General features: G+C 39.9%; 1 protein-coding gene and 1 long non-coding RNA gene across 7 annotated transcripts in view; one reads left to right on the top strand and one right to left on the bottom strand.

The window, feature by feature from the left end:
* Window positions 1-54,093: 54,093 nt before the first annotated feature.
* Window positions 54,094-137,530, bottom strand: CDC42SE2 (CDC42 small effector 2). 6 transcript variants are annotated; one of them, XM_062609864.1, is made up of 7 exons: window positions 137,396-137,530; window positions 136,509-136,566; window positions 118,147-118,219; window positions 87,058-87,371; window positions 61,013-61,114; window positions 56,468-56,585; window positions 54,094-56,039 (listed from the first exon to the last, which is right to left on the bottom strand). In XM_062609864.1, exons 4-6 carry the CDS (start codon window positions 87,109-87,111, stop codon window positions 56,487-56,489), a joined length of 255 nt encoding a protein of 84 aa, XP_062465848.1. In that variant the 5' UTR covers window positions 87,112-87,371; window positions 118,147-118,219; window positions 136,509-136,566; window positions 137,396-137,530; the 3' UTR covers window positions 54,094-56,039; window positions 56,468-56,486. The 6 variants fall into 6 exon arrangements, with proteins under 6 accessions (XP_062465848.1, XP_062465850.1, XP_062465849.1 ...); XM_062609866.1 differs by lacking the exon at window positions 137,396-137,530 and adding an exon at window positions 136,984-137,078; XM_062609865.1 differs by lacking the exon at window positions 137,396-137,530 and adding an exon at window positions 136,695-136,795.
* Window positions 137,531-139,948: 2,418 nt separating this feature from the next.
* The window catches only part of LOC134159156 (uncharacterized), an 11,364-nt gene continuing 7,133 nt past the window's right edge, over window positions 139,949-144,179 (top strand). The window contains exons 1-2 of the long non-coding RNA XR_009963054.1: window positions 139,949-140,085; window positions 142,606-142,782. This is a non-coding gene — a long non-coding RNA (uncharacterized LOC134159156). The remainder of the gene's footprint in view (window positions 140,086-142,605; window positions 142,783-144,179) is intronic.

Here is a 144,179-nt window from a genome sequence, read left to right as displayed (position 1 = left end):
TTGACTTCTAGACAGGTATCAAATAGAGGAGAATGTGAGATGAGAGCCTACTTTCTCTGACAAGTATGAATAACAGATTGATGCAAATGCAAATAGTCGATTCTTTAGGGAAGTGGGTGAAATCTGGAGAAAAGTCTCATAAATGCTTCATTCTTGAAAAGGAAACTTTTTGGTACATTTCTGTTCAAAGAAGCTGATTAACTTTATCAGCTCTGATGGCTCATGTCAAAACCAGGAAGTAATCCAATCTCTTTCTGTCCTGGTAGGTTTGCTGTGTTTTTCACTTATAACACATTTAATTTTTGTCTAAAGGAAAAAAAAAAAAACAAACAAAATCTTGAGAATATTTAGATGTACCTCTAAGCAAATCTTGGTTCCTTTGTATCTGGGAGGTAAAAAGTCTTGGTCTGATTCTTTGAGTCATGTCTGTATTTATATGGAAAGAAAAGGAAACCATTAGGTAGATTCTGCAGCATTTCTACTTAAGTAGTTCCTAGGATTTCTGTGTTCAGTTTTGTGATGCTGTAAAGTTACCTGTGTTTTCTTCAGCTCCAAGCACAGCTGGTGAAATGAGAATCATATATTGTTAAATTGCCCAACAATCTTACCGTGAAATGAGTGGCTTGTGCAACAGAAGTTTTTACGGTCATTTCATATTGCAAGGCTTTTTGTGTATGGATCTCATCAGGAAGTAAGTGAGACAATAAGAATTTGAATTTGTGGTACCAGCATTCCCAGACACATTTCATTATTCCATATGGAGAAAAAAATGTGTAAAAAAACATTTGCAAAATTACAGTACATTCTCCAAGTAATTTTTCCATTAAAAATTTTAACCAAAATTGGACATGTGTGGCTAGCTACAGAAACAAGGCCTTTTTTCCCCCTTTAACCACACTTGTATTGCCTCATAGAGAAACTTGTGCAAAGCTTCTGTACCACATTGTTGGTCCTAAGACTACAGAAGTCTTAACTATTGCAGGGTTTGAAAGAATATTGTTGTGGGTTAGATCTTGAGACCCCACCACCAAAGAAATTCTTGATGAGTGGTGTCGTTTCTGTAACTCCACTAAAGTAGCACTGACAGCTAACAGTGGGTGTCTGCTGTCAGTGATTCAAGGGGATTACTCCTGTTCCCATTAGCTTAGAGGAGCTGTAATGTTCTAGTATCCAAAGCTGTGAATTTATGCTTACTTAAAGTTGTGCACACCCAGAAATTAATTCTGCTGCCCTCAGAAAGGCACAAGATATCAAATAAAAAAATTCCAATTATTTTACTTGCTTTCTTATATAGATCTCTAACCTGCCAAAACCAGGCTCTGAAAATGGGTATTTAGGTGCTCAATTACATAAACCAAGTTCTGTGTTAAAGAGGAAATACTTTCAAGTCCCAGACAAGAATTCTCAGTGGAGCGTATTTATGGACTGCCTAATGATTTTTGTGTTAAACTGGCAAATTTAGCTAAGAATAATCATCCTAATTTTCTTTGTTTGAAAGTGTAAACTAAAAACTGAATTAAGATTCACAAAATTTTGATATTTTCTCTTGATCTTTCAGTCTTCCATTTACAAAAACATAGAAGCAACATATTTTACATATGCCTAGACCTTTGTGGAAATAAGTGAAGTAAAAATAAGTCTGCTGCTCAGCAGATGTTCATGTAATTTCGCAGCTGCTAACCTTTTTACAAATGCGAAGTGATGGGCACAAGGGGACATCTGCTGCCAGCAAGAGGCAATACACTGAAGCCACTTCACGCTGCAGTTCATGTAATAGTGTTGTAGGAGAGTAAAAATAACAGAGACTGCTATACTTACCTTATGCATTTATGCCAGACTCCAGGAAAGATCTGAGGATTTCTCTGTGTGTGTGTGTGCTTGTTTGTGTATATGTGTGTGCATGTTAGGTAACAGCAAGGCCAGATGGGATAGCTGGAAAATATTTTTTTAATTCTTGATTTGTTCACCTCAGAGCTGTAGGAAAGGCTTGCCCCCCCACCCCCCAGATGCTTAAGCAGCTGTTTGAAGGGACAGTTATGTTGCAGTCCCTAAAAGTCCTGACAGCCCTTTCATCCAGCAAAGCATGGTGCTAGGCCAACCCTAAAAATCTCCTACATGAAACAGTTGTGTGCTGCGAATAAACAGTAGGACCACAAGTTATCAGTTTGGGTCTGATGTGTTGTCAGAACCCAGGACATGTGGAGTGGTCTCATTGCAATTAAATTATTTTTAAAGTATGTGCAACTTGCATAGGATTGGTTAATAGCCTTGAGCCAGTCCCTAGTGAATATATCAATGGGTAGAAGGCTATAGTAATACTGACAAACTTTTCTTAAGACTATTCAGTGATATTTCATTGGAAAAACAATGCATTATTCATTCTTAGCACCTCTTCTTTTTGTAGTTATATTAGTTGTATAGTTTTCAGATGACACAGTTTTCCATTTCCAAAATCTGTACTGTGGTGTTGATCATTAGTCAGTCGATGAAACTTCTTTCAGACATATATTTATCTTTTTTTTATGGTGTTTGCTGTTTGGGAGGGCTAAGAGGTTAAATAAAATAATCACATGCATCAGAAAAAATGTGAAAATGGTACCAGTGCTCTGCACAATAGGGGCTGGCTCTGTTTGGTTTTGGCTTTTTGTTGTTTGTTAAAAAAAAAACAACCAACCAAACAAAAAAAACCACATCAAAACCAACAGAACACAAAACAGTGTAGGAGAAGCTGCAGGACATCACACAGGCCCTCATCTCTAGATGTTTATCTTGCTAGATGACAGCTCTAATTACGTATATTTCCTCTGTAAGTAAGTTCAGTTGAACAAAGTTGCAGATACCACAAAATAAGGCTACTGCAAACACTGCGTAGATCTTAACCTTATTACTTCTCAAAAACTGAACATGACACTGTTTGGTGCGGTGTCACCAAGTACTTGTAAAACTGAGGTGATTGCGTCTCTGGATTTCCACATGAAACTCAGGGCATTGGGGTTTGATCTCTGATGCTTCTGTGGGTGGGGATAAGACAATCTCACACGCACAGGGTAATACTGCAGTTATGCTCAGGAGGCTTTTGAGGTGTGTTCTGCCGCCCACAAAGGGAACATTGCTGACTCAGCAATGTTTGTCAGGCTGAGTCTGAATGAATTTCCCTTTTTGTGGGCCAAAGCTTAGATAAGTTAATTTTCCACACCTGCTACAAAACAAAACAAAATGAAACAAAATAAATAATAAAAATGCCTAACCCTCAAACCCAACCCAACCCAACCCAACAAAAAAAGCAAATCCTCTTGAAAACAGAACTCTTTATGGCACGTTTCCTCCCTGGGGGAAGGATGAGAGTACAAACAACATATGGCAGATGTTAGCCATGCTGTTTTAAGTGATAGCAGGACCGTAGACACTGTGGGGATAGGTGCTGAGTGAGAGCACACAAACAATAGAAAAGTGGTCCTCTCCAGGTGATTTCTGAGAGGGGTTGCAAGGTGCTGAAATGGAAAGAGACATTGATGTTGCAGGCAGCCTTTATGCTGAGGTTGTAGGGAAATAGACTGTTGAAGGGAGAGCTTAATATGTGAAGAATAATTCATTCATTACCTGTTTTAATTTTAATGTATTGAAGTCATAGAAGTTGGCCCACAAACACTTCTTAGCTTTTCAACACATTTAAATTTCATATAAAGATTTTTCTTGGGTTTTATTGATGGTTTTCTGGAGAGAGGCAGGAGCAGTAGAGCTGTGACATTTTTCCTTTTAGCGCTATTGATCCACATTCAAGTTAAGAAATTAGTTAAAAAATTATTTGGGTGAGGAATAGTGGGGGGAAAAATTGCAGTTGCCAGACTTAAGTTTTGGTAATGAGTGGGGATCAGAATGAAAATCAAGCTATCATCTAAATCGAGGCTCAGTTTTCATGTCAAAACAGTTTTGCATTCTTATGAAAGATACTTTGTATTTTCTTATTAAGACGGTAAACATTTAAAAAATAAAAAGAACTGAGGAAAGACAAGCCAGAAAGAATTAAATGCTGACAGCATTTCACTGGAAAAATATCATTCGTGTATCTGACATGCTGCCCTACATTCTTCCTGTGTCTAGTAATTCATTCCTGACTGTCCTGCTGTGAGCCATGTTATCTTAACCACAAGACCTTCCCTCCCTCCTGCAGTCTTCATTTTTTCGGCTTTTTGATGATCACCCATCACCCTCCCAGGTTTAATACAAATGTCTTATGACAGTTTGCTCCCAAGATAAAAGCTCAGTTTGCATATATATATATATATCTTCCAGCACACTAATTACTTTTCTCTTTGACCTTCTGCAAATCATTAGCAAAGGATGCTTTGAGCAATTTCTGCAGTTAGTCATGCGCTGAGCAACACTGCTTTGCCTCTATTTTTATAAGTCTTTTAGAAATGGTGCAAGTAAGTCTGACGTAATGCTTCCTAAAAGCATGAGGTTATATCAGTAATGATGTCATAATTGTTGGAAACTACAGCTGTGAAGGAGTGACTTAACAGTGTGTTGACTTTGGACTGGTTTAGCTAGGGACAGTCTTTTATGCTTATATAAGTCTTTTATGGTTATACGAGTGCTTTTGAACAATATCGTGCAAAAGGAACAATGTAAAGTAGTAATAGCCCACTATCAGCATGTGTGAGCAGATGCAACAGCCCTTGCTTAAAAAAAAATGGTGTTGTGACATTTGGAATTGAGCTATATAGTCGCCTTATGAGAGCAAAGTATGAGATTTCCTTTACACTTACCACATCTATACGTACAGATCAGCCAGGGAACAGCAGGTGCACCTGTTTCCTTATCACCTTAACCTATCTGAGTAGTCCAGTTGGAAAATCCAGGTAAGTTATCTGGACTGTTTGTTTTGTAGCACTGACTTATAGGAAATAATCTTTTTTTTTTTTTCTTCCTAAAAAACTTGTGTTTTCAAATTTGACATCAGTCTTCATGTAAATATGTCTGGATTTAAGTTAAGTGGAAATGGTATCCCTTGACATTGTAGCATAATCTTGAGCCAAGCTAAGTTTGAATTTATACTGCATATATTTTTTTTTTCATGCTGTAGAGTAATACTCTGAGTAGAAATACTAATAGAAGCTTCTAAAGTGCTCATCTGAGCTATGCCTGGGACAGAGCAACAAGGTGTCCTGTTCTTACAGAACTGGAGGCTTGCTTCACCAGGCACTCCCATAACTACTTTTTTTTTTCTGCAAAGAAAACAAAATATTTGTCTCCTTCGCACAGAACTTTAAGTTTGTACAGCAACCTGGTTATAACAGGAATCTGCAAGTACTGCGAAATGCAGGAAGCTTTATACAAACACAGAACAACCTTATTGCCCTCTCTAAATACTGCGGGAGATCATCCTCTGCACTGTGCCAGCGTAGAACATTTTTGTGAGTTAGGCAGCTGCTACACTGTGAAGGCTTCCCTTATGCAGAGTAGTCTGCCTGGCTCCCACACTCTTTTAATTATATTCAGCCCCTTAGATTGCTAGCAGTTTGGGGCAAGGGTCAGCTGGATTTTAGATAGGGCTGTTGCCTAGTTACAGTATAAGAAGAGCCAGCTCACAACGAGGAATCATTGTGCACTACTGCAGTTCAAAAACATTGCATGGGGGAAGTGCTAAAGGATTAGCTATTTATAGATGCTCTTGACTGACAAGTGCAAGGCAAGTGCACAGGTTCTGCAGCTGTGTGCATTTGCACATCCAAATGAGCTTCTGTCTTGAAAATCCAGAGTTGGGACTTCAAAAAAACCTCCACTGCAGTGGAGAGGGCCTCTTCATTAGAGACTGTAATGATAGGACAAAGGGTAACAGGTTAAAACTTAAACAGGGGAAGTTTAGATTGGATAAGGAAGAAGTTCTTTACTGTTAGGGTGGTGAGGCACTAGAATGGGTTGCCCAAGGAAGTTGTGAATGCTCCATCCCTGGCAGTGCTCAAGGCCAGGCTGGACAGAGACTTGGGTGACATGGTTTAATGTGAGGTGTCCCTGCCCCTGGCAGGGGAGTTGGAACTAGATGATCTTAAGGTCCTTTCCAACCCTGACTATTCTATGATTCTAGGATCTTCCCAGGTTTGAAGGCTGGCAGTTAAGAAAGTCAGCATACTCTTGAAGTAGGATCTGTTTTTCATGAAGTGTAACCTCATTTTGTGTGTTAATCCTCTCTCTTTCCACTCTTCTTAATCTTTCTTTTACTGAATTCCACCAAATACCATACAAATGCATTGGCAGAAGGAGAGCTCAAAATATTTCTCTAGTCACTTAAATCCTCTTAAGTCTTCGTAAAACTCAGATCTTATCCTGGCAAGATATTTGTAAGTATCAGGTATGTTGGAGGCTATAGCAGAACTGGTCATCACACCCCTTGCTGTGCGCTTGCTTGAGAATGCACACATAGGTGCTGCTGAACATCTGCATGTTAAATAGCCAGTTTCAGGTAACTTTTACTTCCTGGACTGGAAACTGGCAGTTCATGCCTCAACCCGTGTATGTGTTTCAGCCAAGTACTGACACAGGGGACTAATGGCCAATTTAGCTATTCTGTGGTTTAATCTACTAATGTTCATAAGCGAACACCTGCTTATGTGTGAGTTACTAAAATGAAGAATGAAGTAGCTGAAAGGCTAGAATGAATTGTGCTATTCAGCCTAATCTAAACACAGTCATGATTTCAGGAGCTAAAAATGTGGTTTACAAGCCTCCAAAGTGAAATGAATAGACTGTAAATTCAACTGTGCAATATTTCTTCCCAGTCTTTCTTGAAGTCTCTTCTGAAAAGTTATGCAAGGAAAGATGTAACAGGGAAATGATTAGAATGATCTAATGACATTTCTATCTCCTATTTCTGTGGCTAGCTTCCTAGCTCAAAGGGAAAGAAATATTAGTGACAAGTAATAACATGCATGTGCATAAAGAGTTGACATCCCCGTCTTGCAAGCTTTCAAGCTTGCTGATTCGAACCTGATAAAACCCTGCACATTGCACACCAGCAGTAAAAGTTTGGTTTTTTTTTTTGGTAGATCTCATCTTATGATTACCCAGCCTACCTCAAAAATATTTGAAGTCTATATTACAAAACATTGATCTGGTACTGCCAGAGAAATTATCAGTAGAATTATGACTAGAATTATCAGCTCTTAACAGAGTTACATACTTGTAGCTTCAGTCACTCAAAGTTTTATTTAATTAATTAAGAGTGTTTTGTTTTTTTTTCTTATTACCTACACTTGCAAAAGAACAACGAATTTACCTCGTAACATCAGAATTTTTCTGTAAAATTGGTGTGGTAAGTTTTTGCCGCTAGAGAGCAGATTTGCACTATAAAGTGTAGTGTATCCTCACCAGACATGTCAAAGGGCTGGAAATAGCATCCTGTGAATAAAACTTTCCAATACAATCACCTAGTAATATGCCTGTATGACTGTCTCATATGGACTTCAGGCTCTTCCCTGATTATTATAAGTTGTTTCTTTCAGAAAATTACCTTTTTGAGGACCTCAGCAGAACTCTGCAACTTTCTTCATGTTAACCTGACATTCAGGAAAGAACAGAACATTCATTCATACTGTTTTAAATACACTACCCTGGTAGATGTCATATGAACTGATGGAAAATTACCAGCTCAAATTACTTTATGTCTCATTTCTAAATGTTTCACTCCCTTAAATCAACCTTCCTTTACTTGGACATTCCATCAAGCTGTATTTAGAAGCAACCTGGAAACACCTCTTGGCTATTGAGGAATTGCAAAGTATGTATGGGGGGAGGCAGAGGTTTCATATTACAGTTTCGAGATTTCTGACTATCTAAAAGGAACAAAGCTTTGCAAAGCCAGAAAAGGGAAGCTCAGAAACTCCGTTTCTTGTCCAAATACACCACAAAATTGTGGTATAAGCCAAAGTACATTAAAATCAATAGTTGTTCAAATTAGACCAGTTGATTAGATTAGACCAGATTTTACTGTGAGGCAAATATTTTTACACCTATTGCATCCCTTAATGCAATAAGACAGTTAATAGATATCAAAAACAGCATTAGAAACTTCAAGGTATTTTTCTTGCTTTGCTAGCACACCATGAGGAAAAAGTAAAAAGGTGTTGCTGAACAAGGACACAAACAGACATGGTCAATGTAGCAACCAAGTTTTCATAGGTCAATATTGATGTATCCCTTTATTATTCTATACAGATAATACATATTTTTCATGTGCAGTTTGTTAACTGGGTTAGGAGCAGTCCTTGAATATCCTGTGATCACACACAACAGACTGCTTGAGGGATTTCAGCAGTGAAGTGTTCTTCTATTCAAGTTTCTTCTTTATGTTCTGTCAACACAAACACACATACTTTTGATAAAAGCAGTATTATAACTTTGAAGATTTGAAAAATATCTGTATCACCGGCCGAGAATGTTTTAAATCCCCCATGATCTCAGTTATCATTGCCTTATGGATTCTAAGTACACAGAGGGCATAGCCCGTATTTCTGTTGTGCAGCTGTTTGTGAGGTGTGGCTTGAATAGCAAGAGCCACAAACATTTCAAGTTAAATTTTAGTCATCCATGAGCTATGTGGCAGATAAATTCTGTGAGGGGATTGAGAGAAACATTTGTTTCACTTAATCTTATTAAACTAAAGAAAATGGATGAACATATTCTTCCACATTCTCGCCTGTATGTTTTGGCTGAAGCTACTATAGGAAATGAAATTAAACTGAGATGTGTGAAACATGACTAGGAAAAAGAATTCAAATATATGTCCTTGAAAAAAATTCAACCATAAAAGGTTATGTAACTCATATATTCTAACATATATTCTATATATTCATCCATATATGGATATGCTGTACCACATCCATATTCTAAACCATACCCTCTCTATTCTTGCCTTTGGGATATCCACTTGCTACTGGAGAACAAGATGCCTGAGAACAAAAGGTGTATCTCTCTACTGCCCAGTAAAATAGAGATTGTTGGCTACTGTACAAGAAATAGCAACTATATCAACACTATTTAAATATCATGGCTTACATGATACCCTAATAGCATTTTAAGTAGAGTTGGAGGTTACCATGTATAACAGTGCAGACTGGTGAGATCCAATTCACTTTTATCAGTTCAGAAAGGAGGCAAGAATGAATCACTGGATATGGTTCAGTCTTGTTATGTGAAGTGCAATGAGATGATGTTGCCTTTTTTTTTTTTTTTTTTAAGGCTGCTAGAAGTCAAAATACATCATCTGCCATTTGGTAGAGCAATGTCAGCCTAGACTAACGGACTATTTAGATATTCATGTTTGCAACTTATTCCAAGGTAGGTTGTTACGCAAAGTGATGCTATGTACTGAGATGCAGTGGTTCAGGGCAAGTGAACCAAAACAGTAAATTTTGAAGTAAGCTGGAGTTCTTTCTGCTCTTCCTTCTACTCCATCTGCCACTTCTGTCTGTCCTTCTTAGTTCATTTTTCATCCTGAGATGAGCTTAGAATGGAAGTCTGAGCACAGAAAACCACAGATTTTGGAAAAATCAGTCTGTAGTCATAAGCTTCTACTCATTACAGGAAAGTCTGATTTCTTCCTGTAGTGCCACCACTTGCTATTCCAGAATTATCTTTGAGATTTAGGGAAAAAATAGTAGAGGCTATTTTAAACTTTTAAGTGTTAATCAAGAGCTATCATCCAGTGACCTAGTTCCAGCTGAGAACAATCTTGAAAAATTTCTGATTCTTTCTAATATCCCTGCTTTTTCTATGTGCAGAACATTTCTAGGAATATGTCAACATTGACTTTGTCCTTCTGTCTTAGGATATATGATTAGAACACACACTTAGGACATGGTGTGAAACAGTATAGTGTGAGCCTCTTAATAACAGCAAAATTTAAAAATTATAACCCTGGGTTTCTTCATGGAACAGTAGTCTTCAGGAGTATCTTCAAACAGTAACTAACACTAAGAAAATCAAACCAAGACATCTTGAAACATTCCTACTGTTAAAATGTCAAATTACAGAGACACACTGGCAGTGCAATATATTAACTAGGAAAAATGAGTTGGAGATGATCAAATTTAATCAGAATTTATAGACTTTAGTTGATATGATTTATGCAGATTCTTTGGGTTGGTCAAAGATTGTCACCTCCTAAACTGGGGAGGATGCCAGTAGGAATTTAAGTAAGGATGCTAGCCTTTTTTGCTGTCCCTTCTTTGAAGGCCTTAAGTCCACAAGCATAGAGAATGTTGGTATGCATATAAATATAGTGCAATATTTTGGTACAGTATTGACGATGGTGGGTTTTTTAACCTTACGTTGCTCTTAGATAGAAATTATGTTGTGTATGTTATAGTGCTTTTAATTGCTGTGGAGCTATTAACGCATTAGCCTTGAACTCAGGAGACTGAGGCTTGATTATCAGCAGAACTACATACTTCTGAGTGTCTCAGTCTCATTTACCTCTCAGAGAAATGCAGGTAATTTTACTTCTCTGGGGAGATGCATCATATGACTTGGAGGAATTCACATGCTAAAGAAGCAGCACAGATATTCAACATTGACTACACAATATTTGAATTCTGCTATTTAAAGAGCTAGCAGAAGAAAGATCATTATTCTCTCTTTACATCATAGATGTTTAGGTACGTTGAAATAAACCTCTTTTTTTTTAAAGGGTGAGAAGAAAAATCCCCACAGATGACAGATTTTCTGCAAACTTTCTTGTATTCATAGCATACAAAAAGAAAATTGTAGTTTTCTTTATCTGACATACCAGTATATTTTTACAGTGTTTTTTTCAAGATTAACAGCAGGCTTGCTAGGCAATATTTCTAAAATATTTCCATCTGGGATAGTTTCAAATAGACTTAAATAACTAGTGTTATCTGTCATTACTAGCAGTCATATTCTTAGCACACTTCACCATTTACTTGTTTATGTGAGCTTAAAATGATACACATTCTTTGCTGAAAATAGAATCTAGTCCGTTGTTTTTTCATGCATCTTAAACAATTGCATAGTGTTGAAGTTATTTGGTACTCCATGTAGAGCTAATGAACTTATCACGTCTTTTTCCTTTGAACCTAATAGAAGATTTATTTTTAATCCAGTGAGATACTTAAAAAGTGCTGTGAACTTCCCTTCAAACAATTCCAGTCTAATTTGTCTATAGAATGTCTCTGTTCTTTTTATCACTTGTTAAATACACATGATTTACAGTATTTAGTATTGTGTAATGGTGCTTTTGAAGAAATGCATGGCATTTTTAAAAGTAGTAAAAGACTTCATGAAATAAAACCCCTTCTGCCTACTGCTGTTCACTCATAACTTCAGAAGTTGAAAGGTTTTTTCTTCTTCTAGACACATCCCTTACCTCTACATGTCTCAGGGCCAGTTCTGCTTTGCCTTTCCTGGGTGTCCTGATCCAGAAGAGACATCAGAGGAAGGGAAATCCCCTACACAGTTCAGTGACAGAAAAGTCATGATAAACTTGTGCTTAGGCCCTAAAGCTTAAAAAGAAAAAATCAAAAAAGTGTTAATGTCCTTTACTAATAAAATGATTTATATTTACGCAGTGTAAATAATTCATGATTACGTTTCATTCATACAAACCTGGGAAGAGAAATCCTTATTCCGTTAGAATTGAGCTCACTTGAACCAGAGAGTTGAAGTTTTAGGGCTATTTTGAGAATCCATGGCTATATTCGTTAGCTCTTTATTACATTTAAAATAAGACTTAAGTACAATTAACACTAAAATCCAGAGCCTGCTCCATCTGAATGCTGTGTAAGTGAAAAGGCACCCTCACTTGGATGCTTTCACAGTCGAGTGGTTTAAAATTAGAACATACATTCAAGAAATGCACCAGTCCCAATGGCTCAGGTGGTGTGTTGAAGTGAACCTGGTGTGTTACACCTGCTTTGAGATTATTTAATAGTTTATGGCAAACGAGGGTCAGCCCTGCTGAATGCAGGCATGTCTTCTACCATGGTGATGGTGAGGTCCACACCCCTCAGAACTTCATAACTGTAAAAAACCTACATCTTCCTAGTCTTATTTACCTCCTATGGTAAGAACAGGCAGCAAATGCATGAAGCCAAGCACAGCAACAAACCCTGAAGTATACACCAAACCAGGACATACATTGTGGCCATCAGTGGGGAAGCGGATTGAAAGGCTGAGGAAGTTGGGGTTGTTCAGTTTGGAGAAGACTCTGGGAAGACTTTATTGTGGCCTTTCACCACTTACAAGGGTTCTATAAGAAAGATGGAGAGAAACTTTACAGCAGGGCCTGTTGCGATAGGACAAGGGTAATAATTTTAAACTAAAAGAGGGGAGATTCAGGCTGGATGTGAGGAGAAGATTCTTTAAAATGAGGACGGTAAAATACTGAAACAGGTTGCCAGAGAGGTGGTGGATGCCCCATCCCTGAAGACATTCAAGGCCAGGCTGGATGTGCTTCTGGGCAACTTGATCTAGTTGAAGATGTCTCTGCTCATTGCAGGGGGGTTGAACTAGGTGACTTTTGACGGTCCCTTCCAACCCAAACTATTCTGTGATTCTATGATTTTGTGAGTCTGCCAACTCAATAGCAGTGAAACTGCTATAGGTTGCTGGTGCTGCTTGCCCTCACTAGAATGGGGTGTTAGTGAAAGCTGTCATGAAGAAATAAGAGATTCAGGACCAGATCCATCTCTATAGTTCCTGGAAGGTCAAAATAACCAGGACAAGCAAATACAGAGGCTTCTTTCACCTTGTCTGGTACTGCCATTAAGCAAGAAGAAAAATTGTTTTCTTACCAAAAGAAAGCACAAGAAGGATTATGACTCTTATCTAAAAATGATTGTGAGAAGCCCTGGATTATGGCTCCTGTTTCCAGGCTCTGGTTTTGGTTTGCTGGTGATTTTTTGATTTTTAGAAATGTATGGTCCAAAATCAGGTTTTAATGTTAAATTGGTCTGTGAAGGACAGAGTGAACTTGAAGACATGCTAGAGCCTTCATGTCTACCAGAGGAACTAAGAACTGATTAGAGCGGGACTGGTTGTCTTGGTTTTTAGTAGCTTGTCAGCTATTACAGAAAAAATGATACCATCGTTCTTGCATCCTCTAGCCTATTCCTTTGAGAAAGTATGGTTTTACTGCATTGTTAACCTGGAGGACCTGCTCCTTTCTTGGGTGCCAAATGCATGCATTTTTTTTGTCAGCCTTCCATCCTATATTGGTTTTGAAAGGATACTTGGCTGAAATTGAATCTTGTCTCACAGCAGCATTTAATTAGCCTTTGTACCTCTGAGATTAAAATTAAAATTTGTCGGTGAGTCTGTTATCTCTGTTTTTGCAAGCAATTACTGCATGGACCTCACAAAATATGCCATCAGAATACTGTGAATTTTGTTAAAAAATCTGTGAGAAACTCATTATTTCTAGCAAGTCTACATAGGCAGTAACTATTAAAACCATCTCAGTCTTGAACATCTTGTACTGATGAGTCAAGCTCTTTTCCTAAACAGAATGAAGTCAGGATGATTAGCTAAACCACACATGTCCTTTCCCACGAGCAGTGCGTAGTATTGTAAGTACTGTTTTATGTACAATCCAGAGCCTAAAATACTGTAAAGGCTGTCTTCTATCCCTTATTTATCCTACCCAAACCACATGAAATTGTGGGTTAAATGCTACATCAAGTTATTCCCAAAGTGTGTCACTATTATGTTATAGCCCTGTTTCAGCAAAGATGACTCAGCATTTTTAATGGTGAAATAGTTCCCCAAATTGTAAGTTAGCAATAGAAAGTGACATGGATTGTCCAGAAATTATATTGGGAGGCAGGAGGAAAGAGGAGCGATGCAACTACTTGTCTCCCCCAGATTTTTCCTTGCTTTTTTTTTTGTTTGGTTTTGCCAATCTCCCAAGATGTTAAGCAAAACACTAGGTATTTTAATTGCCCTGACTCTTGTGACTTCAGGTTTGATCATCTCAAAAACTCTGAGGCTAACTGCCAGCTGCTGACCTTGGTAAGTCTGCAAACCCAAAAGGATTATGTCAGCCACTAGGGAGACATTCCAGATAAACCATGTTTTAATAGATGGAAATCTGGCCTACTTACTGTTTTGTTTTTTTTTTACTGCAGTGTTTGTGGGAAGTGGAAACAGAAAGTGGGAGAATTCTTGATAGAGCAGAATGGTTTCCTTAGTTGCCTGCTACAAATATATAAAAGAGGTAAGTAGCAGGACCGGTTTTTTGCCTCAGTTACAACACCTGAAGGATGCTGATTGATGAAAAAGGACAGAATTCATCACAGAATATATTAATGACTTTCTCCTAAAAATAAGTTTTACTTAAGCACTTCATTGGCTCAGGTGAAAATTTTTCTATTACTTCCCTTCCCTGTGAAAAAAAACCTCAACACACACTGCTCACATGGACTTTCTAGGCAATTGACTGTCTCAAGAAGTTGTAGCAATGTTAACAATAAGATTGTGTGTCTTTTTTTTTTTTTCTAGTAAATTCAATGCAGGACCTAATGAATGGAAGTTCTATGGACTGTGTTTATGCAAGCTGTCAGATTACATATCTACAAAGGCCTTTTCTGAACCTGAACCAGTCTTCATTAGAAAGCTAGCTGATTCTCTGTTTAAGGGCAGTGGAGAACTCCTTAAAATGTATGGAGCTGGCACCATGTTAGCAGCAAAACTTATGCAGGCAATGGTTTAAGAGGACTACTCCTCCAGGTCCATTGACATAATTTGCATACAGCTGGAGGTATTGCTGCAGAATGGTATAAGAGACTGCAGGTGTTCAACTTCAGTCCTAATTATTATGTACATTCTGTGCATACATGAGGTTTATATGTAGGGTCACAGTATAGTTTTGCATACAAATGATGACTATGATGTTTTCAATGTGACTACAGTATTGAGGTATAAAGAGTGCAATTATTTATATGGGAGTTTTGTAAACCAGACCAACCCAACCCAACCCAACCCAACCAACCAACCAACCATAAAACCCCCCTCACAAAACAACCAACCAACCTCCACACCCCCACCCCCCCTCCGTAATTACTTTGCAATACTACACTGCAATTAAAAACCTCCACTAGAAGTTGGAGGACATTATCCTGTCTTTTCTTCTATCCATACATCTTGTTAGGTTTTGATTATTTTTTTACTTCACCTGTCTGTTATACATGTAACTTGTATTTATCATGAATTTTGTTTTTTTTTCAGATTGGTTTGCTGCACTTTAAATCTTATTTGCAGGTTTCATTTATTTGTTATATAGTTATTAAAACTAAGCTAATTAAAAGCTCTGTTTAAACGAATTTTAGCACTTCCATTGACTGTCACATGAAAATACATACAGTCTTAAAAGCTGCAGTCTTGAACCTAAGCACAAGTAAACTTTTTTCTATGTACAATTTACTGTACCTGATTTGGAATTGTACATTATGCCTGCTTACCCTTTCTATAAAGAGATTCTCCCCCCATAAATGATTAATTAATGCTAAATAAATAAATAAGCCTAATTTTTTTAAAAAATGTAAGTGCTAAAAACACAATATTAAAGTGAGAAGAGAAAAAAATAAAAAAACCCAAAGCTAATGTCCCAAAACATCCTGGTACAGGCAGAGATTATAAGGATGCAATCTTACAGCAATTTATGGTAACTGTTTAGCTACTTAAATGCTTATCTTAATTCAGTTCTACTAGGCTTGTTAATCTTGCTTGTAAGAGCAAATAGTTACAGGACAAGAGGAATGGCTTTAAACTGAAAGACGGTAGATTTAGATTAGATATTAGGGAGAAGTTGTTTACAGTGAGGGTGGTAAGGCACTGGCACAGGTTGCCCAGAGAAGCTGTGCCTGCCCCATCCCTGCAGTGTTCAAGGCCAGGTTGAAAAGGGCTTGGAGCAACCTGGTCTGGTGGAAAGTATCTCTGCCAATGGCAGGGGGATTGGAACTGGATGAGCTTTAAGGTCACTTCTACCCCAGACCATTCTATGATTCTATAACCTCCAACCAATACTAGATTCTATCTCTGCAATGCATTTCTTAGAAGTTCAGATTGGACCTTAGGAAAAGGTTCTTCTCCAAGAGGGTGGTCAATCACTGGAACAGGCTCCACAGGGAAGTGGTCATGGCCCCAAGCCTGGCAGTTTTCAAGGAGCATCTGGATAATGCTTTTAGTCATATGGTTTGGTTTTAGGCAGTCCCATGAGGAGCAGGGAGTTTCTTGGGTTCCTACCAACCCGAAGTTATCTATGATTCTGTAATTCTCTAAGTAACATTGGTCCAAGGTGAAGATGTTGTGTTTATCAAGTAACTTGAATAAAAAATAGTCTTAAACCTACTTGTAAATGATGATATCCTTTTGATGGGATATGAACTCACTGTTCATCTATGATCTGTTTTCTTTTTTTCTGCAATTTAGTGCAGCAAATACACAACTACACACCTAATTCTAAGTTCAAGTCCATTTCTCTATCTCTCAATACCTTCCTGTGGGGGGTGGAATGTATTAAAGCTGTCAGACCATGGGAAGGAGAAACTACAGCTGGCAATTAAGAGTGACCTGTCCCTGACTGGTACTTGGAAGATGTTGGAACTGGCAAGGAACAAGGACGGCGGAACTGGAAAGAGGATGTAGATAGGAAAATCAGATAGACCTTTCACCTGATGTAACCACAAGGTAAACACAGATGTGCTTGGCTGATTGCTTGGAAGCATATAAATATTGTGTAATCTGTTCAATAGATGATCCAGCTTGCACTCTACCTCTGGGTCTGTGCCTCCATCCTTACACCTTCCAAAATCAATGCCTGGTGAAATGAATTTTCTGCCACTTCATGGCATTATTTGTCAATCTCCTAAGAAATAGTTGCTTCTGACCTAATGTTGTCTAGAAGTAAGCTTTATAGGGCAAAACAAAATCCTTTCTTCAACTGACTACTTCTAGCTGAGAGAACATGCAAGCTCTTAACTAGCATATTTAGTTTTTGCATATTAAATACTTTTCCTTAAGTATGTAAATTGCGGTTGACAGTGGTCAAATTTCAAATGTTTTATAAAGGCGGCTTAACATCCTTTGTTTAAAATTACAAGGATTACCAGGGAGACTTTTAAAAGCAAATATTACTTGAATTAGAAAAGCTTTCCAACTTCTATGATTACTAATCTGTGCTATGATTATGTACTTATCTTTCTACTGAAAGAAAACACTAGTCTTTTAAACAGTATTTGGTTAAGGGAGTATTTTGTACCCTCAGTGTTCTGTAGAAACTTTAAATGTAGCTTGGCTATAGATCTCCTATTACTTTAGAGGACTTGAGAATTTATTTTGCTTTGTATATATGCCAGTGAGATTGAAGTTTTACTGCAGTTTCACTGCTAACTGTTTAAGATATGGTCACCCATATGTGGATACCTTTTTTTCAAGAGCTACTACTGAGTGCTCTGCTTCCTATTGATGTTTATTCGGGTGTCTGGAATGACAGGACTCAACACCACCACTCCCCCCCTCCAGGTCTCTGTTAAAATCTGCAAATACACTTTCTCAATAAAAACTAAGGGAATAGCAGCTGTTGAGGTACAATTGTGCATTCCTTACCTTCAAGTACTTATTAATGCAAACTACACATTTTTATGCAGTCTTGTACATGTCTCCTTCACCTTTTCTTTACTTGACATTAAGTCTCAGCAAACTGGAATTGTCCAGTTTGGAAACTACTTCAATACTTTAGATTCAAAAGGTAGATGATTCCCTTAGTGGTTTCACACTGAGCTTAGTACAGAAGTGAAGTTAAGGACTAGAAAGGGGAAAAAGTAAATATGAAGCCCTTGAACCAAAACCACTTTAAAGTTAGTAAATAGTGAAACTAGTAGGAAAGAAATACTTCTTTCATGAACCCATTTGTGGCAAGAGAATCCCTGGCTGAATGTGGGTCTCCGTCTCTGCCGCATGCCATTCTCATTGGTGCTCAGTAAACAACTTTGCTGCTCTTTAGACACAGCAGCCTAAAAGCTTCAAATTGTGTCTGTGAAACACATTTTCTCCATAGTGCTGCATGTGACAGAGTACCAGCCTTACACTGAACTTGATGTATGCCCTACAGGCAGGAAAATCATATACTTCAGATGCAAACAGCCTCTGCCCCCCCCCCCCCCCCCCCGCCTCTCTCAAGAAATTCAGTTTCCATCAAATACCAGGCAATCCTGATGTGTTAGCATCTGTATTTACACACTGTTCTGTATGTGAAGCACTTTCGCTGGCAAGTGTGATCTAGTGCTTCACACTTTTTAATAAATACAAGGTTCTTGTCTGATGCTAGTGAATTGCACTGATTTCTATTTTTCAGATAATGGATCAGAAAAATGTTAAAACATAATGCTGATTTTTTATAGTCCTGGCCAAATGTTCTTATTTTAGATGCAGTTCTCAGGATCACACAGGGTGGTGTTCTACTACAGCAGAAAATCATTTAGTATTGTGTGACAAAACAAATCTCTTTGCACCTTCCTCAATCTGATCAGGAGAAAAAAGATTCTTTACAAGGCATGATTTGTTACTGCTAACTCTTATAAGCAATAATCGAGAAACTAGGCAGGTTCACATGAATGATGGAACAGTAGAGGTGGTTGCTTTGATGTACACTTTGAAAGGGAAAAATGGTTTTTCCCTAAATAAGAAACTATACGCTTTGTGCCTATATTGACATTTAAGCAACATGGGTGGTAATCAGACCAGGGATTTTGTTCTCACACTATATATGGTATACAATGACAAAAATGTAGAACATTTCCATTATTGGCAAAGCACATCCACTTAGTGTGATGGAGTACAGAGCTTCAGATTCCCCTTGAATGAGCTTAGGCCTTAGAACCAGAAATTAATTGCCTGCTGCTGGAATATGGATTACTTTCAACAAGCACTTCAACACAATTTGAAAGAAATTGTTGAACTATAGTAAGCCTTTGTCTGCAGAGAGTAAGTTTTTGGGAAACAAGGAATATGTTTTTCAGTCTGTCTGAGCGCAGTATTCTGAATTGGGAAACAAATCCCCAGCCATCAAAAGTCTGGACTCTTTAATCTGATATACAAGTACTCTGTTCAAGTGGCTGCTGTAACAAACAAATTGGTAGAAATCAGGCTAAGCAAGTGGTCTGTGAACTGTCTGTCCCAAAATATGTTATAAAGAAAAGGGAAGAAACAGTAGCAAACAAGTACAAAAGAGAAGACCCATAGAATCCTGTCTGAACTGGTGAGAAGAATACTACTGACTTGAAAATATTCCTGAACAACTTGCTTTAAATTTGAGACTGCTTTCTAGGGAAGATCATAGCACCGAAGAAAAGAGACTTCCAGCATGTATAAATGCATTTTCTTACGGTTCATCCATTCCTATTTAAGTGAAGCACATGTTAATTTAACTCAAGCAAATGTACACATCCTCAATTAGTCTGCTTGAACATCAGCTGCAGCTATAGAATGGCTAAACCTCCAACTTAAGTATCTTTAACATCTCTCCATTATTCCAGAATAGGGTGTTAGTCCAACTTGTGAATCATTAAAGGTACAGATGAGCAAATGGAATTTCATTTTAAAATAGGTGTTGGATATTTTTAAACACCAAAACCATTGCAAAACACCTAAAGAGTGCTGGAGCTGCGTTAAAGGAACCCAAAGTTACCTTCTTTGTAAAACAAAACACAAAGGGTTGAAAAATTTAGCTTTTCTGAGGGGTAAGGGGAAAGTAAAGGAGGAGAATCTTTCATGGGCATACGTCCTTCACATAGGTCCAATACTATAAGCTAACTATAAGCTTGCTGTTCCCACATAGTCTCCTTGTGGAGAGAAAAACAGCATGTGACCAGCCTATGTCTATTGATGGCAGACAAACCAAGGCTGGAACACCAGGATCTCTCCTCGCATATTGACAGCTCTCAAGGTTACTCCTTGAGGCTGAGATATTCCTTGCTGCAACAGACCCTCAGTAAGTGACTAAGAGCCTGTTAAACTTTGGAATCTTAGCCAAGTGATATAAAGGATCTATTGTGCACATATGATCCTTTGAACACAAGTTTATGTTTAAACCAAGTCTGGCACCTAAATCTGGATCCAGCCACACCTGAACTCTAGTCTGAGAAGATGTTTAGAAGGTAAGGGGACCCCTTCTGAACCTCATGACTCAATGGGACTGTTTCCCTTGCTGTTTTGTCTGAGCCTGTCCTCTATGCAGTAAATAAGCAAGTGTATCTTGCTATCAAAATCTTGCTAAACCACTGTCAAATTGCCACCGAGTTTTGTTAACTCACTGTTTTATATTAGTTAACATATTGCTACTTCTGTCTTACGAGTGAAGTGCATCATTCAATCCACGAGACCTCTTAACAAAAGATTGGATGTGCTTTCCTTATCTGGTTGATTTGGTCTCAAGGGTAAAGCACCTTTGCTTACTTCAGCTCCAGGTTACGTTACACAGTAAACTATGGACTGTGCTAAATTAATTGTATCATAAAGTAAATATTTGCCATTAAGAAAGAAAAGTAGCTTTTTAACATGCACTTGCATCCTGAGGATTCCAGTTATTTAGAAACATGTTGTCTAACATGACTGCCAGAAAAGTTGGAAACCAGTTCTAGAACTATGTTTTGTCCCAGTCATTAGCTAAGCAATAAAAAAAGCCAAATGTACATCACCATAGTTATTTAAGTAAATTAATTTCTGAAACAAGTGGCATAAGACTAATAACTTGACCCATCTGAGAAGTGTAACAAGCTGTGAGAAATTAGCTGCTTGGAGTGTTTTGCTGCTCCTTTCAGACAAAATGAGGTTTTTAACTTTTATTGACAGCAATAGATGCGAAGCTTACTTGGACCTTGTTTTGCATTACCGATACTTTCATTTGAAGCCTGTAAGGCAGGAGAAGGCTTAATTAAACTATTTCTGCTTCCTTTCCTCATACAGAACTTTTGGATTGAAGTCTCTGGGTTGTTTTTTTATATGTGTTAGAGGTATAGTTGAGCTTGTTTTCAAGTCTTTCCCATCCTGAATGGCCATACCAGTTTTCTTTTCCCAGGTACATCTTATCCTGTAGTAACATGCAACATCCTCAATTTTTCCAGCAGTTAACTATTCTTCTTGTCTTTGCTCATCTGCAGTGACAATTTTACTGCTAATTACTATTTATTATCTGTTGCTGCCTGAAGTCCTGTGGTGCACTCCTTCTATGCATTTGTTATCTCCTAATGGAAGTGGTGTAAAAGTCACCAGTAGCTAGACTAAAGCAGTAAGAACAGGCAATCAGGATGGAAACTGGCAGGTGACTATACATATGGAAAGCAACTCAAGAATGCATAATGGGCATAAAGTTCCTGTTTGAAAGGGCTTGTTCATTTGGAGTATTTTTTCTTAAATTCTATCATGAATAGTTAATGTTGGGAAAAATCAATTTGTTTCCTCAACATCATTCACTGTTAATGGTTACATTTTCTCCAGTCTGTTTGCTTTCAGTTGAGCCCCGTCTTATCCTTTCTGCCTGATTTCCAGCAACAGAGGTCCTGCATGAGGTGCAATATAAGTACAAGCAGCACAATGAGGCTGTACTTGAATATTTCCTGATACGTGTTTCCTGAATATTTGATTAAGCTTTTATGGCACTTAAAGAGCAGTGGTTGTCTCCTAAGTCACCTCTCCAGACATCTCATGAGAGAGCTAACTTCTTTCCCTGTAGGTTGCCTGTGCTAAACTTTGCATGTGAATAGCACTTAACTGGGTAGTCAGTTGACTACATGACTTGCACAGCTATTTGGATTTGTATCCAGATTTCTGAAACCATTTAAAAACTACCTATCAAATGCACTTGAATTTAAATTTTTCTTGGATAGTAATATGAATGTGCATCAGCATGACTTATGCTCTCATTGTCTTTAGAGAAAGTGGCGGATGTCAGCCAAATGGAAGAAGTCAGCTAGTCAAACTTTAAGAGATAGCTTTATTATACTAAAATGCCAGCCTATCCCTAACTTAAAAACAAACAAAAAAAAACCAAATACAAACAAGACCCCACAAAAAAATGAAGCAAATGCCTCCCCCCATCAAGAAAACCCCACAAAAAACAAAAATCAGAAACAAACAAAAAAAAAACCCACCAAAAAAACCCCTCACAAACAGAAAAAAAAACCAACAAAACCAAACCAAAACAAAAAAAAACCTCAAAGGTTTTCTATTTAAGAGCTACTTTTTCCAAGCACGTGGTTTGCGTTAGGTTATGGAGTTCACCCTGGCTGCCAAGTTTAATAAAACTCAGTGTAATATTTTTTTTAACAAATACAGTTGAAAACCCCCAATTATAATGTCAAATGGAAATCCTTATTGGAAAAAGGGCTTAGTTAAGTCTGAAACAGTATCCATGAATTTATATTTGAGTTGTTGTAAAGTGGGTTTTGCTTGTTTTGGTTTTTGTTTTTGAATTTGGGTTGTTGGTTTTTTTTTTCAAATTACTCCTGAAAATGCCTAAACTTCAAAAGCTTCCTTCAGCTGGCTCAGATATTGAGCCTCAGCCAATTGTACTTCTTAAGTCTTGGTTTACTAGTAGTGAACTTGCATTGCAGCTAGTAGTTGGCTGTTTACCAGTGGACAGTTTACCATTACTTAATAATGAAAGTTGGCTTTCATTTCTCTACAGAGTTCAGACTTCCTTTCTCAGCTGAGTCTTTTCTAAGCTCTGTATGGGGAAAATGTCACTCTCTTATTGATAATGTCCATCATTTCCTTTTTTCAATCCAAATCTCTAGTAGTTTTAATAAAGCTTACTTTCTAAAGGAAAAAAAGTAGAAACTTTTCTGCATTGCTTAATAGAGCTTTTTTAATTCAAAATTATTTTGACACTGAAAAGTGCCTCTTCCTAACATATTGTTCAATTCATTCAGTTTGAGAAACTCAGCATTTACACAGAGAAACATATTTTTCTAAGTAAAATACCCAGAAAATTTTTGTTAGGTACCATTATTAGAATGTTAGTAATTCATTTAACTCCATCATAATAGAAGAGATGATAAAGTTAGTACAGATTTGCCTTGATTCCCCCCACCCCCTTGTTTTCAGCCTTCCCAACATTTTGTGGTATGTTGTAATCTCAGTAAAAACGGCTCATTTTTTAATGCTCAGTTACTGGCCTTATGCCTGCTTGTTCTTGCAAATTGAAGACTTGAGTCTGAATACTGAACCATGTTAGAGAAGCCAAAGAACTGGCACAGTTTTAGTAGCTTGGTTTGGTGAGAAAGATGGAGTTCAGCCAATTCAAAATTAATCTGTATTTTCATCCTTAGATGATGCTAAGCATCTCCCTAATGGAAAGCAAAGCTTCTTTTGTGCTGTCTAAGGAGAGAGTAGAGTAGGACTACTGCTTCCCTTACAAATTAAAAAAATGTAGCTTTAGGTCTAAAAATCACACCATGTACTATTATTTTAAATAGACATCTGCCAAAACCAGTAAAATGGGATTGTTACAAAGTGTCATGCTAAACAGGAAGTCTAATATATAAATTCTAGTCTATAACATTTCTTTACATATAATTGCTTTTCTGTATTGGTTTAATTAAAAGTACTTTGAAGTAGTTTCAGAAGGATAAATGATACATGAAAAACATCTTTTTAAAAATAATATTGAAAAGTATAGGATTACATTAGTTTGCCAGATTGCTTGGCTTGGTTGTTTTTTTGGTTTGTTTTTTTGTTTTTTTTTTTTCTTTGGAACTTATCCTGTATATTTTGAATTGTGCATACAACTTACCTATTTATATGCTGATTTTATTGTTATTGTTAGTCTTATTAGATATTGGATAAAATCTAAAAGAATATGTATAAAATTGGGTGGATACAAAAGTCTAAGTTGTAGCTACTGCCATGGAGATGAGTTTGTCCTGAGATATTTTTGTTTGGAGGAAACTACTCTTTTTTCAGAGGTATGAAAAGATTTGGTGTGCTAGTTCAAGCCCATGTATTTTTAGGAATGAAACAGTACAATGTTTTAGCTAAGTGCACTAAAATGAGTCCTTTCTGAATGATTTATAAGACTAAGAAAATCCAAGCCATTTATCTTCCCACATAATTGTAGCTGAAGAGAATTTTGAGTGTGATCTGTTCTTTGAAGTGTATTTGGAGGAGGCCAGAGAGGAAAAGGAATGGTACTGAGGGGTGTCTGTAGATACCGATAGTGAGATATCTCCCAGTAGCTTTGCAATCAGAATGCAGGAATCCTTGTGGAAGCAAAACCAGAGGAGTAACCCTTGTAGAGATTTTCTTCCACTGCTGACAGCACTGTACCATTCAACTCAGTATTTCTTGTGGCAGCCAGAAGGCCTCCCTTTCTCCCTCCCTGCCTCTTACACACAGTGCAGACACACATGCACACAGGTGGACTATGCAGCACACCCAGAATGCTTTGGATTCAAATTGCTGTGGCTGCGGCTGTGCCTGATTTGTCCCTGACAGTGGGTACTCTCTACATCACTGCAAAGGGTTTATATGAGTGTTATAGGTGCAACATTGTTCACTGCTCTTCAGCTAACAAAGTCATATTGTTTTGCATTCCTGGATAGATAAAACCCTTATAGTAAGATCATTTAATAGCATGAAATTGGTATTATAAAATCATATTATTTGTAAGTGTCTCCCAAATTTTTTTCTGTAGACTTGATGATTTGTACCTTCAGTATCACCCGGCAATGTAGAAAATGTGAACGTGGCTGAGACAAGACTTAATTATCTCAGATATGATCAGGTTTATTCTGTTTTACAGTTTCAAGTGTAGAAAGAATTATTTTCCCTTTCTAAATGTCAGAGTGCTTTCTAAAACATGAGGCAACAATAAGATAATGTCCTATTCAGTAATTTTAAATAGGAATCCCCAAACACTGGGGTGCAAGTGCAAAGACCAGGCGTATAAATTGCCATACTTCAGGGCAGAAAAAATCTACCTGGATTTTTATGCGTGACTTCAAAATGTTAATGTTACTTAATGTTAGTTAATGTTAATGCTAGTTAAATGTAGCTACAGAAAATTGAACTAAAGATACGTGAATATAATTCAGCTTTTAATTGTAGAATGAAAACAATCTCTGACTGCATGCCATAGCATTTGGTCATGCATTTGATTCACTGTTTTCTTTAGTCCATTCCTTTAGCAGTATGATTACCATGCTATCTTTTTTTCATGCTGCTATTGTGTATGCTGTGATTTTTGACAATGGACTATAAAATCTACCTGTAAATATTTAGCAATAAGATTTCAACTTAAGGAGCAGCCCTAGATAAGATGACAAGGTTATAGCCAGAGCAAAATACATAGTGCTAGTATGTATTAGTGCCATAGTGCCATAGTGAGGACTTTGTGGGTGTATCTGGCTCCTTTATCAGAAACGGTTGTGAACTGAGCTTAGGTGGGTAGGTGTTGACGTTGGATATCATGCTGCAACCAGTGTGAGTTGAATAGTTTGAGCTCAGTTCTCAGTTCTCCTGAGCAAGGTGTCTGAGTGGTATAACCCACAATCAGGTGGCTTTACCTCTAGAGTAATCTGACCAGAATGACGGAAAATTGAACAAGCCATGAAAGTTAATGTAACCTTAACACTAAGAATAAACTTGATTTTGACCAGTTGTGGTGGGTTGACTTTGGCTGAACACAGGTGCCCACAAAGCTGCTCTATCCTGAGTAGAATAGCAGAGGAGAAAATGAGATGAAAAAACCTTCCTGGGTTCAGTTTATTAAAGAAAAATCAAAGTCTTCTTATGGAAGCAAAGGAAAACAAAGGATTTATTTTCTACTTTCCATTAGCAGGTGATGTCCAGTGAAGCAGGGCCTGGAGAACACGTAACGGTTGCTCCAGAAAACAAATGCCTAAATCACAAATGCCCCCCAACCCTTTCTCTTGGCTTCTATTGCTGATCAGACATCATATGGTATGGAATATCCCTTTAGTCAGTTTGGATCAGCTGCCCTGGTTATGTTTCCTCTTAAGGCCTTGCACACCCACCAGCCTACTGGCTTTTGTGGAGGGGTAGAACGGGCTGGAGGACAGCCTTGATGCTGTAGAGCACTGTAGCCAGAAGGCTGGTGTGTTATCAACACCATTCTAACTACCAATACAAACCACAGCACTATCAGGGCTGCTATGAGCAAAGTTAACTCCATCCCTGCCAGACACAATTCACCAGCTGTGCATGATACAGTAAGGAGTCAGTGGTGGGGGTTTTGTTTGAGTTAGTTTTGGTTTAGTAGTTTTCACCCTCCTAGCATTGTGAAAGATGAATTCTCCCAGGCAGCTGAGAGAAATTGAAATTCCTGGACAATCCAAAAATTAATCTAAGCCTATAAGATTCATATACATTTAAAAGAGGAGTAGGGGAGATGGGAAGGTAGCTAATGGAAAGTATCAGCTAAAATCTTTTTCTGTGTGCATTACTTGTAGTGGTATAGTTCTGCTAAAAGCCGCAGTAGAGGGAAGAATGAGTAGATTCATATCCTGAACTCAAACTCACTGCAACTAAGCAAGCCCTGTTATTTGTCTGAGTAACTAAGTGCGTACAAAAATTATAGCAACAACTAACTAAAACAATGTTACTTACATTCCATGATGCCTGAACCAGATTGGCATCTTGTTGTATGAACGTTTTACTGTCCATATGCATGAATACTGGAATAATCTCCAAAGACTGCAAGTGCAGTCTGCATTTTAATGTAGCAGCTTTCCTACTTGTGTCTAGAACACAGCTATTTTGGGCTGTCATGGAGGTACAAAGTGTTTTTACAGTTTTTCTCAATGGGAGCTGTCAAACCAGCTTTAACAAACTGTTAGCTACTCCTTCCCCACATAGAGTTATACCCTTTAACATGTGACCCTTTACAATCATGCTGAGTTAAAAAAGTTTGTAAAACTCACTGGGCTGAATTCACTAACTACCCTGTTCCACAACAGAGCAAGCAAAAACATACTGGGAAAATTAACACTACACGTTTTTTACCCTGCTCTCTTCAACTCCAGTGAGCACAACAGGACCTAGCCTGTTAATACATTTTTTCAGATCAGCCAGTTTTTTGATGTGTGGTATTACCTGGTAGTACCAGTATTGAACTGCTATAATGGGAATGAAAGCCAGACCTGCTGTTGCCAGTTCTGCTGAGATGAATGTGAATGAATAAGGAACCTTCAGATTAAGTGCTTACCCGTGGAGATCAGGAAACAGGGAAGACTGCATGGTCTTCACAGCAAGGATTTGCAAGCTAATGCTACACCTGTATGAAAACATAAAGCTTAACTTCCAAAAGAGATAGCAGCATTGAGCTGTATCTCTCAGCACCTCCTCTGCTATGTCTGCTCTCAATCTCTAAACAGCCAGGTACATCCTGGAAGACTAAAGAAACCAATGCCATCTATGCTGTCACCAGAAAAAAGACTGTAATATCCAATCAGCCTGATTATTGCAGTTCTCTGCATAGGGAAATCTGTACATCTTCCTACATTCTAAACTTTAAAAAACAGTGTTCCCTACAACTTTGTGACTTCAGTCACAAACAGACTGAAGTGTTTTATTTCTGGTGAGCAATGCTGCCATTATCCCAGCAGAGGGAAATCTGGAGACATTGTCAAAGAAGATTTAGTTTTACAGAGGTAAAACTAAAGCAACAGCTTGTTGTGCTATATATACTAGAATTAGTGAAGACCTTTCCTTTTAATTTTATGACTGCAGATCATGATTAACTGACGATACTGCTTAGTATGCATCAGGAGATACTTGGTTTTAGCTGTACTCCGAAGAATAAGATTTGGGGCATTAAATACACTGGTGGTGTCACTCATTTTTTTATAAAAAGTGTTAGTTTTAAGTTATTTAAATTTTTAAGTTAGGAATAGAAACAAGATATATTATTTGGGATTTTCTTTTTTCTTCTTATCTAGATATTTTATGAGTGCCAAAAGTAGGTAGCATCTTCACAAAAACCCCTCTAAGACAGTGTGCTTTAATATATTAAAAGCATGAGGCTTTACTGAAACAGGTACATGTTACTTAATTGACACTCTTCCGGTGCTTAACAAGAAAGTTCTGTCCTTTACAATAACAAGTGGAACAGTGCCAGGAAAATGATGATAGCACAGACGTAGCTATAATGACAAAACTCTATATGGTAACATAAAGCTTTTTATTTTTCCATTGCTCACCTCTTCAGAAACAAGCAAGCCCAGTGTAATGGTACCTCCACAAGGGGATTCTTCTGACTTACCTATGTTGGCCAGTGACAGCAACTTCAAATGCCTGCTTAATGTTTAAGTGTCAGAAGACGTAAAACTAAGTGCAGCAGGAGGGCCAGGAGACCTCTTTGGATGGATAAGGAGTTGCTGATGAAACTCCAAGGGAAAAAAAGGCTTTTAAAATGTGGAAGCAAGGACAGGTGGCCTGGGAAGAGTACAGGAATGTTATCTAGGAAGCTAGGGACCAGGTTAGGAAAGCTAAGGCCCAGTTAGAATTAAACTTGCCTGGGGATGTGAAAGATAAAAGAAAGGGATTCTATAGGTACATTAGAAATAAAAGATAGACTAGGGACAGCATGGGCCCTCTCCAAAAGCTCTCAGGAGAACTGGCTACACGGGATTTGGAGAAGGCTGAGGTTCTGAATGACTTCTTTGCCTCGGTCTTCACTGGCAAAGGCTCTGACCAAACCACACAAGTCTTGGAAGGCAGATGCAAGGACTGTGAGAATGAACACCTTGGGCCCACTATAGGAGAGGATCTGGTCTGAAGACTGTCTCAAGAACCTGAGATTGCACAAGTCCATTGGACCTGATGAAATCCATCTGCAGGTCCTGAAAGAGCTGGCAAATGAAGTTGCTAAGCCACTGTTCATCATATTTGAAAAATCATGGCAGTTAGGTGAAGTTCCCAACGACTGGAAAAAGGGAAATATAACCCCCATTTTCAAGAAGGAGAAAATGGATGACCCGAGGTACTACAGACAAGTCAGTCTCACCTCTGTGCCTGGCAAAATCTTGGAACAGATTCTCCTGGAAGGCATGCTAAGGCACATGAAAATCAACAAGGTGCTTGGTGACAGCCAGCATGGCTTCACTAAGGGGAAATCCTGCCTGGCCAATTTGGTGGCCTTCTATGATGGGGCTACAGAACTGATGGACAGGGGTAGAGCAGTTGATGTCATCTACCTGGACTTGTGTAAAGCGTTTGACACTGTCCCACACGACATCCTTGTCTCTAAATTGGAGAGACATCAATTTGATGGATGGACCACTCTGTGGATAAAGAACTGGCTGGATGGGCGCACACAAAGAGTTGTGGTCAATGGCTCAATGTCCGGCTGGAGACCAGTAACAACTGGAGTCCCACAGGGATCAGTGTTGGGACAGGTCTTGTTGAACATCTTCATCGGTGTCATGGACAGTGGGATTGAGTGCACCCTCAGCAAGTTTGCCGATGACACCAAGCTGTGTGGTTCGGTTGATACGCTGGAGGGAAGGAATGGCATCCAGAGGGACCTTGACACGCTTGTGACGTTGGCTGATGCCAACCTCATGAAGTTTAACCATGCCAAGTGCAAGGTCCTACACCTGGGTTGGGGCAATCCCAGGCACAGCTACAGGTTGGGCAGAGAAGAGATTCAGAGCAGCCCTGCAGACAAGGACTTGGGGGTGCTGGTTGATGAGAAAATGAACATGGGCCGGCAGTGTGTGCTTGCAGCCCAGAAAGCCAACCGTATCCTGGGCTGCATCAAAAGGAGCGTGACCAGCAGGTCGAAGGAGGTGATCCTGCCCCTCTACTCTGCTCTTGTGAGACCTCACTTGGAGCATTGTGTTACAGTTCTGGTGTCCTCAACATAAAAAGGACATGGAACTGTTGGAACAAGTTGGGATAAGGGCCACGATGCTGACCAGGGGACTGGAGCATCTCCCGTGTGAAGATAGGCTGAGAAAGTTGGAGCTGTTCAGCCTAGAGAAGAGAAGGCTCCGTGGAGACCTCAGAGCAGCCTTCCAAGTATTTGAAGGGGCCCTATAAGGATGCTGGAGAGGGACTCTTCATTAGGGACTCTAGTGATAGGACAAGGGGTAATGGGTTCAAACTTAAACAGGGGAAGTTTAGATTGGATATAAGGAGGAAGTTCATTACTGTTAGGGTGGTGAGGCACTGGAACGGGTTACCCAAAGAAGTGGTAAATGCTCCATCCTTAGTGGTGTTCAAGGCCAGGTTGGACAGAGCCTTGGATGCCATGGTTTAGTGTGACATGTCCCTGCCCATGGCAGGGGAATTGGAACTTGATGATCTTAAGGTCCTTTCCAACCCTAACCATTCTATGATTCTACTAATCTATGAACTAATAGTGTGAAAACCAGAGATTCCTGATAAATCACAGGTGTGAGGAAGAATAATTACTTTATTACAATTGTTGCTGTTGCTAAATATGTAGGAACAGGAGTAAAACCCACCTCAACTGAGTGGCTTAAGATTAATTTGGTCTTATGTTCTAGAGGGATGAAAAAGTCTGGTAAAAACCACCCAGAACTAAGCTGGAATTATTCTAAAGTGATAGGAAGCAAAATATTTGGTAACCAAACAACCACAGACTCCTACCCAATTTACTGAGCAAGTCTCCTTGGCTTTCTGCACAAGCCCTTGCCACAGAATTGCACTCCAGAATTTGAAACTTCACTTGAATACTGCTATTTCTGAAAAAGAAAAATAAATATGTGAGAAATTGAACCAGATGCACACTGCTACTTGAATCTCAAGAGTGCTGACTCCCCAACACAAGGAATTTCATCTCCAGTGGTTGATTTCTCTTCTTCTCTCCAGCCTTTGCCAGAAGCTATTGTCTGCAGCACTGCAGAAGCAGCCAACAAGAACATGTATGTGCTCCTTATTCTCTTCAGTTCATAATATAAGCTTGCGTCATCGACAATTTATTCATGTCAGGCTGGCAGCAATGGTAGGACTGTCAAGAATGTGCCATTCTCACTGGAAGCCATGGGTCCATGGATATCTGAGCTCTGAGCAAAGCTGCTGCTTTTTATTTGCTTATTTAATAGTTATTTTAACCATGGTCAGTTCCTTGGTTTGGTTAACTTGTGGCTGTAGAAGCAGTCCTACAAACTTCACAACTACTAAAACTGGGGGAGAGCACAGCACAGGTAAGAGGCCAGGGGACAAGGGGGCAGGAACTGCTTGCATTGTTTTTACAAGGAAATGTCTGTATCGCCATAGCCAGTAGCAGGGCAGGGGACACTGTTGATTGTGGGCCACAGGAGCTGCTTCTGTGACTGCAGCTGAACCTGCTGCAAGTGTAGTTAATGTCTGTCTAGTAGTGTGTGGGAACTCCATCATATGTCCTAAGGATGAATCAACTCAGCAGTTGATAGCACTTTGTGCCTGGAATCAGCTGTAATGCAGGATAGCCTGTTAATGTTCCTTGGCCCATTCACAAGTGCCTTCTTAGGTGTCAAATTACTTCCATTCATATTGAACTAAGAAGCCATGGGGTTTTGAGCACCATCTTTAGGATTTCTATGTTAAAGTCGCTGTCATCACTACATAAATCCTCACTTACCTAAAGTACAGATGAAAGAAGACCCCTGAAACAACTCATGTAATTGTATAATTCATTTCAAAAATGCGCAGCTCCATTTTTGAAAGTGTCTAAATTTCTATCCCGTAATGCTGGGGTGACTGTCCTGGGTTCAGCAGTAGCAGTCAGTTTTCTCCTTCTTAGTAGCTGGTGCAGTGCTGTGGTTTTCACTTTCGTCCTGGGAACAGCGCTGATAACACCAATGTTTTTAGCTGCTGCTCAGGGATGTTTACTCTGACCAAGGACTTTCTGAGTCTCATGCTCTGCCAGGGAGGACGGGAAGCTGGGAGGAAGCAGAGACAGGACACCTGACCCAAACTAACCAAAGAGGTATTCCATACCACAGCAGGTCATGCCCACTATATAAACTGGGGGCAGTTAGCCGGAAGGGTGAGATCACTGCTCGGTCGGGCAGGGTATCGGTCAGAGGGTGGTGAGCGCTTGTATTCTCTTCCCTTGTTATTTCCCTTATCATTATTATCATTGGTGGTAGCAGCAGTGATTTGTGTTATACCTTAGTTACTGGAGTGTTCTTATCTCAACCCGTGGGAGTTGCATTCTTTCGATTCTCCTCCCCATCCCTCTGGAAGCGGAGGGAGGAAGATCAGGGGGGCGGGGGAGTGAGCAAATGGCTGCATGATTTCTGGGTTTAAACCATGACAGTTCTTTTTGGCATCCAAAGTGGGGCACAAAGGGTTGAGATAACAGCAGATCTGACTGGAGTGTGTCTAATAGTATTTGTGATAAGCATTCATTGTTTCGGATTAAGAGTCACTCATCACAATCCTGATTTATTGGCTCTCAAAGTTGTTGCTCTTGATCTTGGAGTTTCAGCATGTCATACCTTACTTACAGCCTGTATTTGCTGTGTTAGTGTTTATCAGCTGGGGGCCTTGGGCTAAGGTTCTTTTTTCATTGCACTTTATGTTAATAGCTTGTAATGCAGTAGAATCATTGATCGTGAAACAGATCTGGCTTGCATTCCCAGTGTGGTCATCACCTCTATTCTTTGGGAGGTATATAATAGAAGTGTATAGCAATTGCACATCTTTTTTCTCCTTCTTGGATGCTCAGCCTATGAGGGAGACATTCCCACACGCCCTAGTGACAAGTACAGCAGCTACTCGAAGTCTGACTACAACAGATAACGCAGCTACTCCAACTCCAAGCACAGCAGCTACACCGACTCCAGCGACAAGTACAGCAGCTACTCAAACTCCAGCCACAGCAGACAGTGCAGCTACTCCAGGTCCAAGCACAGCAGCTACACCAGCCCCAGTGACAGGTACAGAAGCATCATTTGAGAGTTCTGAAGGTTTTGAATGGCCTTTGGGTATCCTTGGGACCTGCCTGCTGATTGTGATGGGGATCAGCATGTTGGCACACATACAGACTGTGTTTTGTCCATGACCATTTCATCTGATCTCAAAAGTTAAGCCAAGTCAGGTTTGGGTTTTGTCTGGGGTTAGACAACGATATAGGGGGACCAGGAGATTTTCCCCAAAGCTGGACAGTCATGAGTGGCAGGGTGTGTGGGACAGTACGGGCAAGTATCTAGTCCACTGGGCCCCTCCAGTGCTTTGGAAGCATCGGATTTGGAAGGCAGCTGTATGGAGTCCCCAGCAACAAGCTGCAGAAACTGCTGAAGGGGACAGTGAATTATTTTGAGCCATGACACTTCAGGCCATCAGAGCAGAGATACAACACGGAGATGGACTCATGATTGAGGGGTGGACTTAGCAATGGACACTATTGCCCAGATTATTCATGAGTGTGAACACTGCACACAGTCTCTCCTGCTCTGGAAGACTGTTACAAGTGACGCAGCCTGACATCATGGACCAGATGGACTCAGCAGCTTTATAGGGATTGGTCCATGCACTAAGGAATGATCTCTCCCTCTCTCTTTCTCTGTGGATATACATATAAGTATATATATGAGATGAGTGATGGTATATTGAAAATGTGGGATCTGAGCATGACGTGAATGGTATGGAATAAGGGGTGGATACTGTCCTGGGTGCAGCAGTAGCAGTCATTTTTCTCCTTCTTAGTAGCTGGTGCAGTGCTGTGGTTTTTACTTTCGTCCTGAGAACAGCACTGATAACACCGATGTTTTTAGTTGCAGCTCAGGGATGTTTACTCTGATCAAGGACTTTCTGAGTCTCATGCTCTGCCAGGGAGGAGGGGAAGCCGGGAGGAAGCAGAGACGGGGCGCCTGACCCAAACTAACCAAAGAGGTATTCCATACCACAGCATGTGATGCCCACTGTAGAAACTGGGGGCAGTTACCCAGAAGGGTGAGATCACTGCTCGGTCGGGCTGGGTGTCGGTCAGAGGGTGGTGAGCGGTTGTATTCTCTTCCCTTGTTATTTCCCTTATCATTATTATTATTGGTGGTAGCAGCAGTGGTTTGTGTAATACCTTAGTTACTGGACTGTTCTTGTATCAACCTGTGGGAGTTACGTTCTTTCGATTCTCCTCCCCATCCCTCCAGAAGCGGGGGGGGGGGGAGGAGTGAGCGAACGGCTGCATGATTTCTGGGTTTAAACCATGACAGGCGACTTTTAATTTTCTTGCCCGATCTGACTTAACTCCTGAGACACTGAGCACTGGTGAATACAATAAAACTTTGTTACAGAGTCCTCTGCCAGCCCAGATTCCTATAACCTGTGCATCTGGGGAGTTTGTCATGTAAATACTGATGTGCTCTTATATAGAGGTATCTTTTTTCTGGAGCCTGTTATCAGGCCTTCATAGCAGGGCATGCTACATTGTGTGTATATATAATCACGGATAAATACAAACAGCTCCTTGCTTTGCATATATCTGTCAGGTAGAAGTAGTCAGGTAAGATTTGGTGTTGAAAATGCCAAGTTGTATGCAACTACTCTAGAGAAAATATTCTGTTTCTGCATAACCAGGAAAGATCTATTGAGCTGTCAAAAAATGGGCTACAGTTTAGTCAGAAGATGAGGGAGATTTTATACCTGCCAAGAAAACCACTGCCAGGCTAAGTCAGAATGGTGTCAATCCCTTTTGCTGGTGTCTGCGTCTTTGGGGTAGAATAGTACTTAGTCCACACTTGTTGGCAGGAAACAAGCTATCTTCTTGTGTGGCAGTACCACAAAAATTATCTAGAATGTTCACTTTAAGATTGAGAAGATAGATAACAAGCCTTCCTAACTCACAGTGCTGCCCAGAGCTTTGATTTAGCTATACAAGGTGCGAGTGCAGTGTTTGCACTAACACTTCTATGTGGTTCCACAAGGTAACTCTTTGCTGTCCCAGGCAAAGCCTTTATCTGATCAGCAATTCAATCCTATCTGTAAGTGATAGGTCAGCAGGTTAATTGGAAATTTGTGCCTGGTTTGATGATCCTGGAAAACTAAAGTGATGTCTCACAGGTTTGTATTTGTAAGGCAGAAGTATGTTGAGGTCAGTAAGTCAAAGAGCTCAGAGAAGCATCCCCAAATTGTTTCAATTCCTGTGTCAGCAGAGCACTGTTACTATTTAGTATTTTGAGATTTACTGCCAACAGGAAACTTCTAAAGCAAAGACCCCCAGGGCTTGTGATTGTATAATTCTAAACAGCATAACAATACTTTTTTGTAGCTTTTAGCACTCTTCTGCCTGGAGCCAGCAAACTGTAGTTTAGGGAGGTTTGCTTCCTCAGAATGATTTAGGACAGGGCATTTGAGCTACAAAGATGCTCAGAAGCCAGTAAGAGAGTAATCTATACAAAAAGAGAGAACCAAAAGGAATGGGGCTTGCAGACAACTCATTCAGTTGCTTCCCTCCTGCTGTTATCATATGCAGCCCAATAGCTTCATTCTGCATGGTGATCTGCTGCTCCCATAGCTGTTGCAGCACGTAATTATTTCTGGCACATCTCCAGTTTTTGCTTGGCAAAAGCCTTCCTCTGGTGCTGCTGGTGGTTCTGTCTTTGGTGGAATGATTGAAACCTGGAAAGGCATATGTAGTGATGGCCCAGGCAGTCCCTTGGTGGTAGCTTTAGGCAAAAAAGGATAGTATGTGACTAATACCCAGTCCACATTTTGTGCTCTGGCTATAGCACAGAGCACAGTAATGCTTCCAAATTTTTGTCTCTCTGCCATTAAATAAAAATATTTTAATTGCTCTTACAAGGTTCTAGGATGTTATTTTTCAAACCTTTAAAATATACTTTAAGAATTTTTCTTTAAATTTATCTTTGTCACTCTGTATGGGTTATTGACTTTGGTTGTCTAATACACTACGAGAAAGATACCATAAATTGTTTCGGAACTAAACACTTTCATGTTGAGATGCAAAGTATTCCTCTTTGCTACCAAGCTTCCTTCCTCATGCTAGGTCAAATTCTTCAGTCAAGAAGCACGAAGAAGGAAAAAACTCCTGTGGTGCATGCAAAGACAAACTGATACTTTGAAGTCAGATGCTTTTTAAATCTGCATTTATACTTTTTTTAAAGCCTTACCCAGTTTTCTGTCTGTAGCACCTCTGTGCTTCAGAGCAGTAACCACAAGGGAAAATGTCTCCAGTGCATGTACCATGCTATGACATACCTTATTTTTCAATAACTAAACATTGAAAAAGATGTAATTCTTGCTACCTGCTGATCTTGCTCTGTAGCTTTTGTCTGGTTTGGAGTAAACCTGTTTCCCATCCTTTCCTTAATGTTTCATTAATTCAGCAGTTTCTGCTAATTCTTTGGTGTTTTGTCATATTTGGTCAGCACAAGCGAAAACATTTATTTCTGTTGAATTAGACTCTAAGTTGCATGTACAGAAAAAAAGGGATCTGCTGACTTCACTGTCAGAAACCTCTATTCAGGGCTATTAGAAAAATCTACTGTCAAAAATTGTCTCAGTCCTTGGAAGACAGTATATGCTGAGTGAAAAGAGTGAATTGCTGCTGGGATAAAGCACATTTAATATCCCCATTTTTATCTTTCATGCTAAAAATAAATGCGCAAATTTTAACAGCGCTGGTGGGAATTCATAATAAGAAAAGACACTTTGATGGGAAAACATCTCTGTTCCTTCTCCTGTAGTTCATGATCTTAACCCAGAATGTTGATATTTTCATCCACCAAAATAAATAACTCCATTATTGCTTGGGTGCTCTGACCCGTTACCTTTTTATTATTCTGTTTCCGCATAGGAACCAGACACCCAGACAGCTGATTCCTCAGGAATTCTGTCTTCACCGAATGCCACAGGATCATTATGAGAGGCAGGAAATCTAGCAACTTAATGAAGTTAAGCAACTTAATGAATCTCAAGACTTAGAGCACCTTTCCCAGTGTTGGTAAGATGCAAATTTTTCAATTGTTTCTGAATTATATCTAAGAAAATTAGAGAAAAAGGATTTTTTAAAGCTATTTTTCTTTCTTTCCTCTATAGTCTTACAGATTTGAAAGAAAACTGTCATATTGAATATGCTACTCTCTGTCAATGACCTAATGGAACGCTTTGGAATAAACTGTGATGGTCCTCACAAGCTCTTCTCCACCACTAGTTGCTAAAATTTCCCCAGACAAATAGAAATGTGTGCATTTCTACCGCATTTGTGCACAGTCAGACATACTTGAATGTATGGAGAAGCCTGCGTTTCAGCAATCTACTCCAAGTGCTTCCATCAAGCATTTTTTACATGCATGGAAACTTTGTCTTCTCATGCATGGGAGTAATTCAGTCTATCATAGTGGAATGCAGTAGCATTGTTTTGAGAGGTTCAGCATTAGAACGTGCCAGTCAACAGGATAGCTGACATAAAGTGCAAAATAGATAAAACCATTGGTAAATGAATGTTTTGATGCCTTTCCTTACATAGTCTCCATTATTTGAGTAAAATCTACTTATGACTGTTCGGTGAGCCTTTCTTCAGCCTTAGGACTTGATTCATGAAATGTCACAGTTACCCTCATTGAGTCTCCTGATAGCAAAAGCTGCTTAGTGGTACTATTTCTGCATGGATGGTCCTATCTGAGGTAGGCAAAAATCCCTTTTAATTTAGCAAAGGGGCATTAGAAGAACAGAATTACTTTTGGTGCCTCTGACCAAGAGGAAGGTTATACACTGGAAATCTTGATGTAGTAAGGTAACAGGGAGCAGGAAAATAAAATTGATTTCATTTGTTTGTCATGAAGATATCCTAACACCATTGTGTAGCAACATAAGGAAGTAAAACATAGGGAAATTCTGTGTGGAATGAATGCACGAAGCATCTCCAGGTCTATTGAATAGGAGCAGGTACACTGCTGAAGAGAAACCTTAATATGAGAAACCTTGGAATGGTGATTCTCTTATCTAATTCCTACCTTTTTAGGAGCTTTCTTCTAAGGAATGCTTTTCCTTGTGAAAGTTTCCCAAGAGCTATTTACAGGTGGAATATCAGAGAAACCATTGCTGTTTTCATTTAACAAGCTTTTTTTACTACATCAGATGCCACCTGCGTTTCAAGTCCTCTGGCTTGTATTTGTTTCAGTGAGTTCATTTATGGAAAAAAAAGAACTAGATTAATGCCAATTTAACTGCTTGGACTGGCACACCTCTCATCTAGAGAAAAACCTATGGGGATGTAAAACCTACTTATCCATCAGCTCTTGTTCACTGTGGGTGTCAGTTGCATTCTGTGATAGACTAGAAAGGGAAGATAAAGCCTGTATGTGTGACATGTTTTAAGGACTGATGAAAGGACCTTACAAAGCATTTCTGCAGAAATCTCAGTTCAGCCTGTTGACTACTTCCTGCTTCACAGAAGATTCTGACACACGCTGAAGGCACACAAGTTTGTTTTTTTTTTTTTGGGGGGGGGGGGTAGGTTGGGATTTTTTGCGTGTGTGTTTGGTCTGACACCTGAAAGTAGTATTTTATCTTTTGCTTTGTTGATTCAGATTTCCCTGAAGAACTTAAAGTGAATACTTTTGATTATGCAGAGCCTATTGACCAAATGGGGTTCTCAGTCTCAAGTTGGCACCTCTAGACATAATTATAATACAAAAAATAGTCCAGGGTACTACATGAATGATTTTGTAGATGTCCTGAAGCTGTTGTTCACCCTTGAGAGTAATGTTTACATATATCAATTATTTAACAAGCATGACATTGCAGATGTAGTCTGAAGATTGCTGCTAATACAATTATCTGTCCTTGAGGGAATGCATGCACTCTGCACTCTTGTAAGTCAGGATTGCAGCTTACTCTTCCGGCAGTTTGCAAGTTCAGTTGGCTTGGGCAGTTAAGGAAGATTTATACATGAGCAGAGACTTCAGAGGCATACCAACAACATTATTAGCTTGTGACACTAAGCTCTTGCATTTTGTCTCTCTTTTAAATGGAAAGTAAGAGTGGAAAAACACAGAAAAGGTTAGAATGACCTGACCTAGCTTGGAGTTGAGCTCAGATACACATAGAGATACAATCTCTGTTCCTTTCTGTCTTTGGTCTTCTTCCTCCACTCTCCCCAGAACTGTCAACAAGAAACAGCCTCCAAGTTTCACTTCAAAATAAGTGTCTCTCAATCTGCTCTCATTTTAGAGCCAGCATTATAGCATTCATGCTTGCACTTGGCAGTGATTTTCTTAATTTGGCAAGATTGATAATGAGCTTTATTGATATTTGTTATTACCTTTTGTCTGAGTCCACTTACACATTTGTACTGTGAACATTAGAAGTTTTTGGTGTTAGCAGCTGCAGGCTGCATTCAGTCCCTGTTTTCTCTTAGCTATCATCAGGTTCCACACAACCCTCACACAGCAGCCCTGTGAGCTCACTTCATTATGCCTTATTTATTTGCTTTTATGAGATCTGCTGCTAGAGTGCTGTTATCTCATACCCAGTAAAATTCTTATCTAAAGACTCAAACCACAAAAAGAAAAGAAAGGAAAAGAACTGGCTGCGTGCTTAGCAATTTATTTTGCAGCAGGCACATTCCTGTCACTACCGCTTGCGAAACAGGTCTGCAGTGTCTGAGGAGAGCGCTGTATTCTGCACAACTGATTGAAATTCAAGTGCAAAAGTAGTATCTACAATGCTATTGTCTTGTCTGTCTCTGTGCCTTGTTGATGGCTCAGGAGCTGTTAAGACTAAAACGACATGCTTTGTGTCTTACTTATTTGTTCTTATGAGATCAGCAGTTAGAGTGCTGTTTCCTTACCCCTAGTAAAACCGCAATCAGGGGCAGTTTATACAGATGTGGTACTGAGGGACATGGTTTAGTGGTGGATGAGTCACTCATGGGGTAACGGTTGGACTCAATGATCTTAAAGGTCTTTTCCAATCTAAACAATTCTATGATTCTGTGATCTTCCTTGCACCTTTCCTCAACTGTCTGACCACTTCTCAAGCACTGAAGAAAACATCATAGATTTAGTATGGGTGATCCAGGCACCCATAAATTTCCACCCCTATATACAGCACTTCCTCAGACATCCCAGCCCCAAGAAGCTCCCCTACAGTAGATGGGAACCCAAGAGAATCTTATCCAAATGAGGTAATGAGCTGTAGAAATAAATCTAACATCAGAGGTCAAGATATGTTTCGCCATAGATCAAAGTGCACTAGTAGCTAAAATATTTCTCTTTATACCTCTGCAGAGCAGCTTTTGCCAAATACTTCATTGCTATCATGAAAAACCTTCATTATAATAGCAAGAGTCATGGGACATCTCTTCTAGAGAATCTAATTATCAAACCCTAGAGGATATAGTAGCTATGTTGTGAACCTGTGTATATATGGTAATCATGCTTATGGGACAGTTTACCAGTAATTGTAATTCCAGATGTGTTGTCCATATGCTCATTCATCATTTCTCCACCCACTTTCCCCCTGCCCTGCATCAAAGGTTCAGAAAATATAGTGTGTGCTTTGTAGTACCCTTTTGTAGTCATGCACAGAGGAACAGGAAAGAGGGACACACACCACAGGGTGCTGCAACAACACAGAGTTTAAATAGTGCCAAAGAGAGGGGAAGGAAAATCACCATGAGCAGCATATGGAGAAAAAACCTGCAAGGGCACTATCAGAGCAGGGAGGCAAGACACAAAGAGGGTAAGGTGGCAGCAGTAGCAGCCTAGACAGAGCTTTGGCCACAGGGTTGGGCATGTGGGACAGCAGCATCACACAGGGGAAAAAGGGGGAATTGAGAGAGAGGCTGCTTCTGATGCCACTGATCCAAGCTCAGAGCTGCTATTCAGACCCCAGCAGAGCTTTAAAAATGCCCCTGTTCCAGTGCCTTAATTCAAGTATCTTCTGTCCTACAGTGGAGCTTGAGAGGAAAACTGGACTGGTTGTACCAGTGTAGGAGGAGTTTGGGAGCAAGTAGGAGACTGGGGGAGAAAGCAGTTGCTGTGCAGATACCTTGAAGCTTACCTTGCCTGAGACTGGAACAAGAAAACAGTCTGATAGGTAGATTAAATGCATGCGCGACATTTTTCATGCCCTACATCTGCAGTGTACACTGCTCTGCTTTTCATTTTACAGTGTGCTATCTTTATTTTCTCTTTACTGCAGGCAGCAGAGTCCTCATCTGTGTGATAAATGTGCCTGGCACCTTCTAACGGTCTAAGGTGTGCAGATGTGTATTTAACAGGGAGTGGAAAATTGGGTTGCGCCTAGATTGATAGAGCAATTGCACCCAGTAGTGGCACTGCCACTGTTTTCAGTGTGCAGGAAACAGCCGAGGCAGCAGAGCTGCAAGAAGCACAGGGCACTTACTCCCTTTGTAGCTGACCAGGGTATTCTAAATGTAAATGGCTTCATCAAGAATCACAACAGTGATTGCCCTATAAATTGGGCAGGCAGCTTTTACAGCTGGTCTCAGAACAATTAATGTATGTTGTTTTACAGCATACATTGCCAGGGCTGTGGGATGGGTAGGTTTCTTTTCCTGTGGTGGTAAAGAACTGTTACTGCATGTGGTTCTAGAAACCACCTTGTCCTCCTGGAGAAGCACTATGATGCAAAGCAAGTGCAGGGGCCCAAGATTGGAGAAGCTTGTTCACCCCTCCATCCCCAAGCGGAAGGGGACTGCTTTCCCACTGGAAATGGCAGTGCTGGAGCATGGGGCCCTTGGGGATAGTATGAATGTGACTTGCTCCATGTGGTGCCCACTCCTATAGCTTTGGGCTGTTCATGGCATTCTGGTACCACATGTCCTCCACTGCTAGGGTCAGCTTTGGGGCAAGAAAGTTGGAGAGGCATGTGAGAACAAAGCACCACAGGAAGACCTGAGCTGAGGATGGAAGCTAGTCATGCTGCCTGACTACTTAATACCATCTCATGTAACCTCTCCCACAAGCATCTTAGGGCCAATGAGCGTTTTGAAAACCTGTACCAGACTGGAGCATGACCTGAGAACCAGGCATGCTTATGCATGTGCTGTTTTGTCCTGTGTACATGCTTCTTGAAAGCATATTTCAAAAAGAAGTATAATTTCCTGTCTAGCAAAAGCGTGTGTATGCAACAGATCTTTGAATTTATCTATAGGGAAGTAACAGAGATGGAAGGTGTCCAAAAGCAACAATAGTTTTCAGTAATGCTTGCCAGGTCATCTGCTTGCCAGGTCTAAGAAGAGGTATGAGAAGGAGATCCAGAATTTAGCCAGACTTGATGAAAGAGGCATCATAGTGTAAATTACACATATTCCTCTCTCTCCTCCGTATTTTTGTCTTAACCAGTGCCTGATGCTTGTTTCTGAGTACCAAATGCAGCAGAAAACATGCAGCTCTTTTCCTGGTTGTGTGTTTGTTAGAACTTGTTTCTGTTTTGCTGTAGGGGAAGGAGTCAAAAGGAACTGTTACTCTTTCAGTTTGGTTTTCAGAGATCTGGGACAGTCCTAAGGGACATGAGAAAAGCTTTTGCATTCCTGAGGCGGTGGTTAACTTGGGACAGTAAAATCGGTAAAATGCTGCTTCTCGGTGTGTCTGGTGGGAAGCGGGTGGGTCACAGGCTCTGGCTGGAGCTGGTGCTAATACGCCCCCCAGCAATGCTCACAGCTAGAAGTGAGGAAACCGTGCAACAGGAGGTGGGGTTGCCAGCAGAAAGCCATGGGTGCTGCCAGCTAGGATTTACAGTTTCAGCTGAAGCCTAGCACAGAGGGCAGCAAATATGGCACATACGGCACCATGTCAAACAGTTAAAACACAGTTTCAACCTTTAGAGGGGAGGCTGTTTCCTGCTGCCTTTTTTCACTCTCCTGGGGGTTGAGGTCTCCAAGAGAATCATCACAGAGCAAGTTTTAGCAGGCTGCTAGATCTGACTGCTCTGCTGAAAGGCACAGCCCAGAAGAAGGGCTCAAAGCGCAGATGGGAGCACAGGAGGAGTCTCGGGTTCACTCAGCTCAATCAAGCCAAACATTGTAAGCTGATTTGTGACAGAGAGAAGTTTAATGAGTGTTCAGGATCTAGTGGATAAGCAATTTGACACTGAGTTGTTTTCTTCACATTCATGATTTTTCAGGGCTTTAGACCTTTTAAAGACTGACAACCAAATGCACAGTGAGGAATGGGATTGCCCTAAGCTTGATATCTGAGATAACCCTCACTGAAGCTGCAGAGTGTTGGCAAGAAAGTGAAGTTGGGGTGTGTGGGGTTTTATTGTTTTTGTCTATATTCATGTGTTTCTATTTTTCTTTCACTTGGAATGAGATGCCTATACATCAGGTCAGTGTGCTTCTCACTTGTCCTTGTTGCCTTCATGCAGCGACACATGTAGAGTACCAGGGGCAGCAGCACACTAGAGAGACGTACACAGGTGCTTGCACCACTGTATGGTGGTGGTGTAAATACCATACATACAGTGGTCGCATACAACTCATGCTACAGAATGCCAGGAGACCTCTGAAGCCTTGTACGCTGCTTTGCTAGGTGAAGTCACCAGTGTACCCTCAAAAGGGAGACCAAATATTAGCCAGTATGAATGGGGATAGCAGATCTCTTACAGCACCTGTTCTGGGCAGTGTATTGAAGGTTTAGCACTCACAGTCCCCTTGTGTGGATGAGCATAATGTCTATACAACACATTTTCCAAAAACCTCACGAGCATAAGGGAGAAATCAATACCAAGGATGTGCTGGTCTATTCTGAGCCTATCAGCCACAGTGGCAGTGTCTCTGTGAAAACGTTATGAGGAAGAGTAAAAAAAACCAGATCCAAACCCAAACCACTGTGGAACAACAGCTGGGAGAGAGGAGTGAGAGTATGTGAGAGAAGCAGCCCTGCAGACACCAAGGTCAGGAGAGGAGGTGGTGCTCCAGGCACCAGAGCAGAGTTGCCTCTGCAGCCTGTGGTGCAGACCATGCTGAGGCAGGCTGCACTCCTGCAGCCATCTTTCAGTTCATCAGTGGGCATCACTGTGCCATTCAGTTTGGCCACTTCTGCACCAAAACCCAGGTTGTTTGAACTCTGCAGCAGCCTCTTTCAGAAGGAAAACCAGTTATCAGTTTTCCGTAAGCTGCAATAAGCTTGTATCACTTAGCCTGCCATCTTCCTTGGGTCCTGGTGCTGACAGTCATCTGCCAGCTGATGCTTTGCATGCTGCCATGTTTTCATCAGCAGGACAAGGCTAATGCCCCAAAATATTCCTTCCTTCAGGGACCAGCTGTGGGACCACTCCAGAGGCTTTCCCTCTTTTCGTCTCTCTAGGTAGGTTTACCTGACTAAAGAAAGCTGGTGGAGCCTGGAAGTGCAGAAGCTTCTGAATTTTCCTTTTCTCACTCCCAAGAACTGCTGTCAAAGCCTGCTTGCGTTTGTGTGCTTCTATGCTGAGCTCTGTGCTTAGCCTCTGAACAGCTGGGCAGCCACACTGCGGGTCTGGCTTTTAAGAGCACCACTGATCCTGCAGCACACACCTTTTTGTGCATTTCAACTTACAGCCAGGCTGGGATTCTTCTGTTGCTACCCATAACCCAGAAATACAAACATCAAAGCCACTTTCTGAGTAAAGAACCACAAACACTCAAAATCAATATTGACTTTGCATTTAACCACAGGAGCAAAAAGGCAAGACCTAAAGCATTTAGCTCTGATAAGGACATGGTGCTATGTTCACAGTAGCATCCTGCCATTAATCATCCTGTCTGTAAGGAAAATAGATGGTATGTCTTAGACACATCTATTACCAGCGATAAGGGCTCAAGAAGGTATTACATCAGAATGACAATGTTGTGTCATTGGGTCTGACATTGGGGCATCTTAGTGTTGCAAACAACCTCTTTGATAATCACTTACAGGCACACTCACAGAGATACTTGTTGGAACCATGGAAGGCTGCACAGAGACCTCTGCCTCTTGCCAAGAGCTGGTAATACCAGGTCAGTGCACATGAGCAAAATGCCAGACGAGCAGTCCCATGGGCAGAGCTGTCAGTTACAGCTGTCATGACTGCAGCAGTTCACCTTCCCCTGCTCCCCACTTCCCTTGGAGGTGTTGCTTATAGGAACCAGAGGAAAAAGAATTATCCCATCTATCTGTTCAAATTCATTGGTCTTTCCTCTTGTTTGTTGTTTGCTCTGTCATGCCAAGATGTTGGTAACAGGACTGTCTCTCTGCAGCACCTTGGCAGAGGACAGATCTGATCCTATTCCTATGTCCCATCAAATCAACATTTGTGTTAGAAATGACTAAAAGCTGTATGTGAGACTGTATTAGAAATGAAAGGCTCTTTTTCTTTTCACCCAGGTCACCGTAAATGCTCTTACTGGCAGAAATTAGCAAAGCATAAGTTGCAGTGACCTCTGATGAGACAAATTGTTCTATCTTGGCTCAGTTCCTGCAGCCCTTTTTCAAATAAATAATTTCATAAAAATAAATGAACCCTTTTGACAAGAGTCCTGTGACTGTTTTCACTTTTCTCAGGAGATCTGTTGTTTCGTATCTTGTGGTAATTGCTTGAAGCAGTAGAGAACTCTCTTGTTACCCTGGTGCTTCTGAAGCAGTCTCATCTTTCTGGGTACAGAACGCAGGCAAGGGACAGGGCAATTACTTCATACATATATATATATATTATAAGTATATATATATATATATATAAGCTTATTTATATAATTATGAATAACAAATAAACTAATTTTTCTTTTTTAAAGTGTCTATTATAAGCTGTGTGTTTGTGCACCTCACTAGGAAGCTCTGAAGTGACTTTTCAGTAAGTATTACCAACTGACATGAGGATGAGGCCTGGGATGCCAGTCACTTGATACAATGCTATAAAATCAAAATGTGGCACTGCTAACATATCCTTTAGGGTATGTTAGCCCCAACCAAATCAAAATACAGTGGCACACTAACATATCCTTTAGGGTATGTTAGCCCCAACCAAATCAAAATACGGCTAATGCTTCTTCAAGAGCATTCTAGGAGGTGTTTAGGGGCAATTTTTTCATGTTTGTTATTTCAAGCCTCACCTACTTAAATTCACTAGCTCCTGCTGCATATTCCTCATAATCCGTCTCAATGTGACTATGATGCCATTTGTGATGGGAGGATTAAGACTGACCTCGGGTAGGACACAAGCGACATCAGTAGCATGTAAAGTCTTGAGAAATAGTTCTTAGAAGCTGAAAACCTTAAATAGTGCAGTGATGGAATAAAACACAGATGATGTGGTGTACCAGAAACTAGGGCAAAAGGCTGCGCAGATGCAAACCCAAAGCAATGAAATCCTGAAGAACACAAATGTACTCCTAATTTTGTAAAATCCTTTAAACTCTTTGTAACTATCTGATTCTGGATTCTCTTTGCCTGATTAGAAAAGACCAGTCTTATTTCAGGTTTGTTTGTGGTCAGAGGATTGGATTTAAGGTTCTCATTTGGGAAACAGTCCAGCTTGCTGTGAAACTGGCTTTACCTAGGGACAGTGCCCATCCAGGAAGGTCAGTGCCCACTTTCTAATTATCCAAATATTTATTGCAACTTGTTAAACATCTTGTAATGTGCAAATCAAGATCACTAATTCTGGGGGGTGGTGGTAGTACGAGGAGGTGGGGTGTGTTATGGGCCCTGTGGCATTGCTTGTTGGACAGGACTGTGGAAATTACTTAGTTGGAGAGAAGCTTAAATTTAGAAGGTATGTCCGTCCCATAGACAGTTTTTCTTCATGAGTTTGGGAGTTTCTTTCCCTAAGTGGGAAAGTGATCCAAATGTGCAGCTGCCCATAGTTAATCAGTTTTCCAAGCACTGACAGCACCGATTATTGTATTGAGAATAACCAGCTCCAGTTGCCCTTCCATCAGCTGACTGGGCTGGCATAATCCCGCTAAAGGAGGGCAGGGAGCTGGCTGACCTGACTTCTCTCTGTGAAGCTGGCCAAGTGCCCTGACTTGGAAAAGCTTATTGGAGACAGGTTTTCTTAACCCACTGCAATGCTATGTGTATTTGCACTCGGGAAGGTAGCAGGGCTGCCCGGGATTGTGGTGCAAACAACTCGCTCAGTCTGGGGTGAGACGGGCTGTAGCGGTTGCATGTGTTGGAGCGAGTCTCACTGTGGCAGGACCTGGCTGGACCACACCGGCCACTGCACTTCCACTGGGATCTGCCTGCTGGTGGCTGCCATGCCTGTAAGCACTGACAAGGATCACTGGAATTCCCTCATGCTAAATGGCTCTGGTGCTTTGGGTTGGGACATGTGTATCCTGTTGGTGCTGTGCTGGCCTCTGCACTGCTGCTGGGTGGGTATTTGAAGTGCTGCTGCACAGGAGGCAGGTGGACACATCACACGGTGGCTGAAAAGTGCCCTGGGCCCCAGGAACCATCAGGCTCTCATTCTTAAAGAAATCATTAGGTCTCATTACAGCATGTATGTTGGGGACAGTAGGGGCCAATGCATCTATACAGGTCAAAACCAGTTTAACTTTGCTGTAAGTGTTTGGGTACAAAAGCAAGTTTTGAAAATCCTATTTAAAATTGTTTTAGTAAGCAGTCATCTTGATGTAACTTTGCAGTTAGAGGTTTTACAAAGCTGTTGCATTAGCCACAGTGTTTCCTTCTGTTGCATACTTCCAGGGCTGTGGTGGTGATTCAGAGAATGAGTGATGAAACTCGTAACCAAAGCATGGCACGGTAATTTTATTCCCATCCAAAGGCTGGGCTGGGTACATTTTTGCTGTCTTTGAGGAAAACAGCATCTGTGAAACTGTGGATAGTTGTAAACAAATAGAAGGGGGTGGGTTTAGTCAGTATAAAGAAATACTGGGACTTGGACCTGCAGCAGGAATATGATCTTGATGTTGTCAAGCTCCAGAAAATGGGTGTGAAAACAGGCTTCTGAATGTTTTCTTCAGAGATATGGAGCTGCATGGGCATCCACTGCACCGCCCTGTATGTGTTCACATTAACAAAAATAATTTTCATTTAATACAGACTTTGAAAATAGTGACGAAGTTTCTCATTTCCCACCTCTGTTCACCATGCAGCCCTGTTCCCCTGGGCTGCTCCTACTGTGCCTGTTGCAACGGATCCTACTTATGCAGGCTGGAAACTGTATGTCTGCTGCAACTTACAGAAAGAGTAATTGGCTTGGAATCTACTACCCAAAACAGTGAAATATGAACAAGCCTTGCTGCACTGGGCTCTGGTTTTGTGGCTGTCACTGACAGCTCCCTTCTTGAACAGAGCACCATGGGGAACTGGCTTGGGTACAGTGCTTGGACACCTATCAAAGTTCACCCTCCTCCCCCACTTACCCTCCTTTCTTTTCACTCAACCAGTATTAGTATCTGCCCTCCCCAGAGTCCTCAATCCTTCCAAACACAGAGCGCTGCTGGCTGAAATGTGATTGCTGACTCTTTACTTTCACCTTCCAAAATGATTTTCCTCCTTTATGCACTCAAATTGAAACACTGCACAATGTCCCCACATCCGTGCATTATCTCTGCTACTTAATGTATACACCGTACACGAGACAATTGAAATTGTGACAAGTGGAAAAAGCTGTGGAGTGCTAACATGTACATTAGCATTAACCACATGCATCCATAGCAGGTGGCTCACCGTTTCATGCTGAAACATCTCCTACCCTCAAAGTCACTGTTGGACTGATTGAGCTTATCATGACCTTTGCATATACCAACACCTTCCTGAGCTGCTGGAAAATCAGAGTAAGCCAATTTCAATGTTACCTATTGGATATGCAGTCCCCCTCTGTGCATTGTTTCATGGCATACCAGGAATGTCTTCTACTACAAGCCAAGTCCAAAAGTGAAGCATAAACAAAACACCATACTTTTATTTTCTGCTAATCAACCCCTTTTTCAAAAAAAACAAAAAACAAAAAACCACAAACCTGCAAAAAAAAAAAAAAAACAACCCAAAACAACTAACCAAATTTGGTTGTAGACCATCCATGTCATTAAAAGCCCCTACAAATGCTTAAACAGCTGTAACAAATGAACATGCCTTTTGCATGACAGCTCAATCCTTCATAAATGCAGTTATACCACTCCGCATCGTATTTAATTAAGCTTGGTATTCAGCAAATTATTGACAGCTCTACCAGTACTCTGTGTTTTCTTGGTTTAATAAAAAACCTGTTTGAATCCTGAAAATGTAAATTCTAATAGCTTGTGTGAAAGAAGAAAGTCAAGTCTTGTGTAGTGGTGACAGATGCAATTAGCACTGATGGCAGAAATTAATGATATTGCCTGAGGCTGGCTGACTCTTGGTGATGATGTAACTGACCATTTGGCAATGTGTCGATGTGCTTTGCGCCCCCAAACCAAACAGAATAACCTAGGCAAAACTGGAAATGGCACTCCCAAAAAGTGGAAGTAGTTTGATGCTCTTCCACTGCCAGGTTATCAGTGTTCCCCGTAACACAGAATCATAGAATCATAGAATCCTTAGGGTTGGAAAGGACCTTAAGATCATCTAGTTCCAACCCCCCCTGCCGTGGGCAGGGACACCTAACGCTAAATCATATCACCCAAGGCCTCGTCCAACCTGGTCTTGAACACTGCCAGGCATGGAGCATTCACAACCTCCCTGGGCAACCCATTCCAGTGCCTCAACACCCTCACAGGAAAGACTTTCCTCCTTATATCCAAACTAAACTTCCCCTGTTTAAGTTTTAACCCGTTACCCCTTGTCCTGTCACTACAGTCTCTAATGAAGAGTCCCTCTCCAGCATCCTTATAGGCCCCCTTCAGATACTGGAAGGCTGCTATGAGGTCTCCACGCAGCCTCCTCTTCTCCAGGCTGAAGAGTCTCAACTTTCTCAGCCTGTCTTCATACGGGAGGTGCTCAAATCCCCTGATCATCCTCGTGGCCCTCCTCTGGACTTGTTCCAACAGTTCCATGTCCTTTTTTATGTGGAGGACACCAGAACTGCACACAATACTCCAGGTGAGGTCTCACAAGAGCAGAGTAGAGGGGCAGGATCACCTCCTTCGACCTGCTGGTCACGCTCCTTTTGATGCAGCCCAGGATACAGTTGGCTTTCTGGGCTGCAAGTGCACACTGCCAGCCCATGTTCAGTTTCTCATCAACCAACACCCCCAAGTCCTTCTCTGCAGGGCTGCTCTGAATCTCTTCTCTGCCCAACCTGTAGCTGTGCCTGGGATTGCTCCGACCCAGGTGTAGGACCTTGCCCTTGGCATGGTTAAACTTCATGAGGTTGGCATCAGCCCACCTCACAAGCGTGTCAAGGTCCCTCTGGATGGCATTCCTTCCCTCCAGCGTATCAACCGAACCACACAGCTTGGTGTCATCGGCAAACTTGCTGAGGGTGCACTCAATCCCACTGTCCATGTCACCGATGAAGATGTTCAACAAGACCTGTCCCAACACTGATCCCTGTGGGACTCCACTCGTTACTGGTCTCCAGCCGGACATTGAGCCATTGACCACAACTCTTTGTGTGCGGCCATCCAGCCAGTTCTTTATCCACAGAGTGGTCCATCCATCAAATTGATGTCTCTCCAATTTAGAGACAAGGATGTCGTGTGGGACAGTGTCAAGCGCTTTACACAAGTCCAGGTAGATGACATCAACTGCTCTACCCCTGTCCATCAGTTCTGTAGCCCCATCATAGAAGGCCACCAAATTGGTCAGGCAGGATTTCCCCTTAGTGAAGCCATGCTGGCTGTCACCAAGCACCTTGTTGTTTTTCATGTGCCCTAGCATGCCTCCCAGGAGAATCTGCTCCAAGATTTTGCCAGGCACAGAGGTGAGACTGACTGGTCTGTAATTCCCCGGGTCATCCATTTTCCCCTTCTTGAAAATGGGGGTTATATTTCCCTTTTTCCAGTCATCGAGAACTTCACCTGAGTGCCATGATTTTTCAAATATGATGGCCAGTGGCTTAGCAACTTCATTTGCCAGCTCCTTCAGGACCTGCAGATGGATTTCATCAGGTCCAATGGACTTGTGCAATTTCGGGTTATTGAGACGGTCTTCGGACCAGATCCTCCCCTACTGTGCGTGCAAGGTCTTCATTCTCACAGTCCCTGCGTCTGTCTTCCAAGACTTGGGTGGTTTGGTCAGAGCCTTCGGCAGTGAAGACCGAGGCAAAGAAGTCATTCAGAACCTGATCCCATGCCAATCCCATATTTACTGTGGATAAGCGTTAAGAAGTGGATCCAGGTTAAAACTAAACAATTTGGCTAAAAAAAACGAACTTTTCTGTAGGTCAGTACCTAATATATTCAGCTGAGAGCCAAATCAGTATCAATGCTAGCACAGGCTGTGAGAATAAGTAGACAGGACCAGCCCCAATCAGTTTTACTGGTATGCCTTTGAAATACTTCTACTAATCACTGGCAGATCCAGCATACCATTTTCAATAAGCTTTAATGGCATGTATAAGGAACTACAGTCAGGACCATGCAATTATTATTCAGGAAGCTAAATACAATTAAATGGTTGTCAGTTTATTTATTGAGTACTGCACATTTTAAAATAATTTATAGCTGATTTAATAATATTAAGTGATGAGATAAGCAGTTTGCTTCATGCTACAAATACAGTGAAAGTAAATGGGTTTTCTTCTTCTGACATACTGAAAAGCACATTCAATTCCTCTTCATTACATAAACGTTTTTGATCTGCTCACTAGAATACTGAGTTAGTGTTTGCCAATATTGCATAAGGTAGAACCTCTATCATGACTAAGGATGTTCTGTTGATTTTCAAGAAATCTAGCCAGAGCTGTATATTCACAGTGATAATTAAGAAATATGGCTTGCACTTAGTGTTACTTGCTCAAGTTAACAGTAACTTCTATTATGTTGGCTTATTGCATCTACGCACAGAGATTGCTCCTAATCCCCTAACAGCAAACACTAAGAACCATCTAAAATTTACCATTTCTACTTCAATGCACAAAGTTTTGCAAGCAGAATATGGTTTTCATAGGGAATCTTGCTCACTGCTTGTCAATCCCCTCACTCAGTATTTCTTAACGTCCCAGTGGCAAGTGTTGTATGTGCTATCAGTCTGAGGCAGGTGAACTTCTTAAGTAAGGTAGTGCTGTGCTGATGACCATTTGTACATCTTCTTACAGTTAGTAGAACCACTTTATAGGGAAGCTGTAGCCTGTGGCTGCAATCAACATGTTCTCACAGACTTGATATAAAGGAAGTCCTACATACTGAGCCTACAACATCCTTTAATCCGAAAATGGTTTGTGTCCTGATGTAACTGTTTCTAATCATGGAATAGCACTATACCACTAAATCTGCAGTTCACTCCAGATTTCGTCATTATGTCATGTTAACAACTGTTTTAAGGAATAAGAAAATGCTTTAGTGAATAGTGCATAATATTACAATATGATTTACAATAATGCATAGTCTTCAGTGAATAGCCGTGATCATGGAAAAAGGGATATGGAATAAAGAAAGGCAATTTTACCATTTAAATTCAAATAAATGCAATATTCAAAAACTTCAAAATCCAGGATCACAATATGAATCCTCACCTAAATCTTTTGATCTGTGGGACTGTGTACTACCCCAGGCATCTTCCATGAAATTGTTTTCACAAATACAGAAACCTAATAAACTTTCTATGGGCAAACCCTATACTGCTTCCTGCTGGTTTAAGAAGAGGGCATAGTACTTCTTTATTTCTTAAGGCATATAAAGGGAGAAAGTACAGTCAATTCGTTAAACCTTTTGAGTGGCATGCATAGAGATCTTCTGTGGAGATCAGGAAATAAAATAAAGTGCTGGAGATCCACAGAATTCTTATAAAGCTCAAAGAAATCAACTTTACATTGTGTAGGAAGGGGCCCTATTCTCATGGACATACACAAAATATAAATAGCTTAAAAAATTATACCTTGAAAATCAGTATTGTATTTAGTTGAGTGTCTCCTAATCCTCCCCCCCCCGAAAAAAAACAAAACCAAAACCAAAAAAACACCAAAACCAAAAGACAATGAATACTGAAATCAGAATAACTGTGTCGTGACTAAACAGGTATTGTATTTGGTTAGAACATAATTATGTAGATGGGGCAAGATTTCCTAGCAACTTCATTTTCTGGATTTGAAGGGTGAGGGTTTCCTGGTCTATCAAATCATAGCAGAATACAGTGGACCAAGAATACATTAGACCAAGACTATGTTTAGAGACTTGGTTGCTTATGTAGCACCTTCTCACTTAAATTAAAAAAGGCACAAAAGGGATAAACTGACTTGTACAACTGCTTTAGGCACATAAACAGCCTAAAGACAAAGTAAAAGTAGGCTGCTTCCTTCTTTAAGAGGTCAAACCCTTTTGTTTTTACAGACAGTTATATTAAAACATCTGCTCTTCAAGATACACTTTTGTAGACAGTACTAAGCTTCCATAACCTCAGCATTTAAACAACAGAACCCTCTAGTTGATGGTATCTCAAGGCTTTATCTTGATCCTTCTTTCCTTTTAGAACTCTCTTTTTTCCTCAACTGGCAATTTCAAGAACTTGCCATGAGCTAAAGAATTCATTCTTGGCCTTTAAAACAATTTATCATGAACTTTAAAATACTAAATTAGTGCTTAATGAATTAACTTTGAGCGTCAAATATAAAAATTGAGCCAAATACAGAGTAGAGAATATTGTGCCTTGCAGTTATATTTAATACAAATGTGTGTATTAGGATGATTAGTTGTACAATTAAGTCTGATGACCACAATAATCTGTATCACAATCAACAGAATAACGCACATACCAGTTGGAGTCAAAAGGAAAGAAATCCTGTACATGAAGGTTTCCAGTGTATTTAAGAAACCTTTCCTTGAAGATCCTTGCAGAAGCCCCTGCTATACACACAAAATCAATGCAACAAAACCGCCACTAAAATTATGGTTTAATCCACTTGGCAACAAAAACATCAAAACACTCAAAAAAACTACATTACTCAATGAAACTAGTAAGTTATTCTTCAGAGAATTTTCACCACAAGTTTGTCCAAAAGCTGCAAGTGTTCTTCTAATGCACATGTAATTTATGAAAAGAAAAAGTATAGGCCACAAACTGAAAGAAAACATTTATTGAATAAAAGTCAATACTTTCCTTTTAATATCTCCAAGCCAACACTGAACTGCCTTTATTCAAGAATGAACACAATGTACAAAAAAAGTATGTCTGTTATAAAAATATGCCATTTCTTTTTTCTCCTGGTTATTGAGTTGAAGACATTTTGACAAGTGCAAGATATGTTTGGCAAGTAAATTTAAGTCACTATTACAAAAGTTCAAATAATTTTGTAATCATAGTTTATTTAAGACTCATTGATAAAGTGGCATTGGAAATGTTGACCTCTAAAAAAAAAAAAAAAGTATCACTGCACTGCCATGTTTATGCACCCAGACAATTGAACATCTTGATCTTATATTGTCACAGATAGTACCTTTAATCAGTGAAGACTATCCAACCTAATTCGAACTACTGAACCAGATAACTGACACCTACCACTGGAATACAATTTAGGAAAGGCAAACTACCACCATGGCCCTACATTTTGTGTGGTGTTTGTGAACTGAGAGAGGAGACTAGGTAGGTTCATGTATGTTTAAATCAATCTGACAGCTGTTGCAATGTGAAATCAGGGGAAGTATGGAAAAAGAATAAAGAATCATTGACAGCAATCTATGTTTATGAACACAGGAGTGCTCACATATAAAAACAGATCGAACTAGGCTCAGTTATGCCTTGTTTGGATGTTTTTTTTTTCCCCACATAAAAATTGAACTCAACCAGGACTCAAATCATTGAATTCTCTCAAACCACCACCAAGGAGGAAAAAAAGGGACCATTTATAGAGCTATCTGAAAACAGTGCAATATTAAAATACAATTTCACAACGTTTGAAAGAAACATGCTTTGGAACCTGAGCAAAAGGCGTTTTACTGACTTAGTAAAAAGTCACCCTGTAGGTTGTTTTCATTGGCATCTGTTCTGCCAGATTAGTATGTTGCTCTTAGCAACTTCCATGGCCCCTAAATATTTAGTACACAGAAACTGCCAACTACTCCAGAGGTCTACTAAACTTTTCAGCTAATATTGCAGGCAGTCTGACATGCTGCTACTGGAAATGACCATACAGCCTAAAAATAAGAAAAACTGCAAAAAGAAGCAGCCAAACGTCTGCTTTTCTTTTTTAAACAGACTAAAGCGCTTCCACAACACTTAGATACGGTACTACACTGGTTTACAGTTTCAAGGTCAGCTCTTTCAAAATAAATATACTTGAACATTTACAACAAATGCCTCATGAACGCAAGCTCTGTCTTTATTACTGCAAGACCAGCTGGATAATAACTAAAAAAAAAACCATAATTCTGAAGCAGCTAAGTTACAAATCCTTTGTCAGAAACAGGCATGACTTGGTGCCACAGCAAAATCTTCCACCAGTCTGCAGTACGCAATTTTTATTTTGTTTTCCTGCTTAGCACCAAGAGGGCCACCATACAAAGCAACCTCACAAAGCATGCGGTCATCTACTCTGCTGATTTTGTATGAAATAATAATTCATGCTTGCAGGTCCTAGACTTTTCAAAAATGGGTATGAACAATAGGTGATTGAAGACATTAATGGAAACTCACTCATTTCTACATGACTTTAGTGGAGAAAAGATTTAATGATTAAAAAGCAACAGAATGTTGTGAAGAGTTGTGAGGGATTAGGGAAGCTCAGGTTGGTGCTTTAATTCGCCTTAAAAGCAAACAAAAAAACTAAAACCAATCCTAAACAGCTCTATGTTCACGTTCTGGTAGAAGCAAACATGTACATGCCACTGAAAGGCATGGTCGGACCAATCTGATAAATGGCATCATCATCAGAGCAGAACAGCAACTTTTCACTGGAGTAATCACAAAGGGTGAACAACAAGTCATCACTTCTCTCATCATGAGCACAGAAAGCAGTCACCAAGGCAAAAAAGAGGACACAGGAAAGAAGATACAGGAACCCACATGAACCTGGAAGACAAACACCACACATTAAACTGAGTTTTGAACATTCTGAGTGACCATTTTCCCTACTTTTAACATCACTATTCATTGATTCAACACCTTACATGCTACGCTTAAATGGATGGAACTCTTGCAAATAATGGTATACTAAATATACCACAAAATTACACAACTAACTTTGCTTGCAAAGATTTGCCTACATCATCATCTTTGGTATAAAACAAGCTTACAGACAGACTGATGCAGTCTGGACAAACTCAATCATTGTTGAAAAAGAATAACATGCTTATATGACACAGTACTTTTTACTCAGAAATGCATTTTAAAATTGGGCATCATAAACATGCAGCTATTTATGGTAGCTAATTATGAAGTAGTATGATTGTTCTTCTTACTACTCTACCAGTGCCTAAAAAGCACAGTGCAATACTTACTGGAAAGGTTTCCCCAGGGTTATCCTGCCTTTGTATCTACAAGCTGCATCTGAACATTTGCAGACATGCCACCTCCATAGCCTCCCTTGGACTGCATTTGGTTCTGAATTGAGCTCACCTGGAGACAGAAGGTAAAGGTGGGGGAGAGAAAAGAGGAAAAGCAATGAATTATGGCATCTTCCTGCTTCCAATTCTATTTCTTGTTTAGGTTTGGTTTTCAAGTGCTCCTTTAGCATTAAACCTGCATTACTTTTGCATGAGGACATGTGCAGCGTAGGCTTCCTGGAATTTTCACTTCTGCAGGCAACTCAGCAGGAGAGAGGGAAGAACTGATGCTTAAGCAGAAGTTTTTCATCTCTCCTAAAGAAAACTGATTCAGGCTTTCACTGACCTTCTTGATTACTCAAAAAAATTTAATTATGTCTCTCACTAGTATCCAATTCCACTCCATCTGACAAGCTATAATTTACCTCGTTACATGGAAAGTGTTCTTGGCAAGTATGATAAATCAGAGAAGTTGACACTGTTATGTTAGAAGTGTAACAGACCACTTACAAAATATCTGCACCGTATGGCTAACTTCAGATAATTTAAAAAAAAAAAAAAAAAAAAAAAAGACTTTCTAAACCAAAAAGGAGCTTTTGGTTTGTGAAAGGTTTTTTTATTTATCTATTGACATAACAGCATACGCTGTTTTCCTTTACTGCTTTATTCTTCTAGATGGCAGGGAATTTATTGTTTAAATCATACTCAGTCTACCAACTTCCCTGGAAATAGCTTATTTGAAGGTATTTTTAGCCTGATGCAAAGAAATATATAAAGAACACTTCCCCTCTCACCCCAAGACACACACATCCCTCTATGGCTTTCACTGACTTTCTCAACGAAAAGGAAGGGAATCCATAGCTTTTTACTGCTTGTGTTCCATGAGTCAAAATAATAATGTCCAAGTGCCTGCAGGAAGACAACTCCAGCATTAAAGGTTTTGCCTTTTTCCTTCTGTACCCCAGAGCATACATAACAAGTACACAATGAGCACAAAATAACATATTGAAGGCTACAGCTTCTGAAATTGAACTTGCAGCAAAGCCTATGCCTGCAGGGCATCACTTGCAATTATTACGTGTATGCTCCTTACAGAGACCTCAAAACAACACTAGAAAACTGCATTAAAACAGCACTGGAGAAATATTTTCAAGTAGCTTGCACATTATTTTCCCCATCTACAAAGACAAAAGAAATATATTCTTCTCTACAGCAAAGCAAAACACATGGACACACACAAAATGAACCAGCACCTCTTTCTTATACACAGTTTCTCAAGGTCATTGTGAAAGAGGAAAAGAAAAAAAAAGTGCAAAAGATCAGTTTTTTGTGTATTTAAACTCAATGCAAAATCATCTTCTACCTTGCTGTTTTGCTCAAATACGTGATACAGCTACAGCAGCAAAGCAAAGTTAGAGTCGCATTTTTCTTCAGGGAAAAGTGTTCAGAGCCAATAGAGACTACAAACTCAGTAACAAAGAGTGGGTAAGTGCATCCACATTTATGGGGTGGTGTTTAAGAACGTTGACATTTTATCAAGCTGGTCACATGCGCCAAGCATCTTCTGTTGCTCACTGGAACAAAAGGAGTTTGAATTTACTCTGGTGGTGTGGCTTTTTCTTTTTTCCTCTCACTCAGAAAATAATTAACATACATGTAAATATATTCACAAGAATGACTTGAGGATGGCATTAATTTCACCTGGATGACCCTTGCTCTAGTGAAGAAGAGCTAGAAAAACATCTCCAGGCCATGTCACCTTCCAGCCTGATAACGTGTATGGCTGAAGTGTAAATTTTTGAGTACTTCTATAGGTTAGAATCATTTTTCTGGTACTTGAGTCACACACATAGATGCTTATGTTACTGGGTAAGGAAGTATCCGTCTGAAACACAGAGGCTCTTACATCTAAAGCAAAGAGAACACAGCAAATTAAACTTGACTGCATTAGCAGTTCAGTGGCTGTTTTGTATATGAAAGCTTTTATAGGAGATACACAATGTTAAAAACACTGAGCAAAAGCAGGTATAACAGCTGTAGGCTATCAGGTGTTACTCCTTCTGAAGCATTCTCCTCCTGAGGCAGTCTGAGCTACAAAAACATGCACCATGAAATGCAGTAATTTTTTTCTTTCCCAAAGACACCACTGCCTTCCTTTGATGATATGTAACAGCATGGTTTTTCTCTCTTATGTCTAATTTAGATAGGGTAAGAATTTAAAGATTTTGGGAAGTGAAGGGGATTGCGCCAATTAGAGATCATACAATCTGTTGTGCTGCTTACGTCTCATTAATTTTCTTCTTTTCTTTCCCTTTTAGAATCAGGAAATTGCACAGACGGTGCAATTTCTTTGAGAAAGAAAACAGGCGAAAACTAAGAAAAGGACAAAATACATGAACTCGAAGACTAAAAAGAGTAATAGAAAGCAGAAAAAGAAAATGAGAGATTTCAGTATGGAATATGAACATAAAAGAAGGTGGTGATGGTAATGAGAAAGAAACAGTGCACAGAGGACTCCTACTGTTTAAATGTACCTTTGACAAAGGAGTGAGACACTCTACAGAGAAAGCAAAGAAAAAAGCAAAATATTTCAGTAGTCAGAAAGTTACTATACTCAGAATCATAAGGGCATGTAATATACAACAATGCTGATGAAAAAAAGGCACAGACCAGATAGCAAATAAGAACCAAATTCATATGGCAAAAGCTAATGAAATTGCAAAAGGTCCTCCTAAAGTATTCAGAAGAGAGAAGGCACAAGTAGATTCATGAAGGAGTATAATGTCCATACTATAAAGGAAATTAAGCAGCAGGAAAACATATGGAAGTTAACATCGTAATCTTGGAATTCACACCATGAAGAATTAACAAGGAGACTGGATGGAATATTACCACAGTAAGTCACCACAGAAGAGGCAGAAAAATAGCAGTGTGAAAAAGTAGAGATTTGTGCTTCTGAGGAGAGGGAAAAACAGGATTATTTTTTGCATAAAGATCCATTCTATATGGGATCAAAAAAATTACTCTCGTCACCGACACAGCATATTATCCAAATGAAAAAAGTGAGAGAAGGAGATAGTCAGTTATGGGCTCTCAAAATGAAAAAGTTATGCAGAGAGACAATAATGATTACCTACTACCTAGAGATTAATTGGATATTACAAAAGGCAAAGATGAGGGCAAGCAGAGGGAAACGTCTGAGGTGAATGAGCAAAGCTTCAGGCAATCACCACAATCCTCACAGGGGGCAGCTCAACTGTGAGAATGAGGAAGGTTCTTACAAGAGGGACAACAAACATAAAAAGCAAAAAGCCATGCTGACAAGACAAAACAAACAAAAAACCCCCAACAAACCAAACCTGCTACTTTATTTTAATTTATAATGGCTTTAAATATTAATGTAATATATTGCATTAAATGAATAATTAGCTTTAACTGAATTTTATCAAGTTGAAGCTGTGTTTGTCTGTTTAACTTGCTTAGAGATGTTTTTATACAAATCACTTCCAACCCATTACACTGCTTCTGGGAAAATGAAGCAAACTGCTTGCTATGTCAGATTTTCTAGCTTTGCCCTTCCCCAATATGGACTGAGTTACAAAAGATTTTGTTTGATCTCAATAAGCTGTCAACTAGTTGAAACTACAAATGATCCCACTTGCCTACATTAAAATGGTCTCTTTCCTTTACAACTCTGCTTTCTACTTTGATACCTCTGAGAACTCTTTTTTCTCCTTTGCAAAAAGTATTTTCCATCATTTTAATCTCAAAACATTTTTTTCCTTTGAAGAGTATTATTAAGGTCAAGAAGTTAATTTTCATCATTATCTACATACAACCCTTTTTCTAGGGTGCATATTATTGGCTTTAGCTGATTTTCAGGATCTGCCTTACCTTCTGGTTTTCACTTTCAGGGTGATAGAAATATTTACTGCTCCTGTCATCTACAGGAAGCCACAAAACCTTGCCTCTGACATTGTTGCTTGCTCTGGAAATAATTCACTCTGCAAACAGGGCTACATAGTACAGAAAAACCTCAAAAAGAACACTCAAGAAAATTTGTGTGCACCATAAACTGAGGTAAATTAGTTTTACATAAACTATATTTAAAATAGTTTAAAGCATTTAAGGTAAGAAATCTAGTCAACTAGATTTCTAGACACTTAGAAGTTCTTTAAAGTACTCTAGGATATTTTCTAGATATACCTCTATTTTAAGTGCATACATGCCATCAGAACAAAGTATTCTACACATAGCCTATACAATTTATACAGAATCTACTAGGTATTGTCCATAAATAGAGGAATTTTAAAAATGCTATTCCATAACCTTGAATGCAAGAGTTTAGGATTTAGGAGTAAGATGCTAGTAGGTTGCTCCTTCATAGAGATTCTTTCTCATAGTTGAAAAATTTAAAAAAATTGCAGCAGCCACAATATACACAGACAGTATTCCTGTATTCTGTTTAAGGTGAAATGTTCTTCATCTGCTCATGCTTACCGAATTCATTCCACTGAACAGATCCCCAGATCCTACATGAGCTGTGTGAACAAAGTTTGTCGGCTCTCCAATCATGCTTCGGTCAATTCGCCGCCGTCTTTTCTGAAAGGAAGGTAAAGAAACCATCTAAATAAGAGTCACTGAAAAGACAAAACAATGTGTGTCAAAAACATAAAAGTTAACTGTGCATAGAATATTGCATACATTACAAGACTTCTTTTCATAGTCAAATAGCATAGTCCAAATTCCCAGGTTAAATAAGACACTGGCAATACTGTCCTTTGCATCTGTTACTTGAATGTAGAGTTGAATGGGGCTTTGAGCAACCTGGTATAGTGGAAGGTGTCCCTGCCTGTGGGAAGGGGGTTGGAACCAAATGATCTTTAAGGTTCCCTCCAACCGAAACCATTCTATGATTCTGTGATCTATACTAGACCATGAGACCAGCACTGATACAACTCTTCGTATTCAGGAATGGTACAAGTGGACCTACCATTTAAGTCAACAAAACTTCTGTAAATTACCTTAATACAGTCCATGCTTTATTAGCAGTATTTGCAGTGTTTTATGCAGTAACTTCTGCCTATATTTGCATTTAAATGTTGATGTGACAGATAAAATTTGAGGTTTAGTCATCCAAAACAGGAATTAAGGATCAAAGAGCACTAATACAGTCTACAAAAACACTTAACTTACAGAATTTCTGATTTGCATGCCATGGGAACTTAGGTCACCATTTATAATACCCTTCATGGTGATGTTCAGAACAATGCCTTAAGTCTGATCAGGATTAGTCACAGACGTATCTTTACTAAACACTGTATACGCAGGTAATTTCCAGTCTGCACGGTTACAGAGTGTGAGCTGAAAGGGTGCAGTGTGATAGTGAGGCAGGATGCCACATTAGGGACTCTTGATTGCCACATGGTGAGACAGAAAACAAGAATTGCTTAACTTCTTCCCCCCCCACAGTCCTTTGCCTTCTCAGAATCACAGATTCATTTTTTATTAATGTAATAACACACAAATAAAAGATCACAGGCAGTAAGGACTTCCTCTAATTAAATCTCCTTTGGTTGCCTGCCTCCAGCTAAGCATTTCATCTAAAGGAATAAAACAAGAAAACTCATTTCTTAGGCCAGAGCCAGGGAGCTTACACAGAGCAAACCATGCAGTGTGCAGTCAGTGTATGCCCATATCTTTATTTGAAAAAAAAACCCAAAACCAACCAATGACCCCACCCCAAAACAAGCAAATAAAAAAAACCCCACCCAACCCACAACCACCATACAAAAGTATGAGTATCTCCATTTAAGGTGTGTTATACAAAATAAAGATGTAACAGCTAAGAAACCACTTGAGAGCTTAACTAAAAGCTTCCCATCATCTTAAAGTCCAGTCTCATTTTTAAAGGTATATCCGTTTCTAATCTGCAGTGAGATCGTAAGACCACACAGACTAGAGACATGAAGGTACATGCCTCATGAGTGGGCTAGCTGCTATTGAAACACCACTACAGATTAAATCTTAATGAATCATAGCCCACAACTATGAGAATACGTCATGGGCTTTAGCCAGCAAGTACAAAACACATTTAATCCTTTACCATACCCTTCCCCTATTACTAAAGTCAGATTTTGGTACATTTCAGTACCTTATTGCATCATATTAATAGCTGGGGTGAGGAGAAACACGTAAAACACTCGCACAGAAACAGCAAAACCAGAATGATCTATGCCAAAACTACCAGTGAACTCCCTACTCCCAACAAGTCTAACAATATCAACCAAGTAAAACAATTATAGCTATAAAAACATCTTCATGTATTTGAGGACTTTCACAGAGAAAATGTTTACGGAAATCAACTGAGATGTCACAATTACAGAAAACATTAGTAGAGCTCACAGAGCTACACACAGCCAAACAATTACCAAACAATTACAGTCTATTACCACGCTCACAAATGCATTAATATTTCAGTCTAGAAGTCAAGCTTGCTTATACATACAGTATACAATATCTTAAGTTATGAATGACATCAGGTATTAAAGCATATGTGACCCACACCAGGCTTACGCTTCCACTGAATGAGAACTGCTGATGTGACACATTCAGGACAAGGAGCATCTCCACCAGATCTGATGATTATTTTAAATGCACTTTGCTGTATTTACACACTATAGTATTGTAATATGCTGTGGCGCTGACAGAGAAAGAAGCTCTAGAAAGCTGTATGAAACCCACCACTCCAATTAAACTTGTTTCAGGCCTGCAGCAGTTGCTCTTCTCTCCCTTAAAAAAAAAAAAGCAAACCAAAAAACCGCCAACAGCCACAGTTAGATTCATTTATATGTCTAAACAATAAAGCCGTGATTTCTTGGTTTTAGTAGTTTTGAAATGCAAGGTTTTGATGCATAGAAAATGCAGATAACCCCAAAGCTTTTGGATTTTTTTTATTTACTTGTTTTGAAAACAACCAAATCCTTTCTTTGTGCAACTCAAGTTCCTTTCCTCCTTTACTTGCTGCTAAGATCACTCTAATGCCAGTAACAGAACTAGAATGCTGGATCTTGTGACTGTAAATGACTCTCTGCTAATCATCTGCTAGTCAACTAGTAACCAGTAGTTAAAGTGAACTGTCATCAAATACTGTTTCTTATCTTAAGCGAGTTTGTATCAGAGGCCATCAGCCAGTTACACCCACTGTTGTGATCTCCGGAAGCAATGGAGCAATGGAATATGGAATTCCTGCAAGAGAGCTCAGCTTGCATTTACACTAGTGATTTAGCTTGGATCATGAGCATGCTTTTGAAGCAACTTGGCCATTCCACATTTACCATGCTTCAATTTTAGTTTCAGAGGAATCTTGGAGTGTACAAATTAGACTTCTTCGGGATGAAGCACTAGCATTGCTAACTGACATTGAGCTGCTCCTACTAGGATGTGCCATTTCTGTAGGCACAGCATCAGCCAGAGCCAAAATAACCAATTAGCATGGGTGAAGGGACACAAGGAGCACTGTAAAAAGTCACTTCTGCGCAAGGAATGCAACACAGGAAGCAGGAGAGCATGCCTGGAAAGGTTACAAAGCTTTTACAGAGGACACCATGAACATTAGCTCTACCATCATTTTACTGTGCAGTTGTATTTTGTGAGGCCCTGTACCTCTAAGAATACATGCAACAACACTGTTCTATGAATAGTAAGAATTAACACACAGATTGACTCTTCAGTAAATTTACTATATTTAATTGAAAGAAGCTGAGAAGCAGCACATTTATCTCTTACTTCAGAAGAAATTAATTGTAAAATTGTACAGTTATGCTCATTTCCCTTCCACGGTTGTTCCTAATGCAAGTCACATGCCTGAACTGGCACAGCCCATTTAAAATGAATTCCCATTAGCTGTCACCCATGCCCCGAACTCCGCTTGCTACCATACCATAAATAATTAGCCTCCTAATATATACATACACCACTAACCACTGTAGTAATAAGATCTGATTACAAAGGTGATAGATAAACCAACCACATGTTTATAATGCTAGTGCATTAGGACTTCAACATACATGCACCTGAGTATTCGGAGCCTCTAAAGGTTGGCTTTGAACATGTTTTCCAACAGGACACTTACATGTCCCAGCTCTAGCACCCAGCTGCACTGAGACACTATGGCCTATATCTGTTTTATTTGTGACTGTTTCTTAGCGGGGGAAAGTAGAAGGAAGTTCACATTATGATTAACTAACTGGGCTGTTACCTTTCTTGTTGGCTTGTGTCAAGTTACTGAAGCATTTCTTATCAGTGGGCAAATAAACAAATCTGAATTGTAGCACTGTAGTATTAAAGTCTCAACTGTAGTATTTGACTCCCCCAGCCTTGTCCTAAGGCAGTTCCTTCTTTACTAAGGGGGGATGAGTGGCAAAGAGCACAACAGAGGAGACAGATAAGACCTGTAAAGGGATCCTAGAAGTGGATTATGAAATATCATAATTTAATGACTTTACTCAGTTTTTCCCTTGAAAAAAAAACTGCAGAATTTGAATTGTGAAGTACACACCAGGTAATCTTCACACGACACGAATAAATAATCTTCAAACAGAAGTAGAAGACTTGTGGGTTTGTGCGTTAGATGTTTTGAGAGGAATGGAAGTAGTCCAAGCACCCATCTCAGAAGCTTTGCTTTGAGCATACACTAGAAGCAATGAAAACTGGATCACATCTCAGTTACCATAGTAATGAAGTAAGGAACTGATGTCTCTTCTATTCTTGATCTCCAAGTGATACCTTGCACCCACAAAGGGTAGATCTCTTTCCAAGTATAAGATGAGAATTCAGAAAGCCACCAACAGCTGCATCAACACAGGAAAAATTTTAACTGTGCAAGTTTCTTGAAACTGGTGGTGAACAGTTTAAAAACATCTATTTGAGGAAAAAAATTAATTATACCGCATAGATAATCTGCCCTTCAGCAAAGCCACAAGCATTTTTCTGAAAAGCTGTTTTCACAGGTCAAAAAACTACCTACTGCAAGACATTTAAAACTGTAGTTTGTTTGTCTAAACGAAGAATTTCCACTGTTGGGTCCAGAGGCATGTAAAATTTCCTTTTTATTCCCCTCTATTTTTGTCTTGCAGGGAAGAAGTGATCTTTTTTGACTATCTCCAAATTTTGTTCAGAGGCTAGGTCTATATTTCTCTAGCTCAAGCCGCTTCATAGTGACGGCAATGGTTCTGAATTAGGCAAGTTCTTTGCCTGTATACATACATATGAAACAGTTTGGAAATTTTTTTCCTTATGCATCTTTCTCTGCCCTTCAGGACAGGCCACTCAAAAATTAAGAAAAAGAAAATACATGCAGAGTAACATCAAGGTCTCAAATGTGTATCTGAGTGATCGTAACAGGCTGATTTTTCTGGAAGCTGCTAAAAGAAGTCGCAAGTGAAGTCAGAGCATCATACAAAGGTGCCCCAAAGTCAAGTACCAACCTACCTATGCTGGGAATCAAAAGCAGTCTCTTCTGTTTAGCTGGCGGAAAACCATGTTCTGCTAAGTCTAAGCCAGAGTTTATGAGAAAACTGCTAGATGTAAGTGGCACACAGCACTTCAAAGGATGCTGCAACATAAAAGCCTGTGTGGATTTGATCTGCAAAGAGCTCTATCTCAGCCGTGGTCAGCCCTCAGATGGAAGTGGTATGTGGGTGCGAACGAGGAACACAATCTCAAGGCATAAAGCAAAACATGGTGGAAACTGAAGAAATTCAGAGGGGATGATAAGTCACCACCATATGTGGAACATGCAGTTTCCAAAAATGTTGCTTTATTAAAATTCCCATTTATGGCACTTTTCTCATTGCACCTATAATTCACCTCCCCTTTACACACACGAAAAACGGACAACTCTTTTTCCACACACGCAGGTGCATGCTATTCTGAGAATCTCAGACAAATAAACCTGAAGAAACCAGGCAACAGAATACCCAATGCCCTCAGTGCAATCCTACTACAGGGAACAAACAGAGCACACCTACACTTGCAACAGATTAGTGGCAGGGGAATACTGGAACTTTGCAACCCACATTAAGAATAAAAAATTTTTGTATTTAAAGTCACAAGTAGTAAATTTTTGTTTTGAACATTCTTTCCAAAACTTAACACAGCTACAGTTGCTTCTCATTTGAGAACATTTTATTATTCTTCATTAATATCATTATGCTACCACAAGGCAAGGATAACACTTTCCCATTTACCAAAATGTTACAAATGTCAGTTTTCAAGACTGTGCTTCCATATATATATATATACATATAGATTTATCTTATTTTAAATGCAACAACAGTATTTTGCATGTGACATATTTATGTATTACATAAATACTAATATATCATATATTGCATTTCAAGGTATTTCTCTGCCACTTCAGTTACCTGTGCTCCAAAAAGTGTAGGGCACAGTAAACTAAATCAGAAAGGAAACAGCATACTGATCTATCTATTCTGATCTTGTGCAACATATTTCCAAATAGATCAATATGAAATGACCCATACATAAAGCAGCAAGTGATGCACCTTCCTTTTCCTGACACCGTTCTTTGTATCTTTCATTCTAACTACCTGTGGAGAACAGAACTTTGGTTCCATTTTGTCATAATTTCTCCTTATTCTGCAAGACACTTTACTATTTTTCATTACATGTTATTTTGGTTTCACTTGTTATTTCAATATAAAATCTGTAAGTTTGCCACAAAGACTGACATGCAGAAAAAAAAATTAAGAAATGACGTTCATTAAGTCATAATCCCTCTTCTTTATAGCCTTCCTTTCTGAATAAAATGATGAGAAATTTCTGTTGTACTTAAATTCAAAAAACAGCCTTGATACATAATGAGGGAAAACCAAAACAAAATACCATGCTTAGCACCTTGCCTGATGCACAGCAAAAACATCAACTTCCAGAGACTCATTTTCCAATTTATTCTTTAAGAAGACTGAGGATTGTGTAAATCAAGTCATAATATTCGACGTTACAGTGGGCTACTGCAGCAGCATTTGAGGCTTCAGTGGGCTCCCTTCATGTGCCAGGACTGCCTTCAAGTCAGCAATACTTACTGGTAGCTTGCAGGCCCAGTAACCTAGTTAAGCAAAAAAGTAGTTTTTCCCTTTTCTTAAATGATTACTGTAATAAAACAGGCTTATCTCTCTGTCAAGAAGATAAGAAAAGAACATTTAGTTCACCTCTGAAGCCCTGGTCAAGACTTAATAAATTTACTCCCTCTACTGGGAAACTCCCCCCTGTGAACAGAGAAGTGAACCATTCATTTGGACATAATAAACAGTTGCTCTGCAAAATTAATTTCTGTGTAGAGAATGACCAGTTACATTTATTACTTCCAAAAATGTTGCTCTTTTCAAAGCAGAAAAATGACTGAATTCAGAAAGTTACACATCTTTTAAACTTGTCCCCACAACATGAGGGTAAGTTTTTCAGACTGATCAAGTTGCTGCTATCTCAGTCACTGAAATGGCATCATATACAGTAAGAAGCAACTCACTCTACAATAGCTGTTTGCAAGCTTGACTTTTAAGTAATAGCAGGCTAATTTGAACACAATGAAGTATAATTACTTTTAACCACATCGTCTAATCCTTTTGCTGCACTAAGAGATCTAAAGTTAATATAAACAACCCTAATACCCAGCTCTCCTACAGTAGAAGAAATCCCAGTAGAGCCACGACAACTGCTGCCTTTAAGGTAGACAGGACAAATGCCTTGTGAATTTCTTTCCAAGTCAGTGATAGGTAGATATGTGATTTGCCTTTTTTTTTTTTGACTTTTTTTTTTTTTTTAATAGGAATTATCAGATTTATATGGCAGCTTACAGCTACTTGTTTAACCTTCCTTCACAAATAACCCTCAAACAGCAACCCCTTCTTTGAGACCTTACTATTCATTTATTGCTAATTTCAGACTAACACAATGCAAAAACCAAGCTCTTAATCTGCTAATTTACTCTCTGGGATCTTCAGCAGCAACCAAGATAGGTGTTTCATAACTTTTCCCCGAGAACAAAGTAATCTATTAAACTTTTCAATGATAGAGCTCTCTGTTGAAACAGAGCTGTTTGCTTGCTTTGTATTCAAGAACTCATCTACAATTTCAAAAGCTGTACAGGCCAAAGATAAAACTAAGATAGAAATCTAAGGAAAGGATTTAATCAAAGACAAGACAGTCAAATATTTCAAGACAGGGGATCCAGATGGTTACAGGAAAAACTAAAAGAGAGAGAAAACATCCTTCGTTTTCCCTTCTTTGATCTCTATTGCTTTTTGTATCTGCTCTGAAAAGAGCACCAGAAGCAAAGGAGTTCCTATGCTGTGCCACTCAACTGATCCTCTGTATGCTAACACAGAGGAAGAGCTAGGCACTTGCTTAAAATAGAAGTATCACATCACCTGTAGAGGTGGCTTTCTGTCCTCCCACGTATGTGCTGCAATGCTCTCAAAATAGTCTGATACACACATGATATCTGTCTTTCAAAATATGTTGTTGTCTGAGTCACACGTCTGGGTTCTCAATATTGACCCATCAAAACTACCTAAAAAGGTCTTACAGAGTGTCTTCCATCAAACCCTATATAAAGCAGCTGCAGGGACAAGGGTATCCACTGTATTTGGTTTTGTGTAAGACGCATTTCTCCAAACAATCACCCCTAATTAGGAACCTAGAGATTCATGTTAAAGCCAACAATATGCACATACATTTATAAAGCTGAAATGCTAATATACTCCCATCTCTAACAACTGGATGATTATGCAGCAAATTATTACTGTGAAACCAGTGGCTGGAGTTCTGGTGTCCTCAATATAAAAAGGACATGGAACTGTTGGAACAAGTCCAGAGGAGGGCCACGAGGATGATCAGGGGACTGGAGCACCTCCCGTATGAAGACAGGCTGAGACAGTTGGGGCTGTTCAGCCTGGAGAAGAGAAGGCTGTGTGGAGACCTCATAGCAGCCTTCCAGTATCTGAAGGGGGCCTATAGGGATGCTGGGGAGGGACTCTTCATTAGGGACTGTAGTGACAGGACAAGGGGTAATGGGTTAAAACAGGGGAAGTTTAGATTGGATATAAGGAGGAAGTTCTTTACTGTTAGGGTGGTGAGGCACTGGAATGGGTTGCCCAGGGAGATTGTGAATGCTCCATCCCTGGCAGTGCTCAAGACCAGGTTGGACGAGGCCTTGGGTGATATGATTTAGTGTGAGGTAACCCTGCCCACGGCAGGGGGGTTGGAACTAGATGACCTTAAGGTCCTTTCCGACCCTAGCTATTCTATGATTCTATGTATGAGATCAGCATATAGCCAGTATTATATTTTTGAAGAAAAGGCTGCATGTCTCTGAAACATTTCCATGAATACTGAGGTACTTTTTCTTCCCCCCCCCCCCCCCCTCCCATTTTAAGGCCATGAGGTTACACTGCCAATTCCAGTATTTATACATCTGCAAGAACTATGCAAAAATTGATTAAATTAAGGAGATACCATCCACAGTAATGTTAAAATTCCAGTCAGGCACCAACAGATGTTTAACATTTAATTTAATTTTTGAACCATAAATGAACACTGACTGAAGAAGCAAGGATGAAGAACTAGACCTTTACGTTTCAAATGTCTTATGTCAAATGGTCTACCATACAGAAGAAACACTGAGAAACACAACTAAGATAATATGCAAGATAGATTAAAATGCTAGCCACTCCCTTCAAATCACCATAGTTCAGTGGCAGATTTATTCTAAGGCAGTAACATGTGGTGGTAAGCACAGTGTTCTGACGAGCTGTATGATCCTCATCAACTGAAAACACCAAAGCTGCTACCATTACTAACACGCTTTTCTCAATCTCTTAAATGGTCAGTTTCTAGCAGATTGCTTTAAGAGTCTCGATTGTTTATGGATCTTAAAAATTATGGAACCAAAGCAGGAGGAAAATCAGTACAGGTTTTCACGCCAGCTCTTAAGCAACACAGATGAGTAGCAGGCCGTCAGCACAGTCTGCTTTCATCAAGTTTTCAAAAAATCCAGGATGATACCTGACTTCTCCAGTTAAAGGAGAAAGAGTTAGAAAATCGAGACAAAGGACTGAAAAAAGGTAAGTTTAATAAAAATGTTAGCTATTATAATAAATTGATTATCAAATGTACACTAGATTTGGCCTTTAAAACACAATCACTTGGCATTTACTGACTCAACCAGCAGAAAAACCCAGCAAATCTGTCACTTCCTGAACTTCCAAGCAAAGGAACTAGCAGTTCCATTCACAATTATAAAAAAGACAAAAGAAAAGCAAAATAAAAGAATCTAAAATGGCAGAGAAACTGACTTTATCAAATCTTCCAGCAAGATTTTAAATTTAACTTCACATGAAATTAACTTGTTTTGTAAATTAATACCTCAAACTGGATTGCATACTGTTATCTCAAACAGCTCTTTTGCTTTTAGCAAACTAAACACCTTCTTGAAGCTTTTGAAGTGGCCACTTTTTGATGTGTTTACACAATATTCCATTCTATTATGATGGTGTTAGTCATCACATGATAAAACTGGCAATCATAGCCTATGTTTTCTAAATAAACAGGAAAATTTGCCAGATGAGGTCAAATGACTAGGAAAGACAATAGATCTTTTAAAGGAATGCGTTTAGCTCACATGTTAAAGGGAACTTGTTCCATTCCAGATGCTTAAAACAAATTTAAGTCACACAGTCAATCAGAATCCATTCTTTATTATAGGCAGTAAGTACTGTGCTTTTCAAAACACACATTAAAACAATTTTAAGAGGATATTTATAACTTGTAGCTTGGCTGTCACATTATACCATGAATTAACTTCTTTTTCAAGTAAACTTATTTTCACTACTTCTGGTGATTAATGCCTCTAACAACACAAAGAAACCCAACCAAGCAGCAGTTATCTAACATAATAATACTGGTTTTCTCCTATAGCAACTTCTTTAATGTCTTTACATGGACTATGCAATCTGATCATAGAGTAAAAGATAAATTATCATTGATAAGAACAGCAGGACACAATGAACAAGGCTGTGATACTGGCTTGTGGTATCTCAGCAAAAATCAGAACTTAGCATTTAACATACACACTTTTCTTACAGTTGCCAAGCTGTGTAACTTCTAACACGTTAGCTGCTGTTTGGAACAAATGCTTATTACCAACCCACACAGCTGGAAACAAACTTCATCACTGCACCTTTTGGAGTGAATACAGAGCTGTGACACAGGTTAAGGGAAAAAACTCTGGTGCACATTGTATGGAATCACAGAATGGTTCGTGTTGGAAGGAGCTGTAAAGATCATCTGGTTCCAATCCCCCTGCCATGAGTAGGGACACTTCACACTAGACCAGGCTGCTCCAAGCTCCATCCAACCTAGCCTTGAACACTGCCAGGGATGGGGCAGCTACAGCTTTTCTGGGCAACCCGTGCCAGGGCCCCACCACCCTCACAGGAAAGAATTTTCTCCTAATGTCTAATATGAATTTCCCCTCTGTCAGCTTAAAGCCATTTCCCTTTCTCTTGTCACATCATGCCCTTCAGAAAAGTCCCTCTTTAGCTTTCTTGTAGACCCCTTTCAGGTACTGGACGACTGCTCTAAGGTTTCCCCTGAGCCTTCTCTTCTCCAGGCTGAACAAGCTCAACTCTCTCAGCCTCTCTTCACAGGAGAGGTGCTCCAGCCCTGTGATCATCCTTATGGCCTCTGGACATACTTGAGCAGGTCCTTCTCATGAAAGGGGCTGCAAGATTGAATGCAGTACTGCAGGTGGGGTTTCACAAGAGTGGAGAGAGAGGACCGAAAGAGTGGGCTTGTTCACCCTTTAGAAGAGACATCTGCTTGAGGTCTTTACAGTCTTTCACTGCCTGACAGGATAGTACAGAAGAGAGGGAGACTTGGAGGTGGCACAGTGATAATATGAAAAACTACAAGCAGAAGTTGCAAGACAGAAAATACCAATTAAAAGAAAAAAAAATTAATTGTGATGTAGGTGGTCAGACACTGGACCAAGAACCTAATGAATCTGGATTCCATCCTTGGAGATCCCCAGAACACAAGTAGACATGTCCCTGTGAAAGCTGGTCTGGTTGATTCTGCTCTGAGTAGGGGGATTGCACTAGATAACATCCACAAGTCTTTTGTCAGCTAGGTGATTTTTCAAGTCTCTGACTTCAGCTGTTGATAAAGGAGAATGTAGAGCGGGGCTGGAACTGACTTCACTATTTCACAGATGTTGTATATTCTCCCCAGTGATCAAAATCACTGGAGAGATCACATGTTGAAAGATACAGATCAAATGGGTGATATAACATCACATCACAAACTCTCTGGAAATTTCTAATAGGCTCTTAAATATAAGTTGATAACACACAGCAAACTGCATCATGTTTCACTTGCTGACCTTTTCCAGAAAGAACACAGGAAATACTCGTAAGGTCATCTGACATGACAAGAGCTGTAGTCTTCTCAAGAACACATGTAAGGATTACAACATGTAGTCCCTCCTGCTCAGCCAAATGAACGTCATTCCCCTTCTCAGCTACAACACAAACAAAGCTTCGGGCATCCTTACGTACACTGAAATTACTTTATTAAGGAATGATATTTTGTGCTCACAGATCCTGCAGTAAGACTTTCTAGAGCTAGCTGGCTAAAATAATGTAGGCATCTGCTCACAGTTAAACCTATATGGAAGCATACATGTTGTATTAGTTACATTACATACAAGACTTCTGTACCCCCATGTACATTCTGGATATATGCACGTACCAAACTATCACAGAAAAATACAAGAACAAAAAATAAATTATTAACTCCAAACAAGTAATTGCTACTGCCAGATACAGGATCCTCAGTTCAGTCACACTTATCATACAAAAATAATCTCTTAATGAAGGCCATCACTTTCTCTGGACTGGCTAGTTAAAACATCCACTGCTCTTAATAGCTATAAATGCACTATCATATGTGCTTGCAAGCAGCAGTCTGGTACTGCACACTGTGATTCACCTTTGACTATGACAACGTATCAGAGCATTTTTTTTCCTGATACTTTCAGAAAATCTTCACATGCAACTCATAGTAATACCCTTAACTGGGAGAGGAAGCAGATGGAACTTCAGGAGTTACAGCGCTGGTATTTGTTCCTAATAGGATTAACAAGTGTAAGCTCTAGTACTTATGCGACAGGCGAAAACAAAGCCACAACATTTAATAACCTCAAGAGTCAGCACAGACACAGTGAACTCATCAGCTTTTAAATACCTGTGTATCATCTTAGAAGCTTAACATTAGTTTGCCCAAATAGCAGTAGCGTATTGTTTTATATGCATTTGCATATGAAATATGTCAGTATTCACCTGCTTTTCTAGTACTACTAACTTCACAGTGAAGTTTTATCAAAACTAACTTGATCTAAATCACAGAATGGCTGGAAAGGACCGTAAGAACATCTAATTCCAACTCCCCTGCCATGGGCAGGGACAGCTCACATTAGACCATGTCACCCAAGGCTCTGTCCAACCTGGGCTTGAACCAGGTTGGTTCAACCCAACCAACTGCCAGGGATGAAGCATTTACGACTTCCTTGGGCAACCTGTTCCGGTGCCTCACCACCCTCACAGTAAAGAACTTCTTCCTTACATCTAACCTCAACTTCCACTGTTTAAGTTTAAACTCCTTGTCCTAGCACTACAGTCTCTGATGAAGAGTCTTCTTCCAGCATCCAGACAAAGATACTTACTTTTTTTGGTACAAATCCTTTTTTAAAGGAAGTATTCTTCCTATTATATTTAATGTGTGGCAGATCCAAGAGACACACTCCTGACTGCTGACACTTCTGGCAATCTTCTCTTTGGCATTTACTTGCTAAGTTGTCACCTTTCTGAACTCATTAACTCTGGGTTTTCCTAGCTTGCTCCTATTAGGACTTACGCAAAGCTAATAAATTTGACTGTTGGAAAAACTGATCATCTGGTTAATTTAGGTAAGTCACTGGAACAAAGGCATACCACAGTATGTATGATTTAGTCTCTCTTTGCTTGCTCTTGAAATTTAAAGCAAGGAGTGCCAACCTACAAAAGGGAAGCGGGAACACCCTCCCATATTCTCCCCATACTATGAAAAAATCATGCATTTGAAAGGTGATCCCACTAGTGGGCATGGAAATTATGGCATTATACATAAAATTAAAAAAAAAAACAACAAACAAAACCACACACACACACAAAAAAAACCAACAATAAAACAATCATCCAAGACAATTTAGCAACAGATGGGGAAGTAGATATTTTAGGGATGCTGAGATGCCAAGCCCACGCATAGCATAGCTAGAAGCTTCTCTGGAAGAGTACTTACTCTATCAGCAACTCTTAGGAAATGTTCAAATCAACAGCTGTGCTTTGACTTAAATTAGCTTTCTGCTCAGCTTTTGGCATATTCAGAATAGTATCTGACAGAGCAGCCACACAGAAGCCTGTGCCCAGAGTGCAGTTATTCAGGAGCTACTTAACAAACCCTAACAGAAGCATGAGGGCAAAGGAAGAGCAACATGATGTGGCATTGCAAATCCATAGACTTGAAAGACAAAGAAAAAAGGGAAAACGTCTAGTCCAGTACTGTATTCCTACCTATTTCAGTTCAACAAGGAAGTCCTTTCGAGGAGTGTTCTGCTTTCCCTAGCGAAACAAAGGAATCCTTGCTGCCTTGCCCAACATGCTATCAAAAGGAAAACACTAGTACCAAGCATGTACAGGCAATTTTGCACAGTCTAGCCGAGGCATGCCACAATTCCTCAGGTTTTGAGTGTAAACAGTTATTAACTATTTAAATTTCATCAAATCAGAAAGTGCCCCAAACTCCCAATTTATTTGCCAATTCTACTCTTGTAAACGCAGCCCCATTGAAAAGAAGTATTCAGGAGCAGTGGCAATAGCTCCTTGCTTCTGCCACTAGTTGTACTAAGACAACACACAAATTCTGTTGAAGACAGCCTCAAAATAAATTTATCTGTGATAAATTTATTAGTGTGAAAGCAGAATTTCTATCATTGTGTGTCCTACTTGCATACCTTTTTGTCACTATTCCTTCAGTCCAGTATGGTCAATTTTGAAGTTGGATCCACTGGAGAAATCCTGGAAATTTAGTGGCTTTCTCAGTGTGTCAGATGTATGGGTCTTGCCAGAATAAGCCCACATTTAGGAGCTTCTTAAGACAGGAAGAATAGGAAAGCACGGTTCTTTAACATTCAGCGGAACAGGGGAAGCTTTGGCATTGCAACACTGAGCATCATGGTGCTCTCTCAGATCCTGCAGGTTTTTGAAATTCAGAAGGCTGTGGTAGTCCTGCTGTCCCTCTGGTGTTTGTTCCACATCTCTTTATTCACTACCTGGTAAAATGAACATGTATGCAGGCATGAACAGCCAGAGAAATTTCATCCTTCCAGGTGACTTGGCATTTACAGCTCACCATATACTCATTTCTCAAGAGTCCTCCCTGCCGCAGCTCCTCACTCCTCTCTACTGTGGCCTCTGTCCTGGTCCCCTAAAGGTATCAGTCAACTTTGTCAGCTGACAGCCATCCAGGCAGGAATTTTACTGATATGCTGTTATTTCTGGAAATAACAACTGATTTACAAGAATCCCAAAGGCTGTAGAGTGACAAGACAATAAAGCAGTATTAAGAAATCCTGCCACTTTAAGCTTCTGGCTATTCCCTCACCTTTCTTTGTCATAAATTATTTGTAGCAGCTATGTTTAAGTCCCTCCTGAAAAAAAGGGAATTGCTGTAGCTCTTCAGAAGCTTAAAAAGTTTGTCTTAAAAACAATGTATACTTGGTTTACGCCCCAGCTGCTTTCAGGCAAAGCCAAACAGCTTCAGAAGTGGCCCTAGTTCTCTCCATCATTCTAGACAATCTTAAATATAGTATCTTAAGCTTTGAAGTGTTAGTTTTATCATATTACGCTGAAAATGCAAATACATTTTAAGTACATTTTAAGAATCTAATATTCTTTAAAACTCAAGGGCTAACATAAGTTTTTCCACTAAGAACAGAACAAAGGGGTTTTGTTTTCCAGCTGCAGAGCTAAAAAAGTCAGAAAGCGGAAAGATGCATGCATTATCAAAGACACTTCACATCCTGTCTTTGGGATCACTAAGGAAAAAATTGAGACTCAAACCTTTCTGTCCTTCCCAGTTGTTACCTTGCAGGCTCCATTTTCAGACTACTCTTCTGTGTTTTAAGATTACATAGCTACAGTTCGTTCTTGATTAAGAAACTAAAACAAGAAAACTTGCATAAAACACAATCTAAAACTTAGGTGTGGTTATCTGGGGAACAGTATGAGCCATACTGCAGTTAGCATCCCACAGCATTTGTTGCTTCACACATTGCAAGTGTCTGTTATGTTCGGTCATAAAAAATAAGCTGTCAGTGAAGTTCACCCCTGCAGTGCCTGCAGAGGCAACAATGCTAGAAGCCTAAGTTGAATTCTATTCCTTCTTGGGCATGACGAAATTCCAGTGAGCCGAAGCAAAGGGATTACTTGCAGACAACTTACTATGCCAGTGTAGGAAAAAGATTCAGCTTGACTCTGAACACAGACCAAGTTTGCAGACCTGGCAACTGTAAATTTTACTTATTTTCAAAAGTGGTTTCTTGTAAGAGCTGATCACTTGATGTACATTTTATTGACAAGCAACTATAATGTAAAACAGGCCTTCAAAGTGTATTTCAAAGCATGCTTCAAAGGGAAAATTTTCTCTCTCATTTTCAGGTAAAAAATACAAGGATATAACCCCCTCAAAAAATCCTCTCATTCCTTCCTTTTCACTCGGTAATAATGTAATCTGACCATTTCTGAATACTGAAGTTATTATATAATGTAAGACCGTACAGAGTACCTGATCTGAAAAAATACTTTTCCTATTATATAAAGATAGATCAGAGTGAGGTAAGAAATTAGTGTTTACAGTGGTACCAAGTTCAGAAAGAGTGAGCAAGAGACAAAGGATATTGAAGAATATAATTTTGGTGACATAAAGCATGCTAACAGCAGCATACATGGAGACTGATTTTACTGTCTTCAAAGGATCAACAAGATGCCCCACATTTATAAAATATTATCGCAGATGACACAATGAAGTTACTTTACATGTGTGTTGTGCAATTCAGAAGCTCCTCTTGTATTATGATCTTTCTAGATACAGAAAAAGATGTTTACAATAAACACCATCATGTCTTTTTAGACTTAACTATGCAATCTATAATCAACAGCATCCATTTAAAAATCTAGCTAGAATAGATTTTTGCCTTAACATTTAAGTTGTGCTGCCTTCAAAAGAATTAATCATGGTGCTTATACACATGCCCTATAAATCCTTCTACTATACATCCAAAAGTTCTGTATTTTTCACTAGTTTGTAGTGCCTCTCCTCAGAGAATGTTAGCATAGTTAGCAGTCAAGCACTGAGAAAAATACTCTGGCACTTGGCTCTTGCTGCAATTCAGCACATTGTTCCCCACATGCACACACACAAAATAAACAAAACAACAAAATCCAGCCCACCACCTAAAACATACCTCACAAATCAGACAAACCAGGGACTACAGTTTGTATGACTTTGCTATGCAGAAAAACACTAATTGTTGCACCCTGCAGAAAACCCCACACCTTAAAGTTAAGAACCTGTAGTTCTTTAACTGCCAAATCTGCTAACATCTCTGTCTTCACACATCAGTCAGTTATTTGCCAGATTTTAATTAAGATGTGTAAGTATTAAAATGTATACAGTTCCTCTTATTACCTTCTCAGTGTAGGAGCATTACTCTCTCAATGGAAATGCTGACATTATACTCCTGAATTATAAAGAATAGCTGAATCTCACTGACCTGAGATGATGTGTGTATGTTTTAGTTCTGTAGAGGTAGGGTCATACAAAAAGTCCTTGATGATATCTTTTCTAAGCTTTCCAGCAGCCAGTTTAATCCACACTGTTTTCAGTACGGCCACTTTAATCACTTCTTCATACTCACTACTGGTAGCAGCCTAGCATTGGTTGCATAGTGTTTTACAGATTTGCACTGTCTTCATGGTTAGCTTACAGAAAAGACAACATCCACACAGAATAACAGACTTAAAAATATTTGATAATTTTAAAATACTTTTTAAAAGCAATAAAATAGTTTCAGCTCTTCTCTTTCACATCAGTCCTATATTTTTACTCTCTGAAGTACAGACACTGCGTTTATTTTTTTCTCCCATAAATCTTCCTCTTTTTGCATTAAAAATTGAAGAAGCATTTAATTTTCAAAGCTTAATTCTGATGTTAAAAAAAAAATGCATTTGATATTTTTCCATGGAAAATAAAAGGCCTGTAGGCTCTTCTGCCTGTTATTCTGTGGATCAGCATGCCCATTCTTGCGTTGGCATTTCTTCTTCTCTTTACAAGTCCAGCAATGCCAAGCTGCTACCATGCATACAAGCAATCCAGTATGTTACACACATGTGCACACTCGTAAATGTGTGTGTGTTTGCATATCCTAGCAGATTTGTTCGGAATAAATGCCTAACAGGATTTATTGTCCCATTTTAAAAGTAATCTACAATTTAACTATCATCCTAGAGCCTAGAAATTAAATGTAATTGGAGGATGGCAAACTATATTTAAAGTAATATTTGCTCTAGAGAAAGTTAAGTAACATGTTGTCCTGTATTAATTTTACTAAAATCTTTCAAGAAATCTACCTTAAGTGGATTTGGCTTGAAAGCCCCTATGTTTAGGGGAACTTGATGATTCATAAAAGTAATTTTCTTTTATAAATACTACACTCCCATAATATATGACTTTAGTTTCCAGTTGAACTGAGCCAATTATGCTTTCTTTAGGTAATTTAATTCCTGAAAGCAACAGTTTTTCAGTTCACGAAACTGATAAAGCAACTCAAAAGGCAGGTTTTAGGCAAATATACATAATGAGGTAAAGATTAATAACTACGGTTTATGTAATTGTTTTAGAAAACCCTGATGTGACACCATCTCAAATTCTATCATTTTGGCATAATCCCCAGTTATCATCTATTCACCAATGCTGTTGAAGTCTTTTCCTCCATTTTATCTTAATCCTATCCATTTTTCTCTACCTACCACTCACCCTATATACCAAAACTATTTTTCTGTTTTTTTGTCATTTAAGGTCAGAGGCTCTGAAGCCACTGATGGACTACCAGACAGCTCCCTAAATAACCTGCCTAACATCTTCCAGCTGTAAAACAAGGACAGCAATGTTGACCTCCCAAATGAATCAGGCCTGAGCTGCAAGAAAACTGAACTCAAAATTAGTGGCATAACTTGGGGGCAAGAATTTAACCTGTGCTTAAAGCAATCTGAGGCAAGAATAAGAGACTGACACAGATTTCCAGGGAGTCCATCTGTGCTCAGCTGTCATCACAGTCACTACCTATCAGAAATGCTTTTGATTTTTAAGTAAGTACAAGTATTTAAAAGGTCACAATTTCTTGGAAGGCATCCTCCAATAAACAGCAGTATTTCCTGCTGTTCACTGCAATGAGATGAGCTCTGGGCCTCTGCTTCAAAAGTGGGGAGATCAAGCTGGCTAATACCACCTATTACTACAGCAGCAGAGCATGAAAAGCCATGCAATGCTAGCAAAAAAAGTGATGGTCTGGCTAAACTTAGAAGACAAATCACAATTTGGTTCTAATTTATTTATTTATTTTTTAACCAGATTTTCACAACCTGGAGATTATTTCTCCATCTCCACAGATAAAGCAGCCACACACAAACCTGAAACCATCTTCTGCAGGTTAGAAACACCTAAACCATAATGCAGGCCTGCCAAAGATGAAACAAAATTAAAATATTCTGTTTGGGAGCATCCCCATACCAAAACATACAAACTATGAACCACGTAGTCCTTTATGATAAATCATCAAGCAGAGCAAAAAGGGTAGTTACATTCATGCTGAAGAACAGTTGTACCACAAGCAAGAGAAACAAACAATTATGAAGACCTTGTGCCTGCTGAAGTCAGCATGTTATAAACCCACACTATTTTCTGAGAGTGAATGAGCTGAATTTAATGATTGCAAGAAGTGAGATAATGTAACTTAAAACTATTAAAAAAAATCCCATGGGAACCTCTCCTTTTTGATGTCAGGTCACTCCCAGGGCATGACGTGTCAATCACTCAGCATCACACACTGATTTGAGGGAGAAAACACAAGGAGAGATTGTATCTTTCCTCAGCTATAGTAAACTACAGCTCTCTTGAGGGTACACCCAAGTAGTGAAAAAACCCTCTAAAACTGTTTGAAAAACAAAAGTAAAACTGATGGGTTCAGAGAGGCAATACTTCCCTGAGTCAGTTCACAGCTTCAGCTTTTCTGCCCAACCCCCACACTTCTGTTCTCCTTTCTCTGTGACAGGATATTAACCCAGAATTACGGAAGTCAGCATTCTAGACCAATCAGCTAAGCCACTCTGAAGATGAAAGTGAGAAAATCATTGCAAGTGATTACATATTAAAGTCTGGCTTAACAGGCATCTTATAACTTGGGGATCTCTGAGAATACATGAAGGATAGCTATAATGTAATTCAATGGGAACCTTGATATCATGCATGTCTCATGCATAAGAGAGTCATCACAGGAACTGTAGAACCAAAGTCTGGGGACCCTGAAAAAGGAAAAACTTTAATAATTGTGAAATGTTAATGTTGGAATTAAAAATCAAAGTGCAGGCAGAGATCTTTAAAACAGCCATTAAAAAAATGTGTATTTTGTGAGCTGCGTATCTGTTTTAAGAATTGCCTGCAACAGAGTATCTCAGATCCCTTACAGAAAACTTACAACAAAAATACAGTAAGATAGCAGCAGAGAAAGCTTCTAGTCTCAATACTCCCTTTCATATCAAAATCAGTTAGAGCTGAAAGGCTGAACACTCACCTTCAGAGCAATGACTGATTCCTCTATTCACTAACACAAAGCATACTTCCATACGGAGTCAGTAAAAGTGCACATCCCTCAGACCATGTCCGGGTTATCTCTGCCTCTAGCTGCTGGCAAGTAGCAATGCCCCTAAACCCACATGCTTGCCTACCTCCCCTGGCTGCAATGTGAAAAGCAGAACAGGAAAAAACAACTGAAAAGATTGCACTGGATTTGTTAATTTAAGAAATGCTTCAGCACAGTCTCCAAGGGCGGCTGCAAAAATATCAACTTTTGCTGGGCAATATCAGTATTTCTTACGGCAGCTCCTTCTGTCAGAAACTCATACTGGGTTTTGCCTTTGAGGATGCCTTCTCACTGAAAATTTTTGAGATTTAAAAGAAACAAGTGACTGAACGGCTCTAACATTGGTGTCCAGATAAACAAAGAGTACAGTCTACTTCCTACCCACGTTTAAGAAGAAGGCCTGAGCTCTGCAGAACCTGTAAATATTAAAAGCATATTACATCCTTCCTCAAATATGTTCAAAATGTCAAGATGCTCATCAACACCCCACCCCACCAAGAGCTATTTTCCACCCCATCAACTACTATTACATAAAGCAAATAGCATCAGTACAGCTAACGAATAGCTCCTACAAATTTCAGAACCATTATAAAGGGTCACAAAATATTCACTTGATTTTCATTCAAGTATTTATAAATACATAAGATTCTGCCTTTTTTGTTGTCTTTGTAACCATTTTAATACTTGAACATCACAACAGATATTTTAAGGCATGTGGGGCTAATTCAGAGGCAAACGAAAAATCTAAAGCAGCTCTATCGGGCTGAAAGCACAAACAGATCAGGCTTAAGACTTAAAAGCCAAGCATTTTGCTGCTTATTTAATTCTGCCCTCTTTGATAAGGTGTTCCCTCAAGGTTTCTTCTACAACAGCACTGAATAGGAAATAGAAGGAATTTAAAACATCTCAACTGGCAGCTCAGTATGTAACTCAGTATGAGAACTCTGAAATACAAGGGCTCTCTAGAGTTGTCATGTTTTACATTTGACACTTTCATAGACGTACTGAATGTGGCAGGCTGATCACAGCTGATGAGTAAGAAACCCTGAGTTTTAGTCATTTTGAGCAAGAAGCTGCACTTGCACAGCACTGCTGTACTGAATAGGAAGCCTGGCCCAGGACTTCTTCAGCAGCAAACTCCCGATTTACTGTGCATGCCTACTGAGGGTGATTTATTCTGCATTTGTTATGCATACTGAATGCTTAATTATCGTGTTCAAGTTTTTAAGAGTTGCAGTGGTAAATGTATCTTTAGATATATCTACAACTTCTCTAGAAAAAAAAAAAAGCTAGAGCTGACAATATCTATGTGGTTAATTTCCTTAAGTAATCAGGATCAAGACCATTTATGTCTTTTGTGTCATTTAGCATTCCGATCAGTTGATAAATACAGCAGTAGGTGCAAGGTTTCTTCTGCCTGTATTTTAAGATGGGTCTCCCACTATAAATATAGAACGGCCAGTCCTCCTTCACACAACAAAAGAGATGAAGGAAACTTCACTTTCTATACCACTCTAAACATTTACAGCAAAACTACAACAGCCCTCTGACAAAATGCAAAATGGAAGTTATCTGAACAAGAGATAAGCAACAAACCAGAAACTAATTAACTAGAGAAGGAAGCTTGGAACAAGATGGAGAGCACAGTTTGTTCTTTTATAGCAGAGCAGTCATTTGACTAAAAGGTCAAAGTAAACTGTAGAGCTCAGCTGTACCAGGCAGTGGCCCAAACCAGGTGGGAGTGCACCAGATCATGACCAAAGGCTTCTCAGACCAAAAATTAACTTTGCAAGTTAAAAATGCAGAGAACATGAAAAAAAAGTTGGAGAAAAATAACAAGATTCCTGGCGTAGGCAATGAACTTAGGCTAAAAGAAAAAAAAAACACAACAAAACGCAGACATCTTATCTGAAAATCAGCAAGATAAAAGGCTCTCTAAACTTCCATTACCAAGCAATGCATCTGGTAGTGGGGATTTGGCAGAGTTGACCAAAACATAGCAGTGGATGGGATGATAGCACCGAGGAAGCATTCACCTTGTCACTGGAAAATGCAAGATCAGCTAACAGAACCTATACAAGGTACCAGTGAAAGGTGTGAGAAACCTAGTGCAATCATAGAAAGTGGCACTCTTCTCAAAATAAAAAGGTTTGGGTCAGATCATGAGACTGAATTTAGACTATTTAAATAACCAACAAAATCTGAACACAGCTATTAAGAGATTAGTATCACCTCCTCAGTACAATAAACCAGGTATGTAAGCCTGCAGTCTTCATTGTGGTAAAATGTATTATCAATCCAAACCTGACAAGAGAAAACCAGAAGGAGGTAAGAGAACAGTTTCCCTTGGCTTTTGTTTGCATTCTACTGTGGTAAAGACCTTGGGCTATTAACGAGCAAGACCTAGGCCACCATACACCTTCAACTGCTTCACGATTTGGTTTTGGTTCTTTGCATACTCAGTTGCTTCATTTATCATCCTAGTAGAGTGAAGTAGAGACCCACATTTGAACATGCCTCTTCCAAGATCTTATTATGAATACTGCAGTCTTGGAAACACCTAGTGAAACATTTAGCAATCAAAGTAAAATTAGAAGAGAAAGAAGAACATCGCTTTCCAAAGACATCTGTGTTTTATTTAACAGGAACATGGTGCATCAATTTAGCACTGACAAAAGACAGAAAGCTGTGCTGTGATAGATTTCAACAAGAGATGACCACAATACTTGAATACTGTCTTTTAATTAAGGACCCCTTAAGTGCATTAATATTTAACTTCAACACTGTTACTGTTCTGCCCTGGGGTATGCTATAAGAGAAGTGATGGCACTAAAATTAGGTAAGTAATCTGTTCTTACTGCCATACAGTTTGCAAATCTGCACTGGAAAGCACCCGTATGCAAGTCTGGAAGGCATACAGAGTATTGGCAATAACCTAGAAAATGCCTTTGTGTACAGCCCAAACAATAGTCTTCTATTAAACTAACTGAAAGGACTCAGTGCATATACATGTTTTTTGTTTTAAGTGCACTATAGGGCAAAGAATAAAGATGTTGTACTGAAGATTCTTAATGTAATATGCTAGAATTTGCCATAAGAAAGCAGAGACAGCTCCTGCTTCCTGAATTTCAAGAGAGTAGGAGACCTCCTTAGCTCAATGAAAGCTATAAATATCACAGAAACATGGAACTACTAAAAGTTTTGCTTTTCTTCCAATAAAAAGTCCATAAAAACTTATGTCACTATCTGTGACATGAAAGGTATCCCAGATATCAGCACCTGATAAAGACAATGAGAAAATAAAAAGTTTCAGAGAATGGAAATTTAAAAACAAAAGGAACATTTTAAACATGGATCAGAGCAAGTGGCAAATACAAGTGACTTCCTGCTTTGAGGGTCTTATATTCTGAGAGGCTGGAGGGAGTTTGTGTTGCTAGAAGACCACATTAGTCCTTCCACAGAAGGAGCATACTGAACATGAAACTGATGGTGATGCTTAGGGTGTGAGTTCAGATGCAGGAGGCAAAAATGAAAGAAGGCACCTGAAAGGAGTGAAAGTGGGCAGATGAGGCATTTCTCCTGAGATCTGGGCCGAACTAACAGACTGAATGCACACAGTGACAGTACATGCTTTGCTACATATCAGAGAAGAAACAAAAACCCACCATTCCTGGACTTACTGAGATGTATATGTATCTGATTAAATACTTTGCTTACACAACAGTGTATGGCTGAAGAACAGCTGTACAACATAGCAAAACGGGCTGAGTAATTGCAGGGGAAGGACAATTAAGCATCTATTCAAGCACATGAAGGAGAGCCCACAACTTTCTAATCTAAGATTAGATTAGAAGAATTCTGGCACTTCGTAACAAGCAAAGCTCCTACAACATTTGAAAGGCAGATTTCAGGAACTAGGTCAATGTGCAGCAATGTGCTATTTGTATCTTAAACATAAGGATGGTTTTATTTTTCTAAGCAGATGCGCACTATCAGGTCAACAGAAACTGTCCAACAAGAATGGGGTTTCCCTTTTCTCCACTTTTGAAGTACATTCCCTACCCTTTCTGTAAATTATGACCCACACGCTGTACTAGCATACTGTGTATTTTTGGGGCAAGAACTAAAACATAAGTCAAGATTTTGTATGGACTGAGATTCAGCATTCTTGTAAACAAACACGCTACTGTCCATATCGAAGGTTTTTAACAGTCATGCCTTATTTTTAATTGTAACAGATGTTCCAAAAGCAAGGCAGCAACTTTGGCCATATATGGACACAGCCAGCATTTTAAGGGACTTCACGGCATCCAAGCAACAGGAGAGGACTGCAGCTTCCCATGTTGGTATCTCAGAGCTCATGTCTCACAACTCTACTTGACTAAGGGATACACTTGCATTCATTTGTTAGAATTGTAATGGTTACACTTTAGTACTTGCCACCCAAGGATCAGTCTGGCATTCCGGCTCTGCGCAATGACAAAACTTAGCATCAGATTATTATGATTTTAATCCTGAGCTTCCCTAAAGCCAAACGTTATCATCTGAACATAATAATGTTTGCTCTATTCACTCCATGATTCTCGTGGTGACTGTAATTCTGACATACCCTTAGTAGTAACTGGGCTCTTTTCCACATATATGCAAGATGACTGTCCTTTCTGTACATTCATTTAGCTTGATATGATGTCAAATCATAAAATGATTCTCCTCAGTGCTAACCACATTCCTGGTTAATTCCACCTTTCTGGAGGCAGACTTTCTCCCAACACCACTGGCCTCAGGAACATACTCTACAGGTACTTCAAATACACGAAACTGTACTTTCTGTCTGAAGTCTCCTTTGATATGTTCTTCTTTCCAACTGTTTGCTATGTACATTTTCACACAACAATCATTCCAAATTCTATTAAAAAAAAGAAAAAGTATTTACAGTATGAGTGCATCCTCACTTTCCTAAGGTTTCATATAAAAATTAATAAAACAATTAAGGCTGAAATCATTAATTAAATTAAACTGGGGAAGAACTGGATTTCATTCAGGACTTTCAAACAGAATTCTTCCCTTCCTTCATCATTGTCCAGCCACATCTGAAGGCAGGCCTTAAATCATGCAGAAGCCAGGACACATGCATATATCCACTCAAAAATTGCTTATTTTACATTGATAGTTTGGACTAATTCCCTTCCTTTACCCTCCTTTTCAATTCAAACAAATAAAGGCTTTTTCCAAACACTTCAGATAGATTTGATTGCAAGGACAGGAAAATATCTATGTGACAACCGTCTGGAACAGACAACTTTTGTGCCCACAGAGCCAGGATGCTAGCTAATTATTTAAGTCTTATTGAGCTTGGCCAAACAGCAGTAAATTAAAAAACTGCAAGAAAAACAGGAAGTGTGAACAATGTAGTGAATTAAAAAAAAGCAGTGGCAATATTCATACTTACAGGCTGAGGCTGTTCTGCAATACAGCAGTTGAAGCACAACCAAAACTCACTCATTGTTTACAGTCTGCAGCAGGAGCACAGATGAAAAGCAGGACTTTGTAAATCTGTCTTCAGGTAGCGAGTCTTTTAAATAGGTTTACTTATAATGGTTCCAATGTGAAAATCTTGTCTCTGTTGAGCTCTTCCCCAAAGACAAGTCAGCCCCAGGACAAACGACTTCAAGGCAAAAAATTATTTTAGAGTCTTTCAGAAGGTTGGTCCCAGCACCACAGAAATGTTACACATGCTTCTTTGGTCCTTAGCGTTATGTGAACCTGAAAGCAGAAGTACACTGCATCAAAAACTAAGAACATATAGAATTTCATGCTCCAAGCCACTCATCCCAGTGATTTCTTAGAAGTTTCTTGAGCCACAGACTGAAGAGACACTAGCAAACAGGTCACCTGCTTATTTCTACCGTGAATACCAAAAATGGCATATACCATAAATCTGTATGAGCCTTACATTCCAGCTTTGGTTAGATGAAGTGATATCAAGAACTGGTGTCTAATCTCTTGCTGGTAATCTCCGTTTGATCTAACATTCAAGTGTCATTTTAGAAAGTGGCAATTGCCCACACACCCCTTTAAACTTCTTAGGGAATTTTGCCTACTGACACTTTATATTTCTCAATGGAAAAGTTACCCAGTCCATTCACAGAGTGAGGTTTAAACAGTAACTTAATCCTGTCACACAGCTGTCAAAGGCATGCTTTTCTAAACACTGATGAAATAAATGAATTTCTGCATTTAGAAAATTTGCAAAATAGCTGGACTTGGTCAACTGAAGGTAATTTCATTCCATTCACTTTACATTCCTGCTTCATGTTAAGTTGGCTTCAAAACAGGAGACTACTTGTAGAGTTTGAAACCATTTCCTTAAACCTCTAGAATTCCTTATGCGGAGCAACTGAGGCTCCAGATTCCAACCATTCCTTTGCTAAAATAATGTTTATTGGTTAATCTTCAACCCAGTTTCTTTCAGCAAGAGTGCAATAAAAATTCCTGTGAGATTTCACCCTCGTCATTTATCTTGGCATCTCTCAAACTTTACTTGCAGAGAAAGTGAGATAATGAGTATTCAGAAATTTTTTACTCCTTAATAAGCCTATATAAAACTGCATTTTTATTCATAGAAATATGTGCTTAATTATGCATCATTCTTTGTATAAAATTCCTCACAGAATGAAGTGGTTTGCAGACTCCATGGGATACATAAACTACAGATACATATACATGTATATACATACACATCTGTGATGGAGCAGCTCCACTTAGCTACTGCCTTTAACAGTTCTGTACATGCCAAGCACATCCACAAGTAGGCTTCTCATGTACTATACACATGCCAAGTTACTGTTCTGTGCAACCACTACTAGCCAGGTACATTCCAGGACTGTTGGCTACAATGCACACGTACATACAAATACAGTAGCACCTTTCCCATAGTAAGTTCAAAGCCTCTAGGAAGTTTTCCCACTCCTTACCTTTTAAGAGACTAACAGAGGCACTTCAAGCAATCAATGTATATGCAGTAACATCATCTAAGTAGCAAAACCCCAGCAAAAGTACCTGCCCTCTCCTAGCTGTGAAAAAGTTACTGGTAATGTTTAAGTTTACATGCCTGCTATTTCTTCCCCAAAGACCAGAATAGGAAGCAGGAAAAATGCTTTGCTAGCTTTTCCTACCACTAACACCATAAAAAGCAAAGCAATTCTATTAAACAGAACACCTTGAGGGTAAGAAAAAAACCAAAACCAGCCCTCACTCCCCCCCCCCCCCCAAAAAAAAAGAAAAAAAAATCCTTCTACACAACTTTTATCAAATACTTCAAAAGAGGGTCTTAGTACAGTGCTAATATAACTATTTTCACTATTTAAAAAGATTTTTTTCTGCCTCAAAGATGATCATCTAAATACTACACACATCAAGAAGCTGCAACAGTTACCAATGAACAGTGTGAAATCCAAGAATGAATATAAAAGTCTCTAAGGAAGTTTTCACTTCATAATTAGGTAGCTTCACATTATTTTCTGAATTCTCCTGGTTACCGTAAAGTTGATGAATTTTAAATAACAAGAACTGCACTAATGTAAAAAGGTTTGATAAGAAAATACTGTTCTCTGCAGTCTCAGAATTTGCATGCTACACAATTCTTCTCTGAAGCTTATTCAACATGTAGCAAAACTGGAACCAAAATGTGGTTAACTTCTGTTAAACACTTAACAATTGACAGTTTTAGACCAGTAATTGCATGTCTTATCTCTCCTTAAAATTAGGTGACTTTACTTCTGAGAAGTTAGGGTCCACATTGTTCTGAAACACAGCAGTGCTTCCCTAATGCCAGCTGCTCAGAAAAACTGAGAAAGCAAGTATGCGAAGTTAGAGCGTCTTGAAATCTAATGCATTGTAACCTGCCACAGCTGTAAACTGACACATCACAGTGGACTTCTCTTGCTGCATGAGCGGCCCAATACTTGGATTTGCAACTCCTGAAAGTCTGACACTTGTATCATTGCTTCTCCACAGTCTCTTTTTGATAAACTTGAGATTTAACATAACAAATTCTTGTTCTCACAAAGGGTTAACTTCCATCCTGCTGTTACACCTGTGTACAGAAGACTTACACAGAAATGGCATGGAATCTCCTCTGCTGATCCATCTCCTCATCTGTTCAGCTATAGTTAGCATTCTCTCCTCCAGCTCACTGCAGCATTAAGCACTGTTGAGCTGAAGCCCTGGGAAAAAAACCTGAAGGACCTGACCACGCTCTTGTGAGCCTGGAAGAATTTTCCTGGTTACAAAATACTCAAGGGTGGAGAAGACCTTCTCCACCGAGATACTCTCAGCCTATAGGACTTGTGTCCTCCAGGACAGAGTTGTCTTTGCAACTGACTTCTCTCTTCACATCAGAAGCTGCTGAATGACAAAGTGAAGCTAGAGATCATGATAATAGTCTGATAACACGGTCATTCTTAAAAATGTATTTTATCTTTTATAGCCTATATAACCCCACATTTGACTTTATCTCCATGGTTGTACAAGCAGTACCGAGCAGTTTTTCAATCTGTTGCCTTTTAATTAGAAAAACAGATGGTGGAAGAACCTATCTGTAAGTCTGGAGAAAACTGACAGTAACTGCACCCCTTAAAAAGCAAATAAAACTTAGCACTATTTGTTGAAGCACTGCAATTTTATACACCCCCACTCTATTAAACAAACGATTTTCAAGGCCAAGTTAATATAAAAGATCAGGTACAAATCTGCCGCACCAAAATTGAAAGTAAAAGCAATTAAACTGAAGTCAAAAGGCATATCAGCACTGCAAGGTCAATAGCAACACACTAGGCCTTTTCTTATGCTGCTAATTATTTGTTTAAAGAGCAAGTTGAAACAGGGAAATTCTGCTGTTCTTTTTCAAATTATTGGTTATAAAGAAAGAAAAAAGAAAGCACCATACTGACCTACAGCTACCAGTCAGGTAATTATGTAGTAACAGCCCACTAAGATTCTCTTGAGAAAGTATTCCTGAGAAACCTGGAACTGCACTCCAAACTCAGCTGCAATTAATGAGATCCCAAAACATATACTTCACAGCTAGTTCTCTACTTTGTAGGACCAAGGTTTTTAATATGGCACCGTTTGCATGTATTGCTGCATTTGTCTGTGTAGACTTTCCAGATGAAGATGAGAAGAGGCTGAAGAAGAGAGTTCAAGACAATAGCTCTATCACTCTTTGTTTTCGCTCTTTACAGTTTATGGTGCTCAGAGCAGAAAACCATACCACTCATGCTGAAAAGACAAGGTGCTTATTCTGTTTGAACAAGAAAGTTAGTCATCAAGGAATGGTGAAGCACCTATTTACTTTCGCCCATTTAAACTTTCTGAACTCTGAATGAGACTTAATTTAGGGTGTGCAATTCATAATGCAAGAACACACAGGCTGTCACATTTTAAGACTTTATGTACAACTTCAATTTCATAACATTTATAAAATTTTTAAGTAGTATGAAGGAATTAAGATATTAAAAAAGATACATTGTTTAAAATTTGAAATGAAACCCAAGATTCAGAACTCAAAGCTTATTCTACAGTAGCTGATTTAATATGAAACCCACAACTACAGCTTATTGTTAAATACCAGTCATTAAGGCAGTTAAGTGCAAACATTGCAATAATGGATAGCAGGGGTGGAGCACATTCTCTTCCAGTATCAGCAGTTTTCCTTATTAAAGCAGTATTAACATTTCTGTAGGAAATAAACAGAACAGGACAGGAGGAAGGGCAAAAAAAGAAATCAATTTCCCCTCCAAGCTCTTCATATTTACTGGCAAAAAGTAGGATAGAGAACATTTATTTACCTTAGTTGATCCAAAAAGGAATATGCTTCATGCTGTGGAGGGTCACTTAGAATAAACCTGCTTATTAATTATATCGCTTAAGAGCTGACGCTGTTTTAAAAAAAATCATATATAAAGCTCCTTTTATGGGTGAGCCATCTATATCCTTTGCATACTGTTCACAGTGGCTTCAAACAGGAAGTGCAGTAACAACGCTCTTTGACAATTACTTGAAGCAAATAAAACCACAGGAAGAGAAAGAAAATAACTGCAGGTGTTTAACTAGATTTGCTCCAAAGCTCAGACTACTATTTAAGGAGAAAGGGAGAGAAAAAAAAAAAAAAAATCAAAATGCAAAGCATGCACAAGGTCATAACTAGGCATGCCATGCTATGGCATGTCATGACATGATGCACTATGACATGCTCATGCATGCACAAAGTTGTAACCAGGACTACTACCAGTTTTTATTCTCAATTTTCATGAAAAAAAAAAAAAATTCTTGATATGGAAGTATCATTCCATACAGGACACTTTTTTTCCCTTAAAGGCTCTGAACAGTTATCACTTGTTTCAAGCTGCTAAGTAGAAAATTATAATTTTAGAGTGCATTTTTCAGACTTCTTCAGTATTTTTCAGTTTAAATCCCTAGTGTAGCAATACTATTTCATCTTGCTGCTTAGCATATACAGTCAAGTGGCAGCAAGAAATGAGGGGGAAGGCAGATGATTAAGGTGTGACCAAACCAACAAAGAGGTTATGCTGGTGCCTGCTTCCATACACTTGGAGCTGTAGCAACTGGTGGTTCTCAAAGGAAGTGACAAGTGTTTAGTCACTTGCCAGTCTCTTTTTTTGAAAGAAAAAATCTGTACAAAAAACCAGAGATTTTAAACTAACATGACCTACAGGGAAATTGCCTTCATGCATGAATTCTAAATCAGAAACTTTATCTCACCACAGCAGTGCACTTGCAGAAGCACTCTTGCCTCCCTTTCCACCTAGCAGATCAGGCACTTGTGGGGACTTTGACACTGCTTTTAATGCACCAATTATATTTTTTGCTTTCAGATCCTGAGAAACCTGAGCTGCAAGTAACTCTTGCCAGACAAAGGACAGCATTCAGCATCTACATAGGCTGAGCTCTTTTTCACTTTCTCATAACCTTCCCCATTCCCATATCTATTCCTCCCCACCCCCAAGTTCTTCAGGATTTAGTTTCAAGGCATCGAAGAAGCTTCTTCAAAATTTCAGTTAGACTTTCTTGTGCATTTTCAAACCTGGAACACATAGATCCTGACTCTGAAAGAAGTTACTCTGTTCATGTCTTTATGATACAGTTTTGAACATTACAACTAAAAATATAAGATTTTATTATAGTGTTTTACTTTGGGATTATTAGCCATTTGGAGTCAAGGGTTGGTGGTTTTTTGCCCCTATTTATGCTGAAATGGTTTTCATTAGCCTATTTCCTTAAGCAACTTCGGAATAGGTTGTACTCTGATTCAATCTCAACACAAAGTAACAGCCATGAACAACTACATATTATGAGTGTACTTTACCTCTGAATTAAAAGTTTCAAACCACAAGTTTCCCCACAACAAATGTACCCATCTGAGAAAATATGTGGGAAGAGGGCAAAAGATACAGGAAGAGAACCACAGCAAGTCCATAAGGAAAAATAGTAGACGTTTTGTATCAGGGTCACTGACATTGTGAGAGGGAGCTGTAAAGCACTTGAAGGAGGGAAAGAAGCCCTTTTGGTCCAGGAAAGAACAACTCATGCAGTGTGACAGTGAACACATAGTTTGGAAGTGCCAGCTGGGAGCTTAAAGCAGAGAGCCTTTGAACATTTTTAAAACATCTTGATAGTGTGATGCTCAAACATTTGTTTTATCAATTACAAGTGACCTGTCCCCTCTGGCCCAGTTGTTTTTTCAGTTAAGTGGCCATGCCCTTGAAAAGTCCTTACTTCTTTGTGCACAAAACTAACACATGAAAAAAAGTATTACACTGGTCACATTAAAATTCCCTGTGCCCAGTCTGAAACAGAAAAGCATAGTTTTTCAGGACCAAACCAAGTTTAAAACACAATACCGTGTCAGTGACTGAGCAGTGCAGGTAACCTTTCCCCTAGCACTGACATTTCAAAGCTTCCTGTGTCTTCAATGAATATCTGCTTTCAATATGCACGGGTTGAATGCAGCCTTCTGAAACAGCTGATACACAGCTCAGATTATTTCCCACACATACATGCAGACAGGAACCTACTTCTCTGAAAATCACAGCACAGAACATCTTATAGTTCTGCACTATGAAAATGTAGAAAGACTAGCAGAAAACTAATCATCCAATTTTATTTACTACATAGCAAGAAGACAAACTAAAGACAAACTAAACATGTTTTGTCCTACATAAACCACAGTCTAGGCATAATTTATTTTGCCCTACCTAAAAAAACAGTGAGTTAAGAACACCTGAGAAGCCCTTCAGAATCCACTCCTACAATTGAGGAAATCTGATTTCATATTGCCTGCTCATTCACATTAAAAGGATAAATAAATCTTGTGAGTCAAAGTTCCAACTGGTGTATACCATTATCCTCTTTAAGTGGCAAGCTCTATTGAAGGTAACACAAAAGAAGACTTTTCTCAGGCAGTCTCCTTGTTAATTCCAGCAGGTAACAGCAGCCAGAAAGATGGATTATTTAAAGATACTTGCCTTCAAAAGAAAGCACGGGGGGGGGGGGGGGGGGGGTGGGTGGTGGTGGTGGTGTGTGTGTGTGAAGAAGAGGAAGTGTTAAACTGCCTGTCATTTTCCTCTTCTCCCATTGATAGCCAGAGACCTGCCAGCACACTACTGTGTGACACACTGCACAAAGCGACACCTGCACAGGAGGGTCAGGTTTCGTTTTTGCCTAGCAGCATACAGCAAGAGATGGTTCTCTTCCTCTGCCTCCAGACTTCTTAAGTCACTTAAGGGAAAAAGTAGCAACAAAGAAGTTGGGTTTATTTAAATTTAATTTAATTTAAACATTAAACATAATTTAAACATGCCACAATGCAGGAGTGTATCCTAATTGTATAATCCTTAAGCAATTGCAAAGAAAACAATGAACTGGAATACAGCTGCTAAATAAGGAGTATACACAGAGATACGCTGAACTTCCACAGCACAGATAGCCCCTCCCATCCATTTCTACACACAAGAAACCTACTGAACACCATGACCATGTGTGCATGCACCTGCACACATGCACAACCTGCAATACAGTAACTGCAACAGTCACAAAGCATTGCATTCATATGGCGAAGGTTATCATGCTACATACAGCAAGTACAACAATAACCAGAAAGCTAACAAACTTTCACTTCTACAAACCTCAGACAACTAGTTTGTATTAAGGAGAACAACTACAAACCGAATAAAGTTTCTAGGGTCAGATGCTAAAGAAAGAGTTCATGTGTTAGGGCTGCAGCCAGTACGAAATGACATTTTGCAGGTCAACAGCACCTTTTATTTTCCTGAAACAAACACTCATTTTTTTCAAACTGAATGAGATTTAGGGATGGAAGAAAACTCTTCAGGAGATTTTTTTTTTCCTCTACGGTTGCTCACACTAAGCCATTACATATTCACAAATAGACACAGCTCATTAGTAGCAATAATACCAGTACCAATAGAGGGCTGTTTCACAGAAAAAAAATCCTATAATATACCTTATTTTAGGACCAAATTCAGACTGCAGTCTGATTCAAATACTATATATTAACTGAGAAGAATTATTGTTTTTTAATTCTTCCTCCCACAAATTAAGAATCACTGCAAATGATGCTTAATATAAAGCTGAATTTGAGTACTTAGTCTGCAGAAGAAATATTTACCACAGAGAGCTCTTTGTCTTTTGCAAAATGGTGATAAAATATTTATCCCCACAATCAAAGGCAAGACTACCAAAAAATGTAACTGCAAACAAAATCTGGAAAATCCTCACCCATTTTCATTTTGTGATAGGTATTTCTTTCTTTTTTTTTTTTTGAAGTGCAGATCAAGTCTATTGTTTGGCAAGCCTGTGATGGATGCACCCACTCTAAGTGAAGAGTGCTTTGTTTCAGGCATCACCAACAAGGAGGTCTGACTGCAGTCAGCCCTGTAGCACAAACGCTGAGAACTGTGATAGGCCCAATCTTCACAGGGACTAAGGAATCTAGGCCATGTCTTACTAACAGTACTAGCCCAAGCTGGGACCAGACAAAACAAACTGCTACAGCTGCATACTTGCAGATACACCACAGCAGGGTTTAACCATAAGCAATCACTTTAAAATGTAAGTATCTGTAGCCCTACTCCCTGCCCCTCCCCTTGTCCCCCTGCCCATTGATCTCTTCTGTGCAGCAACAGTCCAGACAAGAGTGATCTCCCCCTTGAGTAGGGACATGACTTAAGGTTGAGAGACTCCTTAACCAGCATCTGATACCAGTAACAAGGTAAATGATGTTTTACACTAGACCTAGAAGTATTATAGAACCATAGAGTATCTAGAGTATTCTAGAGAATCACAGGCTTGGAAGAGAGCCATAAAAATCATCAAGTCCAACTCCCTGCTCCTCACAGGACTACCTAAAACTAAACTATCTGATTAAGAGTGTTGTCCAGATGCTCCTTGTACTTTGCCAGGCATTATGCTGTGACCACTTCCCTGGAGTTGGTTCCAGTGACCGACCACACTCCTGGTGAAGAATTTTTCCTTACTGTCTAATCTGAACTGTCCCTAATGCAGCTTTAGGGACATGCCTCATGTCCTATTGCTGGTCATCAGTTGAGAGGAGATCAGCAGCTCCCCTCTGCTGCCCCCCTTGAGGAAGTTGTAGTCTGCAACAAGGTCACCCCTCAGCCTTCTCCAAACTGAAAAAACCAAGTGATATCATCTGCTCCTCCCAAATCTTGCCCATGAGATCTTTCACCATTTTGGTCGCCCTCCTCTGGAAACATTCTCTAATAGTCTGAAGTCCTTCTTACATTGAGGTGCCCACAACTGCACACAGTGCTTGAGGTGGCTGCACTAGAGCACTGTGCAGTGAGACACTCACCTACCTCAATTGGCTAGCAATGCTCTGCTTGCTGCACCCCAGGACATGGTTAGTCCTTTTGGCTGCCAGGGCACACACTGTTGGCTCATATTCAACTTGCCATCAACCCAACCCCCCAGATCTCTTTCTGCAGGGCTGCTCTCCAGCCTCTCATCCCCCAGTATGTATATGTTTATAACCATATATATGCCCTGCCCCAGGTGGAGAATCTGGCACTTGCTCTTGCTAAACTGTATACAGTTCATGATTATCTAACTCTCTAGTCTACCAGATCTCTCAGCAAGGCCTTTCTACCCTGGAGGGAATAAACAGCTCCTCCTGATGTAGTATCACCTGCAAACTTCCTTAATGTACATTTGACTTTCACACTCAGACAATTTATAAAAAATATTGAAGAGTACTGGCCCTAAAACCGACCCCTAGGGAACCCCACTGGTGACTGGCCACCAGCCTGATGTGACCCCTAGGTACTATAACGCTTTGAGCCCACCCATCAGCCAATTGCTCATCCAATGTATTATGAACTTGCCTAGCCATATGCTCTATGTTCTGATCAGAAGGATACTATGAGACACAGTATTAAAAACTTTGCTAAAATCCACTGGCTTCCCTTGGTCAACTAAATAGGTGCCCTTGTGATAAAAGGGAATTAGGATGGTTAAGCAGGACTTTCCACTCATGAATTTGTGCTGGCTCTAACCAATGACTGTGTTGTCTCTCAGGTGTTTTCAAGTAACTTCCAGAATAACCTCCGTAACTTTACCAGGCCCTGAAGCCAGACTGACAGGCCTGTAATTACCAGGATCTTCCTTCTCACCTGTCCTGGGTTCAGCAGTAGCAGTCATGTTTTTCCTTTGTGTTAGCTGGTGCAGTGCTGTGTTTTGACTTCCAGCCTGAGAACAGTGTTGGTGAAGCCGATGTTTTCGGTTGTTGCTAAGTGATGTTTACCCTGACCAAGGACTTTGTGAGGCTCATGCTCTGCCAGGGAGCAGGGGAAGCTGTGAGGAAGCAGAGATGGGGCGCCTGACCCGGGCTAGCCAGGGAGGTATTCCATACCACAGCATGTCATGCCCGGGGTGGGGGGTAACTGTGAGTTACCCGGAAGGACACGGGCTTCCGGGTGGAACTCTTTTTCTTGGCCGGTGGTATCGTATTCTCTTCCCTTGTTATTTTCCCTTATCAGTGTTGTAGTTGATAGTAGCGGTGGTGATTTGTGTACATTGGTTGCTGGACTGTTCTTGTCTTAACCCGTAGGAGTTGCACCCTTTTGATCCTCCTTCCCGTTCCTCCGGGAGCGGGGAAGCAGAGAGCCCCGGTGGGGGGGGGACACACGGACCTCGATTGTTGTCAGCTCGGCACCACTCACTGGGAGTGAGTGAACAAGTTACCTGACTGGGTTTAAACCACGAAAACTGGATTAAATAACTGCTTAATTACCATTCTATTGTTGCTTTATTGCTTACCATTTAGTTCTCATTCAGTCACTATCATTTGACAATCATAATTTAATCATTAATAAAACCCTTTTTAAGCTAACCCCATAACAATGGCTTCTCTTAATAATTCACCTGCAACAAGTCTTTTTACACACTAGACAACAGGAATAACTCTATCAAAGTTTAACTAAAGTTAATGAAGTTTAGGAAACTTCAAAAAGGTAGAGAGATGTGAAATTTTAAACCCAAAAGACACTATATCATAACATATGTAAGAAAAATAGCCAAGCAGATAGTCAACTTTAAATAATAAAACATGGTGCACACGACAAATCTCCAATGCTGAACTGCAGTTTTAGTGGAGATACAAGAATTATTGACCTAGTTAAGAAACAAAGTGCTCTACAAAAAACAAGTTTCAAAACGTTCCAGAAACATTTTAACAAAGTACTCTAAGTAGAATAGTTTCTGCTGTTCTGAAATCTGAATGCACAGGAAGCTAAACTGTCTCCTCAGAAATGGCATGCCTATCTTGCCAAGAAACACTGAATTGTGTTCCCTGTGTACCCACAAAAACCTCAAGGCCATTACTGCTAAAAATGCTCATTTGGAAAATGCCCTGCAGTTCATATCTTAGCGGTGGTGAAGCCACCTGAAGTTCTACTGCCAGTGTATAATACTATAAATCTCAAATGGTTTGGCTTTCTTACAAAATGCCTATGTACACAGGCATATGGCTTACCTAAATTGTTAGGCATCCAGTGAGCAGGAAAACCTAGAATAAAGGTTTGTCAAAGCTAAGATTTATTTTTCCAACGAGTTTCATATTTATAAATGCTACACAGGTTCATTTCAGCTCCCCAAACTGAAAGCTGCTGACAAAACCAGAGGCAACTTGCAATGCTTGCCTAAGAAATATGAAAGAAACTTTATGTACCTCAATTCTTAGTCAATGGCTTGCTATAAAGAAATAAAATAGGCAATGTGAAAAGTGTACTCTTGACACCAAATAACCACTGGATTACAGTATTTGAACTCCACAATGAACTTCTAATTGTATTAACTACAGCTATTCAAAATTGTATTCTCATAAAATAGACAATAGACAGAAAATATCCACAGAGCATGTAGTTACAAATTTTACTTCAATATGTCCTCTTATAAACCAGGCGTATCACAGATAGGATATGATTTTCTGGATGCAAATTCAGTCTGACAACAATTTAAAGAACTTTCATTAATAAATTTCAGGGAGTATCCTATGTTACAAACTATCCAATCTTACCTAAGAGTCTACTAATAGAATGTTAGTTAAAAATGTTTCACAACAAACAACTGCCCTTGTAAATTCTGAGTTTTGGTGGGGTTTTTGTTTGTTTGCTGTTTGATGGTGTTGGGGTTTTTAAGAAAAAATTTCAATCTAATTTGAGTTTCTTAAAACATGAAAAACCCTCCTGTGGAACGAACTGTGATAAATACAAACATTCCTCAGACCTGGAGCAGCTTCTTGGCTGAGGGCACAGGAGGGTGGGTGGGAGCAGCCACTGGGCATCCAGCCCGCTGTAGGCAGACCAGCCCTCCTCAGTAAGCAAGCACTTGGTCAGAGATCTCTGTTCAGTTTCCCTGCCCCTAGGTAAGGCCTCACTGCTGTTACACACATCTGCAAGCCCTGTCAGTGCAGGTAACTGTCAATTTTTTAAAAAGCTGGAGGAGGTAACAGATAGACTAGCAAGGTTTTCTTTTTCTCACCAGTAAAAAACCTGATTCACCTGCACCACATTTATTATTCTGATTGCAAAAGTGCTTCAGCCAGTTGGCTCTGACATACTCATGCATCTGATGTTAATTTTCTTCCTTAAAAACTCTGCTTTTTACTTGCTTTCAAGCACATCATGCATTAGAAACAAACTTCCTGTTCTTTCTCCAATACATTCTAGACTAAGGCTCATGTCCCACAATAAAAATCAGATTCACTACTACATGACATTTACAAAGCAGCGTCATGCCAGCTATTCAACACAAGCCGGTTGAAAATTTATCACAACAGTATTTTTTCCTAATAAAAGAAGCAGCTGGGTTAGGCAGAAAACACCCAAAGACATTAAGAATCACATGAAAGGAGTGTAACTGTCCAGATCCAACCTCAACCCCACCAGTGACTGAGACCCTCAGCTACACTGCAAATGGTTTTGCTTTAAACACAAGAATGCTGCAGCATGGAAAACAAGCCATTCTAGAGCAAAAAGCACAGAGCTGTAAATCTGCTCTGATTTAAAGATTTAAACAGCATGACTTTTTTTTCTTAATTTTACCTTCACAGTCACTAGTTCGTTAACCTTCTTGTTGGTAGAAAACGTATTTTGTACACTAGAACTCAACTCAGAGCAAAGCTATCTGCTTCTCAACTTAATGCATTTCGAAAAACAGTATCATGCTACCAGGTGTTCAGAAACAGATGTTGTGAACACAGTCAACCACAGTGCTTGTACTATCTGGAATCTTTAATCTGGTTTCATTAAATAAAAACTAACAAGCTGTCCAGCTCTTCCTATCAGGCTTGTTTACCAAGACTGCCTGGAAAGCTCTATTTTGGATTATCAAGTAGCTACACAACATCACATGATCTTCCCAGAAAACACCCCCCCCACAAAAACCAAAATACACCAAATAAAAAAATCCTGCAAAACATCTGTAAAACAACCACACAACAATAATCCCCTCCTCCTGATAAGAGTACTTCACTCTTTAGCTCAAAGCCAGACAGCATTTGCTGCTTACTTCCTCCTAGCTTCCTAGTAGCTTTCAGTTACAATTACATTCTTACACTACAATTTCTGTCTTTGAAAGTCTTTTATCTGTAAATTATACCACCATGCTAGCACAAACTACCTCATCAAAAAAGAAATGAGAACATCTGTTTTTGAAAGAAAAAAAGACAAAAGTAACCAAGAACACGCTGGATATAAAAGTAGATTTGCCATTTGTTACATATACTATGTCTATAGAAGGAAGAGGTTCATGCTTATTTGCCTGAGACGTAGTTTCATGCATAATCATTGTGCTGCATTTAACCCATTTCTCATGTGGGCACCTCAGGAGGTGCCAAACATGCCTGCATGGAAGACAGCTTTCACAAGTAGAGTTGTGGTACCCATGCCACAGAGGACTCCAGAGCAGACTACGGCAAAGTAGTCTGGACTAGCTAGAATAGCTTCCACATACAGACATAACCCAGACTCACCTAACCTCACAGCACAACCCCATTCTGAACACCTCCTCCTGTCCTCTCACGTGCTCTGTACCTCACACCCTGCATAGGCACCTGTGTGGAAAAGGGAACTGATTTGTGCACAGGTGGTACTTCGGCATCAAGAACTAACTCTAATTTTGTTTTTAAGGTAATAGCCTGCAATGCAGTGTATTGCCATCTCGCATGAAGGAATCAAAGCCGGATGATGTCAAAAACACAGTAACCGCCTCCGTTACAGTAACAATAACAACAAAATACCTGGACTCAAAGGACCTGGATATTTTTTGCTTTCTTATTCTAGGATCTTCAGGCATAAAATGCATTTATGTGTACAGTGCTATTATAAAACACATTTATTTGTCAATAACTAGTAATCATAATCTCAAGAGAAGTTCAGAACACACAGCCAACTCAGACACTTCCATATGACACTTTTGTGTCAATTTCACAGGCAGGTTCTATTGCCCTAAGGGGAAAGAGAGGTGCCTTTGCTGGACATAGACATGAATTTCTCATTTAGTTGCTATCAGCTAAGAAGTCCCCTACCTATCAAGCCAATATTTTTCATTGCTTAGAGCAATTAAGACAGCAGTAGAGTGTCTTCACCAAGGAATGAAAAATTGAAGTCAACTTACAAAGAATAAACATGGTATTAACCATTCTAGCCTACTTATTAAACACAGCATTCTTATTTGCATGGTCACACTGTCAGATGATAGCTGGATGCATGAAACAGAACTTTAATTAGGAAAAAAAAAAAAATCTGCCCCAAAGCACAAATGACATTATTGGTATAACTGGGTAATTGCAATTTTAAAGCAGTTTGCAAATCAGCAATCCTGTACCCTGACACCCAGTCTCCAGGTCCCCATTCTTACTCTAACACAGTTTTAATCAATTTAACTCAAGTTAAATGAGTATATAGCTTAATGGTTAAAGCTATGGGGGGAGGAAAGCAAGAGAAGGAAGGCAATAAATATATAGTTAAGTAATAGGTTGATTTGTGGCTGCCAAAGTGCTTCTATTACTTTGTATTTAACAAATTAAAAAAAAAAAAAGTAAACCCCTGAAAATTAAGAGCTAAAAATACCCTGAACTTTGAAATTTTGTTGCATAGACAAATGCCAGCTAAACTGAAGGTGGCCTGCTTTAGAATTTCTAGATACAAATAGAAACCGTGATAAATGGACTAGATGTTCTTCCAGTCTGATGAGGCTCCTACAATGTTGCTGTCCAACATTCTACACAAAGAGACATTAATGTCTTTGTTGAATGAAAACCAAGATCTTGAATTTCTAGTCTATTTCATGATGTTTTGTTAATGCATTCGAATCTCACTTGAAGAAAACAAGTTATGGGGAATCCATTGGTACCCTTAGAAAACTATCCTGATGATTAAGCTAGCTATGTCTTAAAAGTGTGCCTCTTCATTTATGTATAATTCAGAGTTATACAAACACTTTATCATCCCTCCCCCTCAACTTTCTTCCTCCCTTTCTCAAACAATTCCTCAACCTCCTCATTCTACAGATGGCAGAACACAGGGAGCAGTACAAGCAAGCATCTGGAATGTGGATGTGTGATGTGACATCATGCATCACTTGCCTTTTACCATTATTTTCATTATGTATGACATTCCAAGTAAAAACATACGTTTTCTTTTAAAATAAAATCAAACAAGGCTTTGTAGAAATTTTCGCTACTTCATAATCTACCTTGATATTTTTCCCATGCATAGATTCTACTTGGCTTTGTGGTTTTTTTTCTGTATTTTAAATAAATAAATAAATAAATAAATAATAAAATCTCAATCAGTCTTATTTATGCATCTAGCTTCTGTAGGATGATCTACCTGGTACAGCTCAAATCTTAGTGGAATAAAGATATTGGATTAACAGAGAAATCAGGAATTCAAGAAAAGTGAACCACACATTAGAAAACATAAAACATCTTCCTCCGTAACCCTTTCCTCCAGATACTTGCACTATTTCACTGCTTTTTAGGCTGAAACTGGGATTAGATAGAGTTCAGTGTACCTTTCATCTTTCTGCCAGTATTTCAAACAAAGCAATAACCCTCAAGGTGTGTCAAGTTGCCAGATACTGTAATGTTTCTCCTCTTTGTCTTGTCTCTGTTCTCCCTGCAGTACTGCACTGTGAAGCAAACATATTGAATCCTTACCAGTGGGGACAGGAGCCAAAAATTAGAAAACAAAATAGAAAGAATAAGTCAAGAGGCCCTTTTGTGTTGAGTCCACCTCTTCCATACAGCAAAGGTGAAAAACAGCCTTTCAAAGGTATCTGAACTAGGTGCTTCTTGATACAGAGTCCTTCTACACTCACATTCCCAGAAGTTTTGTTGAAAGAGGAGGCCATGCTTCCTGCTCTGTGTTGTCTGGCATGACCTTCCTGCCCTACCAGATATTACCTACTTCTTGCTTTCTCACCCCTTCCTTAAAAAGTTCTATATTACCCTTCTCCATGCACACATATGGCGAGGAAAAAATACTGCATTTTGTAATGGCCAAAACAGTATCTACTTACAGCAGATGTCAGCAGTGTGAAATAAAATCTTATCACTACAAGACAGCACAGAAATGAAGTCACATTCTTTTTCCCATTGTGGGCACTTAAATTCCACTGTCACATTACCGGACAGTATTTGCTTATCCACACTGAATGAACACTTTCAGGTGTAAAAACCTAGCTCTGGACAATTTGTTTGAGAGGAAGGAAAAGGGAAGAAATGAGATTGTTTACAATAAAACATATTTGAAAACATTGTCAGCAATTGTGGTATGGAACAGGGGCATGCCGTCTCCAAGCAATTTCTCTCTCATTATGTTAGTTACCCGCCTGCAAGTGGGCAAGTAAGGTAAACAAAACACATAGAGAAAATACTGTTCTCTTCTTTCCAACCCTCTGACCTAAACAAAACTCCTAATGGAAGTCAGAAAAATAAAAAGTTTTCTTCTACCTGTTAGAAGAGTGGAATAAGACAACAGACCATGGAGAACAGAGTAGGTAGTATATTACTACCTAAACTTCTGAAAAGAGCATGAGGTACAGTAATTAAATCTAGCATTTAAGTACAGCCTCAAATCCTATCCCAGTCCAAAACACTTCCTCTTTTTCTACCTCTCACAAAAATACACAGAATTCTATAACTTGGACTCAAACTGTCTCCAAATATTTTACAGGTACCAGACCTTTCCCTTCCCACTCCATGTACAGTCAGCTTGGTAGCATAGGCATTAGAGACTGCATAGAAGAGGTAAGAAAATGGAAGGCAACAAAACATTGTGCCTATCTTGCAAAAAAAAAAAAAAAAAAAAAAAAAGGCTACTGTCTTTCTCAAAATACTGGAAAACAGAACTAAAATAACTAAACTTTTGACGCCACTGTTCTTTATTACAGTAAGTAGATAAGTATGATGCAGTAACACCATGTCTTTACTGCCAAGATGCACTTAGTCCTAGGTGGATTTGATTTCTCCTTTTTCTCCCCACACAGAAGGGCAATGGCTCACATGCAAGGTTCAGCATGAAGGCCAGATATTGCTGCGATCCTTTCATGGAGGATAATCAGTCACTTCCCCAAAGGCCTCTCTGTCACAGATCATCTGGTTTAAGGTATTCATTATTCAGTCTCTCCCTCAAACAAACATCCCCTCTTCTCCTAGACATGCAGCCAGCACTGTGGCTGGTGAATCAATATCCACAGCTAGGTAATTAATGAACTCTACTGAATTCACATCAGTAGCATTATCCCAATTAATTCACAGGACTTCGCATGTAAATGGATGGGATTACTGAATCCTAAATACAAAACATTTAACATTAATTTATCTAGAAAACATCTGTCATAATAAGCATAACCACTTTGGAAGCACCAATGCAAATCTCGCAAATAGTCCCATGAAAGTATACACTTTTATTTATTTTTTATTTTTACAATAAATTAATTTCTCAAACCCCTGCATCTTTAAGCATTTTGTGCATCTATACTAAAAAATTATCAGCTTGAAATGAATTCCTTCATGCTGTTTAACTGATAACAATGAATTAGGCGTGAATTCTCCAGGAGAAAACATTATCAAGTTAAGACTCTAAAATTACAAAAAAACAAAACCCAAAAACCAAATCCCACCCATAACCAAGGATTTTTACTACCTGTTATGAGAAAAGTGTTATGTTCAATAAGAAAAATTCCTAAAGCCTAAACCAAGATACAGTTAAAAGTAATCAACAAAGACACTGGCAAGTCTTAAGTCATTGATCTATCTATATATTAAAAACCACATAGATTTCAGTCTAAGGGTTAAAATTAAAAAATTTAAAAAAATCCCTAGGGAGAATTAACAGACACACTAGTTCTAAATACTAGGCTACCGGCTCATCTTCAAATGTGGCCAACCCTCCACTGGAAAGCTGCCCCCATTATTTTCCCCAGGCCCTTGTTGCTAGGGCTGCAGCTGCACAGCCCATTCCAGTTGAAGCACATGTCTTTAGAGGGGGGCACAAAAGGTTCCATTATTTCCTCCTCTGAGCAGGCAGAGCACCGCCAGAATAAAGCATTCCCCTTTCTGCCCCCACCAGAAAATAGGCAGGCAACTCCAGCACTCACTAGTGAGCATTTACATATGAAGAGCTGCAGAAGGCATCGGGTGGCCTGGCTGAGCTGCCTGCCACCACCAAAAGTTGTCCCCTTCAGGCAAGTGTCTTCAGAAGCTGCTCATTTATGATTAATTTTATTCATTAATAAATTAGTTTGTTTTGTCCAGTTATCTCTGTTCTTGACTTGATGGGAAGTTCACACTGCAGTTCAACTTAAGGAATAAGGAAATGATATTTGTTTTTTTTAAATCACTAAGAACAGTCTTCTAATACTTCTAATCTTCCAGAAAGAGTTGTTTTTAAAAGTCCTGGCCTTTTCTGGGACATGCAGATAAAGGACATAAAAATAGAAAAGGACACAACGACCAAATGAGCACCCTATGCTTTGGTCTAAAGCACTGTAAACTGTCAAGCACTACCTTCCAAAAGCTTAATTTAAATTGTTACTGGCATGAACAGCTGGATTCATTCTGTGAACATGTTTACACACTTGTGTCACTGTGAAGACGAAAGGTGTATGGGCAGTGCTTCCATTCAAAACCTTCAGCAGAAATATTAAATAAATTAGAAAAAATTAAAAACTATTAATTAAAAAAACAAAACAAAGCCCTAAAAATGAAAACTATTGGTTTTTAATTAATAATTAAAACCTACTAATTCTCCTGCTGGAAATGGGAGCACTGGCTACCTTGGATTTGGAGAAAGCTGAAGTTCTCAATGACTTCTTTGCCTTAGCCTTCACTGGCAAGTGATCTGACCACACCGCTCAAGCCTTGGGAGACAAATGCAAGAACTGTGAAAATGGAGATATTAGGACCACTGCTGGAGAGGATTAGGTTCAAGATCATCTTAGGAACCTGAATGTGCACAAATTCATGGGACCTGATGAAATCCATCTGCAGGTCCTGAAGGAGCTCGCAAATTAAGTTGCTAAGCCACTGTCCATCATATTTGAAAAATCATGGCAGTCAGGTGAAGTTCCAATGACTGGAAAAAGAGAAATAGGACCTGCTTTTTAAGAAAGGGAAAATAGAAGACCCAGGGAACTACAGACCAGTCAGTCCCACCTCTTTGCCTGGCAGGATCATGGAGCTGAATTCCCCTGGAAAACATGTTAAGGCACATGAAAAACGAGTTGGTTGGTGACAGCCAACAGGTCTTCACCAAAGGCAAATCCTGCATGACAAATTTGGCGGCCTTCTATGATGGGGCTACAGAACTGATGGATAAAGGCAAAACAGTTGACATCATCTACCTGGACTTGTGCAATGCATCTGACACTGTCCCGTATGACATCCTTGTCTCTAAACTGAAGAGACATCAATTTGATGGATGGACAAGCCAGTGGATAAGGAATTGTGTGGATGGCCACACACAGAGAGTTGCAGTCAATGGCTTAATGCCCAGCTGGGGACTGGTAATGAGCAGTGTCCCTCAGGGATTGCTGTTGGGACCAATCCTGTTCAACATCTTTGTCAGAAACAGGGACAGTGGGGTTCAGCACACCTTCAGCAAGTTTCCTGATGACACCAAGCTGTGTGGTTCGGTTGATACGCTGGACAGAAGGAATGCCATCCAGAAGGAGTCTGGCACGCTTGAGAGGTGGCCAATGTCAATCTCATGAAGTTCACCCAAGTCAAATGCAAGGTCCTACACCTGGGTTGGGGTAATCCCAGGCACAGCTACAGGTTGGGCAGAGAAGAGAGTCAGAGCACCACTGCAGAGGAGGACTTGGGGGCACTGGTTGATGAGAAACTGAACATGAGCCGGCTTCAGTGTGTGCTCACAGCCCAGAAAGCCAACCGTATCCTGGGCTGCATCAAAAGGAGTGTGACCAGCAGGTCGAAGGAGGTGATCCTGCCCCTCCACTCTGCTCTCGTGAGACATCACTTGGAGCACTGTGTGCAGTTCTGGTGTCCTCAAAAGAAGAAGGACATGGAGCTGTTGGAGCAAGTCGAGAGGAGGTCCATGAGGATGATCAGGGGACTTGAGCACCTCCCATATGAAGACAGGCTGAGAAAGTTGGGGCTGTTCAGCCTGGAGAAGGCTGCGTGGAGACCTCAGAGCAGCCTTCCAATATCTGAAGGGGGCCTATAGGGATGCTGGGGAGGGACTTTTCATTAGGGACTGTAGTGGTAGGACAAGGGGTAACAGGTTCAGACTTAAACAGGGGAAGTTCAGGTTAGATATAAGGAAGAAGTTCTTTACTGTGGTGAGGTGGTAGAGGCACTGGAATGGGTTGCCCAAAGAAGTGGTAAATGCTCCATCCCTAGCAGTGCTTAAGGCCAGGTTGGACAGACCTTGGACAACAAGACCTTGGACGATATGGTTTAGTGCGAGGTGTTCCTCTCCAGAACTAGATGATCTTAAGGTACTTTCTAACACAAACCATTCTATGATTCTATTCTGTGGAAAGAAAGTTTTCTTAACAAAATGCTTCTGAACTCTGTGTAACAACTGATAAAGTTCAAGGCATGTACACTCAGTACAAAAAAGAGTTGTAGAGCAATTTGTATTAAAAACAAAAAGCACAAGACACCAAAATACGCAGCAAACAATACTGTACTCTAATTAGTTATTTTGCTCATGTGTTGTTTTGCCCTTGTACAATGATTTATACATTGACCAAACAGCTCTTTGTTTTACCCTAAATGGTTAGAGATACTTACACCATTTTATCCTTGCCTGCCTGAAGTGCAACTCTAAGTACTGTAACTGTTCTGGTGTGAAAAATTATGGATCAGCATGGTCATCACCATGTCTAATCAATCTCCCAGCATTAGGAGCCCATGACTGTTTAGATGAGAGTTTCTCCTTTAGAATACGGATGAATTGCAATTTCTCCTCCAGGACCTCTCCTCCAAGTAGGGAGACTGGTTTCTATAGTCCCCTCACTATGGGCCGTGACACTTCTGCTAGAATTTATGTATGGGAGGAGAGGATTCAAACTCTGCCCAGTGAAGAACTGAGCTAACAGTTTTCTAATAACCACAGTATCAGATCAAGTGCTCAGGAAGGATGAAAAGAGGTACTGAGTGTAAACAGGGGAATTTCAGGTTAGATATAAGAAGTCCTTTACTGGGAGGGTGGTGAGGCATTGGAAAAGGTTCCCTGAAGAACTGATAAATGCTCCATCCCTTGCAGTGCTCAAGGGCAGGTTGGATAGACCTTGGGTGACATGGTCTAGTATGAGGTTGTAACTAGATGATCTTAAGGTCCTTTCCAACCCAAACCACTCTATGATTCTGTGATTCCATAATTGTTACTTGGACTGGTTTTGGTACCATCTTGCCTGTAAAAGTCAGCAATTTCTTTTTAAGTACTGATTAGCATTTCAAGTGTCAGAGAAAATAAAGCAAGCAAAAATAACTGGTTTTCACTTTGGACTCCTCTTTGTCAGGAAAAAAAAAATAAAAATCATTCTTGAACAGCAGAAAAATAACAGAGAAAGAAGTTAACCCTCCATGAGAATCCTGAGTATCAGTACTTAACTCTGTTGTATGAGTTTTTTGAGAACTGTGTGCAGTTGTTTACAGTGGAAATAGAACATTTCACTGAAAGGAACCCAAAGTAATCATTAGTTTTACATAAATAAGTACATACAGAGAGTACATGGAATGCAAAAGCATTCTCAAATAGAGTTTCAGACTACTACACAGAAAGACGGTGAAAGGAAATAAAGAGTTTTCTAGGCCTTTACTAAAGGTTAGACTAGTTTTTCACTTAATGTGATCAGACCAGTAGTCCTACACCTGAATGTCTGTCTCTTTAACAAGAGTTGAAAGAATTATTTGGGATTTGTGCCAGATCTGAGGAACCCAAGTCTCCATAGAAGGCAATGCGAATTGCTGCATTTGCTGCCCATAAGATTACCAGAGCATCCTGGCAAGGTTATGCATTTATCACACTCCCAAGGAATCAGTGGATGATGATCTCCAGATACAGTCTGAAACTAAGGCCACCACCTGTCCCATCAGCTAACAATTATGATCTGTATACTGGAAGGATCGTAGACAGGAGCATGAAATTTTAACTCTGTGTTGATGCAGGATATTCACAGACATTCTAGTCTATTTCCTAGTAACCTTTTCAGAAACAGATGAGATCTTCCCTAACATGCTTCTTCTTGGAAATTCTTCTGCGGTCTTTGAACACTATGCGAATATTTCTGAATGGGCTCGAAGGAAGTCAGAGATGAACAAGCCTTGTTTTTGCCTAGGAATTTCTTTAAAGTTCGTATTTTGAAAAAAGCAACGCAGTTCAGCTACCAGTATTAATAACCCAGGAGGGGTGAGGGGGTAATTGTGTCAGGGAATGGTCAGGAGTCTTTTAAATAAAGAGATCCTGAAAATACAACTGGTATTATTTGAGGATGATGACTCAAATACTTCTAATGCAACATAGAAGTTAATTGTTCTTCTAATCCAAAATTTGTGATGCACTAGCCTGCAACTGTGGGCTTCCTTCCATGTGAATATCTTGTAAATATTCAGGAATACAGATTACAAAAAAACAACACAGTACATGTACTATGCTTGCCTGTAATGCTATGCATTTTAAAACTTCATTCCACCTGCTCTTTTACCTAGCCTGTTCTTATACACCTCTCAGTCTCTTGTGGGACAACTATGTAACTAGGATGGTACAACAACTGGTAGGAAGAACTTCAAAACTTCAATTTCTGTGTAAAAGATACACATTCACTAGAGCACCAACCTCCCCCCCACAAAAAAAAAAAAAAGAAAAAAACAAACAACAAACAAGCCCAAACAAATTAACAATGAACTAACACTTCTGTTTCACATTAGGCAGCAAGCAAGCCAGAAGTAACTAGAAGGATAAAGAGGGGTAAGAGTCAGAGGAGCTACAGAATAACACACAGTGGTACTGAAATAACTGTAATTCTTGAACATGCAATGTACTGAACGATGTTGATATTTGTCAAAAGAGTGACTTTGCTTTTTATGTCACTAGTACATTCATTTTTGAGTATCTTAAATTATCTATTAAGTACATAAATTATTTTTATAGAGATCTCAAGCATTCCAATTGCTTCAGTGAGATGTGCACAAAGCTATCACCCTCTACTTGAGACTAAGACTTCAAAACAAATGCTGATTTAACTTGCTTTATAATATACTGATATCCCAGACATTTTAAAAATCTAGATAGCGCTGGTAAGCCAGTAATAATAGTCAGTGCATATTGGTCATCAGCTTTCACTCATTACTGCATTACATGGTACTTTGATGGGGAAAGGCACAAAGCATTTGAGATTTTTGCAGAAGTTCCAAAAATTGGCATAAATGCTTTCTTTCCACTTCCTGATGACTAACCTATTTTACTGTAATATTGAAAATGCAGGACCTAAAAAATAAAGTACTTGCTAAAAAGTACAAATACTAACAGGACAACGAAATAGTGAAAAGCCTTTCAGAAGCTTTTCTGAGTTGCTGCTCCTAATTTGTGAAGTGACAGATGTTTTTTCTTTTCATAACTACTTGTTATTAATAACTGTGTTATTGAGCATGTCCTCAGAACACAATCAGTTTCTGCAAAACAAGCAGTTATTTCTGGATATATGTGAACGTATCTTCCTTCCAGAAGATTCTTGCCTATCTCAGAAATGAAACAAACAAAAAACCACTTCCATACTTGAGCCCAACTATCAAATTAGCAATAGCTCCTGTGCAATTCTACTGTAGAAGCTTCCGCTAAGTAAATGCTATGTGACTTTGTTAAACATATGTGGAAATCAAAGTGTATTAGTCTCTAGAGACTGGAATGAACACATGCTTTGTTGTTATGTCCCCAAACTTTAACAGAAGTCAGACTTTTCTGCAACAAAGCTTTATATCCAGGCATTTCATGCCTATGTAAAAGAAGTTTCTAGCCACAGCAATGCAATACATGAGGTAAACAAACAGCATCTAAGAGCCTCCACTGCTACATTAGTAATACATACCAAGTCCCTCATCCCCAAATGGCACTACAGTCAGTTTTTGCAGAGCTAAAAACTTTCCCCAAGGCTTTTAAAACAGAAGTTTTCTCGGGCCACTCCACAAAGGACTTCAAAGGACTGCCACGTTATCCAGCAGCCTTCAAATTCTGGGTCTAACAGCATCACCAAATTCTGTAGCATCTAACTGCAGCTATTTTGAGATACAAGCAGCTGAAAGAAACAGGAAGAGATGTAAAGGTAACAGGAAAAGCTATAGTGTTAGATCGGGGAGAAGCAGAGAAGGAGAGGATAAGTAAAGCAGAGCAGAGCGAAAGAAAACTATACCCATGAAACAGACCTGAAGTTTACAAACAATATGAAAGAACTGGGTCAGAGATTTGTTCAGGTTTTTTGGATTTATTTTATTTTTGAATAAATAAAAAAAAATGAAGAAAAGGGGAAGTAAAAGGACTTATAATGGTACAAGAACAGACAACCCACTGCATTAAGAAGCTTTGCTGAAATACCTAAATATCCAGAGGCAAAGAGTGCAGGAGACATTGAGGACTTAGATGGAAAGCAGAAGAAAGAGGGCATAGAAACAAACAAACCATTGTGTTTGTAAGAGAGAACTTAACAAAATAATTTTCTAGACTGGCTTATCTGAAGGTACATAATGAGATTTTGACAGTAAATAATATTTTTCTTCCATGGTAACTGTTAGCAACAAAAAATGTCAGCAATCTTCCACAAGTTTGTTTTCCCTACAACAGAAAAATGAAGTAAAACATCTGTGTACAAACTAGTCTGGGGATCTGCACTTTGAAATCAGCTGGAACTACTGAGATTCATGTCACAGTGTGGCTTTTCAACTACTCAAGTCACAGTTCATTAAAAGGCAGAAGACATACAATACAGCAGCACCCACATCTCCTGTGGCGTCTCACATTAGGACCCTTATGTTAGCAGCGTCTCAAAACTCAAGTGGAAAGTTAGGTACCTAGATTTTCAGAAGTGCCAAGTACCCACCAGTTTCTACTCTGAGCCTGCTGGATTTTTTGAGAAGCAGGCGCTAGCCAAGAACAGATTTGGATTTCAAACAATTCCTCTGGCACCCCCTTCCCCAATAATTAATTACAATGCCTCTCCATGCCTCCACTCCCTTCTCTGCCTAAGGAAATTAGTATCTTTTCATGTAAGTGTATAATAAGTAACAACTACTCATACATTTCGCTTTAAGAAAGGGTATTTCACATTTCTATCTCAAGAGTAAAAGCCTTTTCGGTAACAATACTGCCACTCGCTTTAAAAGATTGCTCTTTTAAAAAGGCGTATAGGCTGGCATTACCAGCTTCATTTTTTAATTCACGCATATTAACTAAAAAGCAAACAAAAATCCCACTGAAGACACTGCAACTCCCCATCCCTATTTTCCTGCCTGAGTCAATTCAATGGGATTTAAGGAAGTTGTAGCTTGAGGCCACTCTTCCAGTCCTTCAAACTAATATACTAACAAGTCAATGTGCTCACAGCGTGGAAATGCAGTTCAGCCTCTGCACATGATTTATACCTAACTCTGGCTGACTCCACTGACAAGAGTAACTGTTGACAAATACTTGGAATGAAGTCTCAACAAACCAGCCTCAAAAGAAAGGATGATCATGCATAATCCAGTCAAAGAGAGGAACAGATCTACTATGCAAGAGGAATAATGGAAATATTTCCCTGCTCACCCTTCCTCCCCAATTTACTCAGTAACAGATAACATCTCTGTTAGGATTAATAACTGGAAATCAAGAAAGAGTAGAAGTATTAAAGATTGATATACATTTCAGAACAAAAAGACAAGATGTGCTTCATCTGAATTAACTCAGTTATAAGAAATAGGATTCTTGAAAAATGCTGCAGCTACTAGCTCACTTTTAAGGAGGCAGGAGTAGCAAGAAATTACTTCATTCATATTTGAGAAAGGAAATGATATCACAGAATGGTGTCTTGTGAGAAGACTAATACAATCTTAATGAAGCATATTCCAAGAAATTAAATCAGTCTCTCCTGGACAGCAGGTAGCATTAAACAGCTCAAGCAAACTGCAACAATTTGGACATAAGTAAACATGTCGATTAGGTATCTGTGAAACTATAAGAAGAAAGCAAGATGTCCATGAGATCTGCAGGCCCAAAGATGAATACAGGTGAGATTTTCAAGACAGTATTTTGAATCTATGTGCCAAAGCCCTGAGTAAGTGCTTATCAGAACACATGCCTCCTTCAAAACAGAGCTTAAACTGTTTTTCCTATTAAGGGAGTATCCAGTAAGTTGTACATAATGTCAAAAAACAAAGCTAGAAATGTCCTTCAGTGTGCTCTAGCAATTGCTGGTTCAAAGAAAGAGAGCAGAGTAGAATTGTCTGTAGTAAGATGAACCTGAAAGTTAAACTGGGCCATTAGCAAAAGCCTGCTTGTTATTTCCTCTTTCTTTTTTGATACCTGATCACTAGTACAACAAAGAATATTAACCTTCTTCTTTTAAAGGAAATGAAGAGTTGCCACGGTTATAAGTTCCACACAGAATTCAAGAACAAGATTTAGATACAGTATGGGAAATAGATCTCCTTCACTTGTGTTCACTTTTGCATCCAGTCTGCAAAGATCAGATTCTCAGACTTCAGTATGAGCTCTTTTCTGCCTCTGAGTTACTTTAATTAATAGATTAAGTATCTCAAATTATTTCATGCCATAGAATAGGATCCCTTAATTATCTGATACCTACAGCAATCTAATTTGGCTATATAATGCATGAACACTTGTAGCTTTTCTGAATGGATAGGCATTGCACATTGGAGGGTGACTACAAATCTGACGTACAGAAGACAGACAATAAACACCAAGCAATTTGTGAAAAGGTCTCGGGAGTTGCATGCAGAATGTAAGTTAAACTGAAAAGCAAATCCTTCATGAAACAAAATGTTAATATCCAACATCGTGCATTTTTCTCCTTTTTCCTAAAGTGAACAGTACATAAATTTCAATTAAATAAATGAACTAAAACTTCCTTTTGACACTGCTCTAACTTCATGAATCTATTATTAAATTGGAGTCATACAGAGCTGATGAGAGTGTGGTGGATGAAGTCTAAACACTTTATCTTAAACAGGAAACTAAAATACATTAAAACCTTAGAAAAGATGGCCCACGAACCAAATTTGAAAGCCACTTACTACAAAAGTGAAGCAGAAGATGACATATTTCAGATTTTAAAGACATGCATGATTTTCTGTGGTGGCATTTAGAGACAAACACAACGCATGAATAGCCTGCTAACATTTTAGGCTAGTACTTCTGCCTGCAACACTATACTGCAGTAGTGCTGCAGAAACTTCTAGTGCAAGATGTGAATGGAGTAAGGGCTTCCTTGACAAGCTCAAGTTGTTTACTGGTATAAAAGCATTTATCTAAAATTCACTACTATTTCGACACTACCTCCAGAAGGGGAAAATATATATTTTTCCACCTTCTCCCCTACCGCAGTATTTTAGAACTTTAGTGAATTACGTCACAAACAGAAATACTAGAATGGATAAGATACGGAAAACACATTTCAATTTTTTTTTTTCCCCCCAGATTGTTTTGGGTCTTCTCTAAGCAGTTTTAAAGTACGTGTTTCAGAGTATCATCAGACCAGATGAGGAATATTCTAACTACAGTGAAGAGCCTCAAGCCTTACACCCTCTTCTTCACATGACTGGAATTATATCTAACAACCATGTGGTCAGAGTCATGCAACAAGGGATACTGGCTATGTGAGTGAAGATGCAAGTCCAGCCACCTAATTGCAGAAGTAAAGGGGAAGGAAAAGTTGCAGGGTTCTAGATCAAGAGGCAGCAGGAAATGGCCCTCATGCATTACTCTATCATCACTGTGTTTCAAACTGACAGTTTGTACCTCAAAACACCGAAGATAAATGAAGAAAAGTATTAGGACTTCAGGCATGGGGTTTTATTAGGCTAGAAAAAAAAAAAACTGTTAAGATATTTATGGACATTTTACACTCACCAATTTCATAGCTGCCAGCAAGGCAAGTCAGGAAGGCTGTATTTCCTGACCTGTAACTGAAGCTTCCTGCAGACACTTCTGGAGCATGTACATAACACGCATACAACAGTTTGGGAACACCCACTGCACTTCACTTGTTTCTGGCACAGGAATGAAATCCACATGTTTTGCACTGTGGAGTTTTTCTGGCTCCCTGCCACCCCTGCTTCAGAGGCAATAACCACTGACTGACACCGGTGCTCCAGGAGAAGTCCTTTCTCTTTCCCATTTTGTCTTCCTGCATCAGCAATCATTCATGCTTCTGCTGCTTGCAGTACAGTCCTTATTCTCCTTTTTTCCCCTCAATCATCTTCTTCAAACATCACTGTTTCTTACCTGGTCTTATCACCCCTACATCTGCTACCCAACTGTCTGCCTTCTCTTCTTCCCCCTCCCCCTGCCTCCACATGGTGGTTTTTTTTTGATTATGGGGTTTTAAGGGATTGGTAATTTTAAAGTTTAATTTTAAATTTCCTGATTGGGTTACCATTTCCTTCTTCCTTCACCCCACTTTTTACAGAGTTTTAAGGACAGAGAGTCTTCCTCCTCACACCCAATTCTCATTCTAAAATGAAATATTTTTTTCACAGGCTGGGTACCTAAATATCCAGGGATGCTCCAGAGGTGGGAGCAGACCAGAAGAGGAACTGCAGGGCCAGCAAGAGAGACTGCAGCTCTTTGGTATGCCACTTACACTTCCAGTTTCACTATTACGCTAGTAGTAAAACCACCTCCTTGTCACATATTCTCCAGGGTCAATTCATGTGTGGACTTTTCCTTCCCTGGGCTCTCTGAGAGAAACATTTTACAAGTGACAGTGAAATCAGAGCAGCAAAAAATCCCCAGGTGTGCTCATAAAAAGGAAGTGCACAGCATGAAGGATACGCCCAAACATGTTTGGTATCATCAGTCATACTGAAAACACTTCAGACTTGTCAAAGGAACATGGGGGAAGGGAGAAAGCAGAAAACTAATATTAGCCATTTACCAGTATTTAAATGAAATTCAGTATACATTGAATGTTTTTAGGGTAAAGCATCAAGCCTGACTGCTACCCAAATGACATACTTCATGAATGGTGCTCAGAAGCACAAAGAATAAGGTAAAATAGATTATTACCTAATACCTGAGAAATGAAAGTGTTTTGCAGGCTTTGCTCTCAGTGAGGAGAATTGTGCAATATGTTCCACAAATTACATCTCTTTCTGACGAAGCAGCATGCGGAAGAGATTTTTATGCACATTTCCTGAAGCACTGGTACCTAACAGAATTCTTCTGCACGGTTCATTTGAATTTTTAGACATTAAAATATGAAATATTAAAGAATAATGTTAAAGTAGAACTCACAAGCTTCTAAAATTAAAGCTGCTGTACTGAACGAATTCCTAAGGAACCAGCAGTAGTTTCAGGGTTTAACTGTTCCTTCAGTGCTCGTGTAACCCACGGAAATTAACCCTACATAAATGCTCTGCAATCATATCACTTACTAAAGTCAAATAGGAATAGATCTATCCCAGAAATTAGCTGGAGGCAAATTCAGCTGATTAAAAACAGTGGCCATTCATCTACATTATTTAACACCACACTAAAGCAAGTGTACTTGATGGGAATTAGGAAGTAGTAAAGTTAAGCTGCATGGGTCCTTAAAAACTGAGCAAACCAGGATAAGCAGTTGCATAGGGTATTAAATTGCAAGTTAAATTATTAAAAGCCTTGAAAAGTATCACACAAGGAACACCAAAGGAGTTTCGTCATCTCATTGAAGAATTAGGTATTAGAGACCTATTTAGAAGCCTTATTTCAAAAAAGGAAATAAGAATGTGAAATTGACATAAAATAATTAGCAAATCCATTGAGAATACACTTTGGTAAGAAAATTAAGGAAGAAAATCTAGGTAAGTATAGATGGCTGCACGTACCTTGAATATCAGTGTCTGCTGGGGCAACAAGACAATTTAAATAATTAAATTAATTGAGAGTCACAAAGTACCTGGGCCTCCTATTAAAGTTAGTCTAAATTACATATGAATATTAATCTGGTTTTATTATGAGCACAAAGGAAATCTGCATATATAATTCCGCTGCCCTTCTTATCTAGGGGCTCATCACCACAGAGGCACTTCAAATGCTGCTTCATGAGAAGAACCATGAAAACAGATCCAACCTACTTAAGGTTAAAATCCCTATCATGCTTTGATGGTTTTGATACAACAATAAATATTCACAGATCTATCATCTATGTTTACCTCAACATTTAAAGTGAAAAGTAAACTGACAACATTGCCTACCTGAATTCCTCAACTTCAGTTAGTCTAGTCCTTTCTTCAAGCAGCAAGTTACTCACTGAAGAGATCCCCAATTCTAGAGACCAAGGCAGGAAAAAAAATGGCATAAGTAACTATCTCTTACATTTCATAATGTAAATTATTTATAACAAAGAGCAATGTAATTTCATGTTAGCATGAAGAAAACAGCTACCAAGAGGTTGCTACCAAGAGAATCAGCAGTTTGCAGGATACCACAGATGTCAGAACGGCTGAGCTATTGCCATTTGTGAATGAATTCAAGGATTACAGGCTATCTTGTTTACTGCTGTGCTTGCAAAAAACCTTCATCAATTTGTGCACTCTCTGGTATGCTTTATTCTTAACCTAACAACGTGCTTACACACTGTTAATGTACATATATGTACAACATAGTTAAACGAAGCAAATAGGGAGCACAGGCTCAATAGCAGTAACACAAGTTCTGGCAGCTCTCTTTGCTAGGGTCAAACCTTAGTACCAGCAGGAGCTGGTGGAAAGGCCCTAAACCAGATGTATATTCCAAAACTTTTGTGTGCAAGGTTACACAATCCTTCTTACTGATCAGCCTTGGGATCACTGGCAATAGCAGGCAGTTCAGAGAATAACTGGTTTGACCTAAGTGCCAAAAAAAAAAAAAAAGTAATTTGGCAGTTAAATCTCATTACATGTGTGAGGTTTAGCAAACAAGTTTGTAATTAATTATTGCCTATGACATCTTCTACCAAGTTCAGCATTTCTCAGTAAAAGGAAGATGGATTACAAGTAATGCAGGCAATAAGACAAAGGAAAAACATTCATAATAAAAGCTGGCTCTGACTGACAAAAAGAACCACTGCTCTAAAATCTGCTGTTGGAGCAGCAACACATTATTTAATGATGTTAAACATGTACTTAAAAGAAAAAAAAAAAAAAAAAAGGGCGGTGGCCAACGAAAAACCCAAAACCCCAATGAACCAGAACACCCCTGTATTCAGAGGGCATCCACCTATAATGATGAACTGTTGTGAAAGCAATCACGTATCAGAGAGGGGTTTCAAAACAGAAGTTGTGAGGAAAGCTGAAAGCCCCAGACAATCCAGTTCACATTTCAAATATTCATGTAAAATAAGGCAGAAGTTGTAGCAAATTAAATTTTACGCATCTTCTATGTCAGGTAGGGCAATGTTTGGTAGATTTTACTAAAAACCCCAATGCAAAAGCAAACAAACAAAACCCCAAACAAAACTAAACAAACAAACATAAAAACCCAAACAAGCAAAACTTCCCCCCCCCCCCAATAACTCTCATCTACACTTGAGCTCCCTGATGTTTTACACCCCATGGGAAGACATTTCCTTGACAACTTTCACTGAGGTCTTGTTTGTCATATTTCAGCCCTTTCTTGCACACAAACTAGGGAAACAAGTCTCCTGTTCTCAGACTGTCAGAAGCCAGATTAAAATCTAGACTTTTTTTTCTTTACCTCTGTAGTTTTCAGAAGAGACTGTCATAAAAAATTATGGACTAGAAAGAGGTGAGGCAGATGAAAGAAGAAAGGTAAATCAAGAGAAGAATGCTAGGGAGGAAAAGAGAAGGGTGAAACTTGTCCAGACAGCATTACATGTCAAGAGACGGAAAGCTTTCATCACCTTTTTTTGTTAGGATAGAAATCTGGGTGGTCAGAAAGAGAAACTTCACAACTGCAGATTACTGAGAGGAATAGTATTAGGAAATGGCTATAACTGCCATTTTGTTTGTATTTGATGATTGCATTGCCCCAGTGTGACATGATGAGAGTCTGTGGAAAGAGTATTTGGGTCTCCTTTCTTTGGCTAAGGAGTCAGACAATAGCTTCTTACTCTTTATCTTCAGTTACCTCAGAATAAGTCAGAGACAAAAGTAAACTTTAATTAACAGAACAATAAACCTGACAGACTATAAGATGTGCAGTTACTGGACAGAGGCCCCAAAGATGGGACATCTAGTTGGAGCAAGGGAGGAGATATAAACAGAGGAAAAGAGGCACACAGGGAAAACACTTCAGTATCATTGTGCTTGGGCTCCATGTGAACTATATTCAGAACACCTGTAAGTAGAGTTCTGACAATTTTTCTTTCCCCTGGTAAAATAACCACATCACAATAAACTGTTCCTCAGACAAAACAGCAGAGCAAGCAGCTTATAACACATGAAACTGTACTGATTGCCTAAGAAGTTCAGTAAGAAAGCAAATTAAAATCTTAAAGACAGCATTTTTAGAGTAGATATCAACTTTGTAACTGAATTGTCACTGAAAGTTGGCTACCTTCAAGTTAAAGACTCTGTGGGCAGTATCTGATATAGACAGGAGAACCAATTAATTTAACCGTAGGCAAACATGGACCTCCTCACCCAAATGCAATACAACTGAAATCAAAGTGGAGAAAGAGTCATAATAGTAAATTTTATTAAGAGAAAAATGAAGCAATCTTGTATATATATATGAGATGTTAGCACAAAGTACATGTTAATAGTACACATAACATCCTAAAACCATGTGAAGACTCAAATTCTGTATACGTCATTTCAATATGCATAAATGCTATTACAAGCGAGATAACAGTAGACACGAGAGTATCTATATTCATGACTTCTAAGCCAAATGTCTTCTTCCAACCATCTCCTTAAAGAAAAATAGACTAAGTAGAAAATAAATGAATTACACTTGCCTAAACACTAGCATTAGAAATCTAGGGCCATGCTGTAAGAGCAGCACAATACAAAAATAAACCCCATCCTTGTACAATAACGTTTTTAGAAGTCAATCATGAATGAGATCTGGACCAGTAGTTGCAAGTCATCGTATCACAGCTATTTAGAGTCCCAGATGAATAAAGCCTGTAGACTAAACCCACATCCTAATGGACAATTTAATTCACAAAACCACTCCTATAAATGGTAGGCTTCTGGCTTGAAAGGCTATTAAATGAACTGGCACAGAGTACCGGCCAGCAGAATGGAAAGAACAGTTGTTTGCAGGTACTGCCAAGGCACACTACTAATCAAGCTGTAACCACCTTCTATGAAGTCTGGACAGCTTATTGCAGACTTGTTCATGTCACCCATTCATTAAGAATGTCAGTTATAAATAGCAATTGTCTAAGTGTTAGAATTTGCATATGAATTTTTAGCTTTATGCTTGTCTGAAGCCTCATTTTCAGAGCTAACAATGTCCTGTATTTCTAAATAATAATTAAATTACAGATTTAACCAGTTACAAGAAATTGCTGATGTTGCAACATTAGCAGGCAATTTCATCATTACCCTGACGTTATCTGCTCAGATGATTTATTTCACTTAGTTCATCACAGCTTAAAAGTCGTATTAGCCTTTTTGAGAAGTTCAGTATAAAAACTCTGCATAAAAACAAGGATGATAAAGTACAAATCAATATGATAAATGACCTAAGGTTGCCTTAGAAAGGTGTAACATACCTATTAGTACAGTGCTTCTACTGAAGCTTCTACATTGTTTTTGAGAACCTAAATGACAAGTCTATTTTTACAGGACAGCTACAACAGTGTTGTAAGGAATAACACTTGAGCAAATTAATTCCGATAGCACTAAGTGTATAAAATTCAGAGAGAAAATAATTACTGCAGTCCCATAACATTTTCCAAGTTGTTTTCTAATTACACAGAACAGGTTGAAATTTGATAAAGAACTTGAAGACACTAAGTAAAGTTTAAGGTTTAAAAATGCATTTGTGTCCTAAGGAGAAGTAATTTTTATGCTAAAGAAGCCACGAGTTTATGGTAGATGAAGAGTTAAATAGCCTGCAAACATGCAGTCCTTCCCATTTGGGGGGGGGGGGGGAAATAAAAAAATCTAGACAGAGAACTTCACCAGTTAAATGAGTTTATTAAAAATAAAATAAAATCTAAACTTCATCTGGGCTTTTATCTTGATTAAAACACCTGACTTTTTCATGCTTTTGCAAGCTATTAAAAACAGAAATGGAAGAAATATAAAGAATTCATTTTGCACCTGCAAAGTAGTTTTCAAATCTCTATAGCCATATATAGTATATACCCACAGATTTACACGATGGATCCTTCCATTCCAGTCAATGGCAAAGTCACATACATACAGAAAACTGCAGATAGCCATGAGAGCACGTTATCATTTCGTTATGATGCTTATAACTGGTACACCAATTAATTTAATAGAGCCATAATGAATACGCTCTGAGCTAAGAAATGTCAATGAGTTCAGAGCTGTGCCTATCTAGAATCAAAAGAGCCATAAGGTAGGAAACACTGAATGTAAATCAAGGCACAAAGAACCATGGCAGCTGCCCCATCCCTGGAAGTATTCAAGGCCAGGCTGGATGGGGCTTTGAGGAACCTGGTCTGCTGGGAGATGTCCCTGCCCATGGGAGGGCGGTTGGATCTTGGAATCATAGAATCATAGAACAGTTAGGGCTGGAAAGGACCTTAAAATTATCTAGTTCCAACCCCCCTGTCACGGGCACGGACACCTCACACTAAACCATCTCACCCAAGGCCTCATCCAACCTGGTCTTGAACACTGCCAGGGATGAAGCATTCACAATCTCCCTGGGCAATCTATTCCAGTGCCTCATCACCCTCACAGGAAAGAATTTCCTCCTTATATCCAATCTAAACTTTCCCTGTTTAAGTTCTAACCCGTTACCCCTTGTCCTGTCACTACAGTCCCTAATGAAGAGTCCCTCCCCACCATCCCTATAGGCCCCCTCCAGATACTGGAAGGCTGCTATGAGGTCTCCACACAGCCTTCCCTTCTCCAGGCTGAACAGCCCCAACTGTCTCAGCCTATCTTCATACGGGAGGTGCTCCAGTCCCCTGATCACCCTCGTGGCCCTCCTCTGGACTTGTTCCAACAGTTCCATGTCCTTTTTATGTGGAGGACACCAGAACTGCACACAATACTCCAGGTGAGGTCTCACAAGAGCAGAGTAAAGGGGCAGGATCACCTCCTTCGACCTGCTGGTCACTCATTTTGATGCAGCCCAGGATACGGTTGGCTTTCTGGGCTGCAAGCGCACACTGAAACCAGCTCATGTTCATTTTCTCATCGAGCAGCACCCCCAAGTCCTTCTCCACAGGGCTACTCTGAATCCCTTCTTGGCCCAACCTGTAGCTGTGCCTGGGATTGCTCCGACCCAGGTGTAGGACCTTGCACTTGGCATGGTTAAACTTCATGAGGTTGGCATCAGCCCACCTCACAAGCGTGTCGAGGTCCCTCTGGATGGCATTCCTTCCCTCCAGGGTATCAACCGAACCACACAGCTTGGTGTCATCGGTAAACTTCCTGAAGGCGCACTCAATCCCACCGTCCATCTCAGCGACGAACATGTTAAACAAGACTGGTCCCAACACCGATCCCTGCGGGACACCACTTGTTACTGGTCTCCAGACGGACATTGAGCCATTGACCACAACTCTTTGCGTGTGCCCATCCAGCCAGTTCTTTATCCACCGAGTGGTCTAGCCATCAATTTGATGTCTCTCCAATTTAGAGACAAGGATGTCGTGTGGGACAGTGTTGAGCGCTTTGCACAAGTCCAGGTAGATGACATCAACTGCTCTACCCCTGTCCATCAGTTCTGTAGCCCCATCATAGAAGGCCACCAAATTGGTCAGGCAGGATTTCCCCTTAGTGAAGCCATGCTGGCTGTTCACCAAGCACCTTGTTGATTTTCATGTGCCTTAGCATGCCTTCCAGGAGAATCTGCTCCAAGATTTTGCCAGGCACAGAGGTGAGACTGACTGGTCTGTAATTCCCCGGGTCATCCATTTTCCCCTTCTTGAAAATGGGGGTTATATTTCCCTTTTTCCAGTCGTCAGGAACTTCACCTGACTGCCATGATTTCTCAAATATGATGGCCAGTGGCTTAGCAACTTCATTGCCAGCTCCTTCAGGACCCACGGATGGATTTCATCAGGACCCATGGACTTGTGCACGTTCACATTTTTAAGATGGTCTCGAACCAGCTCCTCTCCTACAGTGGGTGCAAGGTCTTCATTCTCAGAGTCCCTGTGTCTGCCTTCTAAGACTTGTGTGGTGTGGTCAGAGCCTTTGCCAGTGAAGACCGAGGCAAAGAAGTCATTCAGAACCTCAGTCTTCTCCAAATCCTGTGTAGCCAGTTCTCCTGAGAGCTTCCTGAGGGGGCCTACATTCTCCCTAGTCTGTTTTTTATTTGCTATGTACCTGTAGAATCCCTTCCTGTTATCTTTAATACCTCTAGCTAAGTTTAATTCTAACTGGGCCTTAGCTTTCCTAACCTGGTCCCTAGCTTCCCAGACAACACCCCTGTACTCTTCCCATGCCACCTGTCCTTGCTTCCACTTATTATAAGCCTCTTTTTTTCATGTGAATTTTCCTCAGGAGCTCCTTACCCATCCAAGGAGGTCTCCTGGCCCTCCTTCTGCACTTCCTTCTAGTTGGAATGTAACACTCCTGAGCTTGTAGCATGTGATCCTTGAATATCAACCAAATCTTGATGAGCTTTAAGGTCCCTTTCAACCCAAACCATTCTATGATTCTGCAATTTTAGTTTCTCCCATCAGAGTGATATGTCACAAAATTTGAGTCCTTTAAAGGACAATGTAGATGCAAAGTTTACACTCAGATACCTCTAAAGGAGGAAGGTATCTATTCAGAAACTTAGCCTAGAAGAGGACTTGGGGCAGCAGCCTACTTGAACTTATCTCTGAATATCTTTTCCCCCATCTCAAATATTATTTTCAAGAGGTCCTTAGAAGACAGTAACATTAAGACATTTCACTATTTTATAATGTTTACATTTACCTCCACTGGCCTAAAGAAATCTCCCCAAGGAAAAAAAAAAAAGAACACCACAATAATAATTCTCCTGGCAACTATTACAAGTCAGACCCACAGAAGGCTGACCCTCAGGTCCTTTTTGTCTGTGCTGGCATTAAGCTTTCTTATTTCTTCTCTGTTCTAATGAGATTCTTCAGCTTATCAGGGACACAGGTGCACAGGTGTGTCTATTTGGATGACGAATGGACGACACTATATGAACACCCTAAGGAGAACACTGAAAGTTACCTGGATCAGAAATTGGGAGTGCAGAAATTCAGCTATGTAAGGTGTGAAATCTTGTATTTCATTCCAATTAGACACACTGAATTTTCAATATGGAAAAGGTCCTTTCCAACCGTAACTACTCTGTCATTCTGTATTACAATGTTTGAGAGGCTAAGCCTTTCACAAAAACGAAGGAAAAAGTATCTGTGGGCTAACACATTTTTCGCAGATTTTTTACTAGCATACAACCTAAATCTAACAGTGACCTCTTCTGCCGTATGCAAAAGCTTTCCTTTTCACAACTAAATGGCTCAAAGTCTAATACCAGTAGGGGGTTTGGTGGGTGGAAGGTGCATTTAATAGTATGCTTTTCAGAAGCACATACTATGTTTTCATACCTGCCAACACAGACTTTGAGAACCTACCATGAATAATTTAACTGATTCATCAGATAAAGCATATAATTTACTTAAATTCTTGCTTCAAAATCTAGCATGAATAATCACCTTATCTGTCTGCTTTAAATCACACAGGTGACAATCAACCTGTGTGCTACTGCAAATCCTGTATGTAACAGCAGACAGGCCAAAGTAATCAACAGACAAAAATAACCCACCCAAAACTACAGGAGATCATTGTTTGAAGTCCTTTTGACCCTAGAGTTTTGCCTTGTAAAGAACTAGAAAGAGAGATACCCCGTTAGGGGACAACATACATCTTCTTCAACAAGCAAAGAAAGGACCTAGAAAGTCACTGGCTATACAAACAGCTCCATTCCCTACGCAGTGGAGTTCAGCCTTTGCAAAAACAGCCTTAAAAAAACACAGCTTGTTTTTCTAAGGGAAAGAGTTTCAAAGTCATCACTTACCACACTTATCCTCTCGAAAGGAGGCCTGGCATTGAGAAGCAAAACTACCACAGTAATAAGCATTATTACTATGACAGACTTCATACAACAACTGAGTAACGTTGTGAAAACAAAATACACCAAGTGATGTGAACGCATACACGGATGGCTCACTTGTATCTGACTGTGTAAGCTCACGACAGTTTGACTGAGTATTCGTGTCACACAAGGCTAATTCCTCTGCTCTGCCAATGGCACAGGCAGCTCTCCTGAACCTCCCTGACCCACCTGAATCCTAATGCAGAGAGGGAATTTCAACTCCACATCCCTCTTCATGATTTTGCTATAGGGTTTCTCTATGAAATAAAAGACTGAAGAAGCCCATTCTCCGAGGCCATCTGAGACAAATCTGTATTTTGAACCAGTATCAATGACCTGTAATTGTCAGTAGCAGTGTGCTATTATTTTTAAACTAGTAAGTTACTGCAACTCATTAACATCTAAGACAATCAATACCATAATAGGTAAAATAAATCATAGAATGGCTAGAGCTGGAAAGGATCTTAAGCTCCAAACCCCCTGCCATGGGCAAGGATGCCTCACACTAGACCGTGTCACCCAAGGCCCTGTTCAACCTGGCCTTGAACACTGCCAGGGATGGCGCATTAACCACTCCTTTGGGCAACCTGTTTCAGTGCCTCACCAACCTCACAGTAAACAACTTCTTCATTGTATCTAACCTGAACTTCCCCTGTTTAAGTTTGAACCCATTACCCCTTGTCCTATCACTACAGTCCCTAATGAAGAGTCCCTCCCCAGCATCCTTGTAGGCCCCCTTCAGATACTGGAAGGCTGCTAGGAGGTCTCCACATGGCCTTCTCTTCTCTAGGCTGAACAGCCCCAACTTTCTCAGCCTGTCTTCATATCGGAGGTGCTACAGCCCTCTTACCGTCCTTATAACACAAACCTCTCCTCTCCTAGCCCCCAGTTTATTTAAACTACAGTGGTAAAGAGTCAAGAAACGTCAGTTTTAACTTTTCCTTGTCCCATACACAAAGCACAACCAGTCTTCCTACAAATTCATAGGAACTTGCAAGTTGATCTGTCATCAGGACTGACTAAGGCTAATTATTAAGAACCTGCTTCAGCACCATAAAACAGAACACAGTTCCTTTTTTTTTTTTTAGGAGGGAAAAAAAAAGAAAAACACCAACAACCCGCCCCCCCAAAAAAAAAACTAGCACTGACTGCACTTCAGAATACTGTGCCTACGGCAACAACTGCATGTACAAAAGCATCTGGACAGACTTACCCAAATCAAAGCCTTAAACATTCACAATGACTTGGCAGAAACCACCAGGACATGAGCTATCAGTAGGAGAGTGTCCTCAGTATGTAGGTCTAGCTGTAGCACATTCACACTTTTAAGCCTACCCGTAAGACCTTTGTCAACAAAGAAGCTTTGAAGTTTCTTTGCTACAGGACCCTTAAATGCTATTTCCTGAATGATTACCCACATACCTGATTATTTCAGTGGATTAGTTACAAAGAAACCTGATCAAGAATCGGACTATAAGCACTATTAGCTGCATCACACTACTTTGTTTTCAATTAAGCAAAGGATATACCTACATCAAAGAACAAGCAGCGCTAGTGATACCGAGCATATGCAATATTAACAGATTCTGTTAATGCAGCTTCTGACTCTAGCCTTCCTCTCACATACACACACATAACCAAGGTGATTTGCAGAATTTGCTGCCTGGGATTTCAGAACAGTACAGTATTTGAAATACCCTTAGCATCTCTGAATAGATGCAAACACAAATTAAATCATATTTAAACAGACAATAAGACAAATAGTTTGATAAAGCTGTCATTACAGAAGAACACTAACAAAAAAAATCTAAATATGACCTCAATCAGTAGAAACAAAGCAACGAAGCTTTCACATTATGCTTTCTGACCCTGAAAGAAAGGGAACTAAGTTTAAGGACTGAAGAAATAGCATACATTCAGTATAAAAAGCATAATCTGGAATCACCTGTCAAAACTTGAGCAGCTATCTGTGGAAGTGTCAGAACAACATTTTTTCTTTAAAAGGAATTCTTAATTCATGCACTATTTCACTAAAATGCACACATACTTTGACTATAAAAGGACCATGCCTGTTGCAAGTTCCCCGCAAGTGGGATCACTCTAAATGCAATTTCTTTGTATTCATTATAATTTTCAAGTGAGGGGAGAGGGATGGAAAGAAAAAAAAAAGTACCACCGTAGGAAATTAGGATCCTCTTACTAGGACTACATATATATCCTGAAAACAGAGTGCACAGCACAGGGAGCAAATGCAACAATCCTTGGTTTTTCTGCGTATCTGTCATCTGTATTATCCTATATATATAATGATAACAACATCATATATTACTTTGTAAACACCTTGGGATACAACTAACACAATTCTGATTCTAATGAAGAAATACATGGGACACGACTTCGCCATAATTCTACCTGCAAGTTATGAGCAAGGTTACCCTTACTGCACTCTTGCAGAGATGTAGCTGACTTTCTTCACAGACGCAACTGTAATGAATTTAGGATCTCTAGGAGAGGTTCACCATGTACTTCATTGTAACCACGGTTTAACTTGAAACACTTAAAACAGAAAGGCATCCCTCACCACTCCTACTGACTCCCCAGGAAAGGCCTGCCGTAAGTGGAAGCACCACTTGAAAATGCACGAGTAAAAGGAGCAAGTTCAAGGATTCACAGGCTGTTCTTCAGAGACCTCACAGGAAGCTTGGCAGTGAAGGATGGTTCATGAGAAAAACTGCATTAGAGTCAAATGTATGTTTCAAGATAGAGTGACTGTATTGACATCGTGCCCCTCTGAATTCATTTCAATATGGTCTGTTAGTTCAACTAATATTTTTCAAGAGTACCACAAGGCTTTACTCATTACAAAACAGCTTAGCAGAACACAAGTTATAATTACATCAAATAACAGAGCTGGACGCACCTAAATGTATCTTTCAGGGTAAGTCACTATTTCAACACTGAAATAAGATGACTTCATTACACAGCAGACCTACCTGTACCAGTGACATGATCAGTGACATGCACTGTGATCTGCTCAAAGTGGGAGCAGTAAACATTTGTGCAAGATGAATTTTTGATAGGACAACAATGAACGAATGCACCAGAGCTACTGACAGTCTAGTCTCCCATTAGCTGCACAAATTATTCCCCCCATATGCTTGAGGACAATTATAATAAGTCTGATGCATAAATAGATCTGGATAAGACTGCATGAAATACCAAACCTGAAGCAATTATTTGAAGACCACTCCTTGCTCCCTCCTCCCTCCCCTTAAAAATCAGAGGTACTTAAACCAAGTATTTCTAAACCTTTCTTTCAGTCCTGTAGACTGACTTACTTCTTGGATATATAACCACCAAATAAATCAGTAAATTCCTGCTTCTGTAATACTTACATATACTTTTGGCGGGAGAATTTCTACCATATCCCAAACTCTGTTTATACAGTTCAGGTGAACAGAACTACTCTTGACTTCAAACTACTTTTTTACATAAGCTTTAATTTATTTTTATTATCTCAAAGGAGAACAAGCCTTATAAAACTGAGCTTTATTGGAAAAGGACTTCAGCTGAGAAAATCAGAGCAAAATAACATTCACTTGAAAGGTGAAGAGAGGAAATAGGTAGTCAAGCTCAAACTTAAAATTGTTCACTGGAAGCTTTCAGGGAATAGGTGGAATTCCTGTAGCAACTGGCGTTTGATAAGAATAGCTGCATCACATGGAGCCAATTTAGAGATGTTATTGGTGAGCACAATAGTTATTAAACATGAGATAAAAGCAACCAATAAATATAACAAAAGAGCCTTCTGCATGTAGTATTTCAATTCTTACCTAATATGACTGTTTTGACAAAGCCAAGTGCAATTCAAGAAAGTCCAATTTTTGCACAACATTTAAATAGGTTCCAAATTCAGTGGGTAAGTACAAGCAAGGTGTCAAAAAAATCCCCTTCCAAGAAGGACGTGAGGGAAAAGTATATTAAGCCTATACAAAGGTAAGCCTTTACTTACAGAAAAAGACACTACTTTAAGGCTGAAATCACCAACTTCGTTCAAGAGACTGACACATTTTTTCTATGAGGACAACTGGGATTTTGACTAGGAATGCTTTGCTGACAACACACTTTCCATTCCTTCCATTTGGAAGACAGATGCAGGGACTGAGAGAATGAAGATCTTAGGCCCGCTGTAGGAGAGGATCAGGTTCAAGATAGTATTAGGAACCTGAATGTGCACAACTCCATGGCTTCACTAGAGGCAAATCCTGCATGACAAATTTGGTGGCCTTCTATGATGGGGCTACAGAACTGATGGATAAAGGCAAAACAGTTGACATCATCTACCTGGACTTGTGCAAAGCATCTGACACTGTCCCGTATGACATCCTTGTCTCTAAACTGAAGAGACATCAATTTGATGGATGGACAAGCCAGTGGATAAGGAATTGTGTGGATGGCCACACACAGAGAGTTGCAGTCAATGGCTCAATGCCCAGCTGGGGACTGGTAATGAGCAGTGTCCCTCAGGGACTGCTGTTGGGACCAATCCTGTTCAACATCTTTGTCAGAAACAGGGACAGTGGGATTCAGTGCACCTTCAGCAAGTTTCCTGATGACACCAAGCTGTGTGGTTCGGTTGATACGCTGGACAGAAGGAATGCCATCCAGAAGGAGTCTGGCACGCTTGAGAGGTGGCCAATGTCAATCTCATGAAGTTCATCCAAGTCAAATGCAAGGTCCTACACCTGGGTTGGGGTAATCCCAGGCACAGCTACAGGTTGGGCAGAGAAGAGAGTCAGAGCACCACTGCAGAGGAGGACTTGGGGGCACTGGTTGATGAGAAACTGAACATGAGCCGGCTTCAGTGTGTGCTCACAGCCCAGAAAGCCAACCGTATCCTGGGCTGCATCAAAAGGAGCGTGACCAGCAGGTCGAAGGAGGTGATCCTGCCCCTCCACTCTGCTCTCGTGAGACATCACTTGGAGCACTGTGTGCAGTTCTGGTGTCCTCAAAAGAAGAAGGACATGGAGCTGTTGGAGCAAGTCGAGAGGAGGTCCATGAGGATGATCGGGGGACTCGATCACCTCCCGTATTAAGACGGGCTGAGAAAGTTGGGGCTGTTCAGCCTGGAGAAGAGAAGGCTGCATGGAGACCTCAGAGCACCCCTCCCGTATATGAAGGGGGCCTATAGGGATGTTGGAGAGGGACTCTTCATTAGAGACTGTAGGGGTAGGAGAAGGGTACCATGTTCAGACTTAAACAAGGGAAGTTAAGGTTAGATATAAGGAAGAAGTTCTTTACGGTGAGGTTGGTGAGGCACTGGAACAGGCTGCCCAAAGAAGTGGTAAATGCTCCATCCCTAGCAGTGCTTAAGGCCAGGTTGGACAGACCTTGGACGATATGGTTTAGTGCGAGGTGTTCCTGTCCAGAACTAGATGATCTTAAGGTACTTTCTAACACAAACCATTCTATGATTCTATTCTGTGGAAAGAAAGTTTTCTTAACAAAATGCTTCTGAACTCTGTGTAACAACTGATAAAGTTCAAGGCATGTACACTCAGTACAAAAAAGAGTTGTAGAGCAATTTGTATTAAAAACAAAAAGCACAAGACACCAAAATACGCAGCAAACAATACTGTACTCTAATTAGTTATTTTGCTCATGTGTTGTTTTGCCCTTGTACAATGATTTATACATTGACCAAACAGCTCTTTGTTTTACCCTAAATGGTTAGAGATACTTACACCATTTTATCCTTGCCTGCCTGAAGTGCAACTCTAAGTACTGTAACTGTTCTGGTGTGAAAAATTATGGATCAGCATGGTCATCACCATGTCTAATCAATCTCCCAGCATTAGGAGCCCATGACTGTTTAGATGAGAGTTTCTCCTTTAGAATACGGATGAATTGCAATTTCTCCTCCAGGACCTCTCCTCCAAGTAGGGAGACTGGTTTCTATAGTCCCCTCACTATGGGCCGTGACACTTCTGCTAGAATTTATGTATGGGAGGAGAGGATTCAAACTCTGCCCAGTGAAGAACTGGGCTAACAGTTTTCTAATAACCACAGTATCAGTTCAAGTTCTCACATAACTGCAAGCCCATAGACCTTTGACATTACTACGTTTGCCTATATGCATATTTTCAACTTCAGCCAAATAAGCAAGACATCCACTGAACACAGCCCACAGAGATCCATTTCAGTTGTTATTGAATTTACCTTAACCGCAACTTGGAAGCAAGCTCAACAGCAGTGGAACTCTTAGCAGCTTGACTTCTCCAATGTACCACTCTGACGCTCTACTGCATATGCAGAAAGAGGGTACCAGTTCTCCCTCTGACATCTCATGACAAATATTAACAATCTGATTGGACAGAAAGTTAAATAAATCAGAGGGGACTGCTAATACAGTATAGTTATGTTTCCAGGAAGTGGCCTACAAAACCTGCTGATAATCACATTGACACCTTATGTCTTCCACATTATACCTTCCTCCCAAATCTTTCTGTTAATGTGACACTAAGAATATGAAAGAGTGCTCTGAAGCAGGTCTGCACTACCTTAACTGTGCCTTCATTACAGGCAAAAGAGCTCCTCTTCTTCTTGGAGCTGAGGAGAAGCAATCAAAGAGAAATCTCTGTTTCTCTTGGGACAGTAATTACCCTTGGACTAATAGTTTCACCTCACACATCCACTTTAACCACACACAAAACACTGAGTTAGAAACAGACCAAAGGTGTACTCAGGTAGAGTTATGAAGCTATGTAACAGGCCTCAAGAACACATCCTCCCATAGGACACTCACCAGCCTAACTGTCCTACATTCTTTTTGTTAATAACTTCCAGCTTTGTCACAGTTAAACTTCCTCTTCGATCTGCTCTTTATATGAAGCTCCCACTTCAATATGTCCAGTGAAGCTGTTAGTTCTTACCCACTCACATTTGCTCCAGGTTGCTCGTTCCTTGAATTCATTATTATTTCTTCACATCATCACCACTCGTGCAATAAAACAGAAGACACTAATAGTGCAAGACAGACTTGCTTCATCAAAACATCTTGAAACCTTTAAGTGACTGTGAATACTCAAAAGTCTCTTGATTTACTGATCTTTCTAAAGAAATCAGAATCCAATCTACCCATCTCAGGATCAGCATCCTTCAAAAAAGCATTTCTCCTCCCCCTTCCCCCCCCCCCACCCCCCGCACTTATTTTCTTTCCAGACTTGGCTAAAGGAAGGAACACTATGCCCCTGCTATCCTAATGCAGCTCCATCTAGTCTGCTCAAAAATTGATTCCTGAAAAAAAAAATAAAAATAAAGTAATTTAACTGTGCAGTCACCATTCTGTTCACTTAGCTTTAGTACTTTTAATGCAACAGTAATATGGCAAGACAAGTAGAAAAACTCCTTCATGTTAACCCTAAGTATACTTTAATAACCGATACAATTGCATTAGAAGACAGACATACATTACCAGACACATTTGTAGAGTAATTAGCAGCCAATTCCCTACAATCTTTCAGCATGTGTAAGAAAGCATTTCTGTGACTTTTAAGATTTCAACACAGTGACTTAACACTTTCACAACATCCTTCAGTTCTTAAAACTCAGTTATTTGTTTTACAGGCCAATATTAAGATTAGGAAACACAGAAAGTCTAATACTAAACAGATATGGTAGTTACTGGCAAATACATTTTTATGAATACAACACAGCAAGGTACAACAAGGGTATACAGAAAGCCACACTAGTCTTTGCCCATTTTCTCTATCTGAGCACACAGAGAGGTTTACAGCAAGAAACAGACACCCAGAGGTTAAGGAGGGAGGCGACCAAAGATAACAGTCTTTCAGACACATGCTTATTTAAGTCTTTAATATTAGCTAGACCCTATCTAGGAAAAACACCTGTTGCAGTAATGATTTTGGTGATAAATTACTATTCAGTTCCAGGACAGGGGTTGTCAAGTATAATCAAGAATTGCAACTAAGTTGCTGAAAGCAAATTTGAGCAGTCAAAGTATCACTCAAAAAGTTATACTTAGTGAAAGTTAGTCGTATTTTAATTCCATACAAATACTCAGAGACACTGAACAGAACCCAGTGGGTTTCTGCACACAGAGCTAACAGAAATCATGACAGAGTTTCAAAACACTCATAAGAGATTTTCTTTAGTAATTTAGTATGCTAAGCTTACATATAACTTGCCACTCCACAACTAGACAAGATGACCAAAAATGAAACAAACAAACAAACAAGACCTGCAGGAGAGGTACTTCCAACAAGTATTTAAACTTTTTTTTTAAACACATTACTGATTAAATTAATTCCACTATTGACTAATTATGCTTTATGCCTAAAGGTTGGTCTGTAAATCACACTAAGCAAATGCCTCAACACCATTCTGAAGTTTGAAAGAAAATCTTGGAACTTCAAAAAAATGCCACCTCAATCATACACAATAGAATGAAATGTTTTCCTCGGCATTCGTATGTCGACAGTGTAAAGAAAAAGTATTTTTCTAATACTGTATTATAATTCTAGCAAATCCCAGCTGAGAGACAGAAAAACCCCTTCACACTCTACCTTTGAGGGTCAAAAGGTCTGACACAAATATCAAACGCTTTGTGCAAGTTTGCTCTAAAAGGCTTGCTCAAGTTACCAGGTGCTAGACAGACTCCTCCCCAATGGACAATGAATTATAGCAGCAGCTGCTGGTTAACACTATTTCACCACCACAAACCCATTACTCCTCCTAAATATGCAAGAGTGCTGATTATACTGCTTGTTGGGGAGAAACATGAAATGAGATATTTAACACTTCTTGTTTACTGTAACACTTCTATAACATATGATCCAATTTCTGGACACTAGGGTTAATATTTTATCACTGGAAATAAAGCTCTGGTATCTAGGCAGAAAAAAAAAAAAAGAAAAAAAAAGAAAAAAAAGAAAAAAAAAAGAAAAAAAGAAAAAGAAATAAAATTCACAGTAAAATATTTAGAAAGCCACTTGGAAAACACACTCAATTTCTTTTCTCCCCTTCTTGCTTCTACATCAACTTATTTTTTGGACAGCAGAAACTATGAAGGGATATTTAAAACACTTCTAACTGCCTTCTCCCTATCACGACAAACCACCATGTCCACAAGGCTTCCCACAGACCATGACACCACTTCTTATACCCTGGTAAGGTCAGAATTACTAGGAAGGTTCGAAACAATGTATTTTGCCTGGTTATATGACAGCATAAGCAAATTGCCAATTATTTTTCAGTAAAACAACCTTTAAAACAAAGTTAAGCTATCACGCAGCTGCAACGTTTCCAGACAAGCTACACCTAATAACAGTTTCAGAGTTCTTCATTCCGCTGGTGTACAAGTGCATTATAACATTTTATAGACTATAGATAGCAATTTCTAATCTCTACAGCTTTGATCTAGATATACAGAAACTTTACCAGGAAGTTTCTTGAATATAAGAGTAACTGATTCTCTGCTGTGGAAAGGATACCAGCCTTTCCTCAAAGCAGAAAGTGTGTAAGAAGTATAATCCATTAACAAAACAACTTTAGATATCTGAACAGCTACATCCAGATTCTAGTTTCCCACCCAAGCTACTGGGAGGAAAAAAAATTCAAGCGAGCAGTAATGCAACTATTGCTACATAAAAGAATTTCTATATGTACTAAAATTATAGTGATTTATCTCTTGCTTATTTGAGCTGCTACTTTCTTCTTTAGTAGCTGCAATAAATTTGCTTGATCACATTCTGCAGTTTCATCTAGAACAGTCCTATCACCCTTCAAAAAATTTATTGTAACAGAAATGTAGTATTTTATTATATCTTTCAAAATCGCATCTCTAGTTCGACAACATAATAAACAACTTTCAGGAAGACATCTGTACCTTGACTGAGCTATTATTAATCAGATTACCTAAGCAAATAATTGACTAAACATTCCTTACGCACAAGGAAAAAAAACCATTATCTAATCTCCAATTACTTCAGTTAAATATAAGGAAATATACTACTACTGCACTTACAGGTGTTTCCTATACATTGATCAAAGCTTAAAAGGAGACTGTAAGGCCTTGACACTTAAATAAGGCCCACCACAAAAAAAAACAACAAACAGTTAAAAAGAGAGCTTAATACAATCCCTCCCTTCCCCCCCTTTACAGATTTTCTTTACTTTTCCTATTTTTTTAGTGGCTATCACAGTCCAGGAGGAATATATCTGCAGGAGAAATCTGCTTAAATGACTTCTGACGTTTTTGCCTTACAAATGTAAAATAATTATTCCATCCATCCAAGTTCAAAAACAAAGTCAGAAGACTTACAGTTTAGTGCACATTCAACTTCAGAGTCAAGAGTCGAAAAAACTTATGTTCTTCTGGCCTACGAAAGCAAGATTCGTAATTTTAGTGAGAGCACAAGGTTACACACGCAGAAAAACTGCCTTAAACCCAAACGCTTAAGCCACAAGACAAGCAATGCATTTCAAGTAACCGCGTTAAGTACGTTACCCCTCCGAATTCACACGAAGTCACGGCCGCTATGCCCCAGCTCCCCGCGCCCTAAGCAGCGTGTGAACCTCCAGCCGCCGTGCGGGGCGGTCAGGGCGACAGAGTGGCACCCCCGACGAGGCACCACGCCCTGCGCCCGGCACAGGCCGAGCCGCACTCAGCGGCCCCGCCGCCCGCCCAGGGGCTCACCGCAGCACCTGCCCCCCAATGCAGGGAGGAATAGTAACAATAATAGTAATAACAAAAATAATAATGAACACTCTCTTCATCGTTTCTTCATATCACCCACCGGAGAATCTGTTGCTCGCTCCCTTTTGTGCGGGTGTCAGGAGCGATTACCGCTGAGCATCACTCGCCGCGCCCGCGGCACTGTCCGGCCCTCCTCGCTGCCCACTCCTGCGGCGGTGGAGCCAGAGGCTCCCCCCACAATGCCCCGCCCGGCCCGGCCCGGCCCAGCCCAGCCCCGGTCACCTCGCTCGGCCCTCGCTCGCCACTGCGCGGAAGCCAGGGCGGGAAGCACCGGTGGACTCAGGCGGCGGCTGAGGGACGGCAGCTCCCGCCACCCCCAAGTCTTTGCATCCCCCTCCCCGATCAAGGGAGTGGCAGCAGCGCAGCCCGTCTCACCGGCAGGTACCTGCCCCGCGGGCGCCCCGGGGAAGATGGGCGGCAAGAGCGAGGAGCCCCGCGCCCCTGCCACTCACCACTGCCCACGGCGGCGCCCGCTCCTTTGTCTGCCCGCCGCGCCCCGGCACCTCCGTCCCCTTCTGTCGGGCGCTCCGCGCCCCTTCTCCGCCGCGCTGAGGGCGGAGGAGGACGCAGACGAGATCCGCAGAGGAGGCCGCTACCGCCCGACGGTCACATGCAGCGGGCGTTCGCGGCGCAGCCCTCTCCTGCGCTCCCAGACGGCTCCCAGGAGCCCGGCCGGCACGGTCTGAGGCGAGGTCGGGGTGAAGATGGCGACCTCGGCGGCGCGGAGGGGGAATCCCCAGCCTGGCCCGTTCCGCTCCGTGCTGCCGGCTGGGCTGGGCTAGGCTAGGCTAGGCGCGCTGGGGAGGGGAAGGGACAAAGGAGGCCGCGCGGCGGCGAGGACGGCTGCCGCTGCCCGTCAGCCCTATCGCTGTACCGCCCGCTCCGCCGCCGCCGCGCTTTCAAACCAGCGCCAGCGCCAGCGCCGCAGAGCCCCCTGCTCGCCCCGCCCCACCCGGGCTCCCTGAGCGAGCGGGCGGGCCGCGGAGCCGCCGGCGGCTCTGGTACGCTCCCCGGCAGGACAGCGGGCCTTGGCGAACGCGGGTGTGGACCCTGGTATGGGGTCTCCCTGTCCGGAGCCTGGCGAAGCCAGCGCTCCAGCGTCCTCCGACGCCAGAGGGGTTATCTCACGTCCTCAGATGTTCTTCGTGCCTTCTCGCCGTGAGGAGATAGCACACGAGGGGGCAGTTAGTGCAAATGGCTGACCGTTCGTCATGCGGCTGTTCAAGATGCGGTGCTGGCGTTGCAGAGGCTTTGAGGAGGTGTGGAAAGCGGGTCACGAAAGCTGGTGTGGTTGTCGTTGGAAGGGGCTCTGGCTTCTGCCCAAGGCTGTTGACAGCAGCAACCACCCTCCTCTGCGTGCTGGTAAATATTGGAGGTGGCATGCATGACTGGAATACGAGACACAAGGAACATGCAAGATCAGGTATTCCTCACTGGGTGGCAAAATACGGCTGGCAGTTCTGTCCGTGGACACCTGGTGCTGTTGAGCTGCAGATCTTCACCAAGAGACAGGCTCCATCTCACCTGTGCGCTGCTTGTCCTAGTTTTGGACATAATCCAGTATTCAGCAGCATGAGTTAAAATGGAAAACGTGGCAGTGCTGACAAGTTGCCACTGTACTGAATTTGGACCACAATGCGAGGGAAAGAGGCTGGAGAGATCAGTTGTAGAGTGGAAAATTTCCTGGTCTATACCTAAATCCACAGTTATAAAACAGTCTGAAAAGGATCTCGAGCCATGTAAAAAAAAAAAAAACAAAAAAAACAAACATTCAAAAACTTTGATTTGTTTTTAGTCTGTGTGAATTCCTGACATTTATTACTAGCCATACAGGTTTCTTGTCATTAATAAGACCTGCATCAACTGACATGATTGTTTTTTATTGTTTTTCCAGACTATATATATGTATTTTTTTTTAACAGTTTTGGACATTTTTCCCAGAGGTCTGTATTTGTGCCAATGAGGTACCAGATGTGGTTACGTCTAATTGACCTCCAGAAGGACAGAGTGCAAGCGCTGGCTGCATCAAACATTCCCAGCCACTGATCTCCCCTTGCATGGGCAGCGGCACTGAAAACAAGTTCCAGCCCAAGTTTAGATGACAAACACTCTTATCTGATGAGTGCAAAGAACAGCTGCAATGGTTGCTTCCATTTTGCCTAAGCTTCTCATTATTGTCAATGGACTTTACTTCTCAAGAATCCTATGATGTAGAGAAAGTATTATCATTCCCACTTTCAGAAATTGCAGTATAAAGAAGCAGTATAGCTTGCCTCAGGTCATACATATAATATGTGGTAAAACCAGAATCCTAATCCAGAGTTTGGGTGCAGAGCCAATCCAGCTAACAAGAAGTTAATTTTCTGTTTCAAGCTCTGTGTCTCAGAACTCCATTCCTGAAGAATTCTTGGGAGAAGGATCAAAATAATGTTGAGGAAGATACGCTAACAGAAATTCTGTTGAGCAGAAAAGAAATTCTGTTGTGGAGGAAAAAAATGTGTAGATAAATGGAAATTATTCAAGTAGCATATTTACACATAAAACTTCTGCAGAAATATTATCCCAGTTTGGGAAGTATGCAGACCAAGAAGTGAACACCATCTAATATGTTGCTTCAGTATTGTGTATTTTAGACATGCAGTGTAAGTAAGAACTTCTGCCTTTTATTGGCCAAATTTCACTTGGGAGCAGGTGAATCACAGGAACATTGCAGGAATCTTAGGCCAAAGATGCTAACACATTAGTGATTCCCGCAGAGGACTGTCCACATTAGGAGTACCACTGTATTCTAAGGATTTGTGGCATTTTCATCAGACCCTGTGGTAACACAAAGTTTGAACTGTTTCCCATAGCAATTCCCCTCAAGGAACAAAGATACATCAAGTCATGCATCCATAGTCATCTCTGTTAGATGGTTCTGGTACATCTTCAGAGTTTCAGGCATCTGCCCTGCCACGTGTCTCAAACAGATGCTAGAGTGCCCAGAGGCACATTGTGTTGGCCATTAGCATAAGCCTTTCAGAAGCCAGCCTCTCCAAAGCATGTCCAGCAGCAGAGTCAGGAGATTCATCAACCCTGCGAAAGTGTGTGCCAAATACTTGTCAGAGGACAGTCATGTGCCAGGCTGTTTCTGGCAGCAATGGTACGTATTCAGCTACCATAGTTACCAACAATGTACTAATCACTTTGTGTGTGAGAACAAACTGTGTACAGAGCCAGCCATGCTTGCAAATAAACTCAATTAAGCCTTCAGTAGATTGAACTCAGTTGGACAAGTGTGCTCTGACCAACAATTTGTGCTCTGCTTTCTACAGCTAGTTCCTCAAAAGCGCAGTCACATTATCTTTACAGCTTTCCAAGTGTCTCCTTCTGACTAAATAGTGACCATTCTCTTGATTTCTTTCCCCAGTGACACAGTCTTGCCCTTATTACTAACTACTTTTACTAATTACTTCTTCCATATCCAAAGTTAGGCAAGAATTTTATCTTTCTAAAACTTTCTCCTCTCCTGCTGTCCTCAGGGCTTCATGCTGAAGCATGAAAAAAATGGTCAGGCAGAAATACCTCAATATTTCTATGAACCTTTGATGATAAATGACATTCTTCTCACTCTGTGGGCCAGACTGCTTGCTAGATAGTGTACCAAACACAACAAATAGAAACTCAGCATTACTGGCTTTGATGGTGTCTGTGGGAAAAAAAAAAAAAATTGCTTTTTAAAAGAGAAATATTACTTTACAATTCCAAATTTCATAACATATTGTTCCCTTTTAAAAGTTAATAATTAAATGAACATGTTTGTCGTGACTAAATAGCAGTGTGTGGGTATAACAGTCATAAACACCAAGGGATTCCTCTAGTTCTAGTGTAGCCAGATACAAGCCAGTGAAGGTGTGGACCAGCCATTGCAAATGGTTAAGGTACCTGTTCACCAAAGTGCCTTAGCCGACCATACCTGCGTTCCTTACATGTGGCAACTGTGCACCTGCATGGTGGCGGCCTAGGCAAATGTGCTTTGTTTTGCAGTTGCCACAAGTGAGGAACCAGGATTATGGTCTGTTAATGTGGCTCAGCTAACAGGATGCAACATTTTACACTCTGCTCATTCAGTGGATTGCAAGGGTCTGTTCATGACCAACACTGAAAGTGAGTCCAGTCATAACCCAGTGAGAGAGGGTGGTGGCAGTCGAGAAGAAAGGCTAGTTTGTTGTTTTCTTTTCTGCTAAAAAAGGAAGCTACTGGGGATACCCACCTCCCAGTGTTTTCTCTAAATGGTTCTTCCCTGTGAACAGGTCAGGTAAGAAAAAAGACTTGCTTTTTCCAGGAGAGGCAGAAGTTTCACCTAGAAGTCCCAGCAAACTCTGAATTTGCATGTGTTTTGGACTGCCACCTGTCCCATGTGGAAGTAGATGCACCATGCCTGCTCCTTTATGACTTCATACATACCATATGTAGTACCATGAATTAGATCCAGAGACCTGAAACACAAGCTGAAGTGCTCTTTCACCAAATAGCGTGAGGCAGATCTACCACTCATCAAGAAAGTGTGGAGAGAATGGAAAAGAACGTGTGTCCTCTTGACTCAGTCACTTCTCACTCAACATGTAAAGACCTGAACTTGGCAAAGTAGCTCAGAGCTTTTCTACATAGTAAAAAGATTCTTGAACAAAAGCTCACCAAGTGAAAATCCTGAGATTTTCTCAGGTAATAGTACTGTTTCTGTCTGAAAGGAACTTTGCTAAATAGCTGCAGTGATATAATTGCTTCATTATGAGCCTGCAATGAAATCTCTGTATGATAACTTCATTCATTGTTCTTTTTTTCTGACAGAAATGTAACCCCCACAATATAATAATGGTTTTTACATTTGGAGGAACCAGGTCTGGTAATTAGGTTTCTAACATATTTTCTGTAGCTTCCCCTAGTTTTCATTCTGCACACATACATGGCTTTTGAAAGTCATAATTATTCAACATGCATCTCTTCCTCCTCTCTCACCCTCTGGCTGTCTGGTCTATTTAGGTTGCATATTTCTGTTGTTGTGCTATGTTTACACATTGCCTGGTATTAAGCAAGTCCCAATTTGTTTAGCTTCTCTACTTGCTATTGTGATACAAATAATAAATAATTCTACACTTTCAAAGTTCATTATTATTTCAGAAGCTGTATGGATTAACTCTGTTTTCCTATTTATGAAAATACAGTTTTATTGGTTTTACCAGTGATCAAGGGCATTCCATGAGACACTGTAAAAAGCAGGCTTTGTATTTTACAAGCTTTGTAACATGCTACTATGAAACTGGGTAGAGTGGTCTAAGAATGGAGGGAAACCCCCTGGAATCATCTGTGATGTGTTAGTTTTTCTCGCCATTGCTGTTAGTATAGCTAGGTGCCTTGCTAATGGCACAGAGGTTTTACAGACTTATTAACACTGCTGGCTAGGTTCAAATATTTTCCTAGGAAGCTTTTATTCATCTGTGAAAAAGTCCTCTGAAGTCAACAGGAGCTGCACCTAAGTGACTTACTAAGTCTCTGTACCATTTAGGGTCATAATTCCTAGCATCCAACCAGCATTTTGAAAGCCAACACTGCTCCTTTGTTTTTATTCTTTAAGACAATTTTCTTCTTCTTTTTCTTTCTTTCCTTTTTTTCTTTTTGTTAGTTGCTACTTCCATTGAACATTTACACTCACTGGTTTTTGAATGAAACTGCAACAGCCCTGTTTTGAACTGCAAACCTGATGGACTCAGATTCTCACTGCTGCTAACCTGCGAGTCCCTGCTGCAGAACCAGCTCAATTTAACTATGTAATGGTGACAAGATGGCAACTCTTCATCTGGTAACAATATAAATCCCCATTGCTTTTTCTTACTTTAAGCTGTTCAAACCCATTTCTCTCTCTTCTCCCTCCCCTCAAAGGAAGCTGAAAAGGAATCTAGAATTCCTGAAAGTCAGAATAATTCCATTTCTGACTTCTAATAAATACAATAAGATGATGTATCCAGTATTAAGGGCATTTTGCAGTTCTGTGGTAAATTCTGTCCTCTCCATGAAATGTTCACTGGTTCTTAAACACAGGGATGTACCCCAATTCAATGCTGACCGTAGAACTTCAGTGACTTAATGGAACACATGCCACTATCTTCAGTGAGGCCAGTTTTTTACCTTGTATGCTCAGCTTCCTAACACAGTGCTTTGTGTGTCTGGGTCTTTTTCCTTTTTACCATGAACTTTCATATTCAGTTCCACCTTATAAATTTCAGTGTATTTTTTCCATTGACTTCTTTTTTTTTTTTTTTTTTTCCCTCCCAACACTGTACAGTGTTTATGGTAGCCAGTTTTATTTTGTTATTTAATTTTAAGCAAGTGAACAGAATCTTACTTAGCTGATGGATATGTAGTACTAAAAGCCTGCTTCAGGCAGTTTTTGGCTGTGCCATCAGTGACTCCATTATGATGCCTTCCTTGTTTATATAACTGGCAGTAAGTTGCATTAACTCATATATTGTTGGCATTTTTGTTCTCTTGCCAACCTGCTAGATTAATTTGGAATTGCTTTCAGTCCAAGGCCACCAAAGATTGATGGCATTTGTTTTGAACAGGATATTTGTATTCATGAGAAAAAAACAACCACCCTCATTGTCTGGACAGTGACTGTATGCCCTGAAGCATATGCTCTTTGAACTTGCAATTGGGATTTCAGAAGGTATTATCATTAAGTACGGGTATTTATTTCATGTCCATAGTAGGAGTCAGAAGAGGTGGGGCTCACAACAGAACTAGGTGATGTGCTAGGAAACACGTGCTGAACTTTTCCTAGACCAGGAATCCCACTAACTGCTGGCAGGGTTGTGAGAATTTCAGAAAGCTCTCAGGTCAAGCCAGAGGCACAATATATATCAAGGTGCATCTAAAAATCAACTCAAATGCTATCCACACCACAGAAAATGTGTATGTGCAGTTACACAGCTGGGGGGATTTTTTTATCACCAGGCCATCAGCCTCACTGATTCATTCTGGGGGAAGGTGCAATTTTGCATGTCCAGCTGCACTGCCAGACAGAGTTGCCCAAAACAGAGCGGGGGTGTCTGCACATGGCTGAGGCCAAACACCTGCCTTTTTATTCCTCAGTTGAGCATGCTTACTCATGTAGTGAATATTGAATTGTCCAGCGCAGGGCAACAAAGATGATTAAGGGAGTGGAGCATCTCCCTTATGAGGAAAGACTGAGGGAGC

This window comes from Pezoporus occidentalis, unplaced genomic scaffold (assembly GCF_034315485.1).
Source record: "Pezoporus occidentalis ecotype Australia unplaced genomic scaffold, CSIRO_AGI_Poc_V1 ctg141, whole genome shotgun sequence".
NCBI classification, from domain to species: Eukaryota; Metazoa; Chordata; class Aves; order Psittaciformes; family Psittacidae; genus Pezoporus; species Pezoporus occidentalis.
Note: the sequence above shows the minus strand (reverse complement) of the source record. Positions and strands in the feature narration are given on the sequence as shown.

Coding starts and splice junctions, on each gene's coding strand:
- CDC42SE2 (XM_062609864.1), bottom strand. CDS start 87,111: ATGAGTGAGTTTTGGTTGTGCTTCAACTGCTGTATTGCAGAACAGCCT. Junction 61,115..87,057: donor TTGCAGAACAGCCTCAGCCT/GTAAGTATGAAT, acceptor CCTTCCTTTCAG/AAAAGACGGCGGCGAATTGA. Junction 56,586..61,012: donor TGTTCAGTGGAATGAATTCG/GTAAGCATGAGC, acceptor TTCTGTCTCCAG/GTGAGCTCAATTCAGAACCA.